The sequence below is a fragment of the Megalops cyprinoides genome, chromosome 1 (assembly GCF_013368585.1).
Source record: "Megalops cyprinoides isolate fMegCyp1 chromosome 1, fMegCyp1.pri, whole genome shotgun sequence".
Lineage (NCBI taxonomy): Eukaryota > Metazoa > Chordata > Actinopteri > Elopiformes > Megalopidae > Megalops > Megalops cyprinoides.
The window spans coordinates 57,872,725-58,016,903 of record NC_050583.1 but is presented as its reverse complement, the minus strand read 5'-3'; the positions used below and the strand labels follow the sequence as shown (position 1 = coordinate 58,016,903).

General features: G+C 40.8%; 8 protein-coding genes and 1 long non-coding RNA gene across 12 annotated transcripts in view; 6 read left to right on the top strand and 3 right to left on the bottom strand.

Moving 5' to 3' along the window:
* lrrc20 (leucine rich repeat containing 20) overlaps positions 1–6,625 on the top strand; it is a 13,642-nt gene extending 7,017 nt beyond the window's left edge. The window contains exon 5 of the mRNA XM_036530203.1: positions 6,286–6,625. Coding sequence (XP_036386096.1) covers positions 6,286–6,422 — 137 coding nt within the window. The 3' untranslated portion in view covers positions 6,423–6,625. The remainder of the gene's footprint in view (positions 1–6,285) is intronic.
* Positions 6,626–13,025: 6,400 nt separating this feature from the next.
* On the top strand, positions 13,026–16,164 carry LOC118792170 (neuropeptide FF receptor 1-like). The gene is made up of 4 exons (XM_036549962.1): positions 13,026–13,096; positions 13,856–13,917; positions 14,810–14,909; positions 15,360–16,164. The coding sequence occupies exons 1-4, from the start codon at positions 13,026–13,028 to the stop codon at positions 16,162–16,164; spliced, it is 1,038 nt and encodes a 345-aa protein (XP_036405855.1).
* Positions 16,165–19,719: 3,555 nt separating this feature from the next.
* Positions 19,720–37,942, top strand: LOC118792091 (inorganic pyrophosphatase-like). Its single transcript, XM_036549836.1, has 11 exons — positions 19,720–19,831; positions 21,698–21,762; positions 30,415–30,468; positions 32,078–32,197; positions 32,533–32,619; positions 33,037–33,163; positions 33,261–33,388; positions 34,746–34,831; positions 35,287–35,356; positions 37,629–37,668; positions 37,908–37,942. The coding sequence occupies exons 1-11, from the start codon at positions 19,771–19,773 to the stop codon at positions 37,940–37,942; spliced, it is 873 nt and encodes a 290-aa protein (XP_036405729.1). The 5' UTR covers positions 19,720–19,770.
* Positions 37,943–43,547: 5,605 nt separating this feature from the next.
* Positions 43,548–50,178, top strand: LOC118788564 (GTP-binding protein SAR1b-like). Its single transcript, XM_036544605.1, has 7 exons — positions 43,548–43,650; positions 44,729–44,801; positions 45,050–45,169; positions 45,439–45,504; positions 46,753–46,856; positions 47,360–47,491; positions 48,019–50,178. Exons 2-7 carry the CDS (start codon positions 44,744–44,746, stop codon positions 48,133–48,135), a joined length of 597 nt encoding a protein of 198 aa, XP_036400498.1. The 5' UTR covers positions 43,548–43,650; positions 44,729–44,743; the 3' UTR covers positions 48,136–50,178.
* A 6,444-nt stretch (positions 50,179–56,622) lies between these two features.
* spock2 (SPARC (osteonectin), cwcv and kazal like domains proteoglycan 2) lies at positions 56,623–95,976 on the bottom strand. 2 transcript variants are annotated; one of them, XM_036533093.1, is made up of 11 exons: positions 95,638–95,976; positions 75,465–75,473; positions 74,056–74,101; positions 67,873–67,987; positions 66,711–66,816; positions 65,454–65,568; positions 64,343–64,462; positions 62,263–62,481; positions 61,048–61,110; positions 59,929–60,066; positions 56,623–59,362 (listed from the first exon to the last, which is right to left on the bottom strand). In XM_036533093.1, exons 1-11 carry the CDS (start codon positions 95,824–95,826, stop codon positions 59,214–59,216), a joined length of 1,269 nt encoding a protein of 422 aa, XP_036388986.1. In that variant the 5' UTR covers positions 95,827–95,976; the 3' UTR covers positions 56,623–59,213. The 2 variants fall into 2 exon arrangements, with proteins under 2 accessions (XP_036388986.1, XP_036388994.1); XM_036533101.1 differs by lacking the exon at positions 75,465–75,473.
* Positions 95,977–99,574: 3,598 nt separating this feature from the next.
* ascc1 (activating signal cointegrator 1 complex subunit 1) lies at positions 99,575–114,757 on the bottom strand. 3 transcript variants are annotated; one of them, XM_036546981.1, is made up of 11 exons: positions 114,600–114,757; positions 113,953–114,091; positions 113,575–113,674; positions 113,322–113,419; positions 112,870–113,048; positions 112,523–112,656; positions 112,106–112,225; positions 111,745–111,869; positions 110,808–110,881; positions 108,210–108,354; positions 99,575–99,983 (listed from the first exon to the last, which is right to left on the bottom strand). In XM_036546981.1, the coding sequence occupies exons 2-10, from the start codon at positions 114,071–114,073 to the stop codon at positions 108,238–108,240; spliced, it is 1,068 nt and encodes a 355-aa protein (XP_036402874.1). In that variant the 5' UTR covers positions 114,074–114,091; positions 114,600–114,757; the 3' UTR covers positions 99,575–99,983; positions 108,210–108,237. The 3 variants fall into 3 exon arrangements, with proteins under 3 accessions (XP_036402874.1, XP_036402867.1, XP_036402884.1); XM_036546974.1 differs by having other exon boundaries at positions 114,613–114,755; XM_036546991.1 differs by lacking the exon at positions 114,600–114,757 and adding an exon at positions 114,361–114,476.
* Positions 114,758–114,781: 24 nt separating this feature from the next.
* anapc16 (anaphase promoting complex subunit 16) lies at positions 114,782–118,846 on the top strand. The gene is made up of 4 exons (XM_036547003.1): positions 114,782–114,869; positions 116,015–116,171; positions 117,201–117,275; positions 117,968–118,846. Exons 2-4 carry the CDS (start codon positions 116,030–116,032, stop codon positions 118,075–118,077), a joined length of 327 nt encoding a protein of 108 aa, XP_036402896.1. The 5' UTR covers positions 114,782–114,869; positions 116,015–116,029; the 3' UTR covers positions 118,078–118,846.
* Positions 118,847–123,990: 5,144 nt separating this feature from the next.
* On the top strand, positions 123,991–126,295 carry ddit4 (DNA-damage-inducible transcript 4). The gene is made up of 3 exons (XM_036538516.1): positions 123,991–124,149; positions 124,433–124,649; positions 124,992–126,295. The coding sequence occupies exons 2-3, from the start codon at positions 124,460–124,462 to the stop codon at positions 125,489–125,491; spliced, it is 690 nt and encodes a 229-aa protein (XP_036394409.1). The 5' UTR covers positions 123,991–124,149; positions 124,433–124,459; the 3' UTR covers positions 125,492–126,295.
* Positions 126,296–128,129: 1,834 nt separating this feature from the next.
* On the bottom strand, positions 128,130–130,842 carry LOC118781418. Its single transcript, XR_005005091.1, has 3 exons — positions 130,140–130,842; positions 129,490–129,626; positions 128,130–128,672 (listed from the first exon to the last, which is right to left on the bottom strand). It is a non-coding gene; the product is annotated as an uncharacterized LOC118781418 (long non-coding RNA).
* Between the last annotated feature and the right edge of the window lie 13,337 nt (positions 130,843–144,179).

The following is a 144,179-nucleotide window of genomic DNA, read 5'->3' as shown; positions in this document are numbered from 1 at the left end:
GTCTGTTAAGTTTTAATGTGCACATTCCTTTCATGATTTCCTAACACATTTTTTATTTCACTCTCACCAAAGTTCATTTGATCTTGAATCTTATAGCAGTAGAGTTGTTTTTATGAGTGACCGAATCAAAAAAAAGTCTCCTCTGTGATTTTTAGATTATTTATAATGGGTCTGATTGGGAAAATTATTAGTAAGTGGCTTAGCCAAGCAGAATTATGCTCTTTTCATATCTCAGAGGTTATGTAGGTTCAATGAAGCATGACATGGGATCACTCTTGGTAAATTAGCATCCCATAAAGAGGTAATGATCTTGTGAGACGGCAGACAGAGCGCTTCACTAACTTTGGGCGGTAAATTGTTTGGAGGGCAGCCTTGCCTAAAATGTTGACGCCTGTGATAATTGAATGTAATCCATATTTTAGACACAGGACTACTTCACGTGAAATCAGCTTTTGATACTGACAGCCTCTCTGCTCCAAGCAGTGACAGAGGTGATTTCCATAAGTGTTTTGTTTTTTTCCTTCAAATGTTAATAATTTTAGCAAAACGTCATATATAGCAATATTTGCTTAATGGAGAGAAGGAGAAAAAGGTTTTAATGTGAAGCGCTCAGCCTATTTTGATTCTAGGTTGTAGAGGTTCACTGTGCACACACTTTTTATGTTTTTTGACTTATTAGCTCTTAACTGTTTCAGTACTATAACCCGTTTGCATCATATTTTCAGTATTAATCTACACAGATATTTCCCTTTGCTTTGTTGCCCATGCCATATCCCCTTACAAGTTTTCCCACATTTTAACATCACAGATATTAACACCCAGTAACACCCAGTCATCTTCTGTAAGGGTGGCTGAAGTTCACTAGGACAGGGCTTGGTTTGTTCTTGCATGGGAGACCTAGTGAAAAGCAGGTGCTTCTAGGTCAGCAGGGCAGTCCTCCCTATGGACTATGCAGATAAGTGGCACCCCAGTACAATACCCTGGACACTGTGGTGTCAGGAGCGCTCCCTTCCAGAGAAGACCATGGCACTGACCGACTGTGGTCATTATAGATACCGAGGCACTTGCTGCAAGGAGTGAAAGTTTTGTTCCCTGGTGTCCCAGCAAATCTGGTTGCATCTACCTCGCAACATAATTATCCCTCTGTTTAACTGGTTAAATAACTCCACCGACGTCCACCTAAGATGGTGTATGGTTGGTTTTTCTCAGGTTGGAGATGGTTTTGAGATGAGCAGCACCTCACTGTAAGGCACACTGAGATGAGCAGTTGGATCACTATATAAATGCAATTAATCATAATTATGAAAACAGGAAGACAAAATTTACATGCAAGCAGAAATCAAAGAACAGATGTCATCATCTCAGACTCATCAAGGATCTTCCAAGTTCATTTCCATATCAGACAAAAAGACCACCCTGATATCCGATGGTGTTTGTAAGTTTCTCAACTTCACCATGTATTAATATTTGAAATTTGATCCAATAATACTTCAAGATTATTTTAATATGTCGTTAATTATCAGGCTAAAGTAGATGAAAAGATCTTTGAGTCAGTGAGCAGTCTTTATATGAACCCTCCTTTCAATAAAAGGCCCCTTATCCAAACATAATATTTTATCTATTTTGCCCCATGAATAGCAATCATTTTCCCCATTACCAACTATTTTTAATGTATAGTCCCTACAGATGTGATTGCCATTGCAGACAGGGAAGCATGAGCACCTGTTTTCGCTCAAAAATCTATTAGGGGAAAAAGAGTGTGGTGTTAATTATTACTATCAATGCAGATGAGACATTTCAGAAGATGAACACCTGATAAATGGGGTTGAAAGCGAAGTGCGTCATTCTGTAAAAGACTTGTCTCCTCCCCTGTATCTTCCTCAGTCTGATGAACAGTGGCCCATGCAAATGTGATTAACAGGAAAAACTTGATGTCAAACAAAAGGTGAATGATTTCCTTGCGCATTAAGATTCAAATCCCCCACATGATTTGAAAGATGGCCTTCTGTCATCCATATTTATTGAAGTAAACGCCTCATTCCCATGATGTCACTTTTTGGGATGTGTTCATGCTGCTTACCATAACCTGTAACCTGTGAAAGGGATAGGGATAGCAGGTTGCACCTTAAATTCTCCTCCAGCACCTTAAACACTCCAGCATGCATTGCCAGGGAGTCAAGGAACTTCATTTGGTCTCTTAAATAACAACACTCCCAAGCGAATGACACCCACAGATTTTTTTTTAGATTATTATTTTCTGATAAGGTGGCAAAATCCTGATGTCTTTTGATTTTATGTAGAAATCAGTGTGTGAGAATTCTGTTTTGCTATAGGCCTATATGCTCTTTTAGGGGTGTCGTAGAGATGTTTTATGTTCCATAAAGAATTTGAGAAAGACAGTATTTCAGTGTTTGTTGTCATTTTAAGTTTGGCAAGCACTCATTCCTGCCTTGCATGATTTGTCGAATGTTCGTGTTCTCTGGTGGGGTTGCTTACAATATACATCTGAGTGCCATGATGTCATGCAAGAAATGCTATATCAGAACCACAGTTTTACTGAAGCAGAAGTCAAATCAATCAATCTCAAATCAATAAGTCATTTATCACTGTGGCTACTAAGTAGGATTGACATGGCCAACAACATACAAATATGCTGAGTGAGATTGTAAATTGATATGGTGCCTCAGGATGTGAAAGAGAAAAATCAGGCAACTGCCAGAGGAATATTAATATTGTTTTGAATGTGAATAACTGCTTTTTAAAGCACAGAAATAATGTTGAAATTTTCTAATGTTTTAAAGGGAGCAAATGACCCCTTTAAAGGTCAGTGGTTGTTTTTAAATCCATGGGCATTCCTCTTGTTCTTTCCAGTGTGTGCTTGTTTCTGTATTTAATTGTTTCAGTTGAAACAACATTGCTCAAATGAATGGTGTATTAATGGTTAGTTTATACCAGTGATATATTACTGAATATCAATGAGGTTTTCGATGAGTGCCTTACTGCAGGTGGTATTTGCTTTATATCTTAATCTCACATTATTGAGCGACCTGTTTAAAATTAATGAAGAGTTCTCATCCACTGCCAAAATGCAAAATCTTTTTTTTTTTCCCCCCAGTGTGTTTAGTTGAATTCTTTTCAGTACAGGACTGTTACCCTTGAACATTGCAAGGTGATGAGGTGCATATATACGGAACAGTTCAATCAAGAACATTGTGCACACAGGCACATACACTCATGCACACACAAACACACACACACATAATGTTATTCTGTCAAGTGTTTTTGGCAGCCACAAATGGTTCCACTAAGAATAATATTTTTGAAGATGGGAACATTTTGTTCATATTCTGACATTGTCTTTCTCTCTAACACTGTGATGGTTAATATAGCGTTGTTTGAAAAAAATTTTTTTTTCCACTGGTGAACCTTTTAAAAATGTATGTGCGACTAAGCAACAAAAACACTTTGATTTAGAGCAGCACTTGGCTGATTGTTTTTATATCTTTGCAAAAACATGGTGGAATGAAAGAATATTGAATAAGTCCAATTAGACTGAAGAATGTGATTTTTTTTTTATTCTTAGAGGAAACTAAAGGAGTATTCATTTGACTGTATATGTGTGACTATATTTATAGCTCTTCAAAAGATATTGATGAAACTTTGATCTGTAGTCATCCTCCTAGACTGATATACATGTACAAATATACAGTAAACGGGCTACTTTTGAAATGCGGTGCCATGTTGATATCAACCAGCATGTGCTTTATTGCAGATTAACATGGTGTGTTTTGAAAAAAAGCCTAGGAATTTTAAAGTCGTGTGAATACTTTCTGAAACATTGCAAGTCACGTAGCACCCCAGAAGTGATATATTGTAGTACCATTGGAACGATGTGAAAAGGTTTACATAGATGGTCTCTGGTGGATTGGAGTTGCATCTCCAATTTGTCTAGGTGGATGCAGTGGCCAGCACTGTATTGTCACACCGCATTAAGTTATATTGAAATGGTTGTGGGTCAGTATGTCTGTGTATGCTTTTGTGTAAAAATGTTTGTTCTCTCTGGAAAAAAACTCCCCAGCCCACTTGTTCACTTTGTTCCAAGAGCCCAGAATGTGCCTTAAAATATTACATGAGTGCATATTTGCCCTGGCCTACCAAATAATAAATCAAAGATGTCAGTATTCAATGTTTTCATCAAAGTAAGCACAGATATTTCTCCCAAACTGGCAAATTGCTTTTCGTACTCATCCCAGCTTACCCTTGGCCATGTTTTAAAATAAAGTATCACCTTGGAGAGCAGATACAGTAGCTCCACCTGTAGTTCCCAGGGCCTTGTTTATGAACTGCACAAATTTCATCCTAAACTGTGCTTCCACAGTGATGAAGATCAAGAAGATTTTTGTTTGCTAAGGCTGAGCAAATCTCCCTAAGTACAGTCACTTTGTCACACAGATACTGCATTCACAGAGTTGGCAATTTGCTGCCAAGCTGCATTTTCACTTTGGCTTGATACACTGCCTACAGATCCAAACAATTATCTCTTTAATTCAGCATCCATTATTAATATCTAGAACTCAGTATCATTTTTGCATGTTGCCATGGGGCCCCTGAATGATTGTACTTTATTTTTAAAGGTATACAATCACCAAATGTGGTAAAGAGGTGATATTTTGATGCAAAATCACAAATTATCAAGATGATTGCCCTAATGTGTACATACGTTTCTTCATACAAATGATTAATATATCACAGGCACATGCATTCTATATGTTTTGCGTAGCAACAAATTCAGGAGTCTTTCTATGTCTTTGTTACGCGAGGACTCGGGTACCTGTTTGTTACCACAAACCTGATGATGGTTCTTCCTGTTTTGTTTTTTTTCCTGATACCCTTCATTTATTTATTCATGGCTTGCTAGAAGGATTCAATTCTAATCTGAAGATTTGGCAGTGGAATTTAAAAGACATGTTTCTCTGTCTCTTTATTCAACTCCAGTCATCTGTTGAATGTTGAGAAACACATTCAGCCAGAATAAAACATAGAATTATTTAGTCAAACACTCATCACTCCGGTAAATGAAGATTGCCACCATCTTGCTAGCTGACAGTAATTTTGCACAGATATTACAAAAATTAGCCTGAATTAACTTGCTGTTCAAACATGCACTTTCAAGAATTCAGTGGTCATTTAGGACAGCTTATTCCAAAGAAAGCTGAGTTTTCCTTATCTTTCATCTCTATTGTCAAGTGCCAAGACAGACTCCTTGGTTGTTGAAAGGGGGGCTTTGGGTTCTGTTGCTGCAATAAAACATTTTTCTTTGTGTTTTAATTGGTCAGAACAATCATATGTAAAAATAATAATGGAGCCATCCACACAGTAAAACTAATGACAGAATCTAGGTCTGGACAGAGTCTATTATTTGAGATTTCTGTTTCCACTTTCCTTCAGCTTGGAAGAAAAGGAGCAATGAGACAAAATCCAAATGTTGTAAGCAAATAGGACATTTTGGATTGAGGGTGCCCACACACACACTGCCACCACATTCAATTTTCATTTCTGGTGTGAATAAATCTTGTCCTGCTGATAGACTGTCATAAACATTAGTGATGAAACATTATTGTAAGTCTAACTTGTTTTGAAAGCCCACTTGTAGCCATCAGATACCCTGTATACTCTACACAGGTTGTAAATGTAAAGTTGTTTTCCTTAGCACACAATATTAGCACACAGGTTTCCTCTTAATTGGTGAAACATTCATATAATGTTAATATTCCTGATTTTCCAGTTGTGAAATGTGCTACAGACTGAGATTCTCTATAGCATACTAAAATATGGAGATAACAAGAAAAGGTTGGGAGAATGGAAGCTTCAGCAGTTGGGTTAATTGTACTTATAAATATATAAGCATGCTGTAACTTTAATGTGTAAGATTTGTAGATAAGCTTTATATGTAATGTTAATAATAGTATTTTGTGCCATTTTCAGTTACTTTCTTTTTCTCTTTGTTGCTTTCTTTCCTCTGTCTCTTTGTTGTCTTAATTAACAAAAGTTTAAAGTTTTCTTCCACATCATGAAGCTGCATATCTTTTAGCCATGTGTTCTATCATGTCAAACATTGTAAAAACAATTTGCATTTTAATAAGACTCACAGAGTCATTCATGTACTGTATACCTACCATCTTTTGTATTGAACCTCAAAGACGCCCTCATGTTTGTGAATGCATTTTCAGCTGTGTGTTATGGTTTTATTCACAATAGTATGTTTGTTTGTTGTTTGTTTTACAGAGGTGCCAGTGGAGAAGCTTTCATCAATGCCAGCTCTTTTGTCTGTTAACATGAAGTCCAATCCTTTGGACAAAGACTTGGTAGCTTCCATCCCATCCTCTGTCAAATTTGAACTTCTAACTTCTAATGAAGACTAAGAATGCCTTGTGGTATAAATTATGCAAGTTGTATGAGCTGTACAAACCAGTGACTTCATTTTCAATCTGACTTTGGTAAATTTTTAATTAAATATTATTTATTTTAGAATGGAGTCTTCCAAGGTTTTGAGCTTTCATTTTCCCTCCATCACACATGGGCATTGGCCTAATTTTAATTCATTCAACTGTCACACACATTTTGACTTAAATATTCAGCATGAGGAACCTGCAAACAACACACAGCATTATTTACCATATGCAGAAACTAGAATTGTTCCCAGTTATGTGTACTATGTTACTTTAAATCATCTGCAAGTGGACATGACTGAAAAGTGTGGAGTCACACATAAAGACAATATGCTGTTGCTTTTAAAATTAATTTTCAGTACATTTTGTAGTTAAGAAGTGTAGAACAAGTTTTAGCATTATCAATTGTTTGTAAATGTATTATATGCATGCACTCATGCCATTATCTTCAACCATCCACATCATGCCCTGTCATTGATCCACATCACGCCCTGTCATTCATTAATGCTCACAGTCCCAGTATGTAACCGCAATCAAATCTCATCTGCATTCCAGTTCCCAATGAAGATGTCAATCAGTCGATCTACGGTTGTATTTAGTAGGAAATGCTGTCGCCTCTCACTAAATAAATCACTTCAGTAAAGTGCCTGCTTAGATAACAGGTTGCCTGCATACTTGCTCAGATTACATGGAAAAGGAGTTTGTCTTTAGGGTACTTTTCAGGGTTGGGACACTAAAGTTTACATCAGCATCTCTCTTGACTCCCCCTTAACAAGCAGGAGTGATGGATGCACACAACTTTTTTCACCCTTTAGATTAGCAGCCTTTTTTTCCAGCAGCTTTGGTATTGGGCAGTCAATCACATTTTGACAAGCTGTCCTCTGTCTGTGCGGATGTGTTGCAATGACCCCTCTAGAGGGACCAGAAGAAAGAGTAAGGAGAAGCACCAAACTCCTTATTTTTTCCATTGTTTATTGCACTGATGTAACATTAGTATCTAAATGGCATCATGTATTAGCTCTGTTTGTAAGTCTTCCAGCACTATGCCTTGCTGCATATGGTGAAGATTTCACCAGTTGCACCGATTTCCAAATAAAGTTGAAAACTAGTAAGAACACATTCATTTGTTGACTTGAACTGATTTGATAAATGGTAACTTATTCATCAATTCAAGAGTGACTAAACTGCATTACAGTACATGGTGAAGCCACACTAGTTCTAAACTTTTTCTTGTGAAGCAGACTAGTAGGAGCTCACTCATTACTTGAATTGATTTGCTAAATGGTAGCTTATGTAGCAGTACAAGAATGTCTGAAATGTAACTACCGTGCGGTGATAAATATTAACATCAGTCATGTATCCATGGATTTATTGTACCTGTAGATAATGACAGCCCATCTGAGCGCAGTTACAGCTGAGACTGACCAAGCTGAGTAAGTTAGTTTACACATTCTACAGTTCTAGCAAACTGAGCTCACATTTTAGCTGGCTAATTGGTTGGTGGAGCAATTGATTCTTTAATCAGTCTAAAAACAGATACCTCTGAAAAAAACAGCTTGCCTGTCTGGGTTTTTTTTTACTAGGAGATTTTCCACCATCTGTTTAAATTAATTTGATATTTCTCAGCCTTGCCTGAAGGGGTGTGTGTGGCAGTGGGTGAGTGCAACACTGAAAATTGAATGTTGCACCATTCTGCACTTCGCTCTGAGCATATATACCATTTCGCTCGGCTCAGAGTTGGGCTGCCTCTGTCTCTCTGTAGGAAAACTTCGAGCACTGTTGGACAATACCACTTATCAAAAATACCCACCTACCAAATCTGATGCTGGTTTTTGCATTCTGTCCCCTCTTGGAGACAGTAGTCAGCCTCAGATTGAATGCATTTTAACAATAATTTGAACAATTAAAATTTGATTAGGTGGTATATAATCATGAAACCTTTTGATGTCAACAGAATAGTTTTTAACTGTCGACTTCAACTGCATCTCGCAAAAAGAACAGCAAGACATAATATACTGGTTGCTTCATAAATCATGGGCAAATATACACTGAAGGCCTAGTTTTTTGTTTTTTTTTTTGTTTTTTTTTTACGTACACCTACCAAATAGCACCATGGTCCCCCTTTTGCACCCAGAACAGTCTGAATTTGTTGGGCCATGGACTCAACAAGGTGCTGAAAGTGCTGCGCTGGGATGCTGGCCCATGTTGACTCCAGTCCTTCTCATAACTGTTGCAAATTGGCTGGTGGTAGATCTCCACTCAGAATAGCTTGTTCCGTCTCATCCCACAGATGAATTGAGATCTGGTTACGGGGCAGGCCACGGCAGTAAGCTGAATTCACTGAAATTGTCATGTTCCCAGAACCATTCTTGGACAATCCTAGACTTGTGGCATGTAGACTTATCCTGCTGAAAAAAACCCATTCGCAGATGGATACATTGCTGCCATGAAGGGGTGCACCTGACTGACAGTGATGTTCAGATATCCTGTGGCACTCAAATGATGTGCTACTTGTGTCAAGGGACCCAATGTGAGCCACACCCCACATATAACACCACCACCACCAGCCTGCATCTTTGACACCTAGCACGACGGATCCATGGACTAGTGCAGTTTTTGCCAGTCCTCCCATCAGCAGAAACAGCAGGAACTGGGATATATCAGGCCAGGCAATGTTTTCCCAATCATCCATTTTCCACTGTTTGTGTTCCTTAGTCCACTGCAACCGCTTTGCAGTTAGGTCATCAGCTCGGTTAGATCATCACCTGCCATACCCCAATCAGGACAAGGTACAAGAAGTTGTGCACCCTGATATGCCTCTTTTGGCATCACTATTGTTCTCAGCTGTTGGTTGACTGGCAGTAGCCTGTATGTTAATCTGCACAAGTTGTGTCAGCTGACCTCAACAGTCTGTTTCTAATCACAGGACCATCATTGGCTGGATGTTTTGTTTTCGGTTTTTTGTTTTTTTTGGGGGGTGGGGGTTGGGGGGGGTTTGGCAATGGACCTTTCTCCTGTTCTTAATTCTAGAGGTAGCGGCTGTTTACACGGGAATCTACAATTCAGGATTGATTTTAAGCCAAGTGCATGTGACTGGATGGAAGTATATGTCCGTTCTATATCTTGCATGGCCATGATGATTCGCCACCTTATTCTTTATTAGCACATGCAAACAAACACAATACACAAATCTAAAGTTTAGAGTCAACCTATATTAATTTACTGTATATAGGACTGCTTCCTTTAAATAATCTACTCGTAAAATATATATATATAAAAAAAACTAATAGGGTATAGAGAACAAATCAAGCAAACAGCTTCGTACATTTTGATAATTCAAATACGGCATTATTTCTTGGAAGCGTGTTCTTAGACGGTATGTTTATCATCAGAACACAGCTTCAGTGACGACTTTATTACAGTACTTTTAGTACGGCTATAGGGAAAATTAAGTGCTGACAACTTACACTACAGACAAATAGCACTACAAAGCTAAAAGCAATCGAGCCAGCTGCCTAAGAGATTCACTTATATTCATACATAGGTTTCACACCAGTATGGTAAGTGAGTCAAATGTAGTTTACCACTTTATAAGTAGTTTTCGAGTAAGAATTACATGACTGATCATTGTGAGGAAGACAAAATATTCGGCTCATACACGTTATGAAGAACATCACATGATTAAAAATTAACGCCGAATCCTGACCAATGAAGCGTGCAGCGTGCGCACCCGACAGAGCCCAGGGGAGGAGCACTGTGATACAAAAAATCTGTGCCTGTAAACTCCGTCTGCAAGCGACTGGCCGCCGAGCAGAGAATGAAAATGTGGCTAGCCAGTTGTCATTTTTAACTTTGGGTAATTTTGACATGTCGGACAAACAGATGTTACTTGTCTTTTTCCTACTTTTTTGCAATGTAAGCTTTTGTTTTAATCTGACATGACAGCGAGAGATATGTTGCTTGAAAACTGAAATGGTTGAAAATTGAAGAGCTTGAAAATTAAAATGGACAATGCGTACTGATATTTGGCATGGCTGGAATCTGATAGCCTATGTTATTTCATTGTCTAAATATAGCTAATGTTTTGGGGCTTGCGGTTTACTTTTTTAAGTCTATACTTTGAACATAGAACGTATATCATATAGCTTGAACTGAAAGATCTGGAAGATTTTCATTTATAAAGAAAAAGACGAATATTTATTAGTTTTGTCGTGAAAGAAAATCGGTTTTTATTCGGACGCATGACAACAAATAAAAAATATGCAAGGTAAGGATGACGGATTAACATTTTATGCGTAACTGACAAGATGCTCATGCTCTACTCATTTTGCGTCGTTCAAAAATAAAGTTTTTACAGCTTGTGTTCCATGAAGCTACCGAGAACGGAAACTCTTGCAAATGTATGATGTGATAGTACACAGCCTGTTTTAGCGCATATTGCGCTTTCTACACTAATTCCATTTCTTGATTTACAGTGGGTAACTAATTGATTTCTCTTTCCATTTCTTTGCTTGGTTTGGTTGTGTCTCGACTTCCGAGTTACGAACATAAATAGCCTAATAAGAATGAAGTGATTTAGTAAGGCTTCTATAGCTACATCCACGTACACACATGCCACACACGCAGCAATCCATTTGTTGCCTGCAGCTGAAATTATATGATAATACTGAACTATGGTCAGTAATGATATGATGATAATGTGAGCTATTTATACTTAATGTATGTTTGACGGTTTTCTCCATTGTTGTAAGTATATACATTGAGGAAATAACAAAACTTAGCTTTTTTGCTGCAAAAGTCAAGCACCGTAGCCTAATAAATTTTGACCGTAAAGTGCGTCCGCATTCAGATAGTTCGATTAGCCCTATTGACCTTGCCATTTCAAATACCAGTCATACAGTTGAGGAACAATGTAATGAATGAAGGACCTTTCAATGATACCACTCCGTGCCCGTCCCTCTCTTAATCACTGCTGCAAACATTCATCTCACATCCCGTATTCTTGCTGTGTTACGGACCTGCTTTACTCTAGCTATTTTCAAAATCCAAAATGTTCGTATACACCCTATCGTTCCAGTAGCTAATCTAATAGGCATACGATTGGATTCGGTTTCCTTAATCTCCAGATATTGGAAAAAAGTGTTTGTGTTTTCCTATTTTCCCTTGTTATTCAGCTGTGATTACTAACCACTAAAATGATGTCCAGTCCCTTAACTTTTGAGCCATAGATAATAATTTTAATCTCTGCGCTAATGTTTGCACCGATTTTTGCTATAGTCCTTTATTTGGATTAAGAGTGCTGGTTACTGTTTGAAAGCTGCTCCACTGTATATCGTCTTTTTATTTTATATTGGAGCTTGTTTCCTAATGTATGCATGATGTAGAATTATTATGCTCTAACTGAAGTTGAATGGTGCTGTTCACCCCATTGATTTGTTGTGAAAGATTTTTCCAATAGACTTATCAGCAGTCTTTTTTCAGTTCTAAAGGACACACAAGGAAGTTGTGAAAGGGTGTCATATCAGAATATTTATGATCAGATCCTAAAATAATAAACAATAATTGATTCTTTTTTATATTTTGGTGAGTTTGTGCATGTTTATGCTATGAAAGCTGTTAAATGTCAAGATATTGTTCAAACTCCTGATAATTTCCTTTGATTTGCTTTTGCACAGACATCTGCATTTTAATCACATGCAGAAGTGTTTTGGGGAATATCGTCCGAGATAACAGAAGATGGAGTTATAGAAGTTGTCATGTTTCATAATTTTAACAGTGATTTTGAGGACCTTAATTAATTTTGAGAAGCCCCGACTACTGTGGACCTATAACAAATATAACGGGTTTTACCCCTGCATTACCCTTCAGTAGTCGGCTTACAATATCTAAAGATGTAACATAAAAACGTCCATATACTTGGTTGTGAGACGTCCTATCCATACCATACATAATCACATCAAGGAAACTACAATGGCTTCAACCATTTACCAGACATAAATCTATAGGCTCATGTATTAAGACAACCAAACACACAAACCTGAATTTGATCAGTTTTGTATTTTTGAGCGATAGGAATACGTGTGTAACAGATTATCATTCAAGAATTGTATTTGGGCTGTGCAAAACAACAGTTTAACAATTATTTGCTCATTATTTAGAATAAAACAAACTGTGTTTTAAGAAAAACAATATCTATATATAAACTACATTTGATGGATAAGCTTCTTGAATCCCTCATTTTCGACAGTGCAATATGCAATTGCATTTGTGATGTCTTTGAGTCTTTTGTTTTGTTTTTGTTTTTTTGTCGTCGTAATGCACGGTGCTGGAAAATGCTGATACGATCGTTTGCTGCTGGGTAGTCGCGCGGGGTACTGGCCTGGTGCTTGTCGAGCGTCCACTAACAACACTCGTTTGGGACTGTAATTTCTTACTTTCTGCGTGTTCTAACGGGTGATATTGTTTCAAAAGATGAAACAGGTTTGTGGTGTTGCCTGTCTTTGATGGCACGTGTCTTCGGCACAGTTGGCAGTGCACGCTGCTCTGTTTTTGTCGGATTGTAAATAGTCACAAACGATGCCTTCGTCCTTCGAGCCGGATACTGGCACTACTTTTTTTTCGGTGTCGCTCATTTCGCTACAGACCTGGTATTATGGAAGAATTTCAATCCGTAGCGCTGTCAGGCGTATCGTAGCAACGCTGACAGCGCTTCTCATTGGTCGTCACTTACGACCAATGAGAAGCGCATTCTCTGTTTGGGTAGTGGACAGACGGGCTGAGGGAGAGCAGCAGGGTTTCTTTCTATCTCATACAAATCGCCCTGCCTTAATAGTCTAACCTGTAATATTTCTCTGCCATAGATTTGCACTGAATTGATTCTCAAAAATTCGGAACAAAGCGCGTCGCGTATCGGTTCAGTACGGAACAGGGCTTTTAGTTTCCAATTACGGACTGATTCCGTATTTTACGGGACGGTTGGCAACCCCAACAACTATAGTTAAGTGTCATTCACATATTGTATCCTAAATTGTTCTTTCATTCGAAGAGCCTCATAAAATAACAATCAAATCATCCTTGATGGATGTAATTCCAATAAGTAGAGTGCACAGTAATAGTGATAATGATAATAAAAATGTAAATATATATATATATATATGCCTATATATGCTTGTAAATGGTTTTAGGGCAAAAGTATAACACTTTATTGGTTCATCTCCTAACTTGGTTATGGAGGAACGCAACTGAGTTACACCATAACAGTAAACGGTCAATATTCCTATGTTAAAAAATAAGTCTTTATTTTGTTTTTTGAAGAACAAAACAATCTGTCCAGGGAAATCCGGTTGATTGAAATGAAACATTAAATGAAACAACAAGCTAATATTTTCTCTCTTTCACTGTTGTAGGATCAACTGTTTCTCCATCTCCAAACATCAGCTCCCTGCACTGGGAAAAGGGGCCCATCATGGTAGTCTCAGAGGACACGAACAATTACACATTCTCCTCCTACTACCAGCACTCCCGTCCTGTTGCAGCTATGTTTATCTTCGCCTACATTCTAATTTTCTTCCTGTGCATGATTGGCAACATAGTCGTTTGCTTTATTGTTTTAAGGAACAAGCAGATGAGAACTGTCACTAACATTTTCATTCTAAACCTGGCCATCAGTGATATTCTCGTAGGTCTATTTTGTTTGCCTATTACCCTCGTGGACAACTTAATAACAGGTAGGTGAGATGGGGATTTTGAATCAGAGTAAATACCTACTTCAATTCATCACTTAGAATCACAAATAGTTCCATAACTGTCAAATGTATAATGACCTTGCACAGACCACAGATCCCAACTGTAGCATTTCAATATTCCCATCTCTAAATCATGGCATATTTTAGATATTCATTTACTTTTTCATCTTTTCAAAATGCATAAGAAGATGGATTTACGTGAAATGTTACTTACATTTGTATTTTTCATCATTTAATTTCTTAGCAGTAACTTGTTTAAGCATGATATTGTTGCAGCTGGTCATTTTCAAGACTGAATTTCTAAGACTTGTCCGTCTCAAAGATTGATAAGCAAATATTCAATATAGTACTTTTGTACTGTTGGCTTGCCTTTAGTATAATTACAACTCACCGTTAGCAAGGCACTATCCACTAAAGAGCATGACCACATTTAGTAACTGTAGTGTAGTCAATAAAATGTGTCATCATTACAAAGAAATGCATACTGAGAAATCAATGAATGTGGTAATCACAGAGGATATCAAAATGTACCCTAATGTATATTTAAAAAAAACACCTGGATGGTAGTGTGCTACATGTATTGTATGACAGTACTGGTTTTTCTTGGTTGAACAGGCTGGCCATTCGATATTGTCATTTGCAAGATGAGTGGTCTAGTGCAAGGAGCCTCTGTGTCGGCATCAGTCTTCACATTGGTCGCCATCGCAGTGGAGAGGTGCATTACTTTAAACTTTTTGATATTTTACAAGACAAATGAAACACGAAACATAACCCAAACATGTTCATTAGCGGTTCTCTACCAAATAGACACTGGACTTGTCTTAAACAAATAGGGTAGCAAAATAAGGATAAACGTAAACACAAGTAGTTGGGGACATTTTGATGTTTCTCTTTGTCTGATAAAAGCCAGCCACTGGTTTTCATTTTATTACATGCTTATCATCACACATAATGTGTGTCCTGCTTTATTGGTCTCAGCTGATATTGGTCTCAGTTTATTGGTAACATTAATATGTAATGCGATGCAATATATATAAACAAATCATCTTGTCAGATTACATTCCCCAGCAGTAATGAAACCCCCCAAATTTATATGAGAAAGAGAAATCAACTACGGAGAATCTTAAAAATAATATATTTTTCTTCTTTCATTTTTACACCTTAGGTTTCGTTGTATCATTTACCCATTCCAACAGAAGCTGACCCGAAGGCAAGCCACTGTCACCATCGTGTTCATCTGGACCCTGGCAGTCACCATCATGTGTCCCTCTGCCGTCACACTGACCGTCTCCAGGGACGAGTACCACATCATGGTGGACAGTTACAATAGAACCTACCCTCTTTACACCTGCTGGGAGGCCTGGCCTGACCAGGACATGCGGAGGATCTACACCACCGTGCTGTTTTCGCATATCTACCTAGCACCGGTCGCACTGATCGTCATCACATATGCTTGCATTGCTCTCAAGCTCTTCAAGTCCGCTGCGACCATCAGGGACGCCCATGCCGAAGATGACGGACAGAGGGTCTCCAGGAAAAAAATTAGAGTCATCAACATGCTGATAATTATGGCACTGCTCTTCACGGTGTCCTGGCTGCCCCTGTGGACACTGATGTTGCTGACTGACTACGGCAACCTAACTGCAAGCCAGCTGCAATTGGCCACAGTGTACATCTTCCCCTTTGCACACTGGCTGGCCTTCTTCAACAGCAGCGTCAATCCTATTGTCTATGGCTACTTCAATGAGAACTTTAGACGTGGGTTCCAGGCCGCCTTCAAGTTCCAGCTCTGTTTCATGGAGATGGAGAACCGTCACCGAGCAACTACAAGAAGAGCTGGCATTTGGACCCATAACCGCGTCTTTGCAGAGGCCCCCCCTGACTGTTCTGATGGACAGAAAAACAGGAAGAGGAAAGGGATTCGTGATGGGAAAATACAGAATGAGCTTGTACTGGAGGATCTTGAGTAAAGGGTCTCAAGTGAGTAACCTGTCTTCGTTATGCATCGAGCAAGCTCATGGCAAGTAAATTAAAAGTCACTCCCATTAGATCAGAAAGCAAAGGATCTCATTTTCAGTCTGTCCCTGAAGCACTTTATATGAGAAACCAATGTGACTCTAAAAAATTACCTAAAAAAGATGATGGATGTGTATCCATTAGCTGTAATGCAAGGCACTCTATCTGCTTTTCAGTTTATCTATAGCTGATTGCTCATGGACATGCAGAATTAGTTGTTGAAGTTGTAATGTATTAGTCTGCTGCCATAAAAATGTTCATAATGTTTACTAAGTGGTCTAATGACATTGAGATGTTTGAGGTCCTGGCTGATTAATGAAGCTATTTAAAGGCAAAGTACATTTTCCAAAAAAGTCTTTTTTAATTCAGATACTTTAGCAGACCAGCCAGTTTCACATTATATTTTCTTTTATAATCAATTGCTTATGCACCTGATTATGTTATTTAAAGCTTTGATTATTTATATGAGTAGAATGGAAAACAGTTGAATCAATTCTAATTCTATTTCAAATTTGTCTGTAGTCTATAAATACTTCTGTACAATTCAGTCTATGTATGAAATGTCTGCCAAACTAGGTCCATTGTTTATGATTTTGTATAATTGTGGGATGAACACAAGTGTGTTTAGTTAAATTTACAGTAATGAATGTCTCATGCTTTGCTGATAAATGGAATCTCCATGATTGCTTGTGCTATATAATCAGCATATTAGCCCTATAATCAGTTGCATATGATAAATGTGTAAAACCACTGTTTAATAATCTGGATTGTTTGATTATCTTATTGTTTGTGTACTGCAGACATTTAGTATTTGATGGCTGTGCTGTGTAACTGAAAATATTCGAGCTTTCTCATCAAATTGACCCTCTGCTCGTATACATATTTCTATATATAAGGTCTTTGATGTGGATTCCTCAATACATAATGCTGAATATTTTTTCACTGCACAATGCATGACATATTTTTTATACTCAATCGCACCAAAGACTGTTTTATGAGGTAATAAAATGTGAAGAATGTGGTTGGACTTATGATAGCCTTTGACACATTCAACTTGTCACTTTCTCTTTAACTGCATTTTCAAATGTTTATTGAGTCATTAACATTGAGTAATGAATTTAAGCCATTATTTTGTGGTTTCAGGAACCATGCACTCTTACTGTTGTGTACTTTTAATGTAATTCCTTTTTAAATTCTTGAAGTTAAGGGAAAGGTTTACTGCATTTAGCCTGAACAGTAACCTGACTGCAACCATTTATTTGCATTTGTGTGCTAAATGTAAATTTAAAGTGAACTACTGATATCTTACAGAAGCAACACTAGATGTAATTATCTGTTCATATTGTATTTTTGTCTGAATGTATTAATGTAGTCTCTTTTGTACTGTGCATATTGCATGTTTATTGGTATCTGATGCCATTAATGTACAGTAGCTGACAGTTTGTGTTACAACAGCAGATGCCACAGTGGTATTTTACATTTATATGCTTCTCTCCTTTGAAATGACTTGCTCCGATCTGTTTACATGTTTGAAAGCTGATGCGCTAAGTCTCAGTGAATAAAATATTGGCAGTGATCGCCATTTTGTTGGCATGCAATTTTGTGAAGTTACAGATGTATATCATGTATTTTTAGAACTTCACTGCACACTGGGTAGATCTGTACAAATGAATAAGAGAGACCCAAGTGGTCTAAAAGAATGATAAAAGGCTTTTATTTATTGGAAGAGCATTTCATTACAATTGCGGCATATAAAGTCACATATGATGTTAAACAAATGTATGTACAGTTATTTACTGCCAATCATTGTTCTGGTATTATTGCAACCAATGGATATTTAAAATGAGAATGACACTTTTGACATATGACAATACTTAATAAAGCAAAAAAAGATTTTATTTACAAGTAGAAGTGATGTATTCAATGATACAGGCAAATGGCCACGCTCAATGGTCTGGAATGGCCGTGACACAAATATGAGATGAGTCATAGCAATACTAAGATCAGGACAAAAGTTGTTGTCAGTATTACTTTCTGTCACTTAAATTTTTTTTCTGGTTTGGAAATAATAGTGAATAAATTATGACAGAAAGTATGAAGCCTTAAATTTGTCATTAAATTATTAGGACTGATTGATTTGCTGCTTTGTGGCTTGACCAATCAGTTTATTATACCACTACCAATGACCATCTTGTAAATCATCTTTTATTGCTATTATAAATCAAATAATGACCTGTCAATCAAAAATGTTTAAATTGTGTAACACATTTATTTTTGTTCATGTATTGTGTTAAAAGTGGAAGCATAAGTATCTTATCAAACGATTACTTACCAATTCAAGTGGTGAGGGGTCAAAACATGTGCATAACACTTAATCCTGATCTTAATTGGCTTACGACTAACACCAGTCAGCCCCATCTGTTTTTGACTGAAGCCACAGAAGGTCCAAAGCTGAGAAGGCCAGAGAGATCAAGCAGTCTGACTCATAGACATGCAACCGCTCCAACAATCATGCAGACTAATGCTGTAAATCTCTTTGCTGCTGGGCAAGGCTGAAAAGAAAGGTTGCACGCAATGGCACTGCATTGTTTTTTTTTTTTCTTTTAAACAGCCAATGATGTGCCACAGACATTTTGATATTGTTTCCTGTGTAGTGAACTGATTCACTCAATGTGCACAGGGTTCATTCATATTATGTAATGTGCATTAAGGTTTTGTGAGCTTGCCTCAGTCCAGATGCATGGCCTTCACCTTCAAACCAAATTGCAAATCCATTAAGAGAAAAGGTTCAGGATCAACTCTAAACTGGGGCAGCAGTGTAGCATAGTGGTAAAGAGCGGGACTCATAACCGAAAGATGGCTAGGTTGATTCCCTGCTGGGGCACTGCTGTTGTACCCTTGATCAAGGTACTTACCCCACAATTGCCTTTGCAAATATTCAGCTGTATACGTGGGTAAAGTTGTAACCTATGTACGTTGCTCTGGATAAGAGTGTCTGCTAAATGACAGAAATGTAATGTAAATGTAATGAACTATAAGCAAACTATCATATGAATTCTATTGGTTTGACAGTACATTTGTGACACGGCACCGGGATGCAACCTGTTATCCGTGGGAGGAAAAAGTTATGGCTGTACATTCAGTAACGCAGAGCCCATTCAGATCCACGCTTTAGTCACATTACAGTTGTTTCTCTCACATATGTGTGTATTCCATAATGTCAATGAACTACTACTCCTCATGAAACTTAAATCTTTAAAAGAGTTCGGGAATATAATAACGATTAATGCTAAAATGTTTTCCACTCTTCCTTTTACATACATAACCAAGTGCACCGATTACATGACTTCCTGGGTATCTTGTTTTGAGAGGCTGAGGATTACTTTGCCATTGACATTGGCCAGGGAGGAGCTTACGCCGTATAGTTATTTTGCGACTTAAATCTGCGCGGGTCATCTGTCTGGGTTGGGATAGGCTGGTTGAACGTAATTTAGCAAACGAGCTACAAAATAAAAACCTCTCTTCAACGGCAAGAAGCTAATTAAAGCGTAGATTAAATTATGAGCTTCACCACAGAAGAGCGAGGAAAGCCCAACACACAAGATTACAGAGTGTTCTTCAGTAAGTAAATTGGTGTCATTTTGTCGGTGTGTGTCATAATGTAATGTAATGTGTGTTTCCGATAGTCCATATTGCGCTGTGCATTACATGAAACACCGTGTGAGTTTGGAATTGACCTATTCCAAAGTAGCATGTGCTCTTATCTTCACTAGCAACCACGAATCTAGTTATTATTTGTAAATTTTAGAGAGAAACAGCCTGCTTAGTTAGCCAGCTGGAGACTCTGGTCTTACTGCATTAAGTAGCTTGCGCGTCACTGTACTAGGTATAGCCGCGCTGTTTGTACAGCTGAGGGTTTTGCGGGTCGTTTGAGGGAAAGCATGACTTACCGTCGGCTATAATCTATATTTTGAAAAACAAAACCTCTGGATCGGCCTAATACGCTTCTCTCTCCATTTTAAATATAGATACCTAAAACTGGGTGTGTATGTTTAATTAGTTGGAGAATTGCACTGTATAGGCAGTACAGTCCAATATTTATAATGCACTTTAAGTGACATTGAGGTTTCTCTGCCACACAAACTGGGCCGAAAGTGTGTAATTGTGAATTGTGGTAGCCTAAATGTGTGTAAAAAATATTACATGGGTTGTTCAGAAAAGTTGCTCTCTTGGTGAAAATACCATATCAGTGCCGTCCAGATGGAGGTCGGCAACCTTGACTCTTTGGTTCCCTCCCCCTCGACATCTGATGCGAGGTATTAGCAGTTCTCCAAAAGTGCCTATCACCAGATATTGAAAATAAGCTCTAAGCTCACATTTGGACAACAATATTGATACTAGTAATAGAAAAACAACTGAAACTGGCTCAACCCCCCTATTTACTTATGCCATTTAGATTTTAATTTACATTTGTTGGCAGGCGCGCGCCATCCCTAATTCAGAGAGCAATCGCAAAACCACTAATGCGTGTCATTTTGCTGCCACGTTTCACGTACTTTGAGTTGTTTACTTTTCTGATTACTACCAAAATCGCAGATCGTAGGATGAGTCACGAATGCATTAAATTCCTCCCGACGCCCCTGTTCGAACCTGTAGGATAAAGATGGCCACCCCTTGTAACTGCGATGGCTTACCGTAAGAATCGCTGTGATGTAGGCTACTCGAAGTAGACCAGCTTCTCCAGGATCCCACTAATGTCCATAATGAACCAGGGGAAAAAGAGACCTAACCAAGAGTCCATGTACCAGTGCTCTGCGTCTTCGACTTCTTCAATTGGATTCGTGCTAGTTGTACTTAATTTGTACTTAAAACTGTCAGAAATTTCTCATTTAGGAAGGGGGTGGAAGATTAGCATTAATACAAAACCTGTCTCTTCCTATCATTTGGGTAGCTGACTCCTGGTTTAGATCAGCGTTTCCCAACCCTGCTCCTGAAGGCACACTGTCCTGCATATCTTCTATCTATCCTTGCTCTACCTACCTGACTGAACTCATCAGTGGCACTTTTGATTAGCTGAGCACACCTGATTTAGTCAAGCAGGAAGGATACATAGAAGATATGCAGGACAGTGTGCCTCCAGGAGCAGGGTTGGGAAACGCTGGTCTAGATACTGGTAACAGGCCTGTCATAACTTCGACAAGTTTCCTCAGTTCTGCCTCATGAAATTCTGGTATTAATGTCTTATGTCATATGTTTGCTTATTTCATCGAGCCACCTGTGTTCAGAGGCATTTTGTACACAGTCACAAATCAGTGGCTTTCCAGTGTGACCGGATATCCTGTGAAGCTTAGAGTGTTGTCAGTTAGTGGGGTAAAAATGTCACTACCTGTAAGTAATGAGATGTAAAGCCATTCTGTTTGATAGTATTTGTAAAATCAAATTTAAAAGCATCACACTGCTGTGATTTCATTCCTCTTTTTTCTGCAGAAGATTCAGATGGAAAGTACATTTCACCATTCCATGACATACCAATATATGCAGATGAAGCCCAGGTAATTCATGTTATGTCTGTCTTTTTAGTCTGTCATTTGAAGCTCTGTAATGAAGGGGGAAAGAAGTAAGGTATTGGCTTAAAAACCTTTGTCTTGTCTTTTAAATAAACCATTATAGTGTCTTGATTTTTGAACTCATTGAATCAGATCTATAAATTTGAACCAGAAGGTTTTTGGGTTTTTTTTCCATGCTTTAATTTCTGAATCTGAATTTCTGAAAATTGTGCTCTGTAAAAGCACTCTGTGACAGTCTCATTGTAAAAGACATTATACCTAGGGGAAGTTGATTGATCCAAGTGTTCATATGACCACCATCTAATATTCAAAATTATGGTGGCAATATCCAATATCATGCAAATCAGATTGATTAATGTAGTGCTTTTCATCACAGACCCCTAGGCACATTTACATAGATATTTCTTATCAATCACTGATGTGAATCACACTCTTGGTAGAGGATCTGTGAGGATGTGCCGCATTTCAGATACCATAAGATGGAAAAGTAGCTGTACAATAATGGTCGGTCTTGGGAATAATTAGGTGGCAATATTAAAGAATTCAGATTGGAAAGGACAGCTAGGATGCCCTGATCTCTTCAAATCGTGCTGTGGTATTTTTAATTCCTTTAAGAATCTGGGTTTACTATAAATGTACTGACAAAGAGCACATTTGCTCACACAGACTAAAGAGGTTCTAAATGAATGCTGCAGAATGTCTCTTCAGTTCTTGTATATAACTTGGTCCTATGGGTGCTCATTTCATCGTATAAGTACTGCTTATCCTGTGGTTGTTCTCAGTACTGTACTGACCCCAGACCTCATTTTTGTTACCAGGTAAGAATAAATTAAAATAATTATGCTCATTATTGGCACAACAGTAGAACCAATATTTATTTCTAAGGGAGTATGAGAGAAATATTTTGTCAATGACTGAATTTAGCATGTATAGTCTTGGAAGTACGGAAGAATTGAAGTTGGGGGGTACTAAACAGTAGTTTTCTCTGTTTGTCTGTTACATATTAAATTGCCCTTAAACTAGAAGAAGTTTAGTTGTGAATTAACTGGTTTGGATTTTTAGGCTGTATATTTTGTTCCCTGTCCATATATTTTTATGTCATTCGCTGTCTATATGAAGTGAGTACACACACAGTGGTGTCAGGGCACAGGCACGGACTCAAACGCAGACCAGGCGGGTACAGATTCCAAGGGGTTTTATTGGAATCGCAGGGCAAGTTCGTGGTAGCAATACAGGCAGGGTCAAAAAACCAGGAAGGCAGTCCGAACATCAGGTATTTGAAGGAATGAAAGAATATGTCTAAACGATAATATGTCTATCTATAACAGCATGTCACATTACTTGAAAGGCTTGAACATGTTGGTACAAAATATTGCCTGTTTCAATCAGAAGCCATTAACTGGGAGTGATGCATGTCCATTGTATGATTCAAAATGCCTTTAATTATATTTCCATTTTCTGTAAAATAAACCATTTAATTTGACAGTTACTTTAATATGGAGTTGAGATGCATCAAGTACACCATGTTTGACTGCCAGACAAGTCATTTTCTGTGAAGGGAAAGCGAAAGGTCGTATCCAAATTTACATATGAACTCAACAAGAAATAGTAGACATTTTAGACTTACCAGCTCTGGAAAATCAGTAAAGGCTGTATTGCAGCAGGCGGGTTTTAGAAGTGCGGCATCCGTTTCCAGATCTAGCAAAAGCCCTTTTGTAAGTCAGAATGTTGTGGGAATTTTCATGAACACTTATACAGAAAATTGGAAAGCATATGCACTGTGCAGAAAAGTCTGCAGTTAAGAGTACTATATAGCCTATTTTCTGTGTTCACACCAGATGCTCATGAAAGTAGGAAGTAGGGCAGGTGCTGGTGTAGTGCTGTCAAATACTACACTGCAGATTTCAAGAGGTGCATTTCGAGATGCACTTAGCCCTGGTGGACATGACACCGCAGCCTCTCCCTCAGACAGCACGCAGTGGCACACAGCATTATGTGAGCTGAGTATGAAGTTGGCATAAGCAATCCCAGGTGGCATCAGGCAGGTTTACTGCACATGCAGCATGCTATAAAAGGAGAGGAAACGGACAGATAAATGACCAACAGATACTCTTTTATTGGAAATTTGAAGGTCCATTAATGGGACTGTTCAACACAGTGCTCTGGGAAAATAAATTAAAGGTTATTTTGAACCTAATATCTCAATCACTGGCAGTGTTCTATGAGACAATTAGGCCTTTTGCCCATGCAAGCAAGGATATTCAAACACAGTCCAGAAGTCAAATTCTAAATACACACTGGTCATTACTGATTCACTTAAAACGATGACTATTACTTATTCCGTCTCAAATTGGATTACATCCAGAGCAAAACTAGAGGAGGGAACACCCCCATTTTCTAATTAGAGCACTTTCAGTACTTTTGGTATTTTGGTTAATGAAAAAAGAGAATGATTTGTAGGATAACTAATAATCTGTGAGTTTTCCAACAAAACTGTAGGAGGCTGACACCTTGGGTTATGCCATCTGCTTTTCCGTTTCCGATTTTTAGTTAGAGAAGAGCTTGCTTGCCAGTCCCTTCTGTCAAGATTGTTTATTTCCAAAAATTATATTTGGAGTTGAAGTTGATTGGATGTTCCTCGCATGCCAGTGTCAGTGAATTTGTTTTCATGGTTTTTGAATCAGCCATCGTTTTAATTTGGGTATATGCAGAGCATGCATTTTTCCTGATTATCTGGGTTTGCACTTTCCAACTTCTTGCCACTTGAACAACTGAAGTTCCAAACACAGATTTGAGATGAGAGTTTTCAGAGAATCCCTGCTCAGCTAACCAAACTTTAGCTGAGCAGGTTTTATCTACTACTGTAAAAATTCTTCTTACCACTTTCTTTCTGTGTCAGCTGTTCATGGCAACCATCCTCCACCCCATCTCTATCTTTTTCCTGTTTATGATGTCCAGCTGTGTGGTCAGCAACATTTTCCTCATGGCTAGATGTAAGCCCTTCATCTGACTTTAAACCAAAGATTAGAATCCCCACACCCATGTCAGATAGCCAATCTCTGTGCTGTCCAAACGATAGATTCATATTTCCAGTTTTCAGTAGGAAATGCAGGTATTAAATATAAATCAGTGAGATTTTGAGACGTTTTACATCATTTACAAGACTAAAGAGGTTATGGACAACACAATACACAACAGAGGTCTATTCATAAATACCTTTGAATTTCACAGTAAAGTACGACATAAGCTCCTTTGTGTCCTCATTCCGCCTGTTAGACAGAAAAAATGGTCCTGCATTTCACAAGGCCTTTTAAGAAGAAGCAGGCCAATGCATAATAAACACTGCAGAAATTCAGTTGCCCTCCATCTGTCCACATATGTTAGGGATCTTTGTTGTCTGGGAAACTCAAAAGGAAGTTTCCCTGACAGTGACACCTAGTGATCCGAAAGGGTATTTAGTTGAGTGACAGGCAATCTGCGGCCTCTCAGCCCCTGCCTCCAAAAACGTAGAATATGCCGCACTACTCTTGGAGAGAGTGAATGTATGTACTAGTCCAGAAAGAAATACTTCACTCGAGAGAAACTGTATTGTGTAAGCAGGGTGGATTTAATCTGATGCTTAGGGTACGACTTCCCTTCAGAACTGTTGTGTGCTGGAGAAAGCTGGGTAACACTGTTTACAGGATAGGTAGACCTATGGTGGTGTGGCCCTTCAAGACACAGAATTCACAGGCATGAAATCTTATATGGACCTTAACAGTATTCAGGAAGGCATGAGCCCAGGCATCACAATATCAGCCTGCTTTAAATGCAACTTTAAATGCAAAATGACCTTCAAAAACCCGTCTTTCCTTAAGCTTTCACTTTCCATCATAGTGAAATCATGTCTCCTCATGGTGTAAGGCCACAGGGAAAGGAATTAGAGCACAATATTGGCACAGTATTGGTCAAAACTGGTTTTTGCTAGACTTGAAAGGAGATGTTCCATCGCTGTCAATGAAAAGCATTATAACTGATTAATGTAGAACACCATTTTGGATTCGTTTCAAGATTCCATAATCGATGCCAAAAACAGTTCTTCCCTCCATGTTCATGATGTATTTTCACAAATAAGGGGGGTTCATCATTGTAGGTGTGCTTAAAAACGCACTGGCGTCCTCTCTTAGTATCTGCCAAACCACTTGGGGGTTTTCATGTACTGTGACTTTCTGTGGGCTGCTTTACAAGTTTAGTGCACAGACTATTTGTATAGTTTGTGCGTTTGTCAGATTGCCAGTCTGAGCCACTCTGTTGGAGGGGTCAGACCTCTTCCTCCAGGCCACAAGTCACCAACAGATGGAACTGAATTTCCATCCAGACTACCACTTCACCCAGTAACATAAGTGGCATCATAAGTGCCATCTGCTGTATTGTCACAATGGGTGAATACCACAAGGAGTCTTCACTGAGAGCAGCAACACCGGCCTGCCGTTTTTGTCATTTGCTCAAGTAGGACATTTTGTACCCACAAATCCTAAGTAAGAACACTTTGGGAAATTCTCTGCGTCACCTGGGAGTTCGAACACAGCTTTGATTACACAAAATTGGACCCACTCAACTCTACAATCTGTAAATACAAGTGAGCCTCCTTTCATTAGGGTGGAAATAAAGCTTTCTCTTAAATTGCACTGTAAAACACAAGTATGTCAATTGAACCCATCAATTACTGTGGATATGCACAAGGCATAAATCGGGGAACCAGTTTTTGGTTTTCTTGTAATTGCGTTAATTAAAATTAAGCCCTTATGTGTTTAAGCAGGAACTTCTGAGAAGTTATTTGGGGGGGGGGGGGGGGGGGCACAATGAGGAGTAAGGACACATAAGGCAGGGTTTGACCCTGTGAGTCATGAATCATGATGCATTAAAACAGTATGAAATGAAGAATACATATTCTGTATGCAGTCGCTGAGATAAAATGGCCAATAGAAATTATACGGATGGCGGTCGTTTGCAGTTGTGCTCAGATACTTTCATTATCCAATCAGGCAGTCTAATCCAATGAATTGATGAGTTTGGAATGCATGTGTCGTTGTGTATGTGCGTGGTTATTCGTGCAGTAGGGACAATGGGACTTGGGAATTGGTATCTATTAGGTGAAGGACGTAACTCATAGGCAGCTGCAACACTACTGTGTTTCAGGATAGTCTGGTGTCCATGTAGGTTTTGAATTCCAATTTTCAGGCATGCCCACATGCGTCAACACTTATCGAAGGTCCGGGGTTTTGAGGTTGCTTGACAGTATATCACTATGTAATGATCTCGATCAAACGGCATCAGTCGCCTGTCACCATGTGCATGGAGTGCATGGATGAGGAGTGGAGTAATTTGACGTAGTGACACATGTACGTGCACCAGTAATGTGAAGGAAGTATGAACTCACAGCGTAACAATTTGCATGTTCAAGTTTGATGCGATACGCCTGAGTTCTAATGCCTGGTAAACACGCATTAATACTATTATTAAACTCTCAAAGTTGTGATGAACAGTTCTAGATGGCAACAGTGCAGGGTCTTTTGGTATTTCATGCATGTACTGTCCAGCACTTTTTTTTACATTCTCTATTCTCAGATGGGGTTGTATTTTTTAGAGAAGATCTTAACCTGTGCTGCCCTAGTAAGTCTTGCATCTGTAACAGTGGATGACTACATTTAAGCCACACTATCATAGATAAGGGTATCTACTGTGTAAGTAATGGTTAAATAAATCACTCCAATAGTTTGAAATTACATTTTTGTCATGCTTAGATTTCATATCCAAATTTTCACACACACGCATATATGATTCAGTTATTGTATGGTTAATAGCAACATAAACCACATGCTAACAGTAGTGTACGAGTAGAATATGGCATGATTGCAAATAAATTCTAGTATCAAATAAGTACATGTATTGTGTTATCTTAAAATTAGGGATTTATTACTCACGAGAGCTGTAATCATGGCCATGGTTCTTATTATTTGCTGTTTCCATGGCAGATGATATCAAAGGTTAGGAAGTGGTTGAAGTCAGGGTTCAAAGATGACACCTGACTTGCCAGCTTATATTACTACTTGATTGCTACCATGAAACCCCCCCCCCCCCCCCAATAAACACCTCGTGGGCGCATTCATTAGTCCGTGCATGGGGGAGGGAAGATGTGCCGAACCTCCTGCTAATGCAATCCTATTCCTAGAGTGGAGTCAGCACAAGCTGTCAGGGCTCCGCCCCCTTAAGCCGCAGTGTTTTTGTTTTCCCTGTCCTTGTGCTTTTGTTTTCCTTGTGTTCCTGCCCCGCCCGGCTCCCCGCCGGGTCCCCGCCCACCTGATTCCCTCATTGCCTGCACCTGCCTGCCTGCTCACCTGCTTCCCATCTCCTCGTTACCCCAGCCCTATATCTTCCCTACGTGTCTCTGTCTCGTTGCTAGTTCGTTACAGTGAGTTTCTTCCTGTCTCATCCCCGCTTTAGTAACCAGTACCCTGATTGCCGTTTTTGCCGAAACCTGCCTGTCTCCCGACTTCGACCTTCGCCCGCCGACTTCACCTGTGTGACACTCTCGCCCGCCTGGTTACCGACTCTGCCTGCCCCGACTTCCCATCCTGGATCTGCCCCCGGACTGCTTCCCCGTGTTTTTGAACCCTGCCTGTCCCTGTACGACAAACTGCCCGCTGATTATAATTAAACGCTTGGCTACGTTTACCCGGTGGTCTGCGTTTGTGTCCCGATCCCCGTTCCTGACACAAGCAAATTAGAATGATCCATTCATTGTTCTTATTTGCCCTTTATCTTTATTATTTTCATCTGAATCATTCATATTATTGCCAGTAACACATACACCATGTGTGTCCATGAATACAGTGTGACATTTCTTGGATGTAAGACCGTATAGTTGCGTGTCCATATGTCACATGAGGTAAGACTGTGTGGCCCCATGTCCTGATGTCACTTAATCAGGCATGCTATGTATGTATCCACTGATTCTCATATGCACTTTCCTGTGACCTTGTCTGTGGGCATACACAGGCATATATGTATACAGGCATGATTTTACCAGAGAAAAAATGCACAGTGTATCATCGTTTTTGAGTTGCCTTTCCTCTTTCTGTCTTGGAGTTCTGTGGCATCATTTGGTCAGTGAAACCATGGGAACTGTTGTTGGAAACTGGTATGGGTCTGTCACGGGCTCCTCGTCATGTTTCAGATGCAGGCATTACAGACAGTTTTTTAGCATTTCAGTTAGGTTGCTTTCAGTCACATTGAAGTTGTGTAATGTTTGCCTTCTATGCACAGTGAGATCATTTTCCATTGCATGTAATGTACATGGTTTTTATTCAAAGGTTTCAGTGTGAAATATCGCCACACAGGGTTTTTTCCAGCTCTTTTTTCTACTTTATGTCACATTTCTTGCGACATAGTTTACTGAGGACTGTGAGGAAAGTGATAGAGTGAAAATAATATTGAAGATGAAGTATGATGATGTCTCAGTCTTGGAGGGATGTTGTGATTCACCCTTCCCCACAGTGTTGCCTACGATCGACAGACTATGTTTGTCTGTTACAACTTTCCAAGTTAAAGATTGCTGGCTGCAATCACCAAGTCACCAAGCAAGTCTCCAGTCACCAAGCAACAGTGTTGGTCCTCATACTGGAAAGTTAATCAGTCATTCAAAAGTTGATATTTTCAGCCTTAACAACGGGAGTTAAAGTGATAATGATCAAATTGTAAAGCACATTTTGCACTGCCTCCACCATTTCCTTTTTGGAGTGAGTGGTAGTTGTTTTTTACATTTTGGAGTTGTTCGTACTGTGGAGTGTGCTCCATTTAAATTAAACATGCAGATTTTTATGTTCCATATCCCTGCTTTAAAGTAGCCTAAGGGAGAACTACAGACACTAAAAATGCTGATCCATTGTCATGAATTGACATTCATGTATTTAGTCTGGAAATCAGCCTTGTGCTTTAGACTACTGAAACAGTGATTCTTTACTACTCGACCTATGCATAGGTCCTGCTTTTTTATGGACCTTTTTTATAAAAAAAGTACATCTGGTAATTAGAGCTGAACAATCTTCTCTGGAAAATACAATCTGAAAAGTCAATATTTCAGAACACGGATGAAACATTATCTGCTGGGATTATATTAGCCAAGAAACTGAGGCTAGGCTACTTGTTATTCTAAATTCACAAGTTATAAATAACTAAACACAGGCTCAGTTCAGGCTGCAGGCTAATACATGGAGTCCAGCAGGGTTCGGGTGGATTGCCTGGGTTACAAATGAAAGCACTGTAGCTACAATGAAATTGCATTGAATGATACACACACACACACACACACACACACACACACACACACACACACATATCACTCATCAACATCACTTCTGACTGAAGGTAGTTTTTTTTTTCTGGAAGTTATTACATTTATGAAATGAAATGATTCATAGTGTTTTTGTGATTTTTTTGAATGGAAATAGTTAAAGTGACTCACTGTGACAGACTAAACTGACCTTAAAAGTTCCTGTACAAGCTCATATCTTTTCATAGCGTAATTATTTGGAATTTAATCATTAACTGATTTTTAAAATGACTTATTTATATTAAATTTTACTGTTCCTCTTTCAGAATATTTTCCATGCTGTAATTGAAGTTCCCAGGTGGACAAATGCAAAGATGGAGGTATGATTTATTTGAATATTTGCCATGAAACCGATTAATTTTTATTTTAAAAAATAATGAATTTTAAAGAAAAAGGACAAAAAAGGCTGAGATATGTTGCAAATATTTGGCCTTTGATTTAGTATTGACATTTGGTATAACATCTCTCCATGAAAAAGGTTTTTATGACTTAAAAACCCAAGAAACTGACCTCTCTGTCCTCTGACGTTCACAAGCCGTGATGCATAGTTAATGAAGAAAAACAGGTTGCTTGTCTTTTGCTTTCTTTTCCTAAGGAATCCAACCTTGCAAACGTTACACAGCACTCAACATTTCTGTAGAATGAAATACGCTCCTTGTAGTTCAAGAGAAGCCATCATCATAAGAAGGTCCCTTACTTGCTGTTCGCGTGCAGTAGGGTATGATCTGATGCTTGAAGTGAATCTGCTCTGTCAGGATAAGGGGGTTTCAAATCAGATCTCAGATGCCATTTTCTGGACATGTTTTGCTCTTAACTCCATCCCAGAGTCCTCTATTTCAGCTTCAGTTACAAAAATGTTGCTCTCTATGTTGCTTTCTACTGTCAATAACTCTGTACATACTGTAAGATATAGCATCACTATGCTGTAGTACTTACTTTTACCTGCACTTGTCTGTAAATAATACTGTTCTTTTGCACTTCTGGTTAGATGTTAACTGCATTTCATTGGCTTTGTACCTGTGCTCTGCACAATGACAATAAAGTTGAATCTAATCTAATCTAATCTAAAAATTGAGAGGTTTAGTTCTGACCTTGAGAGTCCCGTGATGTTATACACGTAATTTCTGAAAAGTATGGAGTAGGGAAATATGTAGGTGTCTGCTCCTCTCTTTGCAAATAGTTTTCATCCGGTTAATTTTCCAATAGTGCACATTACCCCTTGCGCATGTATTTTACCAAGATAAAATGACAATCTTTCAGTAAGGAACAGGGCTCGTAACTGAAAGGTTGCTGGTTCGATTCCACACTACTGCTGTATCCTTGGGCAAGGTACTTTACCCAGAATCGCCTCAGTAAATATCCAGCTGTGTAAATAAATAAAAATTGTATTCTGAATTGCTTTGGATAAGAGCGTCTGCTAAATGACGATAATGTAATGCAACGTAATCACATAAAAAATGGAACTGCAGTGTAAAAAGCATGGCCCCTTTTGGCATATTTTCAGTGAAACCAATATGGTAGAATAAAACAGAAAAGAAAATGAGGGAATAGAATAAAATTTAGGATTAATTGATATACCTGTAGAGGACAGATACAAAATGTAGATAATCCAAGTCTGCGGATTGCCATCAATACTAGAAATTTCACAAGGGGTGTTGAATAAACAGAACAGGGCTTCATCTATATTTTTTTTATTGTTTCGTTTTCAGAGTTCGTTACTGTGGTGAGAGGGTGCTGACTGTCCAAAAGTGTCGGAATAATTTTTTCTCTTATCCTTCCTTTTTGAACTTTATTAGTACAGTACATTGTGCACCTGTGAGCAAAGGACACATTTGTCATTATGATTTTTACGCAGCTTTGATATTTTAGCTTTTTACTGACAGTGCACACGTTGCACTGAGTGAGACGTGTGACATTTGTCTCTTTCAGATCGCTACAAAGGACCCGCTAAACCCATTGAAACAAGACGTTAAAAAGGGCAACCTGCGTTACGTAGCCAATGTGTTTCCACACAAAGGCTATATCTGGAACTATGGAGCAATCCCTCAGGCAGGTCATTCACTTCTGTATCAGGCTAAATTTGATGGCATTTAACATTGATGAAACAATGGAAATTAAACCAGTACTTGAGGTAAAGTTTATTCATGGCCACAGCTCTTCATTTAAGTGTTTAATTTATTTAAGTGTTAATTTAAGCGTGTCACAGATATGGTCCTCGTTAAAAAATGAATATACGTGTATTCATGCATATTGTATTGTTGATCTTGGTGATTCACTGTGGTTTGAATGAAGTTTATTTGAAGTTCGCTTTATCAAAAGCCTCTTTAAGGCGTCAGAATGACTTATGCACTTATTCATGACTGACTGGTTTTTCTGCCTGACAGACATGGGAAGATCCAGGCCACACAGACGAGGACACTGGATGTTGTGGTGACAATGACCCCATAGATATCTGTGATATTGGTAATAAGGTAGTGCACAATTGTAGGTTATGTTAAACATAACGTTTACTGTTTCTAGACTACTTCAGAACTTCATAATTAAAAAAATAAATAAAATGATGCTGAGTATCAAAAGAAAATGATCACTGGTCATGCATGTTGAAAACATTATTAGATGACAGCGTGCTTAGTCCTGCTGCCATCACATTGATGGCACACAGACATCGATCTCTTGAAAAGGAGGAATATTGGTGCCTTTGTTGTCACAAGCCACTGACATTCAAAATGTTAAACATTTGAACAACAACCAAAATGGTATATATATATATATATATATATATATATATATTTATATTCTGACCAGCTTGTTACTTATTTATTTGATGTTATTCTCTGAGAAACTGCAATTCAAGACATATTTACTCTTTTTTTTTTTTTAACCATGAGGTGTGTTTACGTGGAGAGGTCATTAAAGTGAAGGTTTTGGGCGTCCTGGCACTAGTTGATGAGGGGGAAACGGATTGGAAAGTCATCGTAATCAACATGGAGGACCCTGAGGCCAAGGACTTTAACAGTATGGAGGCTTTTAAATTTAATGATGAGCAGCAGGAAGGTTCTGAATTCAGTTTGAGGCCAGTGTCAGATGATGTGTACTTAATTGTTAATTCCAGATATCGAAGATGTGAGAAGGCTGAAGCCTGGCTACCTTAAGGCAACAGTGGATTGGTTTAAGAGGTACAAGGTTCCAGATGGAAAACCTGAAAACGAGTTTGCATTCAACGGAGAGTTCAAAGACAAGGTATTAAACTTACTCTGACTCTGACTGTTAAAGTAAGATTTATTTAAAGGTAGGCAGATATGAAAATGTATCTATTTCCATTACTTTCCCCAAGCCTGTTTTTTTTTTTTTGTCAATAAAACTGTCTGTCAGAAATGTCATTTTGTTCTCAGTTGGAAGTGTCTAATTGTTTTCAACAATGTCAGTGAAAGCTACATTTCAGACAGTTTTTCGTCAAAGCGGTCACACTTGGAGCAGCTGGAACATTTAGACGATTAAGCGTTCATATAATTATCTTGATTGCTTCTAATTTAATTTATTTATTTATTGCTTTTTTCATGTATGATGGCCTTGATTTGTTGTTACTTTCAAACCTGATTTAACGATCAGTATTCATTCATCAATATTAGTTCATATTTTGGATGTTTTTTGTAACAAACTGAATATTAAAATATTGAATGATGATGATGAGGTGATTTTTTTCGGTATTAGGTGTCATTGGCAATGGCTGCATTCATTTCAGAGCAGTGAATATATTTACATAATTGGAATCCAATTTAAGCATGTTAGACAGTATATTAAATGGTTGTACAGGTTTGTAGGGCTTTTGATTGTTTTTAAACCATAAAATGATAGCTATACCATTGGACTTACCATTAACATACTATGAACCTGACATCAACTATGGATAACATTTTGTGAAAGGTATAGAAGAACCATGTAGATAGCCTTATTATGCATGTAACAGAAAGTTAACAGAATGTTACATCTCATCCATGCCGAATATCACTGCAAAAGTGTCCCTGCTCAAGAACTGTATTTAGACCCATCCAGCTAATACTAGAACAGAAGCTGATACATGTTAGCTAGCTTCAGCATTTGGCTTGAAATGTACAATGCATGACAGTGTGGTGGTCTCAACAGATTTACCAGATATTAACACACTGTAACTTGAAATAGTAGTTACCATAACCCCAGATTTATGGTTTTAAATGTCCTTTCAGGGTAGGGTGAAATTGCAAGATGGCAGACAGAAGCACTTTCCTTTCTCTGAACTTGCTACAAAGACATATGCATGTTATGTGATATCTGGTCAAAATTGATTAAGAAGAAGAAATTGATTGTAGTAAGTACATCAGAACAAAAACACCTCAAGTGATCTTGAGGCTCTGGCCTTGCCAATAGGCAACTGCAAACCATTAAGAATAATACTAATAACCATAATAATTCATTTTATCTGTAGAGCACTTTGCTCATATTCCGGGCACTTAGAAATACAAGAAGAAAACAGTGACAGTACAGTGATAGGAGAGATGCAAGTGTGTTGATGTTTTTACTTGTTGTATTTATACCTTTAAATGTTGTTCTTCCTTTGTAGGACTTTGCTATTGACACAGTGAAGAGAACCCATGTCTTTTGGAAGGCACTAATCGCACAGAAGACTGATGCCAGGGACCTAAAGCGGTAAGGTCCAGACATGTCAGCATTTTTTTAAATGAATAAAAAAAGAGTAATAATCTAAACTTCATAGTTTTCTTCCTTTTTTGTGTTGTCATGTTTCAGGTGAGGCTAAGTATTGCCGGCATCTATGATATGAGAGGGAACATAGAAAGTACAACAGAAACAGATCTGCAAATGACTTGTTATGAGTTTTTCAAGCAGCTCTCAGTGACGGTGATGTTGTTATGTGTTTGTTTGTCAGCATCAGAAAATAAATGTACTAATAAAAGGTTGCTGTATAACTCTGTAGGTCAGTGGAGTTGCTCCAAAACAAAATAGGATTTTGATGGGTTTAGTGATTCATTTCTAATATTGTGTGCCAGTGTGGGCCAGTGAGCCATGATTGAATGTGTGAAGTTTTGTGCTCTATTACTTTTCTGGGTTTTTTTTTTTCTTTTGTGCTTATTTTCTCAATGCAGCATGAACACCTGCGTCTCTGACAGTCCCTTCTGCTGTTCGAAGGACGATGCTAAAGCTGTTGTTGATGCGGTGAGCCTTTTTCTCTGTATGCCTCTTATTGTTAGTGTGGATTTGAAGCACACCAGACTTGAAATCTCTTGACAGTTCTCTTGTGACCACATGGGCCTGGCTTTAGAACAGTGAACACTAACTAGTCCCACACCTTTTAAGATACACATACAAATGATCACATAATCATTCTACTATTTGCAGTTTAGGGTGCTATTGAAGAGTTTGTCAGTGTTATCAATATTCTCAGGCACAGCAGTGTATAGTGGTAAGGAGCAGGACTCATAACTGAAAGGTTGCTGGTTCGAGTCCCCTCCGAGGCATTGCAGTTTGCACCCTTTGGCAAGGTTCTTAATCTGCTGTAAATATCCAGCTGTATAAACAGACAACATGTAAAAAATGTAGACGGTGTAAGTTGGTATGGACAAGAGCTTCTGCTAAATGACAGTAATGTTAGTATTTGTTAATGTTAGTTTTTTCTCACATTTAAAAATACATCTCTCACCTTATAGTATATTGTACTTTCCATCTTACAGTATACCATACTGAAGTAGTTATTCTAGCTTCTATTCTATGCTAGTCACTTTCCCAGTTGTGAAGTTGTGATGACTTTGATGCAGTCAAGTGCTTTAAAGGTGGAAACACCATTACGCATGGAGGTCATCCAAAATTTGTGTCTACAAACAATAACTAATGTTAACACTTTAAATTAAAGGGATTTTTTCAATCAGTTTTCTGATTGAGAGAAAGGTGAAAGCTCAGTGAGGAAACATCACAACTTTGTAACTTGGGTAGCAAATATTTTCCTGCTTGTAATTCCACCCCAGCCACACGGGTAGCATGACCGGCTCCTGCCACCTCCAACATGGCCATTCTTGTGTTGAGCCGCATCTGTCACTCCAGTAACGTGTGGATCTCCCCCTCCATAGTCCTCAGCTCTGCTTTGATGTTGTTGAGTTCAGTTTCAGTGTCCACCTCACCGCTGCTCTCCATGTCTCTTGGTGATTTTTCCTGCCAAGATCGCCTTTTAACAAAGGCGTATTCTCCTCAGACTCCAGTAATTGCGACATTGTTAACTAGCTAGAAAGCTACTGTGGATTGCTTTTTGATAGGGGGTACCGTTTGTGATTCAGCGTTTTCTTGCCAGCTACGCTTTCGCTGATCAGACATCAGACAATCCCATTTGCAATTGTAGAGCATCAGAACACAATAGATGATGTCCTTAGCAAAACTTGCAATCAATCAATCAATAAATAAAATAAATAACTCAATGTGACTTGAAATAAGACAGTGTGACTTGACCTTATTCACCATTTCACCACTTACCCGTTACTTGTAAAAAAAATAAATAAATAAGACTGATCCTGGCTTTTAAATCCCAGATGGATTAGCACCTGATTACTGTACAGAACTGCTCAATCCCTGCAGCCCTCAATGTAGCCTGAGGTTAGCACATAAAGACCTCCCCTAGCCAGGTTTCCACTGGAGCACTTTCCCTGCACTGTCTATGTGGCTCTCTAGCATGATCCGGTGTGGCGATTTAGGTTCAGTTTATTGGGAGCTTAATTAGTTGTATTATTATTGTTTATAGTTTTGTTTTTGAAAAAGTAACAATGTGAGAGGGTTGTGGGACCCCTTGATGCAAGGTGTCCTATAGCTTATGAGTTTACATATTATCCTTTTCTTACAGCTGGATATTTATGGAACCCATTCAGCTTCAGTATCTTTCTCAAGGGTCTAACAGCAACACCCCAGCTGGGAATTGAAGCTGCTTGTGTCTTACAGCATATAAGTAATTTTGGGATATTTGTCAAAGACCATAGTTGAGAAATACAAATACCTTCAGAACTGAATACTTTCAGAAGTGCAATATCGATTGACTCACCAAGACAAGCAGTATTTGCATATAGACCATTTTGAAGACTACTGCATCCTCCAACAATGATCTGTATCTAAATTAGAACTAGTACTTTAACAGGAGTCTTTTTTGATTGGCAATTATAAACTCTACAACATAGTACAGCATGCAGCTGTTAAAAAAAAAAAACTTGGCCTTCTCTCTCGAAATGTGCGTATGTATTTGAAGCTTGAATTATACGTCATCTTAAAAAAGTTTTGAAAGTAATTTAAAATCAGTTCCAAGGTATTTTTATGTGTACAGACCAAGTATACACAAGTAATTGGCCTTTATATTGCAGATTTATAAATGCCAAACCTATTTTGTTCTTGTTAACCACAATGGGGGTGCTGAAGGTGAGGGTGCAAACTTCTGACATCCTGTTTTATTTTATAGACATGTCCTTTTGGTGAAGAAGAACCAATTCCATCAGCAGGTGTGTAGAAAGATTTTACAGTGAACATGCCTATGTTTGTTATAATATCGTAGGTGAAGCACTTAAGTGTTAAAGATGTATAACTGTTTTACATTCTGAATAATGGCATTCTGTTGAAAGATTTCAGAAGTTAATTGCAAAGCTCAAATTATTGACTTGCAAGAGTAAATGATTGGGCAGGTTGTTTTACTGGTATGTGTTCAAAATAAATGCTAATATTCTTGTATGTCTATTTCCAGTTGACAAATGGTTCTACTATGAGAACTGTCCTTAAAAGAAGACTGCAGGGGTAGACCTGAATTGTGTCCTCCCTTCAGAGCGGGCACTTGAAAAGTGTACTTGAAATCTTTTCTGTTAATATGCATCAAAGGGGTGTAGTGTATTTTCCTGTTATTATGTTCAACAAAATATGAGAAAATGTTAAGCTTCCTCTAGGCATACTTTAAAATGCTTAAATGCTTAAAATTCACTTGATTAGAACCTTCTCTCTACATAATACTGACAGTTTGAAGTCTGTTTACTCAGGTACTGTGATATTTCTCCAAAATTAATCATAATAAAACCTTTTCCTCCTAAAAGGTCTAATGTCCTGCGTGTCACTTTTTTATTTTTTAGATGATAAAATGTGAATACTTTCAGTATCAGTTATTTTTGGAACTGATATTCAATCTGACTCAGTGGGTCTGATTGGATTATGCTTTTTGGGAACAAATATCTAATACTATCTATCTAATAAATGAGAAAGAGCAGTGTCAAATTGTCACAGAAAGTGATAGATTTCCAATTAAAAGACTGTGACAATCTGATTAACTCCATGCAATGCATTGTGTAGTTATATTGAGGAGCATGCATTCATTTTTAAAGCAATTTTTGAGCAAAGTTAGGATTTGTGTATCGTTTGATGTGGGAATCCATGAAACAAAATGTAAACATCCCACAAGATAGAAGTGATCCACTGTTTACACACCTCAAGGACAGACTGAAAAGTTTATCACAAATGCTGGCAGCAAACCTGCTCAGGAAGGGTTACTTTCTTCCTGTGTGCCAGGCCTGTTTTTTTCTGCACTCTGTACTCGTATCCTAGCTACACGTCACTGATTTATTTTGCCCTTGATGGACCCTTTGTTTCTCAGGATGCATAAATTATGCCCTTCTCCAAAGTTGTGCAGAGAAGCAGATGCAAATTTCCAAACCATGAAGGTGAACAATCTGATGCTCATGGCCACCTCTGATTTTGCCATTCTTCGTGTGCGAATCACAGGTTGTGTCAGAGCTTTCTGTGCGACCTGTGAAAGTAAAATGGCACCTGGGGAGCTGGTAAAGAGCTGATTGGAGTTTTCATTTGCAGATGAGCATCTTAACCCTTTGTTTTGGTGAAAAGGACCTATTGTCAATAGAAAATATGGATTTTTCAAATTAGAGTAATATGGTATGTGAAGTACACAGCTGCACTAATGTGTGTAGTGGATATTTTTAAGATAAGCTGTCTGAAAGTTGCACACCTTATGACAGCATTGTTTCCCGCAGTGGCACTACATTTCAAGGATGGCATTACTGGTTCCCTGCCCTTGCAGCTGATTGCCCAAACCTATTGAATGTACTTTTTGTAATCTGTACTGGATAAGAGCATCTGCCATACGAATAAATATAAAAGCAGTTATCATAGCATATTGAAATGACATTAAATCACCCAGACCTAACCTTTCTAACAGAACTTGAGCACCATCACCATCTAATTAGTGAATATATCAAAATATGTACATTATACGTCAATTCATGCAGTTGCATACAATGTATGGAACAATAAAACAATGACAATCTCAATGTCTCATTCATCATACATCCAATTATGTTATTAGATTTTGTGCATAGGAACAATATTCAGCTGTTCTCTGCAACACACATGTCAGTTGTGAATTGTAAATATAGTGACCTCCTTATATCTGGTGATTAGGCTCATGAACATCACAGTGAACTGAAGTGTACTAACATCTGCTGGATTTGTACTCCTTGAGAGCAAATTGAACAAAAAATTTTTTTTTTTAAGTCCAGAAACACATAGTGACCTGAGAGGGCGGCAGTGTAGCATAGTGGTTAAGGAGCAGGATTCGTAACCGAAAGGTTGCCGGTTCAATCCCTGCTGGGACACTGCTGCTGTACTTGGGCAAGGTACACAGTTGCCTCAGTAAATATCCAGCTGTATAAATAGATAACAGCAGATGTTATCCATTTATAAATAGATAACATCTATGCTTTTTTTTAGATAAAAGCATCTGCCAATAAATGACTAACTTATGGTAATTGTCAATGATTATTAAGTTCCCAAGGGCTGAAGACCACTGAAGGATGGTGAGGGTAAACTGGGGTTACTGTGTAATTTCAGCTGCAGCCTTGTTGCTGTCCTCTGTACCTGTTCCTGTATACAGTCTGTTCCAGGGCATTAGGGAAGCTTATTCAACAGTGCTGCTAATGCCAAGGTCTTTTACTGCTCTCTAGTGGATATGTATTATACACACAGAATAGCAGTACCAGTACCCATTGGTTTGGCTGATATTAACATATGTGCAGAACAGCCAGAATAACAGTGAATAGGCATCAGGCTGAAGCACATTGTTAAAACAATGGCATATATAGTAATAATAATAATAATAATAATAATATAATTTAACCTAACAATGATATATAATAGCAATATTACATCAAATGGTATTGTTTACCTCAGGCAATACTGTGTAGGACTTGTTTCATTTTGGCATAGCACCATTTGATTTGATAGTAATGTTTACTTCTCTGTGTCATCATAAATTGTGCTCATTAATGACATTTAGTTGATTAATGAATTAATATATAATCACCTTAGACAAAGGGATTTGCTAAGACCAGAGAGCAACATCAGTAAAATGCTCTATTGTGATAAAGTGAACATAATAGTAATAACTATTTTTATTTACAAATATTTTGCTTCATATTTTGTGCAACTGCATCTATGTATTTTTAACAGGGTCTGATATACAGTGCCTTCAGAAAGTAATCACCCCCCACTGATTATTTCTTTTTGCTGTGTTGCAACATCAAATTTAAGTATATTAGAATGTGATTTTTTTATCCTTTTGAAGTGCCTCTGTTGAGAAATAAAATGAAATAAAGTATTTAGACATGTTCAGAATTATTTAAGAAATAAAAATCTGAAAACTGCTTAATTGATAGGTATTCACCCCCCTTTCTCAATATCAGTTCTTCACAGATCTGGCCTCCACAGGAGAGTGTCAGAGGAAAGCCACTTCTGAGAAAGGCCAGCATAAAGGCACGCCTGAGGTTTGCTAGCTTTGCTGGCCAACACTTCTCACATAAGCAGAAAAGGGCAAAGGTTCAAAACAAAAAAAAAACTTAAAACCCAACAAAGACAAAGAACCTATGCAAACTAACAGCAGGAAAAAAAATGAGCTCCCCCTTGCTCCTCAGCCACACCTGTATTTAATAAGCCTTCAATTAGGTGAGGCTTGTTAACCAACAGGCTATATCCCAGACAAATTAAACATATGAACAATTGACAGATTTGAAGTTGATGACATAAGATCTCCTATTGGTCAGTTTGAATTTGATTGAAGAAAAAGGGTGCTTGAACATTTAACAAATGGATTAACACAATTAACATTTACTTTCCAGGGGTAGGTGAAGGCTCCCCTTCACACTTCCTTCCCCCCTCTCCCACTCTCACAAAATGTGAGACAGCCATAACTGTGGCTCCACTAAAATGTCCCTTAACTATGCACGAAGATCAGGCAATGAAAGAATCCTTGAGTTCCCAATATATAGGACCACCGGCATCAGGATTCTTCCCTCCACCACCGGCATCAGGATTCTTCCCTCCAGTCCTTCAGACAGCCAGTTCCCCCTGCCAGTATATCTGGTGCAAAAATAGTTCCCCTCATGGTTCTGTCCAGGCTCCCAAGCCAATGGCTATGGGGTGGCCTCTCACTGGTCACTCAGAATCTCCTCTATGGTCCTAGAAACTGCTCTCCTGTTGCACCTGCAATCAGCTCTCCCTCCTGCCCTCGCCCAGTTACCCAGAGTTCCTGAGCTGCTCCCTCTTCCAGGCCTCCCAGGTCAGCCAAAACACAGTCCTTCTCAAGTCCTACTTCCTGTTCCATGTGGCTTCTGCCTTCTTTGGTCTTTTGTTGGTCTCCTTCTGTTCTCTTTTCTTCCTCATTTCAAAACAGTGGGTCACTCCTTTGTGCAGGGAGTTTGAATCACCCTGCTGACACCAAGAGGTGCTGAGGAAGAAAAAATAAGACCAAAAGTTTGGTGATGCCATGATAGCGTTTTATTCACCCAAACCCGTGACAGATGAAAGAATCAAAAATATTACTAAAGTAACTTAATGGAAAAAAAATATATATTAGTGCAAACAATAATTGCATAATGCAGGCAAAAGAATACTTCAGTTATACAGCTGCTCTAGACACCGCTGCACTCTTAGCCAGCTCTATCTCCACTGACTGAATGCTGCTTCTTATAAAGGAAGTCCGCCACTTTAGAATGATCTAAGAAGCATCAAATAAATCAATTAACTGCACAAAGGAAATAAACCAATAGGTATTGACATACAGCCATCTCTACCATATATTTAAAATGTTTCACATGTATTCTGCCTCTTCCAAGCACAACACAAATCAAACCACGGACATTTGGTTTGCTTTGGCTTTTAAAAGGTGCGTATTGACAAAAAAAAAATGTCCAAGATTTATTGATTATTAAAAATCCAGTTGGCCACCCTGCATGTTGAGATATTTCAGCCTGTTTCCTCGTTTGTTTGTAGGGTCCATCCATATTGTGGGTGCACTTGGGAGGAAGCAAACAGAGGAGCTGGTGAAAGAGGTCTTAGTAAAATGTCTTTTCCTCCAACTCGGGTGTCTGTGTATGTTTGTCCAGGATGTTCTTGTTCATTTTAAAAAGGTCCATGGTATGGACATGCTTTCTGTTACATTGGTTTAAAGGCAAAGCGCTATGTTTGGCGCCCAGGTAACACCATCCCTACCATCAAGCATGGTGGTGGTGATGTCATACTCTAGGGTTGCTTTTCAGCAGGAGGAACTGGAGAGTTTGTTACCATCAAGGGCAACATGGATGGAGCCAAATACAAGCAAATTCTTGAGGAGAACCTGTTCCAGTCAGCCAGAGGTCTGAGTTTAAGGTGAAGATTTGTGTTCCAACAGGATAATGACCCTAATCACAGGGCAAAAACTACAAAGGAATGGTTCAAATGTATTCTGGAATGGCTAAGTCAAAGCTTATATCCAATTGAAAATCTGTGGCATGACCTGAAAATTGCTGCCCACCAACGTTCTCCATCTGATTTGGCAGAGTTGGAAAAAAATTTGCACTGAGGAATGGAAGAAAATTACAAAATCAAAATGTGCAAAGCTCACAGAGACATATCCAAGACAACTAAAAGCTGTAAAGGACAATACATGAAGTGTTGACTTTATTTCTCATCTATTTGCCTATATATAATAACATGATACCTTTTTAAAGGTCAAAAGAGGCCATTCAAGTAACGTGCCTTGCGCAAAAGCACAAACGATGGGCACCGAACAGGATTTGAGTTTGCGATTTTCCAGGCTTTTGGTAGTATAGTAACAAGAGTATTTTTGTAAATCTCTTTCCTTTACTTATAGAAACACACACAACTGCTATCATTAATGCAGAGACGTGATCTTGATATAATTCAAATTTGTGTAAAAAATATTATATACCCCAGATATTTTATGGACAAAGTAAAGGCATTTTTCATACGGTGTACTGACAGCTTTTATTTTGACATGCAATGGGCAAACTCCACCGGAAGTGCAACTCTTGTTGCGGCTTTTCGAGGTTAGCTGACTTCGTAGCTAACGTTAACGTTTGTGCTTCTGAGTTTTGACAAGTGGTTGTGGACTTGAACGAGCTAAAGAGCGAAACGACCAGATTGTAGACGAAGAGGTAAAGTTATACGTCAATGTATCTAGTTAGCTAGCTAATAAATGTCGAAAGTTAAGCTATGAATTGTCGTAAATGATGGTTTCTTGCATGAGGTAAGACGTTTCTAGGTAGCTTATCTGTCAAACTTAGCTAGCTAGCTAGCGTACTGCATTTCATGCTAATTAGCTAACATTACCTAAGCAATACTAGGCCTAGTTATAGCTAGCTAACTAATTAACGTTAGTTTAAATAGTTAGCACTAGCGTATGATACGCTAGCTAGCCAGGTAATAAACAAACACTGAATGAGACACTGCGCTGATGAGATGAAATTGGTCCGGTTTTTAATCATTTTACTCGAATGTTACGATGGGTTGGTTATTTAACTTAACTATCTAGTTAGTTATTGTTGCTAGACTAGATAATTAGCTTACCAGATAGAAGATAACGTTAGCTACAGTACTGCTGTTGCCTTAGACTAAAGGGAAGACAATAGTTCGTAAGTATGTTACCTTAACATTAGCCAGATAGCCAGTTGGTTAGCTGTTGTATAACGAGGTACCAGAATAGCTACTTAGCGTTTCCAGTTAGTCTTTACTTACATAAACAACACCGGAGGACTGTTGTATCAAGCTAGATCAGTAACTTGGCTGGTTGTTGTTAATTTACATATTCATCCGTTTATCACTGAGTTAAACATGAGAATAAATTAAATTGTAATGCTGACGTTAGCTTGCTTAGTAGCTATACTAACTAGCTGCATGTATACTGGTAAACCTCGCAAATGAGTATTTGCGTTCCTTATATGTCCCTGGCTTGATGGGTTATTTCATTGCCTACGACCAAGTGAGAAATATGTGTGCTGGCAGTGAACTTTCGACTCTGGGATCGTATATACGGGTCTACCTGGCTGGCTGTGTCAGTTGTCCCGATCTGTCAACATGCTGTCGCATGGAAGCAGCCTGTTTCAAGATTAGAACCCAAAAATTAGAAACTTGTTTGTTTTGTTTGATGACTCCACCTAGTGCAATCCACTTTCCACGCTTCACACCCCTGAGCTGGTTTTCATTATTAATGTATTATTCTTTCTTTTGTTTTAGGTAACAGCTACAGAAATGTCGTTTATATTTGATTGGATCTATCAAGGGTTTAGCAGCGTGCTACAGTTTTTAGGTAATGTATGATGTGTGTTATGAATGTATGTAAATAATTTGTTAGTTTCGTATCCCACTTACTCAACCGTAACATTAATATAATCCTATTGTTGAGGTTCTTGTATGGAGAGTACCACTGATACCGTCTTAAATGGTTAAAACGGCGATTGAACTGGTAGTTTCATCAAAACTGAGTGTTTCTTGGATTTGGGAGATTTGTTATAGTTTCCTCCAATGAAGACTAATTTCTTGCTTCTTGTCGGCCAGGTCTATATAAGAAAACCGGTAAACTAGTTTTCCTGGGGTTGGATAATGCGGGAAAAACGACTCTTTTGCATATGCTTAAAGACGACAGACTCGGACAACACGTGCCTACGTTACATCCAAGTAAGCCCTACTCCCTTTTTGATACCTTGCTTTGTAAAAATAAAGAATTGGTGGCAAATTACTCCTGCTAAGGGAGTAATTTGCAGAAGACTTTGTCTTGATAATAATAACTGGTTGAAATGGTAACAGTTAAGTTCCATTGTCCAGTTTGTAGTGTTCTGTAAATGCATAACATGTGCTTATTTTAGCCTGGATATTTATAATTCTGACTGTTGACTGCAGTGTTTCATATCTCTGCATTTTTTTATTATTGATTTATTTTTTTGTAGCTTCTGAAGAATTGACGATTGCGGGAATGACATTCACCACATTCGACCTGGGTGGCCACGCACAAGGTAAGAAGTGAAAGTTGCATGGGGGGGTCAATACAATCCCACTGTCTTCTAACCAAGAACATTCGTAATCATCCTTCCTCTGTGTAACCCATGTTTACTTGGCGTTACATTACATTCATTTAGACGCTCTTGTCCTGAGTAATTTCCAGCATGAGAGCACAGAGGTGTATCCATCCAAGTTACATGACCAACAGTGTCATGTCAGGCCGACAACACTCCCAGACCACTGAGTGTTAGCACAACACCATTCAGGCACCACAAGTTAACTTGTACTAATCTGAAAGTAGACAGTCTAGAAAACTAAAGGAAGCAAAGTACATACACTTCCATATATCTTGGTGTCACTGGATATCAATGTCCATAAGACATCGTAATACAACTAAATTCGCTGCAAGTAATACAGGTAGCAGGTGCTGAGCGTGGGGATTGAAGTAGAACTGCGATGCAGTCTGAAGAGGTGGGTCTTCGGTCTGCGGTGGATGATGGGCAGTACAGCTGTCCTGACCCCCATGGGAAGTTCATTCCAGCATTAGGGGCTGAGAAGAGCGACCCTGTAGAGAGGCGACTGCCACGTGCCCCAAGGTAGCAGAGCATAGTGATCTGGCCGGTACCTATGGTTTGAAGGCTGACTGGAGGTATAAAGGGGCTGCCGTATTCACTGTCCTGTATGCCATCAGCAAGGTTTTGAACTTGATGCGAGCATTAACAGGAAGTTAGTGAAGAGTACGCACACCTGACTCACCACTGCAGTCTGTGAAGAGAAGGACAGCTGGTTTTCATGGTTTAGAGTAGTCATTCCCAACTCAGTCAGCTGAAACATGTTGTCATGGGTATTTATCATGCTGAATATACATGCCAAGTCTTTTAGTTAATGTTCTATATGATACCATAACACCTACAGGAACATGAAAATACTGCTGCACGGGCATGACTGTCATTCAGAATAGCCACTTAAATTGAACTGCCCTTATGTCAATATCAAATCATGGTTACAACACAGAAACAAAATTAATTGCCGAAGTAGACGTAACAGCATACAACATAAGCTAGTTACTTCATGCTTGGTCATGAAGGTTAGTTTTCTCTAAGATGGCTTTTGGAAAGATAAAATAATGGCGTATCCTCCCTGTTGCTTGAGAGATTATTCCCAGGTGTTTTTCATAGAGTAATTATCAAATCCAAAGAAGTGGTGGCACTAAAAGTTACATGGCTTTAGACCAACACTGGTGTTCTTTTTCTCTTACGCAGCAAGAAGAGTTTGGAAGAACTACCTCCCGGCTATAAACGGCGTTGTGTTTCTTGTAGACTGTGCAGATCACAATCGTCTAGCCGAATCTAAAGTAGAGCTTGATGTAAGTTCTGCAGGTCTATATCCCTTCCACGTGAACCAAAGAAGTGCAACAAAAGCAAGTCATTTTGTGGGGTTATACGCTAACTTTTTAGGAATGAATTTTAAATGAAGCTGCTTAAGAATGCGATTGTGAAGTGTGTAAATATTCTAGAGTGTAGGATTATGTGTCACATATAAACATAAAGTCCTCTTTGAGTGTGTGTGTGCACATACATACACACACAAAGACACACATGAACACATGCATATGGTATACATCATCTTCTTTGTTTACAGAGGACCAAACATCTTGAATAACTGAAGAACAATCACTTTGTTTTTGTGAGATCCTTTTTTGGAAAACATGTTAAACAGTGGAGACCATATGAAATTCAGCAAAAAAACGAGTATAAATGTTTAGCCATTTTAATAATACATCTTGCTTGGACTGTTTCTAAAAGTCATAACATTGAGCATGCAATTGCCGAACATTTTGACTGAAGTGTCAGTTGTTTCCATACGTAGGCGCTGTTAACAGATGAAACCATCTCCAGTGTGCCAATTCTTGTTCTGGGAAATAAGATCGACCGCCCAGAAGCCATCAGTGAGGAATCACTAAGGGGAGCCTTCGGTCTTCATGGTCAGACCACTGGGAAGGTCAGATGGTCACAGTACTGGCTTCACTAAGTGTGCCATTTTTGGCCATATTTATGGATTAGACTAATAGTGTTTTTGATGTCATTGTGTATTTTTTTTTTTCTTTTTGGTCCATTGTTGGAAAAGCAGGGGGTGGATGTTAATAGGTCAGAGCAATATACTAATAGAATTTTAGCATTTTGACTTGGACCACTGTGAACACTGGATAATCACTGCTTACAGAGAAAGACAGATGAACAAATGAAATGGAGTATAAATTCCAGCCATCTTGAATCTCTTGGTATTTAGTCCTTACCATTGTCCCCCACTTTAATCTAATGATCACCTTTCCCCGCACACATTTCCAGTCAGCAGCACGGTAAGCCGTTTTCTCGCAGTTGGACGACTGTGTTCAGTCATCAGTCATTAAAGGAAAGATATTGACAGGGAAGCGAATTGAGAGAATCCTGTGCGAGGTGTGCGCTTGTTGCGTTGCTGCAGGTGAAGCCGCGAGAGCGTCTCACGCTGCCTTTGTCTGTAATCCTCAGGGGAACGTGTCATTGAAGGAGCTCAACGTGAGGCCGCTGGAAGTGTTCATGTGCAGCGTGCTGAAGAAACAGGGATACGGGGAAGGCTTCCGCTGGCTTTCGCAGTACATTGACTGATCCCTCAGCAACACGCTGCACGGCATCGCACACAAGCCTGAGACGACTCCTTGACTTCTTATGATTTTTTTTTTTTTTACCAGGAAATGAAAATAAGGACTTGCTCTCATAAGGAGTGCTGTATTTACCCAATATTCAATGTCCAAACAGCCCAAATGAAAATATTTTTAGTGCTCTTTTGCAACATTTTAATGGTCTCAAACAGCGCTTGGCATAGGTGTGCTGTAATACATTTGACACTTTAAAAAATGGCAAGAAAATTCAAAAGAGGAAAAGGGTTATGATAACAGAGCATCCCAGATCACCAATGGCCCTCACTTGGTACTTGATTGCTATTGTAAATGTAATTATATATTGCTGTCATTTCATTTACATACAGGGCATTGAAAATGTTCCCAAAAATAAATCCAGACACCTTGGACAGAAATTGGCAGGTAGCACCAGTACTCAAGAGCCAGAGCTGTGCAGGTTTTTGAGTTACCTTGTGACATTTGGGGTCACTTTACATTGAGGTGACTTGACTTAATATCCTATTTCATACTTCCTCGAAGCAGTTAGGAGATGACCCCATGACATTGAAAGACTAGAGTTTCCTCTGCCTGGTCTGCAATGTAAATCATGTCATTTTGCAAGCTGGCGGTTGGAATCCCAGTCACATTTCAATGCCAAGCTTTTTTACGATCATGTACAGTATTTGTATAGTCTGTGTCATCCGACAGGTAACTTTGAAACAGCTGTTTAATATGTCTAAATGACAGAATGTCGTTTATGGTCTACATTTGGAAGAAAGAAGAAAACAGAAATGTGTTAAAGTCATTCAACTTGCACAGTGTCCTGTCAGCATATGTTCACGTTGAATGTATAGAAGACATCGACTAAGAAGTGATTAAAGGACGTTCTGAATGAGAAATCCTCTTTAGCATTGACAAAGTGCTCTATGCTATTAATGTCAACATTGTGGAAGATGCAGATATTTGAAGTTAATAACAGAAATGTAATAATGGATTGAATGTAAATAATAACTTCCCTTCAGGAAACATTTTTTCAAAGGTGAATGGGTTTGATAGTGCTTGTGTGCTGCTATTGCCTTTAACATACCCAGCCAAAGACTTCAGCAGTTTTTCTGTAGACCAGATGGTAAGGAGATGTTGATAGTTGTAGTATTGCACAGAGGGTGGCAGTCACTAATATGTTCCATGAAGGTATATTACACAGTTACCGGTGTGTAACGCCCTGGTGTACAACATTTCTATTGGTAGACTTAAGCAATAAAATGTAAGGACAGCAATATCCAAGTCAACAAATAAGAAAAAGTTGCAAAAGTTGACTCATTATTTCCTCTGAAGGTTGCCGTAGGGCTCTATCAATGCAACTGTAGACAGTTGACCCTTAAGAGAGCAGCTGTAGTGCTACCTATTGACATAACCTTTAGCCAACTCTTTTAATGAGAATAAGATCACCTGTATGGCTATCTTGGGTTATACTAGTGCTTTTAATTTACTCTAAACTTACTCTTTCATGTTTTATTTAACACCTAAACCATCAAATGCTTTATTTCAAACCGTTTCCTCAACACACAGAGTAGTAGTGAAATACTTGTTTTGTAGTCTAAGGGTCTTGTGGTAATTTGAGGGTTGAGGGCAGTACTGCTGTATGTACTGTACATGTAACTGTAGATAATGAAGTTTATCTCTACTGTTTACGATCTGAATTCCAGACCGTGGCTCATGAATAGCCTGGCTCATGCTTGTAGCATTGCAGTATGTATTCTTTGACTATCAGCTGTGAACACCCTCAGAGTGGTGCTGCAGTGATGATATGAGAGTACTTACATGGCATAAATTCACAGCCTCTGGAATGAAATCATTCATAGTGTAACCGTGTAAAACTGTTATGTACCAATCACTTTGTCATACTTGTATATAATGTAAAATCATATGGACATATTCATCCTGTTGAACTGGCACATGAGTGAACATGTCTGTTACACATCTGTTACTGAAAGTATTCATGTTTACTGGTTGTAAATGGTGTACAAGTTGCTCACCATCATAAATATTATGAATAATCCTTTGTGTTTGTTATTGTTTTGTCTGTTTTTAATATTTTTATATGTGAACAGTTTACTCGCTGTGATCTCAGAAGTAATTTATTTGTACGTTGGTACAAAGCTCTGTGTGAGAAAGAGCACATCCTTAAAAAGTCAACATCTTAGCTTAGAATTAGAATGCTTAGAATTTTTTCCTCACCACAATGGCTTTTGAATGTCCCCCATTACCTCATGCTGAGTAGAAGTATGTGATAGAGGTAAGTGGCAGGTGTTTTACCTTGGAAATAGTGGCAGTAATTCTGCAGTCTTTTGCTTCTATCATTTCATAAATCCTCTAATATTAAGGCTTTGACAGCTACCATGAGCAACACTGAGCTCAGTCACATTGCTATTAATATGAGCTAATTGCTTCAGGGTAGACTCTGCAAAACATGCTTGTAAAGTTGCTAAGCATCAGTTTTAGGTGACAGATCAAATTAGCCAATGTCAGGATTTAGTGTTGGAGGAATTGGCTGGTAAGACGCCAAACAGAGTCGGAGCAGTCAGTAAAAGTTTCAAGCTGACAGATCATGTAACAATGCAATACATGACTTGTAGGCTGTGCAGGACTTTTTTGAGAAGGATTGCGTTTGAACAACAAGGCGATCAGTCCAGAGGATTGGAAATGGCACTTGGAAGCATGTGCATTATTAAAAGCTGCAGAGTGGTATCCCTGTACTCTCGTCACACCAGAGGGACAACATCTCCTGACTGTCAGCCGCTTGCTTCGGAATTTACAAGGGGGTAAATGGATGTCAGTAGGGGTATTCTACAAAAAACACCTGGTGCTGTTGGGGATGAGCTGTACCCCGTGTGCTTTAGGGTAAAGCGAAACAAAAGTCAGCTCTCTCAGGTTTTTATATCTCGCGTGCCAATTTTATGAGAGACGATAGCCAGCAAAAAAAACGCTTTCTGGATTGGTTATTTGATTAAAGTATGTCCACTGTTACTGGGCTTTAGAGTACTGTTGCCTTAGAAATTGTTTGTTGTAATCAGTGCTGGGTCATACAAACATGTAATTATTTTGGGTTTAAAGTGTTTGTCACTTGTTTTACCTCTATGTCCCAGCAGGTTTGCTCTTCTGCTTTTAAATGGCTGAAGGAGCAGTACCCTATTTGACCAACAGGGTGCAGCTGTGGACCACATGTACGGCAATGAAAGATCTCCATAATAAAAACGCCATAGTATTAGGTTATAGTGTATCAGTGTAACAATATCTTTGTACTTATTACATACCCTCAGCTTAGGCATAATGTTGGTTGTGTATCAACGGTTCTAAGGACTATGTAATGAGGTAGTCATGGTGTGTATGTAAGTAATTTAAACATTTAAAGATTAATGAAGATGACACACGGTTTATATACACCAGACACACACACACACACACACACACACACATACACACAGACATATTTGAGATTTTGCATCAGTCACAGAATTTCTCTACGGTGGTTTCTGTTGAGGTTTTCATGATCTATTTTTTACATGTATTTTCTTCACAGGCATAGAAATCATGTGATGCTCGCTGTAGATCCCCACTGCACCTCCCCTGGTGTATGTAAATGAAGCAGTAACCCTGCTGCAAACGTCCAGCTGGGTGCCTGTTAACCTGTTGACTGGGAGAAACTTGTAATCCATCACTCCCCGAGAACGGATAATGACAAACAGGACTCCCACTGCATGGATTTATCAGTCCTCTAATGAGTTTGTTTGGTGCTGAACATCAATACCTCTTTTGAATTTTGTTTCGCTGATGCCCATTTGCTCAACAGCTTGCCGTTTGTAAGAAGAGGGGGGGTTCATTTTTTTCCCTTTTCCCTACTCCATGGGCACATTTTCACTAATATATATGTGTTTGAGGCTTGGTGTTCCTGGAACCAAGCCTCCTTGGACTGTATACCATGGCATTTAATGAAGACAACAATTAAGCTGTGCATTACCTGAAATGAGCCCTAGCTTTGTGGTTTACTGTAGTATTATTCTATCATGGTGCAAATGAATATTTCTGTTTGCCTTGTGATTTCTCCAGTCTGTTGGACTGTGGGATGATGTTTGTCCTTGAATACAGCACGTACATGAATGCCCCACAAGACAACTGAAAATCCTAATGTGTTATAAATTGCCCAGTCGTTTGGGAAACGGGCCTGTCCCGTAGGATGTTATTGTAAGGGCGCTTTCAGCCTAGTACTGCACAGCTGCGGTGGTGTTACGCGTTTGGGTGTCTATTTCTGGGCTGTTGTGCTTGCGTAGAGGCTTCACTGCTGCGCTGCGGCAGAGGAGGGTACCTACTGCCTCCCCTGGGCCCTCAGCACCGCTAGGCCCAGGACCCGTGGGAGAAACCATTACTAATGCTTTTACTAATGCAAACATTTTCTCTCATGTTTTTGTTGTAATTTTCCTGTAATGATGCCCTCAGTTTGGTCGCCTCCTGTAAGTCCTGCTGTTTTTTTGTTCCTTTTGTGGGCACCTCTTGCGTCGGCCTATCGGCATGAAGTCACCTTTTGGAGAGCTTTCCCCCTCTCAGAATTTCAAAGCAGCGCTGGGATTTTCATTATGTTAATACATTATTTATTGTTTGCTTTGCTGTGCGTTGCTTGCAGATCTAGGGCAAATATCTAGCTTGCACACAACACATTACACGCAACACAGTGCACAATTACACCAGTCGCTATTTACAATAGTCACAGTTCCAGTTCCCTGAAGTACCGTCCCCGTTTTCCAAGTCTTCTTGTTAAGAAGCCCAAGCGGGGAATACTTACCTCCGAGTTAAGCCGCATGGCTTTGCAAAGAGGATACTTCGGTCATTAATGCACCGCCCCCAAAAGCTCCTCAATATCCATGCCAGCAAGCACCCTGTTTTACTCTAAAGCTGACAGTGTGCCCATGTGAAAGGGAAAGCATTAAGATGATCCACGTTTAAGTCCATTTTCGTGATAAGCATGTCTCACTGTCCTGTTAAGCACTAGCGAACAGCCCTCTTTGTCTTTTGAGTGGCAATAAATTCATTGCTCTGGCAGCCAGTGTGAAGGGGCTGGGAGCCTTGAGGCGGGTAAATAATGCTTACTCTGTGTCTATTTATCCAGGTGGAATTTGCCTGCCCTGTCTGTTGTAATCCAGTCACTGTGATTACTGTGACTCCTGTGACAGTCATACGAATACACTCGCTCTGGATGACAGCCTTCAGGGCTTTTAATCAGTCACACCATGTGAGACTGGTTTTAACAGAATGCAGTCGTTTGTGCTGATAGAAGTTAAAAATTGTTGATTTTTCCACGGAGTCTCTGAAGACCTCTCTCCCTTACTGTTTCCGTTCAATATGCCGGTGTTTTGTTCATGACCGTGCAGGACTCTACGGATCGGGTTACCAATCTGTACCTCCATTTCGCTGCAGCAGCAGCCCTGTCCCCTCTGCCGCGATGCTGTGCTCGACAGGGTCTCGCCCTGTTCCAGGGGCTGGGAGACGTGGAAGACAGGATGAAGAGGGTGTGACGGCCGCGGGCCACATCCAGTCAGCCCCCACAAAGCCAAATGACCACGTGTACTTCCTGGTGCAACACCTGAGTTTCTGCCTGTTAACGCTACAATACACCGAATCTCTGCCAATGCCACCTCCCCATTCCGTTCCCCTGACAACACAGGTATAGCATAATTTTGATGATGTCTCCATAGTGTTAAACCAAAAGCAGAAAAAAAAACCAATTAATTTATCCAGGTCCCTAACTCTTCTGATGCTCAATGCGTTGTCATTTCACAGTATTTTATTGTACACGATGAAATGAACATAATTTGAAATGGCAGCAGATGACTTGTGGGTTTATTTTTTTGTCCTTACGAATGGCAAGGAGATTCAGTTTGGCTCTCCTCAACAGCTACAATAGCTTAGCAGACTCAAAGGGTGTATCACTTTTTTCAGACAACAAAGTTCCCTCCTTTAAGGCATTTGGTGTGAATATACACAACCTATGAAGAGTCCCATTCAGCAATGCTACTCCACACTCACAGAATGCTAGCAAGTCTAAGGCCCACTAATACGCTCCAAGGGCAGTTACAAATGGATTGCCAGATAATTAATGATTCAGGATGAAGTACCTCTAAAACAGAGCTCCTCCTCTATGCCCAACGGCTAAGCTCAACCCCCACATACTAAAGGTCCAACCCCTTTGAGGCATATTAGACTCAACAGACTTTTATGTGGGTTTATCGTGTGTCTTATGATCTAAGCAATGGATGTAACAGATGCTTTTAATAATATATTTTTTTCTCAAGTATTCCTGATTCTAAACCAACTTTATATATTTTTTTAGTTTGGCTTTAATCAAATTTTAATTAATTTATTTTGTTTTTAGTTTTGATTTTAACCCAGAGGTTTTAATAAAACCAATGACAACAGCAGTCTGCTGGCAGGTTGAAGACAATACTATGGTAACGATACATTGTATATGTACGGTATGTCTTTGCGTGGTAGGTCTCATTCTGCCAACCATAGTAAAAATAGACAAAGTAAAAATAGACGAAAAGAGAAGCTTATCATTTGTGTTTCCACACAACATCTCAGAAATGACTCTAAAGAGAGAGGCATGGTTACAGAACTATTTTATTATCAAATACAGTGTAAGTATTAAGTGTAATATACTGAATTATGTTTAAGTAACATTAAATACACAGCATTTCATTTTACATTCTATGCGCACTATAGACATTGCTAAGCAGGTCCGCACTGTAAAATCAAAAACAGTTCATCTTACGCACTTCCTTTTCATTTCACTGTGTGTTATCCATTTCTTCCCTGTTCATTTTGATGTTCATTCTCAATATTCAATGCTGAGCCTGCCATGGGAGCACTGCAGTGGGGCTGACAGCCACTGCAATCCTTTGAGACTTCCATCAATGCTTTCTCTTTGTTTACAGCCACTAAAACCCATATTCCTGCATATTTTCACTTCAGAATTGTACTAGAATTCAGTGGAATATCTCAGTGATAAGAGAAAGGCCAGACTTGCCAACAGGCTTTGCTCGAAGTGAATCGATGTATTGATTTTAACAGGAAAGGTATGAATCTGAACAAGCTCCAGTGAATGTTTTTGTTTTTACAGTACCCAGTGTTCATGTTTTGGTGTGTTGGAGGCCAGTGCTTTAAACACGATCAAGTCTGTACAGTCACAGAGAGTTTTGCTGAACAGCGAAAAGAAGCCGAGCTCCCGAAAGCCAGAACTTCAAAGGAGACGATCCCTTTTCCGAAAATGTTTTGCAAAGAAAACGGGAAGTCGACTAACAGTTTGCCCAATTAAACGTTCAAATACATCAGAATTAAAGACAGCTTGTTCGGCGTGTCCGACCACATGTGCCCCGACTGAATGAGGAGCAGGGGCATCCCTATCTCTCCCATTTAAAAAAAGGACATGTTTAATTAACAATTTCAGGAGGACAGCTTGTGAAAGCCTTACCATGACATCACATTGCTACTTTTGCCATGAATGTTTTATAAGGACATATTTTATGTGATGACAAAAATACCCATTTAATGATATCCATTTCCTACAAATAATTGACCTTATATATTATGAAGCACGCTTTCACCTCCGTGTTTTCAAAGTCATACTTTCAAAGTTCTGGTTCATCTCAGTAATATGAAGCATGCACTATGCTTTATCTCATATAACATAGAAAATCCATCACAGGTTAAAAATAAATGTTCAGCCTGCAGGGGATAAATTCATTAGATAGGCTTTTCAGCAAATCCCAATACACTACAGGCAAACTGAAAATTTGAGGAGAATTGTCTTTTGTGTTTTTGGTCTAGTTTCACAATAAAGTCGTGGCAATAGGAAATTATACCTTTTCTCTTTTATGCTATCATTTTCACAGCATTTATAATTTACAGATTTATGATCCTTATGTTGCTTTAAAATGAATACATTCTATTTTCTAAGTTCATATTATCAGTAATACACATTTCAAAATGGTGGTCATTTAAAATCAGTTTAACAGAGAATGCATACAAGGAAAATGTGAAAGGTTTAAACTACGGGTAACACATACATGTTTCATCAGCAAAACCATTAATTTACAAATACGTACTTTTCAAACGCTCATTGCCATTTCGGGAGGACTTGAAATCTAAGTTTGGCCGTATGCAGAAAATAATATAGAAATAGGAGAAGTGTCAGGCCCATTGCCTTCAGTGGTAAAGTGCTCAGCCAATGAAAAGTACATTCTTGTTCACTAACATGCAATACTAGAAACACTAATGTATATACCTTACCAATGGCAGGCAGGAACAAATGCTTACAATTTACTCACCAATAAAATAATAGCTAATTGTGAGTATTCAAGTATACACACAGAACTTCAAGTAACATACACATATCTTAAAAAAAAAAAAAAATTCAAGTAGCTTAATGAAAATAGAGCTTAAGTGGCACATTCTTTAGAAGTATGATTTTAGGAGCAGCTGAAAAACTGCCTTTTTATTTAAAGGGCTGTAATTGGTGTCTTTCTATGCACTCCAAAGCAATCTTGAGCTAGAGGACTTAACCCTCTGTGTGTCTGAGGTGGCTGTACATACACTAAACTGACAGCTGCAGAACAGCTAGCATCTTCATCAGAAAACTGCAAAAAGAAGCCGTATCTGAAGTTCTTCATCCAGACGCTCCAGAGGCAAATTTCATCACAGCAATCCAAATGAAAAAAGCCTTCAAGATGGACCTTTTAAAGTACACCAAAAAGCCATAGTAGAACAATAAACCAAAAAAAACATTGTGTCATGTTTATTCATATCACATTTTATAGTTATGTACATGTGAATATGTGTACATTTTTCAGCTTAGCAGTAGCACAAAACCCTAACTAAATGACCCTGTTTCTTATAACCTAAACTGTAAGCCTGCAACACATTGCTTTTCCCCTCTATTACTGTACCACTGTAGGTAACACAGCTATCTATAATTCATGTAAAGCACTACAATGGAACATTGCAAACTGTGTTCCTTGCACTACTAAGAAAGATATCTCTAAGTCTCAGGCTGTCTTCTTCTAACCGGGCCGTATGCTTGAGGGCAAAGGGAAAAGATGGAAATCGCATCCCACTACACGAAAACAGCATGCTTATTATTACAATGCAGAGGTTGTATTTGATGCTGTAAGAATTATATGCTGTTCTGTACCGATTCTGTGCTGTTTTTAGTATGTATGTTTAGAAATGACCAACACTAGCTTTGCAATACCCTTTGGGGCTGCTGGACTGCTACACTTTCTGACGCAGTGCCCTGGTCATGGCCAGTGGCTCCTGAAATGTTCTAATTCCTTCAGCCTTGTTGATACCTTCTACACCTCAGAGTGGTAGCCCTGCATTCGGCAACATCACAAAGAACTGATAAGATGGCGGATGGCACAATCAGGCTGGCTGATACATTCAAAGGCTCCCCATCGGGTACAGAGTTCTTTCAAGATCTCATTTCAAAGTCAGCCTCTGCCTTTTCACCCCAGCTCTCCCAGAAAGTGTCACACTTTTAAAAAAACAACACAGTTCAACTGATTAAGAGCTCTAAAGCCTGAATATAACTCTGCAGTATAACCCACCACTGCAGAAACATAAAATAAAGTTTAGCTACCTGTCTTTCTCATGCAAGATCAAATCAGCTGCATTCCGTTTCAAAGAGGACTGTACTTTCGGGGACGGGAAACATTGAGAAAGCAGAAATGTTGAACGGCAATCTGAGACGTCTCGTTTTCGGTGGTGATGGGGACTCAAAGGAGACAGACACGGGAAAAGCCTTTAAGACAGTCCCTGAGGAGGGGAAGCTATCAGCCCCTCCTCAGGTGCTCCGCGATAAAACTGCAGAAATCCCGGAAGATCGGGAACATGCCGAGTTTCAGTTCCGCACTTTGTCTTTCATGCATTTGCAGAGCGCAGCTTGTTCTACTAGGAATGAGGTGCCACTGACTCAACCAACCTGCTACTACTGTACTTGCGACCACGCTGTTACCTCTCCTGTGTCCATGTCCGCCACAGGCCCGACAAAGTCCACTAGGCGCCCAGTCACCCACCAGCTTCAGCTGCTGCTGCTGTGTCGACTTGGCTGGTTCTGCCAGTGCTGGGCCTAGCGTGTTGTGTTAATAAGGTACAGCTGCCTGTACCCAGACAACCCAGATCGCTGCCAGGCCTGTCAGTCGGCGACAAGCAAACAAACAGATCCACCTCCCAGGTTACTGAGGGGGGTGGCACACGGACACAGCTGCCACGTCAGTCAACGGGAGAACCGCGGGGGACCTTCCTGCTACGGCTGTTGTTCGGCGCTGCAGTCAACGGTTAACGGAATGACACGTCAGATGCAGGACGTGGCGGTGTCCGCACAGGGACCTCTGCCAGCCTTGCAGCGTCCTCTGGTACCCGGGCGTGAATGTCAATCTGCCTCTTAAATGAGAAATATCAGAGGCAGCAATGGGAGATGTTCTGTAGGTGGGACGCATTGTTCTCTGGGAATTGTAACAGCTTGTTCATTAGATCTTCATTAAAATCGCATAACTAATTTGTTGAATAACTACACGCTAACCATTCCATTGTGTTAAAGAGATAGCGCTTTTTTTGCTTGCCTGTAGCAGATATTATGACATTTTCCTTTTTTGCGCGGGTCAAGTATACGGTTCGGGAAGGTATTCAGCGCTAGCCTGAGTAATGTTTGCTGCGGCGAACCAAACACCCTGGAGAGTGTCTGTGACTCCAGGTGCTAAAGACTGCTTAACGGAAATCTCTCTTGCACACAAAACAGAAAAGAATGAAGTGTCACACATATTTAAGACCAAACCTGGTCAATCCCACCCGCCCCACCCATTCCCACCCCCTGGAGTCAGTGCTGTACCCAGCATGGTTTAAAGATGTCTGCCCCTTCAGTTCCCACAATCCTTTTCTGCGAAAGAGAGAGAGAGCCGGTCCTGCCGCACTGGCCAGTGCCATGCCGCAGCTCACCAGGCTCCCCCTGTTTAATCTATTCTACCAGATGTATCCTCCGTCATCGGCCTCTCCCGCCTCCCCCTCCTCCTCCTCCTCCACCTCTTCTGCGTTCTCTTCCGCCTCTTTCTCCTCTTCATCCTCCCATCCGACCCCACTGCCAAAATCCCCCGAATACCCCACCAGTTCATCTGGAACAAAGAGAGAAAGGAAGAGAGGGTAACAGTCATCCCCTTCAAACAGGCAGCTGAAACACATTTCTTAAATCCCAAGTCACTATCTTACAGTGTTTCTTTTCTGCTCAGATTACATTCACCTATCAAATAAAAATTATGTAAAGAGAATGTTCTGGTATTGCATTTGCATACATTTTATTTAATGGCAGATTACTAAAAAGCTAACCTTGAGTCAAAATACAAGTGACATTTCCAACTAGGAATATGTGCATGCGTTCCATTAAGGACAGAAACAATTAGCTGTTATCCTTAACACTGTTCATCAAAGAAAATAACAGGTCTAATCACATTAAGTGAAACACTGAACAAGGAATATCTCTTGTAAACAACATGCCCGATGTAGCTAACCTTATCTTTAAAAGCCTTATTCTAACAGACAGCTGAGTCCTTTAGAATGCAAATGAAGCTGCTCCACAAGATGCAACCCCTTTGCCACATTAATTCAGCTGGAGTTCTTTGCACAAAAGAGGCCTTGTCTCCATGTACGTGGTGAGGTGCCCAGTTCCCTTTTTCTCGCTTACCGCAGTCGGGGTTGCCATGGATTCGCGAGCCTGGGAGCTCGGCTCCGTGCTGGTCCACGCACCAGCACTCCCCCTTGCCCTGGTCGCACTGCTGCTTCCTGTAATAGCCGTCCTCATCGCAGTTGGGGATGTACATGCCTGGTAAAACGGCACACACACAGCACCTTTAAATATTCATCCCCTCCTGCTTTAACGGTCCGCCATTTCAGGCCAAAGGGGTCAGAACGTGCTGCTCATGCAGAAACAGAAGCACCGCACATCTTACAGAGAGGCAGCAGGGCCCGTCATACTGAGAGGCAAAACTAAAGGTTCTTCTACAGAATCGGCTGAATCAAACCTTGAAAAGGCAGAAGGAGAGGGCTTTGGGATGTCTGCTGTGAGACGCAGTGGCGTTATTGTGACAGATTTTAACCGTCACCCCCCCCCCCCCCCCCCACCTCCCCCTACAGACTTGTCCCAGCGCCTGTCAAAACGGAGTGCTACTGTGTGCTGACTTTCACTCCATGAGACTAATAAAAAAAAATCTGTATTTTAAAGCGATAAATGTTGAAGACGCCAGGATAGACTTTCACACTGTGTATCAAAAACAAATGTGGGAGGACACTTTTAAACAAGAGGCAAATCCGAGTCTCCTCAAATGGAGAGGGTATATTTGTTTTCAAGAATGAATTATGAAAGACCACAGCGTGGTTAAAGTTGCAAGGCAGTTTGTTTCCTTGTCCTCAGCACCCACAATGCACCTGCACTGAGCCTTGGGGAGTCCGGATTGGTGCAGCTCTCTGCCTACCGCCAGCACAGCTCCCTAATCCCCTGCCTGATTAGGCGGTAATCCCAGCCTCGTGCATGTGATCTGTTTAATGAACTTCCTCAACGCTGACTCCTGCCAGAGGCGCTGTTTGACATAGGGACAGACACACACACACGCACACATACATACAAACATGCACACACACATGCACGCAAACACACAAATATACATGTTCATAAACACGCATATACATACACAAATACACAAATATACATGTACATAAACACGCATATACATACACATACAAACATACACCCACGCATGCACACATATAAACACACACACTTGTGTGCCTGAAATCTGACACCTACCAGGCTTCTTTTTGGCCACCTCCTGCACTTGGATCCTCTCTAGCTCTGCCAGGCAAGGGGGCTCTGAGAGAGAAAATCAGAGTCATTGTGGTTCACATTGATTTTCACAACATTCAGACCTTTTCACACATTTCTATGAGATTCAAAACCACTTTGAACCTTGGCACAGCAAAACTGACATACTACAAAGAGGGAGGAATGTGTACTGTGTGCGTGTGTGTTAAGAAACACAAATGTAAGCTAAGCTTTTTTACTCAATGTATTCATCGAGTGTCTAATCAAACGTTTTGGACGAGCGCTCTGTGGTGGCTGCGAGGAGGTGAGAGAGACCGAACGAGAGACCGCGTGGGACGGCCGCTGGCCTCCTTGCGGGCTGCCCGCTCCTGCCAGCCCCAGCCTTAAACACCGCTGCGCTTTCTGCCTGGCTGCCCGGCTTGAGGGGGTCGCACCTCCGCTGCGCTGGGATCCGGGCTGCGAACATTTGGCGGTGACGGTGAATGTGTTCAGACTCCGCCTTTCCTCACCGTCTGGGCCAACCCGCAACACGTGACAACCCATCTTGCACCTGCCGGTCTCAGGGGACGCCGTGTGAAGGGCCACGCTGTGAAACGGAGCCAAGCCGCCGCGGGCCCGCCCCTCTGAGCATACCCGGAGTCTGCGGGGGTTCGGCACAGAGCGGGGCATGTGCCACTATGTGCCAGAGATCGGCAGCGAGGAGTGACTCACAAAGGCGCAGGCTGACTTACTCCAATTGAAATTCACAATCCTATTAGCGAAGACTATAAGTCAGAGTGTGTGGGAGAGGGCTTCGCTCTCTCTCTTCTGCAGAACGACACACGCAATCAGCGATCGTGAGAGGACTGCACTCCCACTGTAGCTAACTGCAAAGGCAGCTCTCATTTCTGGAGTTCGTGAAGCGAATCAAAACAGCCGCACAGACGACTGTCTGTGAAGGAGAAGCACGAACCCCCTGCTCTCAAGCCATTTCTCACACAGTTCTTCCATCCCGGTCAGTCTCCTCAGTTTATATTTATCTGACCCATTAAGAACCAACCCACTGTGTGTGTGAACGGATGCCAACTTTGTTTGGGGAGAAGAGCGGTGACACTGATCTATGTTTAAACAAGCCCAAAAGGCCCAGATTTTTCTCTGCCCAGTCCAGGTTTCCTCTCCTGTCCCACAAGGCAGTGGGGGGTGGCGTCACACTGAACTCACTTTCCCTCCAGAAGCAGAGGCACCATTCTGCAGTGGACACCTTCCCGTCCTTGTAGCTGTCGCAGGAGTTGAAGAAGGGCCGGATGCAGATCTCATACTTGTCCAGATTGATGGCTGCCAGCTCGGCCTGGTCCAGGTAGAGGTCATTATTTGTATCCAGCTTGGAGAACATCCAGCCAATAGAGTCCTTGCAGCTGGCCACCAGACTCTTATCCAAAACTGCGGACAAGAAGTCAAAATATTAGCTTTCGGCGTAAGTGCTGCATTAAAAAAATAATGGAAATAAGAACTGACCAAATGATACAACAATGTCTTAAGATAAACTTGAACTAAATTGACCACTTTCCAGAAATGAACATTTGTATTTCCGGCAGGTCTCACTGTATCTGATATTTCAGCACTTGTTTATGTCCCGCTGGTCAGAGAGGTTGCACTCCGTGAAATTGTACTTTGTACCAGGACTGAAATCTGCATTCACACATCACAAGAATACAAATGAACATTCAGTGCAGCAGTCGTGTTTGGACAAAAGGTCTATGTGCTGTTTGAGGGAATGCTCAAGTCAAAACTTGAAAAATTTATGTGTTTTATGACGTGTCATACTTAAATGCATACTTAAATGACTCACTTAGCCAAAAGTGGAAGACAGGCTATGTCACAGATTTAGCTAACACAAAGTTCTTGCCAGCCAGATAGCTATTAGCATGAAGAGTTGTTATTAAAGCTATGTAACTAACTTTCACCTACCTACCTGTCCATCAGTCTCATATTTGTAATGCCTCAACCAGTTGGAGAATATGACTCTAAAAACATAGGGCAGCTCTTCATATCATAGTATATACATGGAGGCAGGTGTACACAGAGCCAAGCCTTTGGCTCTTGAGCATAACCCCTTCCACGGTTGCTTCTTCTGTTCATTTCCACCAATACTGGTGTGTTACTGTTAGAATTCTTTAAAAAAAACTGCAGTTATTTTGGAAAAATGAGGTAGAATCTAATATTGTTATATTATGTACAGATATTTTTACTGTATTCATCAATGAATAAAAAAGGTCACTTCCCCTATTGAATTAAGGGGTGGTACTGGTGCAAGGTGTAGTCCCATGCTGTGCTAGTTACTTTAGTATCGTAAGAACTGTAATGTTGCATGCTGTTTAGTAGGATTGGTAATGTATAGGCTTACATTACAACTATTACACTTTTAGTCTTACAATGCCACATGTTATGAAATAATAATAAAAGTTTGCTAATTACCAACCAATTTGCTATTCTACAAATCAAAATAAGGGGACCTTTCAAACTGACATTATTACTAACACGATTTTTCGTCTTCCTCGTATTACTTGTACTAATTCACAGTGGAACCTATTCTTAGACTAGCTGAGACAAATTCACCCTTTTAATCCTTTTTTCTCTTATGGGTTTTCATTTCTAAAACATAATTTGTTTCATTTCTCAAGTCTCAATTAACAGATTTGAAATCATTTAATTTCTCAAATATCTCATGTCTATACATAGTATCAGTTTTTCCATTTTACTAGTTTACGTACCAGTATTTTATATCATCCTCCCAGAACACTCTGCAGGGCTTTTTAAAGTGTCGGCTTCACATTGGCTAATCGAGTGAGCTAATGCTACAGTAGTAAACAAGTGTTCCAAAGTGATCAAAAAGCTATCTTTGGAAAAAGTTGCACTTTTTGACAGATATAGTGTGACTGTGTTGCCTGTAGTGAAAAGCTATGGCTGGTACTACATCACGCTTGGATAATTGACTGGATTCTATAATTATTACAGGCTTATAGGACATGGCTTGGAAATGTGCATTTACGTACTTTGATGCATATCATGAAACATATCAAATTTGAATTGTTGACTGGAGTTCTCCTCCAAGGAACAAAATCAGGCTTATCTTTAAGAGCTGTGCATTGGCTCTTAAATCATATTATGCTCTTCCTCTGATCAGCACAGCGCTCTATCCCAAGATAGCAGGCAGCTATCCCTGACATTATAATCCTTCAGTTGGTGGTTTGAGGCTAACAGCTCGAAGGTCTCTGGAGGAAGAGAGCTGCCTGTCCCCCACCTGATGCAGTGCTGGCTCCAGGCTTGCCAGAGTTGTTCTGCTTGGCGTTGCCGTGGAGGAGCTGGAACCAGTCCCGGAGGCGGTCTCCCAGGTCTGCCAGGTCCTGCCCGGTGCAGGTCTCTAGGGAGGGAGAAAAGAGAGAGGAGGGGTTCAGGTGCCTCCCTCCGCACCCCACAACACAGCAAGACTCACTGACCCTCTCCACACCGCAGACTTACACTGGGTACAGAAGAGGTCTCCCTGAGTCCAGAAAACCCTCCCTCTCTTAGGTCTGCTCCTATCTTTTCACACGATCGCCTCTTTGTCGCACATTTGAAACACAGGTTTGAAACATTTACTGTGTACTGGTGTCAGTACAATATCGAAATGCAAAAATAGCTGCCCGTAACAACACATTACCGGAGTGTTAAAACACAATATTTGAACATAGAAAATTATGCGCTGTTAAGACTCAGAGAATAATTTATTCCAGTCTGCATAGTATTAATCACTATCACTCAATGGAACGCTGCTGAAGGAAAACAGGCTGAAAAAAGCCTTCCAGAACCTTCTATTTCCAATCTGGAATCTGATGGAATCTGTGTACCAAATGCTTATAAATACACAATGCACCTCATAATCAAATGGATTCTAACCTGTCAATGCTTTTCCCCCACCATCTATACCCACAGTTGATCAAAGGGGGCTTGGTTAGGGTATGATGAATGCACACGCTAAATAATTAATTACTGGATAAAGGAATCAATAATTCAATCACAGAGTATTGCTTTTTTCAATTAAGCCTAAGATACCTGCAAACAAAACCACAGCATAATCTCTCTAATTGGCTATTATTGACCTAAATGAATACGGATTATTACAGAAGGTCAACCCAAGGGATGGGAACTGTGAGATCTGATTTTAAAGGCTCCAGAGAGAAGCTACAGAAGCATTTCCTACTAAGTTATATTCCAGGGTGATTTTCTTTCAAATTAGATCCGTGGTTTCTACAACCTCTGCAATGTGACTGTGAGACAGACTGAATGCTGGAGAATGTGATAGAAGCTAGATAATGGCTTCAAGGCTACAAAGGAGAAGGGGGTGGGGTCTGTGGCTAGTGGGAGGTACTTGCCATGTTTGCCCTGGGAGTCGGAGGTGGGGATGGTTTCTGTGGTGCAGGGGCAAAGGCCAGCACACTTCACACTCAACTCCTTCCCTGTGAGGCATCCCTGCTGCTCCATCTTGCACTGTAAAAGACAGAACTACAATTATGCTGCAGTCGCACACTTGCATGCACACACACACCGATCCCCCTGCATGCGCGCACACACACACACACACTCACTGATCCCACAGCCAGCAATCCCTCAGGAACTCACACACACGAGCGAGCTGATCCCACTGCAAGCACGCAGACACACACACACACACACACACACACGTAAACAGACGCCCTCAATCACTGATCCCACCACACAATCTTACTCACAGGCACTCACACACACACAAGAGCACAGTGAGTACACACACAGGCGCGCACACACAAACGCATACGCGCCCCCGATCCCACAGCAAGCAAACGCTCCTCCAAACGCACACGTAAACAAACACAGGGATTGATCCAAGCGCAGTCACAGGAGCGTCGAGAAACATGCAAACAAACAATCACAGACGGATGGGGAGCCACAGCACCGGTCCCACTGCCATCACACCCACAGGCACAGGCGCGCACACACACACGCGCGCGCGCGCACGCACACAAACACAAGGGCCCACGCCCAGCTCTGGCACACTGCACTGACACCTGACAGCATCACGCTTCTGGCCATTCTGCCCGTGGAGGAAAAAAACGACGCGCAGCCGCGATCCAGATAAAATATTTATAGGGGTGACCGCGGGAAAAAAAAAAAGAGAGGAATTGCTCATTCAAATGAGACACGACGCTGTGAGGGAGGCTGAAGTGAACAGTCATTTTCCTCTGCCTTCTCAACAAGGTCAAATTAAAAACAATACATAAATCAATAAAGCGGCCGGGAGCTTGTCACCGCGCTCCTCTGCCCGCTCAGATTCTCCACAGCAATTAATCACCGGGCTGAGTGGGCCTCACGCGCCTGTCCCCTCTGCTTCTGGTGACAAACCAAAAACCTGCTGCTAATTCAGACATTAATGCAGAGGGGCATGTGACAGGAGGAGGGAACCGACAGCGAGCGGAGAGGGGGAAAAAAAAAGGAAAAAGGGGAAGAAAAGTCCTCTCATTCTTTTCTGCTTGAGAACTGGCTGCGCATAATAGACAGGATACAAACTGGAAAGACACAAAGAGTTGGTACAAAAAAAAAAGCAAATGCTTTGCACGGTTGTGTGCCAGAGGGTTGTCAAGGTTGTGCTTTACCTGAGAGGCGTAGTTGTGCCCGTCTGAACCGCACACCGGGGTAGAGGCGGACACGGGACACGGCTTGCAGTTGCCTTCGTGAGGCTTAAGGGCGGGCTGTCTGATTCTGTGCGGAAGAGGAAAAGAGCAAACGTGAAAGCACAGGGGAAACCACTTAACATCAGAACTACGGTAAACAACCTCTAGTCCCTCAGTCCGGGGAATCACTTACACAGCCTACATTACAACAGATGTAACTTTTATTGACTGCCTGACAGTTTTGTGTTGAAGGTTTTTTGTTGCTGTCAATCAAAAGACGTTTCGCTGTGGAGAGAAGACAAACGGGAGATTAAACAACACGTCTGTCATCCTCCACCAGCGTTCCCACATCCCACAACGCACCTCTGTGTTCGGAAACTTTCTGACGCTTCATCGGGATTTAATTCTGAAAATTCTCGGGCTTTGCGAGCGCCTCCGACTTGAGCCCCGCCGCTTTTGAAGGCATCGGAGCTCTTATTGAGACCAATCACAGCAGTGCAAGATGGGAAGGTTTGAGCCATGTCCCATTTTACCCACAGCCAGAGAGAGAGAAAATGGGACTCTCAGATCTCAAGGGTGATTTACCAGATGAAGTTCTTTATTGAAAAAGATAAATGTCTGTCACCACAGATATACTTTGCAGGTAATAATGTTTCAGTCCATTAATTTTTCTGATTACGCTCAAGTAGGGATCTCCTACTTTTATGGGAGACAGATAAAAATGGTAAAACAGCAAGGGCTATATTTCAGGCATTACGACAGGGAGACAAGGGGTAGCGTGGGGGGTTCACACCACGACAGTAGTTATGCGGAGTATTATGGCCTGGGCTGAAAAATACTTGATCAAGCTTCAATCAAGGTAATTAGAGCACGACAAAAATCCTCTTGCAGGAATGACTCATCTCTTTTTCCTCCCACTAGACTTACACTGCTGAGGTACCAACACAAACAGTGTGCTGAAGAGAGCTCCAACAAAAACGTACCAACACATACACTGAATTGCATAAAAACATGCATGTGACAACATGACAGCCTGCCCAGTGTTGGCTGCAACACAGCTGCTATGACACCTACACCTTCACCTTGGCAGAGGGCAGCTCTTTGTTGAATTCCTGCTAGTCACCGTTGCACAAATGTCACTGACCTGTGCTCCACCTTCTTGCGGTTGATGCACATGGCCCTCTGGTAGCCCTGGGCGATGCACACCTTGTGTCGGCTGCACTTCACCTTCTGACAGGGGTCTTTGGTGGTGTCCATGTCTGTGGGGACAAGGAGAGGTTTGGCTCTCAGCAGCACCTTCCCCAAAAACACCGGGGCTGTCACAGTGTGCAGAGTCCCTGTTACCGCCTCCCCCTTCGATGGTCCGCAGCCGCCTAGTACCGCGAAATGGATTCCTCTCCCATGATTGATAAACAAATCGGTCGATCGACCTTGCCGTTCCAGCCTGAGACTTAGCTATCGCTTAACAAGCCCAGACACTCACAGCACAGCTGTCTGCAGGAGGGAAGGCAACTGTCAAGCACACAAGAGAGAAGCTTCTGACTGTTAGCTTCTGAAGCTTCTGAAGATGCCAAAAAACAACACGTGATGCATGTAAAAACATGACACGTATGAAGGAATATACCTGTAAGGATATTTCAAAATGTGTGCAGTATACTTTCACAGATTTCATTTTATCTATATACTCTGTAAACCATGAGGTACTCACAATTTATACCATTTGTATAAATGTACACATGAGAAAGTGATATTGTTTTATTTATTATTGCTATTGCTTCACAATGTATATACTTGAGATACATGTCCTTGGTATTCCATGTGTTTGTGATTAAATATAACTTAACACATATTATTAAGCAGAAACTAACATAGACTTAATACCTTCATGAAGCTTCTTGACATTTTGAAATTGAAACAAAAGGGCATTGTTTTCACAGTGAGGTTTTATCAGGAATATTATGGGGCAGAAACAATAGGTCAGGGCCGCTGGGCAAATTGAATTCTCAGAGACTGGGAGGATATTTAACTATGCATCACAGGGTTCGCTCCGCTGTCTCAAAGCAATCTTTCTTTCACAACCAACAAAGGAATCCGGCTGTGCGCAAAATATCAGATGTAAAATTCAAAGGAAACGATCTTTGTTTTGCGCGACAGGAACAAACTCTGGGGCTGCAAAAAGATGTTTTGTGAGAGACTGCTGTGTCACTGCCTCTCTTCGCGGGATATCTTGAAGGGGATCTATTTTTTGCAGACATGAGACCTAATAAACGAATGGGAGGCAAACTGCCATAAGCGCACGCTTCACTCAAACCAAGCACTGATTATCCGCCTTTTAAGAACGTTTGAAGCACAACATAAACGAAAGAAGTTATTCTGACACAGAAACCTGCCACTGTGTATTGGGAATAAACATCTGCACCAAAACCACTGATTCATTCATCCATTAGGCCTGGTCTTATACAACTGTGAGGATTATGAAGATGAAGGTCTTTAGCGTGCTCAGCTCCTCAGTCAGATATTAAAAGGCAAATCCTAATGGCACGCTGTGCCATGCGAGACAGACCGATGTTAGGGGGGAAAAAGATATATATTTTATCGGCGCACTCATCAACAGCGCTGCAGTCTCTGCGGGTCACCCTTTGATGGCCCGCGACTCTGACAGGATTGATCATGTATCTCTCTCCGTGCCTGTCACATCTCACTCTCCCTCTCCCTTCTCAGTGGGTTCGACGGATCAGTGCCGAACCCGTTTATGCTGACGGATTGGCGTGACGAAGGCGGCGACGGGCTCCCCACTGCCTCAGCCCCGGCTAACACCTGTCGGGACGGGAGGGATCCGCTTGTCCACCGTGCAGGCCGCCGCTCGATCTCCTCCGGGAGGAACGGGCGTCTCTGCTCTGCCCACGGCGAGGGGGAAATTACTGGCATTTATGGCGACCCCCGGCCCTTAAGCGGCGGCTGTTTTAATCAACACTGTCAGCGCTCGACGGCAAACAAACAGCCGTGTGCGGGTCCCGCGTGACAGCAGGTGACACGAGAGCGACGGAACAGCAGTGTTGGTGATTCATCCTGCGCGCGTGTGTGTGTGTGTGTGTGTGTGTGTGTGTGTCACCAGCTCCTTTCCGACACTGTCAGGAGGATTCTGACTACACAAACCAGACCCTGAAGCACAGCCTGTTGCTGGGTAAAAAAAATATATATATATAAGGGCACAATAGCCCTCGCCATTCATCTGACTTTCAATGCAGAGAGGAGAACAGTGGCACAGGCACACGCAGTCTCAGATCGATCCCTCAGGACAGCAGCCCGTCTCATTTTAAAAGGAAATCGACAGGATATGAAAAGGGAACACAATTTGAGATTTCCACCCACTATTAAAAAGGAGAGGCGTGAGGCAACTGCGTAGCAAGGAGGAGAAAGGCATCGCTGGCTTTGACCAAACACATTCAAAGCTGTCGCTCAAGCCAGAGGGAATAGTATTACACTGGGAATAATCCTTTTTTTACCCTTTGAGATGCTAAAAAACAAAACAGTCCACCTACTCATCCGTACCCAGAATGCTGCAACAGTATTACATATGCAATAACAGAAGGTGACTTAAGATATTTCACTTCCCTTAACAGGTTTCCACAGCTTAAAGCTAATCGGAAAAAAAGATGGTGTTTCCATAGAAACAGGCACACTGTGTTGACAGTAGAATTTCTGGACTGTGATTTGAGGCTTGTTCCTGCTTTTTTTTCCCTTTTTCAAACAGACTTAAAAGCCCTACCCTGGTCTCTCCACAGCTCGTCTGAAAGAGTGGGTACTCGAGGCTCTCCATGTGAAACACAGTGCTAGTCCCCCTCCCAAATTTGTAATATGTCCAAATCCCTCTTAGGGAGAAAGAATGCCAAGCAGGACAGATTTAACCCACATTAAGGGCTAGTACCAGTTTACCCTGTCATCTATTATATCCTTTGTTTACACTCTGTATCCTTCAGTCTCATTGCCAAAACAGGACATTCAGAGCCTGCAATAACTTAATCCTGAGGTAATTTGTCGATGAACAAGAAAGCAGCACTGCGCCCAGTCGGAGTGGGAACAGCCCTATTTATAAGCACCGCTTCAAAGAACGGTTTCTGACATGAAAGCCACATGCCGTATTCACCAATTCAACCATAACCCTCTATCATTTTAGCGTGACCCCCCCTAGAATGCTTTCAAAAAGCTCCCATACCATTCTATTTCTGGTTCAGTGGTGAGGAACAACTTTTTCTTGGATAGGCGATGCAAAAATACCCCGATGTGTGCAAACAGACTGTTTGTTAGATGTGAAAGTACAATACTGAGCCTCTGTGAAGCAGAGCCTGGGAAGGACTTGTGACTCAATTAACTTGATCCTTACTTTAATCTGACAGTGCTCTTGCAAAGACCAGGAGACAGAACAATTAATATTTTATACAACAGACAAAAATGAACCAGTTTGATTCAGAGGCTGCAATTAGTGTCACATTAGAGGGATATTTCATACCGTAATGCATAATTGGTGGCCCCACGCTAAATCAATAAGAGCATTTGAACACATTTCAGTAAGATTAGGCACTGCTGTAGAGCATTACAACTGTAGATCTGTTACATTTGCGATGCCTTTTAATGGTGATATCCATTAAGAGGGGGTCAGACAATAAGCGATTAAGAATGAACAGACAGCTCTTCGAATGAAGAAAGCTGTTTCCAATTGGCGCAACAGATGAAGCTTTACTCACCTGAAAGAACATCAGTAAAATTGTATTTTTAGAGAGAATGACCCTTTTCTAATATACTGTTCACCTTTGGTGTTCATTTGCTGATATATTACTGAGTACTGATATTACATTACATTACATTATTGACATTTAGCAGACGATCTTATCCAGAGCGACTTACATGGGTTACAATTTTAACAATGTTATCCACTTACACAGCTGGATATTTACTGAGGCAACTGTGGGTTAAGTACCTTGCCCAAAAGTACAGCAGCAGTGCCCCAGTGAGGAATCAAACTGGCAACCTTTCAGTTATGAGTCCTGCTCTGTACCACTATGCTACACTGATATTACTATACTTATTACTATGCTTTTCTTCTCTACAGTACAATTTTTTCCAGACATCAATGAACTGCTACAACTTGCTGGTTAAAAGTTTAAAGCTCATGAATGACTGCTCTCCTTCAAAAGGTTTCAATGTATGCTAATCGGGGGGTTTTGTCCTTCCCAAAAATTCTCACACTAACCCTCAAAGCTACTTCAGTTCATGTCACAGGACCGACATCTAAATCATCTATCTTTAAAAGGGGGGAGACATCGTGCTGCTTTTGTAATGGCCGCGAGTAACAAATCTGTCGGACTTCCCCCCCCTTTCCGCTGCCTGATTAAATCAGTGATGAAGAGGAGCCAGATCAATGAAGTCTGCGGAATTGGTCCCTTCGGGAACGAGATCAATGGCATTGAAATGAGCGTAGCGCCGTGCCGCGCAGTAAGCGAGGCCGTTTCGGATGAAAATTACGCATTCCCCTTGTAAGGGGCAGGCGCACGCAAGGCCCGCTTCCCCCCACTTCCCCCCGCTCGGAGGAAACTCCCTCACTGCGGAGTGATGGGCGGAGGGGGCGGGAGGGAGCTCCAGGACTCCCACGTGCCTCTCGACAGCTGCAATAAGTGACAGAGCGAGCGAGACTTCCCGAGCTGCTCAAAGGGTGGGCCATATAAGAGTTGTTCTTTTGAACCAATCAGAGTGGTGTTCAGGTGATGAACAGACGACAGCCCCACCCATTAAGAACCCACTAGAAACCCCACCCTTTTAAATATGAAATACGGACGATACACAAAAACTACCGTTATAGCCCATAACAACCTGCCTCTCCCTTCTCCCAAATTACACGCAAGAGCCAACATCAACGTGCGACACAGGCGAACTTTTATAGCCAGCTGAGCAGCCATGCTGCAGTGATGGCTTTACAGTGAACTGTCCTGTTAGTCCATATGCATACTGATGTGGTCATAATGAAGCTCCAAGTAGGTACAGCATGCTGTTTCATCCACCTGTGCACACAGGTACATCAGAAGAGCCTGAATATTAAATCCAGAAAAAGAATACCATAATTGATCCTTCAGTAATGAGTGAGAAAGATTTTGCATGCAAGTGAAAATGAGTACAAAAAAGATGAATCAGAAGTATTGTATTCTTTCTGAGACTAATGAATGGAAAATCAGAACAGTTCTGGCAAATGGCAAAGTATCTGCAGGAGAGTACAATATGTGAAGAAATGAATGATGAAAAAGAGAAAATTCAAATTAAAGCACCCTCTTCACTCCTACTCCATGTCTGCTGTCAGTATCTGCCCAGGCATTGTGGTGGATTTGTGCTTCACAGAAAGCCCAAGGCACTTAGTTCTAAATCAGCCCTCCAAGCTTTTACTGGACTCCAGCTGCAGTGGTAATTACACGAGCATTAGGTCTATGTCCTGACATCCTCACTAATGGACTCCTCCATTTTGAAGACTTCATCTCTTTGCGGGAATTCCGAGAAATGACTTTACGTAAGATGAGACTTGCTCATCTTGGACCAGCAGCTAAGCATGTGCCCATACCCTGTGCTTCTGCAATTAAATGAAGTTGGCACCTAGAAATAAATGGAGCATGGCCTCCCATATTAATTCAATATGCAAATCTACAAAGATGGAGAGTGCTTAATAGAGGCTACATTGGTAGTAATCCAACTGAACACCTTCACCAGAAAGACAGAGAAAGATGACCTACACCACTTAAACACTTAACCTTTCGTACAGTAAATGTGGAGAGTGTATCTTACTCATGAAGGTCAATGACAGTGAAGCTCTTTTAGGAAAATGAGCAATAACAACAAAGGTTTCATTAATTGCTATACAGATTATGCATCAAAAAACCATCCAATCTGCAAAGTTTGAAATCTTTCATGAACTGATCACCTTCTGATTTTGACATGAAGAGTAAATTGCCAGAGTTACCTTCATTAAATATTAAACTTTATGGCCTGTGTTTATCCCAAATGAAAGGACAGCATTCAATAAGGTTGCAGAATTCCTTAAAATAAGTGATAGCTGAAAACTGTGACAACAACAATAACATCTTAGTTATTAAGACACGGATTGAAAATATACATTAAATGAATGGTTATGGTAATCCGGACACATTTAACGTATAAGGGTATCAAAATTTAATTAACAAGATTAGACAGCAGCGTGTTATTTTTTCTGTGCTAGTTGGGTGTCTCCAAGCAAATGGGCACCGCAGATCTTTCCTGTGCAACGGCAATAACTCCAGCTTCTACTTACTTTCATCAGAGCCTTGGTTGTCTTCCAACGTTCGGATGTAGTCATCCTAAAATGAAAGGTACATAAAATGTGTAAATGTTAAAGATATATTTTATTTAGGTCAGCAAAGCAATTGTGGAGAGTTAAATTAAAAGCTATAACACATCCGGTCCTTTAATAATACAGGAAGCATTCAAAACAAAACAGAACATGAATAAGCATAAATGATGGACCCAAGCACATGCAAATAAGTATAATGTGGTTAAATCTTTCGTGCATGCTGTATTTTTTATAGATCATACATTTTTGTACATAAAGAACACATATTATTTACACTTACATGGCAAGGTTAAATAAACAGCTATAGCCATTTAAATGAAATCTTGGACACTTTAATACAACACAGATGGGATTCTACATCAAAATATTACTGTGACACTAGAAGCAATAAACATGTCCACTCTTATAGAAAATGCAGCCACATTTGCACATACACTAATGGCCATCTTATTCTGGAAGACTCTCAAAAGGGCTGAGGAAATATTCCAATAACCAGACGGAGCATGACATATTTACTGGAAAAAAAAAAAACTATGTGAAACAACAGTTGTACGGTTTGAGCGTTTCACACCAGTAATCTCACAACAGATGTTGCATCACCAATCAGCACGGACCAGACAATCCAGTCAAGGACTTGAGATTTCTCCAGCTGACGGCAGCTGTGATATCTGGAGCAGAAATGTCTCTCTTTGTGCAGTAATTTTCCTCACAGAGTTTCTGTGCTGCTCCCAGGGAATTCAATGCGCTTCACTGCAGTCCAACTGTGCTTCTCAGACTGGGTCCCCTGTGGTGGTGGTGTGGGATTGTGATACGGATCAGAGCTCGCTACAGAGTTTTTCGAATTCTAACGGGCCTACATGTGCATGCGCGGCCAGCACAAGTGAGTTCGGAGCAGGAATCAAGAGTCCTAGAGGTTCAGATGGACCCGGATGATAAGCGCTGCGGCGTTTGATCTGGGCTTATCTCACACGTGTGACAGACAGGACATGGTTCCCGGGTTAAGATGAATGATTAACTCTGAGCACATCTGATTTCCGAAAGGCTTAAGTTTAGACACCGAGACAGGTATGAAATGTGCATAATTTTCCCCCGCTAATCCGTCAAATTGCTTTAAGAACGACGCCGACCGGATTGGCTATGATGGGGGGGGGGGGATGTCAGAGGGAATTTTCGATGGTGAGGGTCACCCCTGTAGCAGGATCCACACGCGTGCATCCTTTCCCAAATGGAGACATTAACCGCCCTGATTAAAGCGGGCAGGTAACATCTGCAGCCTGCGGAGTCTTGGAGCGCTTCCCGCACCTCGGGTTAAAAGAGACATCACATGCAAACGACACGGGCACAGGACAGAATTAGAAACTGCTACTAACCTCCACTTCCTGGGGTATTGAGAGGCAGGGGAGAGAGAGAGAGGGGGAGAGAGAAAGAAGAAAGAGAGAGAGACAAACAGTTAGAGAAAACAAAACGAGTCACTTCACACGCACACAAAAAAGAGCCTCCATTTTAAAAGCGCGGCACAGCCAAGGGTGGGTCCTTTGTTTTATAACCGGCTGGGCAGCAGTTAAGCTGTCATCTTTTGATGCGTGCTGATTACAAATGCAAGCCCGCTTGTGCGTTCTCCCCTGGAGAAAACGTGGAAGAAATTCAGAGGATTACAGGGCCCTATTAACAAAGGATGATCAGTCGCCACTTCTGCGGGCTGGCGGAGGCCCTAATCACCCGACGATTCCCTCCATCCCGAGGACTGTGATTATGGATCGCCTCGCAGCACCCCCAACCCCCCGCCCCACCATTTCTGTGGCTGGGAGCAACACGTGTGCACAGACAAAGGCCTTGAAACAGCCCATTAGAATCATGGAAAAAGTTGATTATGCTCACAAAGAGATCATATAAACAAATCATTACAATAACTATCATGACCATTTTATTTGTCCACAAACCAGAACGACACAATTGCTCTTCAATCGGCACCTTAATGGTCACACAGCTGTCATGTATTGTCAAGATATACGATAATAGAATGCACGTATGTGTGTGTACATACATATACACAAATATACTTAAGCAATGGCTTTTTGCCCTGAACAAAGACCCAACCATGTTAACACTGGAGGTTTCAACCACTTCTGTAAAAACCATTTCATAAAAGGGTACTTGTCGCTGACACAGTGTTGGAGTCAGACCCATACACTTCGGAGCCTCTCCATGTTTGTTCTACAGTTTAACAGCCTAGTAAAGCTGGAAGAAATACAGCTCACTTGGCTTATTCCTGTGCCCCATACTAGTAAATACAAGTCCTCCCCAGAAATGACTATCTGTCTATTTAGCAGTGCTGTCGACCCATGTAAAATATACCACTATAAAAATTTACAGCGCACACAGTGGATGCCAAAAAGGCACAGGAAGGTTGTAAAGTTTGACACCTGAAATAAGTATCGATCACAACCGTGGCTTTTGGGAATTCACACGGCAGACAATTTCGCGGAGGTAAATATTTTCCCCCATTGATAATTTGACCCAACCTCCACATCGAGGAGGCTTGATATCCCTGTTTCTCACGTGGTGAATGGACCCCTTTGCTTCCTGACGGGCAGAGGAGCAATAACAGCACCCGACGTGTGTGTGAATGTGAAAGGCCCCTCCGCTCCGCGTTACCGAGAGAATTATGGAGCTGGATGCAGAATAAGCTGGTCCGGCAGACTGCAGTGGCGCATTAGCAGACTGTAAGCGCGGGTCATTACGGCATCCACGCCTCAGCTCTCCGATCTGCTGGTGTCGGCGCAGCTGATGCTGCATTATTTGACGCGCTATTTATATTAATGCCAAGGCTCTGAAAAAACATGCGACCCGAGAGTAATGTAGGCCCTCGGTTCAATCCTTTTCATACAAAGCCTTCATTATGACATTAATAAAGCTAGCATTTTTACAAATGTAAGTTGTGGCTTGAAACCGGACATTCAGAATCCTATCATTAAACACTCAAATCCTTCAATCCATTCCAAAATATAACAGCCAGAGTTACAGCCCAAGAACTTAATACCTCTGTTTCTCCCCAAATGTCTTCTATTTCAGCATACCAATGCCTATTTTTAAGCCCTAAAGGGACAGCCTGTCTCTTCTCTCTTAGATTCCTATTGTCAAACGCAGCAAATAAATGTGTGAATCTCCACATAACTGAATGACAACAGATGTCTGTTGGTTTAGTGGCCCACACAGGGAAAGGTTTTAAATTCACCCATCAATCAGACTAAATAGCTGTATTCTGAAATGCTGTGGTGCCTTGTAGTATAGCTATAGATATCAGCCATTCAGCTGAGTATTTACTCTGACCCACAAAATAGGTAAATGGTTAATGTTACACTAGCTGTAGGGTTTAGATTTAACCCTAGCACCAGAACAGCTCATGGCAACAAGTTGGAAGCAGAGAGAGGAGAGGAAAGGAGAGGGTGGTGAGGGGGCAGGTGTGATTCCTGCAGGATCCCTGGAGCACTGCGATTCATATCAGAGGGCCCACCCTCTCCTGCTGTTTGTCCGTGGAGCTGTAATGCAGCTGGTCTAAACCAGATCGCTGCCTAATGGAGCCTGCCTATCCGCAGGCCCCAGACGAGTGAGCGAGCTGTCCTCCAGGGCCGCCTTGGTTTTTTTTTTTTTTTTCAGACTGACAGCGGTTGGCAGCTAGCCTGACTGAGATGCCCCGATCCCGGGGCTTGCGCGGCTAACCTCTGCCGAGCGTTCAAGGTAGGTGACACCGGTGCCGTGCCCTCCTCCAATGCCTCCTTCTACGCTGTCACACAGCCACCGGCTCACCGACTGCTGACTGAGAAAGTGAGGGGGCCAGAACGAAGGACGGTCACTTTTTTTTATTCGCGCTTGTGCAGCACGAGACATTTCGGTAACACACTTTCGACACATGGGAACCATGGAGCTCATGTTAATACCAAACTGAGTCAACATGCATAAAAAAAAACATTACAGCCAACAAGCCAAAAAAAAACCAAACAAACAAACAGGTAAATGCAGGAGCAAAGGAAAGAGTACAGGGCCTCTGCACCGTCTGTTAATGAATTCTGCACAGGGCTCGGGGCCATTCCTGACCATACCTGACTCAATATGTTCAATCTGTTCAGTACAGTACAATGTGTCCACGCCATTAGTCTCTCCAAATTGCTCTGGCCGGGCTGTGCTTTTAGGCCGCGCTTTGCCAATTAGCAGCATGAATTGCGTCCTTCTAGAGGTCCCTGACTGGGCAAACCCCCGGTTTTCACCGGGCCCGCGCGCTTCCACCTGTCAAGGGCCCATGGCCTCAGGCCTGTTATACTGCTGAGGGTTGACCATCTTGCAGAGGCTGACTTCCAGGCTTGATGCATGGAGCTTGGTGCTGCTGAAGCACGGCCAATCGCAGCCAGGGGAAATCCACACGGATATAGAAACATAGCTGTGAAATGCGCGACTCCTCGCCGCAATGATCCATCATGTGCCGCGCCTCAAACATGCCCGCAGCCACTCTGCCTCTCCACCTCATATGTTTCGGTAATATGACAGCTGTAGAGGGCCACAACTTAAGGGAGCCGTGTAAGATTAATAAGGCAACAAGCTAAATATACAGCTTTCCAGGCTGATTCAATTAAAAACCCGGATAGGTTCACTTAATCACGTCGAAATGTAAATTGAGAAACTAACATTTTGAGGAACGTTTGGCGGAATCTGTGCTGTACACTCCTTCTGCTACCCATTTATTCCCTCTTAGAGAGGTCAGATTATTTGGAATCGGAATTTGGAATTGGGTTACACAATTTTGTCACCCACAAATCTACATGCTTACATTCCATACATTACATTATTGGCTAAATCAATAAGAGCATTTGAACACATTTCACTAAGATTGAGCACTGCTGTAGAACATTACAGCTGTAGAACTGTTTCATCTGCACTGCCTTTTAAAGGTGATATCCATTAAGAGGGGGTCAGACAATAAGCGATTAAGAAAGAACAGACAGCTCTTCGAATGAAGAAAGCTGTTTCCAAATGGCTCAACAGATGAAGCTTTACTCACCTGAAAGAACATAAGCGAAATAGCATTTTTAGAGAGAATGACCCTTTTCTAATATACTGTTCACCTTTGGTGGTGATTTGCTGATATAGTACTCAGTACTGATATTACATTACATTATTGGCATGTAACAGACACTCTTATCCAAAGTGACTTGATAGGTTACAGTTTTTTACATGTTATCCACTTATACAGTTGGATGTTTACTGAGGCACTTTTGGGTTAAGTTCCTTGCCCAAGGATATAACAGCAGTGGCCCAGCAGGGGTAAATCAGCAACCTTTAAGTTACGAGTCCTGCTCCTTACCACTATTCTACACCGCTGACCAAGAATGTGAATTCAATGCTTACAAACCTTGAGAGGTTTCAGACAAGGCCAGATGAAGTGATGCATTTTTGCACTTTGCAACAGAGCAACAAAAAAAAAAAAAAGCCAATCACTCAAGGAACGCAAAGTGCTTAATAATATAAGTGGTGACACCTTACACCTTACGCTAAATGAAATCTGTCCTGCGTCTCCGTGTTTAGCACATTGCGCCGCTTAATTTCGGCGTTCCTCCCAGACAGCATCTTTTCCTCCCCGCGGAGATTGGATAAACGTCGGCTGATTGATGGGTCGACACTTGTGAGCATTTCCATAATGAAACGGGGCCCGTCAAAGGTACGGCTCAGCAGACTGCAGTACACGGCCGTGCCGGCCTTTTGGGCAGCAGCAGAGTTGCCCTGCGGCGGGGCTTTGTGGGTGCGCTCAGGTTCTGCCGATTTTATATGCGGTTTCCGGGCTTGGCCTTTGCAGATGTGCCGGTCTGCTCTGCGGCCTGGTACCAGCTGTCACAGGGATCGCAATAACTCGCTGCAAAGCCACAAAGACGGTTTCCGGCTGTGGGATGGAGTCCTGGGTGTGTGGGCGGAGCTCCAGCACGCACAAGATTACGTAAACGACATCACTGTGTTTGGGCTGGGTCAAGATCCATAGCCGTTGACTTCACTGTTTTGTAAGAGAACGCTTCAAATGATCTTGATGTGGTCTTAACATGCACACAGCAGCTTACGGTATGCACATGAGGTGCTTATGATGGCAATTCAGTCTCCTTTCTTGCAGCCAGACATAATTTGTAGCTACAGTGCTTATGTCCCATGATGCCCTGGTGGTTGCCAAGGAGCTAATGGAGCTGTGGATTTGCTCGCGCCACTCACACCGATAATTTCACAGCTGTACATCTTCTAATTATTCGGCACCTTTTCCCTTGTGCATTATTATGGCTCCGTGATACAGTGCCTCTTAGGCCTGAAAGGACGGAGCGCAGTCTCTCTGTGCCGTATCCCCTCTCTTTCTGTCAAGAGACCCATCACTTAGTAATGCATTAGCATCAAATGGATTGATATCTGTCACTGCAGACCCTCAACGTTCATTAGTACAAAGTACTGCTCTTTCCCTTTGAAAGAAAATAGATTTTCAGGTAGCTATAACTAATGAACTCTCACTTTCCAATTCACTTTTATGTCTCTGATGAACTCCATATGCCTTGCCAAGGTAGAAAAAAAAGTCACCAGAAAGCCTATGCGCTAACTCAATCCATTTTACATAAACATGAGCAATCTGCAACATCTTGAAGATACGAGCAGGCTGAACATACTGTAACTATACTATAGGTATTACGGAGAGCTCCCTTCACAGACGACACCGCGAGGCAAAATGTAAAATGTCCTTTGTTGAAAATGAGAGATAAGCCTTTGCTTTTGAGGGTATTAATGAATACATTGAAATTAAGGCCTGAGGGAATTTGAGACCAGGCATTCAACACAGTGTTTAATTAAGCCGATCATTGAGGCCGCTGTCGCCTAAGAGGGAAGGTGCCTGCGATACACACTAGAGTGCTACCTGCAACACCAATGTCCTTTGTGGCGGAAAACTGCATTTTTTCCCGTTCATATCAAAATGCTGCACTGTGATCTGCTCGTTCTCCATCAATGAAGTGGAAATTGGGCTGGAGGGACAGAAGCGCCGTCGCCTTGACAGCAGCCTGCTCTCACCAAGATCCAAGAAGCAGAGCCAATGTCAATTCCCCCAGCTGTTCCATCCTGTTGTTTTTTTTTCCCTTTTTTTCTTATTTAACTCCATATCAACTCCATATCAAATGGTAACGCGCAATATGCTTCCGAAGGCCGTCTCAGAAACATCTGTGTTCTGTTTTTGCTTCTTAGCCTGTTACCGTCTCTTTCTCTCTCTCCCCCTCTCTCTGTGTGAAGGAGGCAGCAAAGGATTTCTTTATGAGCCAGTGCACTCTGAGGGCTTCTGCAGGACTGGCCCACAGTTGCTATCCACTTGCACAATTGCCTCTCCTATGTTCTGCCGAGAAGGCCCAACACGTTGAATGCTGTGATGTGCATGTGTTTTGGAAGCCTCCTCTGATTGGCAAGGGCCCGCAAGCTTCATGTCATGGCGACAAGGCGGATGTCCAGAAAGTTTAGTAAAGCGACGTTTTTCGGCGTCAGACCTCCGCCGAGGTCGACGCTCTCTTGCATGAGGTTGCATCACGGAGGTGTGACTCCTACAGCGCTCTCTTTGAGCGGGGAGTCCTTACAGCTGGGGCTCTCTAATTACCAGCTCGGCGGCACATCAAACACTCAGCCTGCAGCCATCGGCTTTGACTGCGAGGATCCGGCTTTTCTCGGGCCTCTGTTCAAGTGTAGGAACGGGCACAGGGGCGAGCATGCCCTGGAGTGTTTTCGGCAAACAGACGGAGGGGGCGGTGGCTGCACCTGGAGGCATCGCCACTGAGAAGATTATTCCACCTGAGCTCGCGGCGGGACTACGAGGTGCATGACCGCGTGGCCCAACTATTACCCCAAAAGTCCTCCACCATGAGGGGGAACAGTATTGAGAAGGCCGGGTGGGGCTAACCCCCAGGCTGAGCTTGCACAACAGTGACTCACACCTGTCTGGACACTTCAGCATATGGGAACCCAGTGCGGACTGAGCACTCAGTATTCAGCTGGTGGCTGCGCCATGACCACACGTCAAGCCCACCACTGCAATCACATGGAGGAAGTGACACCTTGAATGGAAATGCTTCGGAGAGAGGAGCAGATAAGTGTACCCATCATGCATGTGCCCGTAACCCTGTGTCCGCGCGCAGTGCACAGACACTCACAAATAATGTACTCCTGCTGGAGTGTCATCCCGCCTCAGGCATTTTTACGAAATACCTGTAGATCTCTGCAGTTCTCTCTCTCCTTGCATTTTTGGAATGACACAATACATACAGAGACAGAAAACAATACATACACACATACAATACAGTATATAACAGATCTTTGTTACCAAATATGCTGTGCACCCCACCTCCAAAAATTAGAGGTAAAATAACAAGTTGCTTTTGAAAGATGCTTTTGGGAAAAACTGAAACAAATCTCCACACAAAAAATGGAGAATAAATTCATGCTGAACAAATGCGACACTTATAAAGGAGCCACTGTGTAAAAATGCATCTGGCCATCATAATAGTTTGGTTCCAACCACTGAAAACTCGCTCTCATTGGCTCAAGAAGTGGTCATGAAGGTCAGGGGGTACACTACATCAACATGATGTTAGGACACCTCCCCCAACACCTCATATGCTGTTCACAGCCGCCGCCGTTCTGATGGGATGCGCAAGCGAGATTCAACTGAAAATTGGCTCTGCAGGAGGGGAAAAGAGCTGACTTTGCTACACAGTGTTCTCGCACAGCCGAGAGAAAGAACCGTTCGGTGCAGATACAAAACATATTCATTTCCAGCCGTAAAAGAGATTCGGCAGTGGGGTCGCTCCCTCTGCACATCCGCAACCTTCAAAGAGGCAGCACAGTGGAAATCATACAGGTCATGTGTTCACGATCTTCAACCCTTCAACCCAATCTTCAACCATGCACTAATCTCTGTCTCTGCTGTACCTATTTAAAACCATCGTATAAACACAGTCCAAGAGCGTCATTAATTCTGCTTCCACAGGTGGCCAGCACCAGCTTACACAACACAACCTACCTTACTATTGTGAATCAATGTGCTTTGCATACCTGTCAATTTTATTTACTGTTCTAAGACCTGAAAAAGCATGTAAATCAAAGTATATGTAATATTCAATACTCTTAAATAATTTAATAAGTAAAGGTGCCTTTGTATGAAATGTGAATGATAGGTATGCTTTTTTTACTCATTTGATCTTAACAGTATAGGTTCTTGTAATGTTTACCCAAACACCACCTTGACTATGCGTAGCAAATCACACTTTCCTACAGATGAGGCCGGAAGGCAAAATCTATTTTCAGATGTGAAATCTGTCAGACGGATGCATACAAAGACTTTGTAGCAGCATCTTGCTCTTACAGCTGATTTGCCAGCATTTCTTTATTGTATGCTTGACCTCTTCAAATAACGTTTGAAGCAGCACTTAGAAGATACAAGATCAACTTGGCAGCATCTGAGAGAGACAAAAAGCAGGAGCCACAGACGGGGTACATGACAATTACATTGGAAGTGGTTTATTTGCGACCATACTGAACACTCGCTGAGGTTTGAAATGCTTGCAAATAAACCATTTCCAAAGCATTTCCCACACTAGCACTTTCAGCCAGCCTAACAGGATTTCAACAAACTATATTTAAAAAGCTGCAAATGTCTGTCTTTATTGGGCAATTGACCACGTTCGGAGCTCGTTCCGTTATTGCTGAGCATTAAAGTCATTAGTCTGCACGGCAAATAGCTACCAATTCATTCATGACTCTTCAAAGGCTGGGACAAATGCAGTGCATAAGAGTAGGCGATGCGAATCGCAGTTCATAGCAGCAGGGGCACGTTCGGGAGAGTTAATCGCCAGGATGCTGCTCAGTATGCAGGCGTATTGAATTTAATTTCACTCCTATCTGCTTGGGGAATGAACACAAATTGCTTTGTTGGGGCTCCTGGCAGTGCTGAACTGTTTTTTTTTTTTCTTCCCAAAATTTCTAGGTAGCTTCAGGATATTCGGATAGCGGGCTGGAGTCTGGCAGTCTGGGTGGGGGTGGGGGGTGGGGGGCAGCGTGTATCAACAGCAAACAAGATTCTGATGCGCTCTCTCAGCTGAGAAAAAAGCCATTAGCAATTCTGCTCAGTGGCCCATTCCCGCTGTACAATCTGCTTGATTAAGGTCATCTCAATATGACTCTGCTCTGCTCAGCCATTACTGGGCCTACTCTGGCAAATTAGCATGGACACCAAATGCACGGGGCTTAGACAAGCAGGACTCGACGTGCGCCATCATCACTTATCATCCCCCTCACCCCGGCCCCCTGACCCACCCACCCCCAACCCGGGGGCATGATGTTCACCCAAAGGACAGGGCACACGCTTAAATACTAAAATACCGTACAAGAGACATCCTTGACCAGGACATTGTGCATTCCTGTGGTAGCTGTGAGCTGGGTGGCCATGTACCGCTCTCCGTTTCAAAATGGGACACGGGTAACGGGTGTCCCAAGCGGCAGCGGTAACAGAGGAGGTCAGATCAAGGTGGGACGTGCTCATCTCACTGGAGGAGAGAGGTTCACAGGTCACCCCTGGGCCCCTGGTGCCAGCATGTTTTTTTTTTTTTAACCGGGTGGAGGACGTTTGTGGCTTTGAGCAGAAAGACTCCCTTTGTTAATCAGTGTGTCTGAACTACGTCGGTACGAAAGAGAAGCAGCGCCGCTGCCTGAGAGAGAGAGAGGCGGTGGGGGGAGGGGTGTAGGTGCAGCATGAAGGCCAGGTGCTGTGAGCAGATGAAATCATTAACAATTAACCACTGCAATGGCGCCCTGGGGACATACCCCCCCAACAGAAGAAACGAGCCTTCGGCAGCAGGGCTCGGACAGAGCTGCATTAAAATAAGACCGGATTCAGTGACCGGACAAACTCCACGCGTCCATGTCAAAAACGAAGCTGGTCACGTCACCACGGCTGTCACGCTGTCATGTCTATGAGGCGTGTTTCACTTCCAATTACAGGTACCTGATGTGTTTGGGAGAGAAGGGAGCAGTGGCAGGGCGGGGGGGGGGGTGCTGTTAAGGCACTGTACCAGGTGTGTTTCCAATGGCAACATCCCCCCCATATGGGAAGGAATCTCTGCGCTGTGTGTGTGATTGGGGCCTGGCTGCTTGTGTCTCTGACAGCGCTCACCGCGGGAGAGCAGAGTGGCAGGAACATGCCAGTGCTACACGACCCCGAGGACCGATGCCATTAACCCGGCAGGGGAGAAACAGCAATCCTGTCACCACCACAAAGAGAACACAGACATTTCTGCCGGCCGGACAGATTTCTCTCACTACTGGCCCACATGATTGGATCCAACACAAATTCATTATCTCTTTCCCCAACCTGGTTCCATGTTGAATTTACTATGGTTTAAACAATATAACATAAGTGATGTGATATAACAAATGTGATTCCTAAACAATTCTGTCGTTGAGGAAAACAGACTCCATAGTTTCCGATTATTGGACTGCACAATATTCACAACTGTTGCCTACCCAGAGGTCCATTTGTCCATCAGTCTTGAGCCCTATTGGTGTGTCACTGTGGCGATAATAACGCTGAGACCAGGAGGGCCAGTTTATCATTCATCTCAGAGCTGCGCTTCCGACGTTTGGAGCCGAGACAACCCACAGTCACATGCCAGAATGAATAATGTATCGCGGATGAGAGCTGGCTCCAAAAAGGGAATCTTGGATCCGCTCATTATTCAGCTTGATGTTTCAGCGCGACTTGCAGCAGAGGATCAGGGCCAGAACTGCTTTAAAATTACCCCGAGGGTCACAACACAGTTATGCACTTATGTCAGACGCAGACGTACGCACCCCTCTCCGGCACAGCACGCAAAGAGAAGGGCACGCATGGGCGAAAACCAGCGATGGCCGACGTTCGATTTTTGATCTTTTTTTTTTTTTTGTGACCGGGAACTGCACGGGAGTCCCTTAAGCTCCACCTCTGCAGCTGGGGGCGTGTGTGTGTGTGTGTGGGGGGGGGGCTTGGATTGTGGATGAAGGCTCCGCAACGGGTGCTGTAGCCGCTCTCCAACCCCCCCGGCGGCCTGAGGACATAGATTTGCCTGCAGCAGGGAGCCCCTTCAGCTGCAGCAGAAAAAGAGAAACTGATTGCCCTACTCAATTAAGACTCACCTACGCTTGTGCTAGGCAGCCGGGGAGCACTGCAGCATTTCTGTCTCCCTCACGCTCTCTCTCTCTCTCTCTCTCTCTCGCTCACTCTCTTCTTCTTTCTCTCTCTCTCTCTCTCTCTCAGATCCTGTCTGAGTCAATCTCCACAGCCCATCGACTACACGACCACCCCATTGAAAAAAAAAAAAAAATACTAAAATAAAAAAAAAAACCTCCAGGGTTTTCCAAAGCTGTTTAAAAGACGAATACAATTTTTTTTTCCAGTCCCCCAGAACACAACAAATGCCGTTTGAATCTCATTAGTCATCGTGCTGCAGATGGCTGCTTTGATATTCTGACCCTTAAATTTGTCCTGCACATAATAATCAGAGCTCATTTGGTTGGTCTGCCCCCCCCCCCCCAACACCACCACCACACCTCCCCCCCACCCCATTCCTTTTTTTTTTTACTCGTGTGCTTTTAATTGGGACCTGGTATTGTTGCATTTTACTACGTTATCTTACATTGTACTATGTGTCAGTTCATCTTCATGCCGCTGATTGCGTTCTCTGCAGTGACGGTGGGTCGCTGAGCCCCGCGCGATGATAAAAGGCAAGAGCACTTGAGTGCAAGTCAAGTCAGCCGCACGCAGATCAGATCCTGGCAGGAAACAGGTGTCTGTGGGGTCCTCAGGGGAGAACCCTGCTCTGCTGCAGGCCTAACAGTGTTTATCTCCGGAGAACACATCCTGTCACCTTCTGAATATGCTCAAAGAAAGCTTTAAAAACCAGTTATCTGTTTAAAAAAAAGAATTGCGCTTGCTGAAGGCCACCATCGATTTTTGAAACGAGTTAGCATCTCGCAAAACAGGAAGCTGCTCACCTCTTTAATGCAGCATCACTGAGCCTTATTCATTTTTCAGCATCCATGGATTCATTTCAACATCCGCACTGTGAGGAATGAACTCGCATGTTCAAAAGCGTGTCTAATAATGGGTTCTGCAAACAACTGCACTTGTGTTTACTTCATCACTTGAATTTATGACATTAACATTTGCCATCTGCAATGTTTTTTAATGCAACACAAAATGCCACAGAATCACACTTTAGAGGGCAGAGCCTCTCCACATTTGCACAAAATGGCTACTGTAGCATGAAATTTCTATCAGGAGCGCCTTCATCTACGCTATCATTCTGTGACCAAGAAAATTACCAACAAAAGACTTAATATGTTGGCATTGTCAGCTTTCAGAAAAAAATCAAGAACAAAGAACCTCACTTAAAGAGCATCCAGACCTTAAACGTAATTTCTAATGAAATGCACAAATAGAGCACTGATACACATGTTTTTTGTCTCCATTTCAAATGGAATACATAAATCTGGATATCTTTCAGCTACAGTTATATCATGCATTTACAAATCTGGCTTCACATGTTCCATATTGAGAATATCAGACTAATGCATAATATTGCTTCATAATCCGTACATGTAATCTGCCTCTTCTATCATCTACAATATACAACTACAGTATGCTACAGCAATTATACACAATGCAATCTCTCTCCTGTCTCAATCTGCATTTGCATAGAGCCTTTGGAGGAAATGAGTGCTTGTGCTGGTATCAGTGCTGACCAATCCCTTCTCAGTACGCATGTCTAGACCAGGGCCCAGCTGAAGACTAGCCCTCAGACCAGACCGACAAAGGGGACACAGTCTGCTGTGCTGTTTGGATTATCGGAAGCTGGAATCCCCAGCCTGAATTAACAAGAGCAAGAAACCCAAACCACCCCCCCACCCCCCGCGCACACGTGCACTCACACACACACACACACACACACACACACACACACACACACACACACTCACGCTAATGACAAAGACTGAGGGAGCGGGAAGCCATTTGCAGGGAAGGATGTAGCAATTTCCATTCATTAAAAATTCAGCAGCAGTATAACAGGTGCAACCTTGTGCCGCCCCGCTCCGACTGGAGCATCGCGATGCTCGCTAATGAGCTCCTTCCACATGGCACTGTGTGTGGGAACACTGCCGGTCGGAGGAGTTTTGTTCTGGCGGCTTGATTGTTTCTAATGGAGGGGCTGACGGCACGGCAATGGTGTGGAAAGACAGCACCGTTTTCTTGAGGTGATCACGATAGGTCCGGTACTAATGAGGGTACCGTCTTCTAGGCCATCAATTAATTATGGGCTGAAAAAAGGCCCATTATTCCAGTCGCTACACCGCCTTTGTTCGGTCCCATGAAAGACTGCTCAAAAGGCCGTGTGCTGTAAAGCAAATCTGCATTTTCTTTGTGAGAGAAAGAGAAAGAAGGACAGAGAGCAGCCAAGGTGTTCCGTTATTGCCAACTAGTACATTGTTGAAAAAAAAAACTGGAAGGTCACCAAGGTGTTAAGATTCAACTATTAACCATTTTCCTTTTTTTCTATGAATAAGGCTTAAGACAGTGTTAAATACTTCTTAAACTTTAGTAAAGACAGGTAAAAAAAAAAACATGCACCAGCTAAATCATTTGAAAGCAGAACAAAACCCATTTTCAACCGGACTCTGAATTATAGAAGAGGGTATTAAAAATACATTTAGACAGAGTTGGTGTCCTTGAGATGTCTGTTTGTAAGGGTTGAACAGAAATGATTGAAAAGGAGCAGGTATGACAGGTAGCCACAGTTCCAGTACAGAGTGTGTTATTAATTTGGACGGCTGGAGTTGCCAGGCCCTCCTATGAGGTATCACCCAGGCCCAGTGCTTGGGGCTGGGCCTCAAATGGCAGTAAGTAAACGTGTTATTCAAGAGGCAGGGCCTGATGAGCTTACATTAGTTGTCTGAATACATTTTAGTTCCTCTTTCAGACAAGACCATAGGAAAACAGCTGCAATGGATGGGTAGCCTATTTAAATGGTCCAAAATTGATCACAGCATGCTCCTCTATCCTCCTCTATTCCCTTTGAAATTCAGGCCTGTTTACGAGTTACTATGTTATGTCTCACAAAAAGCTGCCATGAGGACACGTGCAAAACAAGCCACTGACTGGAGATTACAGCACTCAGGGCAGAATCCTTCAAGTAAGAATCTTGGAACCAAACTGCTATTGATGGCTTTTTCCAGCATTTCAAGTCTGGCTTAAAAGAAGCTTTGCTGCACTGAATGTTCTCGGCATTTTCTCAAGCAGTTTTCAAATGCATACCTCAACACATGTAAACGAACCGCCAGCAACAGCAGCCTGCAAGTGAACATTTTACGCCTTCCATGTGCTTTTAGCCTTCATTGACTGCAAATATAAACAACGATGCAGACTAAAAGCTGGTTACCACCAGCAGAATGTACTTTAATGTCCAATAAAAATTATAATATTATAGGCGGAGACAACAGAGGCAATCAAGGGCAACTTGGGCTGTCTGGCACTGGCCTGTTTCAGGTTTCTGCTAAAGTCGCAGTAAATGTTTTTGGTCCATATCTGGAGCTCACTGAAAGCTCTGAAGAATGTAGAATATAGGACATTTGACTTGAAACCAACTGTCTTTAACATAAAATGTTTATAGCTTACTTAAAAGTGGAGCCACTGATTTTGTTGTTAAGAAAACACAGTTCATAGACAGCCACCTTGCTACTGAAAACAACACTTCACAGTAGTATTATAGTGCAATGGCTCATTTGTGGTGCCATGACGTTAAACAAAACAGTCTACTGAATAGGTGCTAACCAGACGTCTTTTTCTGATAACAAAACACCAGCTTTCTGCAGTTGAGTGACATTATTCACAAAGTTTTCAAATGGGATATAAATGTTAACTGTTCATTTACAATGAGATCTGTAAAGTCACAAAGCCATCTGTTGGTGGGTGAAATTCCACTTAGAAGGGCTTCTGCCTCTCTATCAGTCTAAATTTATATTCTTCACACAGACCCCCCATCTGTCACCTGTCTCCTACACCATGTGTGCTTGTCTTAAAACAGCCCAGTTACATGTTTCTTATTCCTATAATCCTATGCCTGATACTGTAAACAGTCCCTCTTGCAGAGGTTTCCATATGGTCAAGGCTGTGTGAGTCTGTCATCATAAACATGTTATGCTGACGTATTGGCTTGACCTTCCTAATTGTGGGATGTGAAGATGACGATGATTCGACCTGCCACATCCACCGGAAACATCTGACAAGCTGTCACAAGGCCTTCAGCACCTGGACAGCTCCGCCACCAGCAGCTGCGAGAGCTTTCAGTCAGCTCAACTTCTGACATACAGCGAACATAGCCACCTCCTTTCTCACCGTGGGATGATTCATGGTTTTGCGCTCGTTTTCAGCATTACCTTTTTATTGTTGTCACAATTACTCTTTTCAAGCAAAATACTTTTTTTTCTTATTTTAAAATGTTACCATTAGAAAACAATCACGAGAAAAATTATTTGAGACAAATTAGTCACAAAAGTGTTGATACCTAGAAAAGAAACAGTTTCTGACCTTATACTCACATTTTAAAATAAATAACCTTGAAATTACCAGTAAATGACCAGCAATGATGCAAACCATCACAAAAATTAGTGTTTGCTTCATAAAGCTGCAAGTAACTTAACTGCCTCATAGTAATAGTTGATTAATTGAATGAGGGTTTTGCTAGCACAGAGTCATCAAATGAGACAACATGGTGGGACAGTCCTAATTATATATATAATATTTCCTATATCATATGTATTCATTATATTACATTATTATATTATATGATGTATTTCATCTACCATGGCAACTACTACAATTTGGTAATGCAGTGCTATTCAGAACCTTGCACAAAATAAAATTAAAGTCAACCGCAAGCTTGCTAGATTTAACTTCAATGCCATGTATAGTATATTCCATTACTTTAAAAGGTCTATTTCTTATTCAGTCCCCAGTCTTATCCACTGTTCCTTTTATTTATAAACTCTGTGTGTTTGACATAAACAAGTGAAACCAACGCATTAAAATACAATTACCTTTCCAAAGCCCGCTGTGTGATATGAGAGATTCCAGCACAGAATTCTAATGACTACTTCGAAAGAATCCAATTCCACAGGTATTTTATTTTAAAAAAGGTTTGCATTCCCCTTGCTTTACTAGCAAAGCAACATCATTTTCAGTTCAGTTTACAGTCTAAGCCCACAGATTACATCAAATGTCATAATTTTCTGGCCAGTAAAGCGGTTTGCATCCATGAGGCCTTCCCGATAAGGTGGACTAAAGGCTTTGAATCCTGGGATAGGCAGCCGGATGACAGGGGGGGTGTGTTCCTTTTCGATTATGTCACCCAGGGATGAAGCTTAGGTGAGGATATTTGCATTTGTTTTCAGCCTGGCACTGATGGACAGCCCGGTGGAGAATAGGCCCCATCTCCACGTGTTTCCTTGGAGGGGTGACGAATGACAGGATGATAGATATATGAGAATACTGCATCTTTGCTATCTGTCACATAGTCAGATGAAGCCTGATGCAATGTGGCACTGGGGATAAACAGATTTTCTCCCACCTCTCTTTGAGAGCCGTTTGAAGCTGATAGAGGCCACAAGCCACAAGCGCAGTGCCCTCAATTTGGTCTGTGCCCCACATCCCACATTCCAGAATCCGCGACACAGAATAATAGGCTGTCAACAGCTCTCTGAGAAAGTTTTGGCTCTTTATGTCGGTGTGATGTCAAAATCTTTGCCATTGACATTTATTCAATACTGTTAAGGCCTTGGGCCCTCTCAGTCTAGTCCAACTGTTGAGATGATTTACAGCATTAAATATGTACGTAATCTCATTCCAAGCCAAGAAACACCTTGAATATGTTTTATTGCGGAAAACGCACGTGAATAAAATGTTATGGTGATCTCTGTAAATCACTTGGCAAAAATAATTGATGATAAGCAGATTTAGCTAAATCTTGCAGACATTTTCGCAATGATGGTCATCCGAAAAAGAACAGTTGGTCTGAATTTAATTTTACCCTGAAATCTATGGCACTGAATATACTGGAGGCGACTGGAGAGGATCAAAACCCTGAGAGCTGAAATCGACAGTTGTTTCCGAGATCTAGAGGGTTTTATTTCATGATCGCATACTGTAATTCCTCAAGAGATTAAAAATGATGGAATGAAAATACTTTCTAGCCACAGAATTATAATTTTCAAGGAAAATTAAAATGGTCTTATTCTGTTCTCCACACAACTGTTGCAACATGCTTCAGAAAATGTGCAAAATATCTATGCAATAGTCTTTCTGTTACGCTTAAAAATTATCACATACATGTGGTCTTTGTATGAAAATACAAGTATGCCCGCCATGCTCAGGCAGAGAGAATTCCAATCTCCTTCCCCTCAACCAACATTGTTTGCGATTTTTTAACAATGAAATATGATCTGTAATCTGTCTTCCCCAATCCACTGTTTCCCCCAATCCACACAGAAGGAAAATGGAGTCATCAAACTGTGTATAAAATGTGTGCAGTGATAACCCCAGAACACAGCGAGCCAGGAGTTGTCAAGGCGATGCTGGGAATCAAAGCAGTTGCTATCAACCGCTTTGATGGTATTCTCCCGGGAGGGCTCTGCACTGTGCTTTCATGATAGTTCCTCCATCTTCATCAAGATGGTAGCGTATTTCGGCCCTCCACTGGGCGAACGGTCCCAGGGCCCCGCACCCTGCCATCGCTCCCACGGGGGCTAATTCGCCCTCACCTGTCGCGCGCTTAGAGGACGTCTCAGAATGCAAGGAGCAGAGCGGTGTGTCTGCGACTCACGCCTCAAATGGAAAACAAATCAATCGTATCTCACAGCCTATAACAGAACTGGACTGCAACTCCTCTGGGAGCAAAGTGCAGAGCTTGTTCTCTTTTAAATATTTTGATTTAGAAAAAAAAGAGTGGAGGGGAAAAAAAAATAGGTTCCACCAGTGAGCTCCCGTGTATTTCCTCAATGCTCCACCGCTGTAAAACACATTTATATGCGGAGGGTGGCGTGAGGCGATCAATAACTATTGATCTTGCGAATACAGAGGCTGCTGAAGGCCCTGGTTTGAATATCAAAGTTGCACATGTAGAGCTGCAAAGCCTACCCACTTATAACGCTGTTCTAATTTATACTTAATCCTTCCACGCTTGCAATTTGACTAATTCCCTGAACGATTCAGCAGAGTGTACATCTTCAATCAACATCTTGGGAATTATTCGCTTAATCCCTCTCCATGAGGTTAGAACTGTTTTCACTAAACGTCGGTATAAATAATTCTCCTTATCTTTTATTGTACACTGATGTTTTTAAGAAACTCTCCTTCAGTGAAGAGCAAGGTATCACTTCATAAACGGCTTCTCACAGAAAAAAATGCAGGAGGTTTGTGTAACAGTGCAAGTACAGTTTATGCTCCCATTGAAAAGAGTATGGACCAAAGAGCAGGAGTGCAACCATGCTTCACAGACTTCTCCATCCTGTGCAAGATTGCCTTGTGTGTTTCATTTCCTACAAATGAGTTAAAATTGAGAAAACTTTTTTATAATTGAAATCCAAGCTCAAGACATGTCATGTGTTAAAATTCAAACTATGTAATATGTTAAAATAAGTGGCTGAATAACACTTTGTTTTCCAAATATCAACCGAATATGAGCTGCTGCCTCAAACACTTCCTTCATTTAAATACTTCACAGCAGGTGGAGTTCAATGGATTGGAAATCAGTGGGTTTCAAGATTCCAGCTGTGGCAGACAAGAGCAGTATTTCATATGGACTAACAAATTCAAAAACAACCAGACAAACAGTCAATTGTTTTCAATACAGCATCACATGCTGATGCCTTTGATGAGTCAAATGAGATTGAGTACAACCATGGGGCTAGTTTCCTCATGTACGTCATAACATGCAATGTTAAAAACATAATCCTGGAAACTAATTTATAAATGAACTGAAGACATCTCACATTAAGGGTTCCCAAGTGGGTTCATTACAGATAAGGTCAATTGGTGACTGATTTCTGACGGTATGACAACTAAAGGGTTGTGCTCATGATATTTTACATTACTATTATTTTTTATTTTAATTGTACAATCAATCCATTTTTGAAGGGGGATATCCTCGGATTTGTAGACACACACACACACACAAACACAATGGTGTGGCTAGATGTAAGTAGTGTATAATATCATATTAATTAGGAAAATGGCATATTTTGAAAAAGTATACAGTTGCACCCTTACATTAGCCACTGGCAATGAGAGAACTTTGATTAATAATATCTGCCTGTTGCCTGAAATCAGCATAACAAACCACTGTAAGATGAGTGCTTGAGTTGTTCAATTAATTATTCATTTTGTGCTCTTAACACAAATGGCTGCAGCTGAATTATCCAGGTATTATGTTTTATGTCATAAATATTCCAATCATTCTGAGGTGCCTGCAGTCTCACTCAGAAAGTCAGCGATATTGTATAATTGACAACGCTGAGTTCGAGAAATTTCAATTGTCAATGAACTATTAATAAATTACAAAAACAAAAACGAGTAGACTATACATATTCACGCATATCGAATGCTTTTAATCAATAGATTAGGCTTGCCATGACAAGAAAAGGTGTACTCTGATTAAAATTTAAAAATGGCACGGCATGGAACTTCGGCAATACGTAACCAGTCATCTGTCTACCTAGTTTATAGGGGCAAACTATAAATTGAACTGCTTTGAATGGCATAAAATCAATTTCAGCTACATTCAGGTACATTGGCTACCCTGCACTTCCGAAATCCATCACCTGTCTTGGCGAGAACAGTTCTGTACCACCTCTAACTAACCAGCTAGTCCAAAAAACTTTATTGCCCATGTCTTTAGATTGATAGCTATACAATTAACTAGCTCCAGCCTAGCGACATTTCATTGTTCGCTTGTTCGGTACCTATACCTGTGTGTGACACAGATAGCTATCTGTTTTGTCTTGCTAAGTCATGGCTGGTTGGCGATCCAGCTAGGTAGATGTATACCTGGTATATTGTCCATTCATGCCCGACATATTTAGTTCGACAGCTATAACCTACACCATATTCAGTTAATTCATCTTGGTTTCTGTTTACGGCTGGGCAAGCATTGCGTTTATCTATTTAAATATGCTCCTGATACGTTGCTAGAATATCTTTGTGTTGTATAACAAACGTTTAGTTAATAGCAAGGTGGGCTAGCCACTGCTTTTCACAATTTTATAAATTAAAAGTATTCGATAGAGAGTGCTAAGAATTTATTTTTCTCTTCTAATACTAGTGTGGTAGATATACGTCTATTTACCATACTAAGGTAGATGACAAGTAAAAAATACGATGCTTTTGAATAATAATCTAAAAACAGAACTCACATCTCTGAAGCGATTCCAGTGTTTGATCTTGCGGCTGTACTGGGAAATGGTGGACAGCCACTGCTCGTCTTCCATGAAATTCCCCGCATTCTGCGCTTCTTTTCCACTTTTCACGTCCCCTTGCATCGAGGACCCCACCAGAACCAAGACGGGGACAAGAAGGCATCCCAGATCTCTCATCCCGACCATGGCTGTATGTGATGCTCTTAGAAGATGCGATTCAGAACACTCGCAGACTTCTCTTCCTCTCGGGTAGAGATCTACAGTGAAATGTGACCTGATTATAAGATTCTCTTTAGAGGCAAGGCTAAGGAGTAAGCGAGATAGTGTGTGTGTATGTGTGCGTGTGTGTCTGTGAAAGGGAGGGAGAGAGAGAGAGAGAGAGAGAGAGAGAGAGAGAGAGAGAGAGAGAGAGAAGGGGGGGGGGGGGGGGGGGGGGGGGGGGGGGGGGGGGGGGGGGGGTTAGGCGTGAGAGTCCAATATCCTGCGCCAACAGAATACTGTGGCAAGCAGGTTATGTAGGTAGAAAGCATCTAATGTGTCAACAGTAATGGACGTAAACCACATGCTCAGCGAACGAGAAGAATTAAGTGCAGCAAAAGATGTAGACCGTTCTAAAATCAGATATTTCGCAGTTAGCGATAGCGGTTTATGACATAATACATGCACCATTATTTTAAGGCGGTTGAACTGAGATTACGATGCATGGTGTAATGCATTTCATTATGTACAACGAGCGTATTTTAGACAATAAACGTTGAGACTCAGTAGTGATAATTTTCAGTAATATATATATATATATATATATATATATATATATATATATATATATATAAATTAAACAACAGGAAAGTGTTCTTGTTACACTTTAGTGTAAGTGAAGTCATAAATTGGGTTCCTTAGTCACCTGCAGTATGTTTATATACTTAAGTTTCAAAAGAAGGCAACATAAATAAGGTTTCAGTCATTTGTCAACAAGCATTTTTTTACTTCTTGATGTGTGCCGCATTTTAAAACAAGGCTCAAATTATTGGGTCCATATTTCAATCACGCTAGCCTATTTTGAGTCTAAATAGAAATTTTGAAATGCGCAGTTTTCTGTAGATTACGGACCAGTCTGGGCCTCTCATACCATTCAGGTTCCACTCTACTTGCCTTTTTTTGGTTGAATTTGTATACAGAATTTGTATACAGTGCAAAATGTTCTGCTCCGGTCAATTTAGCAATGTGAAAATGCAGAAAAGGACAGATTCAGGGGTTTCCTTTAGACTTACTTGTAGGCTAGATGATGACTTGAAGAAAGGTTATCAAAACGGTAGTTCATGTGAAATAAGTTCATCTACATATCTGCTTAGTTCACATGACAGAAAATTGATGTTTTATTCTTTAATTCCAGTGTTCCTAACTATTTTAATGTGAGAAACATGTAACTTCATAAAAAGCCAATAACAAAAACGACTTTTTCTATCCAATGAGTTGCACTAGGGAAATGTTCCATCCTAAAGACCTGATAACCTACCTGAATACTAGGAATCCTTAAACTGAAAAATTTACATATCACTCTTAAAGACACATGCGTTTGGAAGATTAACACATCCTAGAAACTGCTAGGCTAGGTCTATGTCCTCCTCTTAAATGTTAACAGACGTTTAATTTTTTTTTTCTTTTTTTTTTAAACCATGTCAACACAAATCGCTACATTTAGTGTACTTTAAATGTTTGTGTGGAATACGCCATTGAATGAGATAAATGTTTGTCATTCCTAGCCTGTTGAGTTTCCTCCAGTTACTGCCAGCATGACTCTGCAGAACTAAAAGGGAGGAAGCTGCCTCCAAAACTGTAGTAGTAAGGATTTGTTATAGCGCTACTCAGCAGATCACATTCTCTGTTCCTCCCTCTATTCCTGGTCTCTAAGCTGCCATGCTCATCATCAGCTCACCCTGCTCCCCTCCTATGTATACCACGCCTCTTTACCAGTGAGTCAAATTTAATCCCACGGCTAATACCCAGGGAAAGGTTCATTTGTGGTTAAGGTTACCGCACTGGCCACTGCCTAACAGCGAAGCATATTAGTTTTCAAGCTGGTCTTGTGTGTGTAAACAAACAACAAACTCTGTCATAGACCAAAAAAAAAAAAAAAACACTGACACATTTGACACAAGATTGCCTGAATCTGCAGTATTCTCGTGTCGGTGGGAGGAGAGGGAGCCCTGCCAACATCGGCAGCTGCATGTGTCAACATAATGTAGCGGTCGACAAGATGCGGTAATTAATGGTCATCATCCATCATGTCACAATCGGACTGATCGGCTGACTGAGGTCTACAGCAACGTGCAGGACATGGAGCCAGTCAATGGCAGTGACACCAAGTGTCATGAGTTGGCTTTGGACCATTTTTAATTCTACAGAAAGGTGGATCCAGGGCATTGATCTTGAATGTACTCTTTGTTTAACTCTTTCCCTCCCACCAAACTAAGGTGTCTCATCCCATACAAGGCAACTTCTATGACTCAGAATTAAAAACACAGCATTTAGTAGCTAAGTCAAAACATAGAAATACAGGTCTCCTGGTTAAGGAGCTTTCAGGGGATAAGGCCCACCTTATGGCGAGAGTGGCTTTAGTGGATGAGGGGGATTTTCATCCAGTTATGGAGCTGTGTAGGGTGGTTGTCATAGCACCTGAGATGGTGCTGCTCTATGGATAGCTCTGTTTTTACTGGCGTTTCATCACCTCTTACCAACAGTAGCTGTGCAGTGAGCTGACAGGACAATGCAAAGCATGTTGGGTAACGATCCACCATGACCAGGATGGGAAGCCCTCTTGCTCCCTGTGGGGGGTGGGGGGGGGCACGCCACTGACAAACAGCTTTGTGAATCAGAAGCAACCTATTTTTAGAGCTGTTTATGTCAGAGCATATTTGGGAGATTATGGTGATGTATGGGGAGTATTAATACATGAGGAGCCAACACTGGAGTAATCCTGCTTATGCTGTCCCACCCTCGAGTGCATGCATAGCTTCTGCGCTAAGTACAGCACTCGCATGCTGCTGCTGCTGCAAAAAAGCATACCTGCAAGCATTCTAGGAAGAGGGGGTACTTCAAATATGGATGTGGGCTTAGAAAACTCTTCCCCCCCCCCTCCTTCTGTCAGTCATCCTTGGAGGAAGAGTGTGCACAAGTGCCGGCTCTCTGCAGGAACGGTTCCATTATGCCTATCGTTCTCCAGCACGTTGGTCCCCGAGGTTTGCGACGGAGGATCGCCTTTAATTGAAACGCCAGATTAACTGATGTCATCTTTTCCCTCCTCTCAGGATCTTTGTGTCCTCCCCTCCAAAGGCAGAGCACGAAAGAAGCAATCTAATCTATTCGGCAAATGTAATCAGTTTACATAAAAGAGTGGGGGAGAAAAAAAAAAACACCTCTATTGAAACACATACATGAGTGCACACAGGAAAATTGAATTTAGAGAGGTGTGACTATCTATACAATCCGATAAATTGTAAATCCAGTGAATCACTTACGGTAACCTACCATCATTCTTACCAAAACAAGCATGTAGGAAAAAATCATGCGAAAATATCAAGTGGCAAACTCAACTGACTGCATAGCTTATCATGAAAAGCATATTTAAGTGAAAAGCAAAAATAAAACACAGCATGTGCCAGAGACATTTTCCAGGACCACTGTATAAAAAAATGTAACCATCACAAGTCAATTCATTATAATGCAGGCAGAGCCACATTTGCACATAATAATTAATCAGTCACTGGCCAGCTGAATTTTAAAAAGATTGATGTTAATTAGCAACTCAAGGATTTTGCATAATCATCTGTTTATTTATGCAAAGTCTTGTAAGCTTGAATTCATTTACTCAAATGCCCATTTTTGGGTGAAAAAAAATGAAAAATCTTCAGACTACAGAATTCACACTTGGGGCTCAAAGAGAAAATAAATCTTACAGAATGTAAATGGCACAAAATTTCAGGGTGACAAGCAGCTGCTCAGATTTGAATGTATTTGAGATTCAGTGAATCTGAATGAGTCTCCCATTAAGGCTCTGAAAGGATGCTCTCCCGGGCTGGCGCTATGCGTTCAACAGAGGGGGATGCTGGCGCTCCGTGCAATAAAGAAGCGTCTGACAGGATGTGCTGCCCAGCACGCCACCGGGCCACCTCCCTGCCGCGCAGCACAGTCCTTGGTGACAGGAAGCTGGTGAGACGCGCTGCATAGCAAATGTTCTCTCTCTCTCTCTCTCTCTCTCCTTCTCCCTCTCTCTCTCTCTCTCTCTCGCTGACGCATGCTGGAAGCTGCCGGCCCAGCGGTCGACATACGACGCAGCCCTTCACCTGCAAGACATGAAAATCAGAATGTTAAAAAAAAAACCACACACACAAAAAGGCAAGAACCTAACTGGGTGCATAAATCATGATCAAACAACACGTGTAATGGAATAACGGTGTGACACTACGAGGAGGAGGGACGGCTGGTAAAAAAAAAAAAAAAAAAATTCAGCACGATCGCTGCTTTTGACAGGGTCAGCGTTCAGTGTGTGCCAGGAATACGTGATGGAGGACCACACAAACGGCAGCTGCAGGAATTACTGCAGTCATCCAAAATCCCCACTTAAGCATTATCAAAATGAGCAGGTATTTTCAGTATTTTTTTTTTTTTGATGTTTTTGCATTTTCACCAGTTATCCAATACGCTCCTAACATCTCAATGATAGTGAGGCTACCCAAAGTGTTTAAACTGTGCGTTAAGATTTAAAAAAAAAAAAAAAAAAAAACGAAAATCTTAAAAGGAGCTCACAGCTCATTTGTTCATGTCTGTCACATAGCGTCTTCATTTGCAGTGCTAGCACACCAAAGGAAGCGTATCGTACAGTTCCCCCTCTCAATTAATCTGCACAACGAGCGAGACTGTTTCACACCCTACAATTTGAAATACTCCCTTGGTCTCGGAGGACAATTTACTGGAATGAACCCATTATCAAACCAACATCTACTTCTACAGAGATCCCCATTAGTCTGAGTACGAGTCAATAAGTTCAGAAACTGCAGCAGCCCAGGATTTCAAGGAGGCCACTGAAATATCTTAGATAATCATCTATTTCTGGCTATTTTTAAAAAAACCCAACCAAGCCTGGTCTGGGAGAAAGACACTGTTAATAGGCCATAAGTTACTGATGTTCTATTTTTAATTTATTTGTCCCTGATCCAGCAAGGTTTGCATTATCCTTGACTAATGAGATCTTGAGATCTTGACAAATTTGACTTTGGAACTAAGCCTTAGGGCATCAACAGAATTGTACACAGTAGGGCCCACTACAGGTTCTTTTTCAAGCTGTATCATTATTTGTATCAGCAATACAATTGTTTACTGACATGCCCACGCAGAACGAATGCTATGCACACACAGTAAAATCACATGCAGTTAGACTCTCATTGCTTTTCATCATTCAAGCTACCGATCCTGCAGGATGTCCAGGGCTGTCAATACCTGTTTACTGTGGGATCAATCCGAAGGGGCACAAGGGATAATGGAAGCAGGGTATGATGGAAACACTAATGACTTCTGTCATTAACATGCAGGAGGGCCATCCAGGTTTTACAATCCTATATTTAAACACTAGTGCCGAATCGGAAATATAAGGAGTAAGTCAAGCAATAAAGGCTAAAAGGTATTTCCAGCTTTCAGATACTTCCAGCTTTCAGCTCAGTAGCTGTCCAAAAACACAGTGTGTCACTTAAGTTCCTATAGCAACTGTTCCATTTCAAACAGCATGATGAAGTAGCGTTCAAAAAAAATTACAAGCCATAAATGAAACCATATGCCTAACTGTGATGGTAAAACACTTCACAAAACAACATAGAAACTCAGATGTGTATTAGATGTGTATTTTAAAACTTCGGCAATGCACAGGAATTCAGTGGCTTGAGTACTGCCCCAGCCATTTCAACTGCATTTTACAACATGTACGAGGTTAACACATAGCTTGTTCCCGTTAAATTCATTGAATAAATTACTTAGAGGAGGACATAAAAGAAAAAAATGGTATCCTATGACAATGCTCCTTTATTTACAATGTGTTAAGGCAGCCTTGTTTACTGTTACACGAGATTAGTACAATGCCGTTTGCAGCTGGATCCACTGTAATCAACCCGCTATGAAATAGCCAGTAATGGCCAATAGATTATACAGTTGCTTTTATTTCAAGCTTGATTAAAGTGTTGTATTCCATCACATCTTTTTGCATTGATTTTGTTTTTCATCCTCAGCTAGATGCGTTCTCCAAAAACAATTCAACACTAACAGGGAAAATGCCATACATTTCAGTACTTGCAGAAGGAAAAAAAAAAAAACTCCCCGAAACATGGGTATCGACATCAGAATTGTCAGACATGGATTGGGCAAAACGTGTGAAATCGGCATCAGCCTGGAGAGTCTGCGCTGCTCCACTCCAGCTTTACACCTTGTATTTATGTCTGTAATGAACGGGTCATTGTGAGAATTTCAAGGACTGCCGTCAGTGGCAGTCTTAGAAGGGGAAAAAAATGATTCAATCTGCCATTGTGCTGCACAGAGGCAAGTGGTTTTATAACCATTTAGGATGGTACTGTTGAGTGCCGTGAAAATAGAGAGTGTGTACTGCTATTTTGGCGATGGGTATCCATTTTTCACCTTTCAGGTACCTTAACCCCCCTTTACTTCGTCTCTCCTTATCCTGGACCTCATCTGGAACATAGAGATGGCAGTATCCACTCTCTGCTAAAAATCCCATTCATTAGTTATATTAAAGCAACACTGACCTGAGGTACACCCAAAGTAATACACTGTTAGCATTCAAATGGCTGTTCAACATTATAAAGGGGCAACATTCACTCAGCTCCATGCCAGTGACTTTTTCATGAGGTTTGATCTCCTCAAAAACTGCACAAAAATGCTGAAAAGCTACAGCATGTTTGATGAACCATAAACCATTATGAGCCTAAAAGGGAGAGGACTTAATGCATAGAATGTACCCTGACCTTAAAAAGTAATTAACAGCAAAATCAGGAGGCGGGTACCGTGTAGAGCCTGAAAATATTTCATTTTTGGAGTTTTAAAGGTCAAGTGTTTTTCATGTTTCAAGATGCATCCAAGAATGGCTCACATTTTTATGAAGGACCAAACTTGATTTGACTTGGATTAGCGTTTATGGTAATATATAACACGCCTTAGTTGATATTTTTTGATCTCCTAAAGGAAACAGTTAATTTAATATTAAGTGGTCATCATCTGAATTACACTGCAAATGCACAAGTCTACATTAACACCATCATGAAATCGTTTTGAAAATAAAAAGTATACAGAAATGTTGCTGAAACAATTTATTTATCAAAAATAAAAATATACAGGATTCATTACCACTACTTTGCTTGACGAATGAAATACATTGTCATGTGGCTCTCACTTTCTCATATCTTTTATTTCTTTTAATCTAATGAGAAAAAATGTGTGTGGTCTGCTGCTCATTACCATCTCCCTGCTGGATTATTATTTTATTTTATTTATCTGACAGATGTGACCTGCTTACTTAAAAGACTTACAAGGTTATCATAGCAAGATACAACACATATGCCAGGAGCAACAAAAACAGAAACAGAACAGCGTGTAACGGCTATAAAATAAATAATAAAAAGTCGTATAGACAAGAGCAACATATAAGCATACCACTATGCTTATAACGACTAACAACACTGACAGACATATGTTAAGACACATCAGACTTCCCTTAGGGTGTTTTGTGAAGGATGTGTGCAGGGGCGTTTTTAGTCAGGAGTGGACAGGAGAATTTAATGAGGAATATGGGAGTGTCCCACAGTCTGTTTGGGGTCAGCTCCCATTTCTGTACCTACTCTCTGCTGTCCTGTTGCTTCCTATGGGGCTGCCTGTCACATCAATGCAGAAAGTAAACACTGTATTCTGCTCCCCATTCTGATTTTAAGGCTTCCTGTGATATTGGTTTGTCTATTGTGCATCACTAACACACCTCACATTGTAAGTTGCTCTTAATAAGAGCATCTTCAAAATGAGTAAATGTTAATGCATCTCCTGGAAGCGTTCCCTCCATCTTAAGTCTAAATTTAAACCCTTATATTCTTCCAACTCCTTCATCTCATTCTATTCAGAACACCTGAGCGTAGGTTGACTCGTCTTCGCTTGGCTCACATGGCTCAATCGCAGAGCCCTCCACAGCCGATTCGCAGCGTTTCTTCCACACCGTTGCATTAGCTGTTCAACTCCATTTTGTTCTCAAGATACCAGGGACTGTATGAAGGAATGATCTACCGACATCAGCATCAACAGCCTAACAAACGTTTCCATGGCCAAGTCTCCTTTTTCCTTCTCTGGCTCCACAGATGTGGAAGAACACAACATTAGAGCTGTGCAGTCTACCTCCCATTGCCTCCTAAAGACACAGCTGTCTGAATTCTTCTGAATTTCTCTTGCCCTTGTGTTTTTTTTTTTTTTTTTTTTTTACATCTGCTCATGACTTATTTAGTGCCTTCAGTTCTTAATCTTAAATATACCTGCCTGCATATAAATTATAGTTACATCTTAATATGTGTAAAATGTTGATATAATTCAGATTTATATTGATTCATTTTAAATCATTTCATTGTGTATGTGTTCCAAAAGATGTGTAAGGGCTTATACATTATGCTGTCCAAAGGGTGCCTGGTAATGACCTAAACCAAATATTAACAAAAAATACAGCACTGTTAGGACTGCATTGAATTTTTGACACTGAAACAAGGGCCAGTTCCTGTAGCTTGTGAAGTCATAATCATAAATTATAAATACTCTTCAATCGTGAACACAGCAGCATCTCGCAAAAGCGCATCATTCACAACACAAGCATGAACATGAGGCAAATAGCTGCTCTGAGTTTGTGCACTACCAGAAACGGAAGGCATTATTTATGCATTATTTAAAATTGATGAGCATAATCCGTTTTCTCACAAGGATGTCATGGATTATTTCCAAATTAATTTTGCCATTTTGGTGAGTTTCTGCCTTCCTTTGAAGCCGACGCACTTTGCATTTTCCGTTTCAGAGTATTCTAATTGCCTCCGCCTGAAAGTGCGAAGCGGGCCTCAACCAAGACTGTTTCAAAAATGAACACTGGCTCAGATCGCAGGCTGCCTCTTTCTGCTCTCCTAAGCAGAGAGGAAAGGTGAATGTTTGGAGGTGATTTCTCATCATATGGGGGAGGGGCAGATTTTTTTTTCCCCCTGCTCTCAGCACATCAGCAAATTGCAGCCTGGTGCCACTCTTGCTGTTGAAATGCTGCAGCAACCCCCCTCCCACCCAGATCATGCTGGACTCTCCTCAGAGAAAACTCAGGCTGTGTGCAGGCTTACAGCTGATTCTGAAGAGTTTGCTTTTCCAATTGGATTTGACTGCAACTCGGGAAAGCTGCAGCAGGAGGGACGTTTCACATGTACACAGTGTTTAATGATTCATTTTGTATTTTGCTGTATTTTGTATTCAGAACACGCTTGATCAGTGGTCTGCTCTACTTTACTCTAGTGTGTAATACAAGCTTCTAATATGCCACACCCCAGGCATAATGCTTTCCCTATCCAAACCCTTCAAAGAGGTCGTAACACTGCTATTTTATCATGACAAGCTATCAAAATTACTTACATGGCACTTCAAAAACAAAGCCATGAATTTTACATGTAATCTGTCAAAATGATGGAGCCCTAATCACCACCACTGTTTTTAAAAATGGAGAAATAGAGGGAACAAATAAAACCAGGAATGTACTGGTCTTGCATATGTAATAATTCCACAAACCAACAACTCATTTATCAAGGTGTATTGAAAAAGGACACAAGAGTACCTGAAAACCTCTAGGGTCATCGTTACTGCATCTAACCACAGGAAGCAAACAGCCACCTAATTACGTCAGGGTAATTTTTTTTCTTTATCCAAAAGAGGTGAGTGAGGCTAGAGATGTGCTGGAAATGGACAATTAAAAAATCGGATTACCTTGCCCACGAGGACCAAAAGACGAAATATCCAAAAATAACAAAGCCAAAGGGAGACGCTCACTGTGCATAGGAAAATTTCCACTAAAAAGCTGCAGGGCTCCTGAGTGGCTCAGGTGGCTAGGTTGAGTCCTACTTATCTGACCTGTGTTCAAGTCTGTGTTGTGTCGTTTGCTGACAAGGACTGGGAGTCTGCAGCAACGGAAGAAATTTGACTTCCTTCCACCAGGACAAGGTGGCACCATTCTTGGCACCCTATGCTCACATGACGTCAGGGAGACGGACCTGTCTATGTACTGTGGCGTCTTAAGAGGGCCTGGTACTTCATTTGACTTTGTATTTTTGATTTTTTATCAAACTCTAAGTTATGAAACTGATTGTATTTGCTAATGGAAGCTTGTTTTAAAACAATCTGCAAACACACTGTGTTGGCAATGTCTTTGCTTTCACCAGTGTACTAAAATCATGTGGATTTACCAATCCTGATAAGAGACATTTTCAAGACTCCCTTTCAGTTAGAAACACAGTCTTCTCCACTGATACCAAGCATGACCCACCTCGGTCAGAGAAATCCATCTCCTCTCACAGGGCAGGTGACTAATGTCTTTCACTCTGAATGTTTCAATCCATGCGGCAGTGCCAAGCTGATAGACCATCAATCTGGATCCTGACGCAAACACAGGTCAGTCTGGGCCACCCGCAGAAAAGTGATGCTCCCCGAAACTCATCTGAAAACCCACTAATCTATGTGGCTCAGCTGCGAACACGTCTGTTTGACGATGCAACCTCAGCGGGCCCTGTCAAAAGCACCCGTGCTGCCGCTTATAAAAACTGAATTGCACTTGAACGCAGTCGAAATTAAAGGCCTCATGGCAGCGGTCCTCATGTTTTCTGAGGAGGACAACCTGAGGAAAAACTTCCCGTCTAAAGTGGCCGGGTAGAGAGAGCAGCCGGTGGCACGGAATCACACTCCCGAGCTCGAGAGCGGAGGAGTGGTGACAGGAGACTGGCTTTGGGCAGCAAGAGGCAGGCGAACGGTGACCCAGCGTCCCTCTCCTGCATGCCAAACAGGGGCCGCCCTCGCAGAGGCCAGCACCGCGGGGTGGCGAGAAGGCGTCTGCTACACTGCATCAGAGCAACCGCGATTCACGCCGATCCACAACAGTGCACTCGCTCGCAGCTGACGCAGACTTCGGAAGGGTCAGCGGCTCAAACCGCACAAGTCCATTCCTGACAACACCACATGTCCAGGACTGGTGTGGCGTTCTGCATTTAAGGATGCCCATAAGAAGAATGAGCCAGCAGGATTAAAATGGGGAAAACAATGCACACTATGCAATGAAATGGAATAGAAATTTACACAATATGCAGTTATGGAGAATCTCCTCCAACTCACATTATTCTCTTATTACAATCTGCTATGCTAATTAGCCTACGCCTTCAGCTTTTCAGACAAAGCTTTTCCCTCAACAGCACCATCTTAATCTCAAATGAATTCACAGGCTAAGGGGAGAAATATCCATCCACAGTTAGGAATGACATGACAAACTGTAGTATTTGTGCTTAAAAATACCTGTAAAATGATAAAGCATGAGGATTGCATACATTGTATTGCAGATCTTGTAGCCTCCATAAAGACAAAAATTTTCAATATCTGAATAAACAATGAGACACTGCAGTCTAATACTTACAACAATAGATATTGAAGTTCTGTTTCCACACTGTATGTTTAATTGTTTTACCTCACTCTAAATGATACAATACAAATTCACAGTAAATCAAATAAACTAAAATCATTTTGAGTGGGAATTTTCTGTTTGATTTCTAAACTGGAAATTTTACATTCATCTCCATGAATTTTGTACAAAAAACTCTGCTGGAACAAAGTGTTAAAGGACACTGACTCGACACATGATTCATCCCATATGAAAGCAGTAGGGATCCAGGATGGCCTTCTGTTTCCTCCAGTGAAAAATCCTGCTCTTAATTGACCATCGGTTCACTTCTGAATTCAACTCAAAGCATGGCAGAGCAAGTATATTTATAAGAATCTGGACTCTGTTCAAGTCTCAGACAGACTCTGCTACTACTTTTATAACTCGGTCCTCTAGGACTCTTGCATGGCCATGTGCTCTATTCATTAGCCAGTTTCCAAGGTAGCTGGGAACAGCCCTTCTGGTTGTGCCCCACCTGCTGGTCAAATAAAACACTGCTCTTAACTAAAGGAAACTCCATTTAAAACAAATTCTATGAAACAAATGTTTTTAAGAAACCATGCATGGATAATATGTTGGTGATCTACTGTTATTGCAGTTATGCCTGGAAAGGGTAAACTCTTTATTACAGCTACAGTACAGCTCTACTAAATAATTATGCTGGGGTTTTGAACACACTAAAATCTTGTAAAAAAAAATTGAAATGGCTTTACATATTTCTGCAGTATAGATGACATCACTGAAGGTTAGTTTTTCCATGGTGAAAACAGCCCATCATTTTGCCTTTGAAAGGGCTTCTTGAATTGCTTTTTCTTACCAGTCAGAGTCTGCGGAGGCGGATGTCATCACGAGAAGGTGATGAGGCCAGACGAGGTGTAGTAACCAGAGAAGTCTGTGGAAAACCTCTGCGAGATATGGACCGCATTCAGGTCAAACTCGCCAAAATGGTACGTGCCGAACCTCTATAGTGAATCAAAAACAAAAACAGACACAGGGCTTCATTTTTACAGTGTGACACAGGGCTTATGTTGACACTGAATATACACTATATGGACAAAAGTATTTGGCCACAGCTGTTTTTCAGGGTTTGGGCTAGGCCCCTTATCTCCAGTGAAGGGCAATCTTAATGCTTCAGCATACCAAGACATTTTGGACAGTGCTATGCTTCCAACTTTGTGGCAACAGTTTGGGGAAGGCCCTTTTCTATTCCAACATGACTGTGCCCCAGTGCACAAAGCAAGGACTATAAAGACATGGTTTGATGAGTTGGGTGTGGAAGAACTTGACAGGCCCGCACAGAGCCCTGACCTCAACCCCATCGAGCACCTTTGGGATGAACTGGAAAAGAGATTGTGAGCCAGGCCTTCTCGTCCAACATCAGTGCCTGACCTCATAAATGCTATACAGAATGAATGGGCACAAATTCCCACAGAATCACTCCAAAATCTTGTGGAAAGCCTTCCAAGAAGAGTGGAAGCTGTTATAGCTGCAAAAGGGGGACCAACTCCATATTAAAGTATATATATATATATATATATATATATATATATATACATACATACATATATGTAATGGTCAGGCGGCTGAATACTTTTGTCCATATATATATATATATATGTGCTACAGCAATATACTCTGTGTGAGAAATCAAACCTGGCTGTTCTACTGGAACACACCCAAGCGATGAAAAACAATATGACCAATCCACGAGCCCACCCAAGTGTAAAACAATCATGTGAAACACCAGCCTGAAAGGCATTGATTATGGCTAAAATCAACCCAGCTGTATTCCTTTTAAATGCGGCGGCTATTTACAGGATTGCTACCGCTGGCACTTTTTTTTTATTCCGAGCCCGTTACAGATACTAGCTATTACATCTCTCGGATTCGACTCCAGGAGCGGCCACAGAATGACAAGAAGGGGGCCGTCTCGCACAAACATGCCGTTACTATGGTTACTGCCTACTGAACACAATCCTGGGGCTCTCCAGTGACACTTCCCCTCGATGTAAAGCAGGATCCCAAAATCTCCCTTTGCCGTCTTTACAGACTCTCACCAGTGTTTATGAATCTAAGCTGATGTAAAAAGACCTAACAGAGCAACGACGCATACCACCTGCTCAAGTTCTTTTGCCTAATTTACCATCCCGATAAATTAACTGAATATTGCTTTTATGGGACCACTTCACACACAGCAGTGAGTCGAACAACTCAAGGGTAGCTGCATGTATCAATTTCAGTCTTTTCAAAATCACTTGACAAAAAATTCCTTAAAATGTGTATGTTACAGTGTATATTTTACAGTCAGAATTTAAAAGGAAACACGGAGAGCTTTGATTTAAAAGCTCACATAAAACCATCATCACTATCTAAGACTGGAAAACAGACATGCTGAATTTTGCATTCTACGGAATAGAGATGACTTTTTGACTTGTGATGCAGGTATTCTTACAGAGAGATATCTCCCTCCTCCTGAGTTCAGCTTTGTGGGGGGTAACAAAAACTAACATTCACAGACAGTACTGCACTGTTAAATCAATGTGGCCATTGAACTGATACATTTCTGTTTATATATTATATATTGATATATTGCATTAGGTTGCTTTTGCCATTTTAATGGCCAGGAGAAATTTATATAACCTGCCCCAGTCTGTGAAAGTGACAGAGAGATATCATTCAGGGCTGCGGCTGTGTCTGTAAACAAATAAAATATCTTCTAGTGAAAGGGTAACTTTACCAAAAACCTAAAAATGTAACAATCTGTCCCCCTGCTGTGCGCATACTGAAAAGCAGAGAGAAACCTCCGGCCCCTCCGTGACAGCGTGTGGCATTCCCCCCCTCTCATATTCATGAGCAATGAACAGACATGTGAATTCCACCTCCCCGCCACACTTTTTTCGAATCCCCTGGTGAGACTTCTAAGCGTGCACAGGTTGCTGAGCTGAACCATTTAAGCCAGTCATGCAAACCAGTTCAACGTAAAAAGAGCAGGCAGTCCAAACCTGGTGAACGCTTGGAGTGTGGAGTGTTTGAAACACCATTCTCAACTGTATTTTTTACAGAGCAAACAGAAGAGACCTGTATGGGGGTTATAGCTTGAAGTAGTCTACCAAACTCAAAAAGGCTTTCAAATAAGGTTAACAGTCTTAAATCCAAATTAAGAGCTCTTCAGTATGGATAACCCCTATGAAAAAGGCAAGGAAAAGCATGAAAGTTTTATTGTAACTACCCTTTCAGGAGAGGCAGTTGTTTTTCCACATGACTAATATTTCTCACATTAGACCACCAGAGGGCAGGCAGTACAATGAGGTTGCACTACATTAGCTTCCACACGGTACATGTAGGCAAGTCATCATTTGTGCTGGGATGTTGAAATGCCAGTTCATTTGAAGAAGCTGATTTGTTTTCCTCTGACCTTTAATATACTCCGTGCATCAAAAGCCTCTCGATGATTCATGTTTGGCCTCCCTGAACCGCCCTTGTCTTCAGCTGAAAAACAGAAAATATTTGATTGAAAACAATCTTCATGTTACTGAGATGTGCCTTTATATAGTCTTGGCTGGCTGAATCAAAACAGAATCTGCCATTTATTTCAGCGTGTTTATCAGAGTCCAAATCAGGAGCAATTTGGACGGAAGTGGGTAGCGTTGTGTTATTCGTGCTCTTCCAACAAATCAAGAGCAGCAATGCTGATGTCCTGATGTCAACAGACGCGATGACACAAAAAAAAAACAACCACTCAATCAAAACATCCCCTGTTCCTCTGCGGTAAACACAGCTCATTCTGACCAGCCCCTCCTCTGTGCTTTGTGGCCAGCCAGCTCTGTGTAACCTCATGTTCGCGAACAGAATCTGGACTTGATCCATTTCCAAATGAATGAGCCCATTGTTGTCCCAGCTGAAAACATGCTACTCCTCTGGCCGTAAACAGAGCCGCAGCCAAACTGGGAGAATTCATCGCTCGCAGATGTTGTTTTGCACTTGTTATTGTTCAGAATGTGGCCTTTCAATTGGTAATTTGGTCTCCTGTCAGCATTGCGTATGGATCACGGTTCTAAAACAGGGGTGATCCGATCGATGAGGTATGAAAGATGACTAATTTGCTGTGGTCGAAGAAACACACTCAGAGCAGCTCAATGTAGCCCCCTGCTGAATCTGTCAGTAATTACAAGGCTACCTGGGCACTGCTTTTAGCGTGAGCTGTTTGTCTCTTGTTTGAGCACAGAGAATAATGCATTTTAATAGACGGCCATAACTGAGTGCGACAGACAAAGCTATAACATGCGATTCATGCTGAATGAGAAGTCACAAACACAGCGGGTCTGTGGCCTGCACCTTCTGAAGACCTCTACCTGAGGGGTCCTTTCTGAACAGGGTGTTCATGACAGTGCCGTGCAGTTTCACTCGGTCCCACTCCCTGACCATCAGCCCAGCTGTGACAAAGTGCTCCACTAGCCGGTCCGCGATGACCTGTAGCCTACAGAGAGCAGAGAGGCAGCACAGAGTGCTCAGTAACAACAGCTGAATTAACCATTTCATTAGATCACCTTTTACAGAAAAGTGTTTAAAGCTGTAACACCAGCTCTACGAACAGGACATTGTTGGGTTTGCAAAAGAACTATGCAGAGAACTGGATGAGATCCCAGTACAGAAAAATAGTCTCTTTCTTGGAGCAGAGTAAGCTCAAAACCAGGGATCGGATAGAGCGCTTACTTGTCTGATCCATCCTTGACCTGGACTTTGGCATACAAGACATCAACCATGGCAGGGTCATCGTTCATGTACTCAATCCCCACCACCTCCAAGGGAAGAGGCTTTCCTCCAGTGATTTCCCTGAGAAGTCACAGATCACACAGTTAGGAAGTGAGTCCAGCAACTCCGAGACCATCTGAAAATATGTCCATTGGTTTCTACAGTATATATATTTTTTTTGTATCAAATTTCAGCCACCATTAATCACTCATACTGGTGATGCTGTATGTTATTAAGTCAAAGCTCCATACATGTAACCGGTAATTATTGTCATAGTAGCCGGAATGCTAAACACACACACAAAGAGTTCTCAGATTCACTTCTGCACTGTTGTCTCTTCCTGCGCCACTAGACTGAAACTAGCAGACTGGGACCCACTGGATGAACCCCTGGCATTGCTGAAGGAGATCACATGCCCTGGTCACTTCCATGTCATTGAGAAGAGCCAGGGTGCCAACGGTCAGATGAAGCTTGGCTGGGTTCTGAAAGATGCTGCCGTCTACCCCCTGATCCTTGAAAACAGAGGGAAAGATCTCACCTGAGGTGACAACACATTATAGTCCCTCCCCCAAAATTGATATTCAACCCTGCAAAAAAGACCTAAGTAATTACAGGCCTTGTTTATAGACTGGTGAGGCTGAACATAGTGCCATCAGAAGCTATTTGAAACTGGAAACCTTAATTTGTATCATTACACCTTTCTATATGGTTAAAACATTCACTACCTCTGAACACTGCTCCAACACCTCTTCTTTAAACTTGAGGAATCGCTCCTGGATTTGGGGATGGTTCAAAGGGAAGGACAGGAAATGCGTGAAGGGCTGCTTTCTCCGGAAGCTCTCCACCAGCACCTCTATGCGTGTCACTGCAGACGTGACTGACGCCTTCTGCTGACCGGTGATAACTGAGCCAAGATGGAGACACAGTCATACCACAGTACAAAGATGTTATCAAAAAATAACAACAGCTAAATGTCATAACTGACATCACTACCATCACTGTCGAGGAAGCAATCAAGAAAAGCAACATTTCTTTCTCTCTTCTTTTGTTAAATACGTGTAGAAAGTGCACAGTGCTGCAAGTAAAATGGTGGAGCACTACTTGAGTACAAGGATTAGCTTTGTTTTGTTGGATGAAAATAACTTTCAGCTTAGTGCAGTTCCTACCCCGCTCTCACCTATTTGTCCCTCCACTCCTTGCTTGGGAATGTTGATGGAGGTCCGTGTTTCAGACTCCAGTCTTTTCTTTGTCTCTCCTTTCTTTCCAATAATGTATCTGGTGAAATCACATACTTTATGCACATGATGTTCTCTTATGGTCAGCTTTGGACCTGGCTTATTTACCTATTAGTATTGATAGAAAACTAACAATTACTTTCATTAAACAGACTGAAGTCAATGAGCACTAAAGGCTATAGATTGTGTACCTACTTGTAAAGGACACTGGGGACATCCAGGGCACACCGGTAGCCTTTCTCGGTTTGTTCCACGTTGATCGAGTCACATGGTTCGTCTGTACATTGGGCAGTGACTTGAAAAGAGACCAAACGAATCAAACTCAGTCGTTTACAGTTTGCAACGTTACATACAGAAGATGATGACTGAACTTTGGCTTTACCCAATGAATACATGTAGTGTTCAAACTAGAATGACCATACAGTCATCTGACATACATCCTGATAACATGGCACGGAAATCAGAATTTGCAACATCCACAGGCCTAAATGATGCATGAAATCGTCTTTCTAAACATATTTGTATATGTAACGCGTAACTTTGTGCAGGCAACGAAGCCGTTTTTTCTGCTACCTGATCCTGAATAAGAAAAATCCTCATCTTCTTCTTCTTCTTGATAAAGTTGTTCTTTGACAACATTTCTCCTGTAAATCCTGCCGTTGATGTTGATCAGAGTCGGTCGTAAAACATCCATTTTTCAAAGAAGCCTCCCCTACAAACACCATAGCCATAGCAGTTAGTGTACAATCTATTTTATTTGTATAGTGCTCTTTTCACTTGCTGCAAAAACTGTCTGTAAAATACCTGAAATTGGCTACGTAGACTAACTTAATTCTAAGAGCTGTTCATATCTCATGTTTCAGGTAGGATAAAGTAATCATACACAAAGGTCAACAAGTTTGTTCTACCAGCTTCACTCTTTGAAGTCATGTAGCTAGCTAATGTGTTAAGTTATCACAACGTTTCAGCTAAGATAACCACCTGGCTAGATCAAACAACCTACGTGGGAGACGTGGTCTGCTAATCAAGCACCGTCACAACTGCACATTGATTTTCACTTCTGCCTTGCTAGCCACTAATTAGCCTACATGTGAAACGTGACGGCGACAACCTCAAAGCAAGAATGCCACAGCGAAAATGACTCATTTAACGCAATAATATTCGTTGACTTGCTTGAATAAATCAAAACAGTGGCATGTAACATTAGCAAGCTGCCTAACCTGAAAATCTTACCAAGATAGCAGATACTTTCGTTATATTTAAGCTAAATATCGGTGTTTTGCTATTCTAATACTTAAATGATTAGTAGCCTAGCTTTATGGACATGGCTAACTAACTTTACTCCATGCCACACGGCAGCCTGTCGTGAAGCCTGTATCCAGCAGCCGCAAAGCATTTTGGTATGTTATTTTTGTTAGGCAGTTAGCTAAAGTTAGCCAGTTAGCCGGCTACGTCTCTCGTTGGATGAAGAAATATTTCGGTGAAAACAGGTAATTTGATAATTAACGGTTTAGATGTGTCCGTGTTTTGCCGTTATACCCCTCTATTACCTAACCGCAGGGGGCTATATTTGTTTTAAATTACAATTTCACACATTGGTCATGCAGTATTGTTATATGTTAGCTGGCCAAGCCTCAACGTCATGAGCAGTGAGAGCTCGCTAGTTAGCTAACGTTAATTAGCCAAGTAAGTAAGAGAAGTTCGCTAGCAACAGTAGGTGGAGGGTTTTCAGGTTGTTGGGCATGTTAGCTTAGTTCGCTGATAGTCGAACGGCATAGTTAAGAAGTACGACAATGTAGCAATCTTGTAACATTGATCAGCTAGTCAGTTAGATTACGTCACGTCATAAACCTTCCCAGTCACACATGTCACACCACTAGCTGTGAGCCTGTTTTCTGTGGCCATAGCTAAACACCGGATAAAATGCATGAACTACATGGATTGATAGATGACCAGCTAACTTTAGCTGCACATTACATACGCCAGGAGTGTGTTTTATAACCAAACGAGCGTTTTCAGATCTGGCTCTCAGTTAGCTTAATTAGGTTTGATTGAGCCAGTAAATGAGTACAGTCTGTATTTGACGTCACTTAAGCGTCGGAGATGAGTTGTTTATTACAGACGTGTTCGTTCTAACAGGAGAACACATGTAAAGGTGTTTTCGTGAGTGACTTTTGTGGTAAAATTAGAAATATATTGTATTCAGTTTTATCGGGGGCAATCGTTGCTGAGTGGGGCGTTGGTAATTGAACAATTTACTCATTTTACTTCAGGCAGCTGTGCCGAATTTGTAAAAGGGTCACATATTTAAAATATACGTTGAATGTACAGTTGTCTTTCTGTTAACACAACCACGCCGACAGCAGCACATTTCAGTCATGAAAATTGTAGCTGCTTATACATTGCTCAGTTATACTCGAGAGTTTAGCTAGAAATGGAAATGAGCAAACATGCTGAGTCCCCAGGACCCCTGCACTGGTATACACATACCTAACTAGTTAGAAACCGCTTAGTGTGGGTGGTGCAGCTTGGTGTTACTGCAATGCCTTTATTGCCACTGGCCAGCCACCAACTGTAACTTGAACTTTTCTGGTTTCTCAATCACAGCTAGATGTATGTTTTGTGATGTCTGCAGGTAGATTGTGCTGGGATGGCGGCCTCCTCCTCCTCCTCTTCGGCTGGGGGGGTCAGCGGAAGCTCTGTCACTGGATCCGGGTTCAGTGCTTCGGAGCTCATTCCCCCACGAAAAGTCCTCTACACCTATCCCAAAGGAGCTGGGGAGATGATGGAAGGTCTGTCACACAGCAGCCGCAGCTGCAGTTGCTAACCTTTGAATCTAACAAGCACTTGCTGGATTGGGGAAACTGGTCCCACTACAGAAACATTGACCAGTGTGCCAGAGTTCAAACCAATACTGTATAAGTTAAACTCAGTGGGTATCATTCAAACAATGTAATTTACTGTGAGCTTGTGCACATTCCAGCCTAGAGCTTGTTCAGAATTCACGTTTTGTGGCTAAGCACAGGAGAACCACGTTCTGTAGAGCACAACCCCATCGTGGAACATTTCTTGTTTACACCGTCAGCCCTCGACAAGTTGATTGTTGTAGTTGCTGAATGAATTTGTACAGTTCCAACAGTTCCCTTGTATGTGGGTCATCAGCTCATCAGCCTCCAGGAGGACGTGCTCTCCCACCAGTAAACCCAGTCGGTGATCCTCCCCCAAATGTGCGCGTCTCATGCCAGCCTGAACAACAGAGCACAAGGGGGACTGTGTGCGGAGGGCCGAGGCCCATCTGGCAGCCAGTACCCTCCCCTACGGCTTCCGTTGCCTCAAATGCTCTAATTAATGTGCTTAAATTGGCTTGGTTCGGGAAGCATTGTGTGGCTAAAGGTCAAAGAGACGGCACACGGCAAAGTGGATGTTCCTATGGCTGAATGAGCCCTGTGCCTTTTGTTTTGCGGTTGTTGTGTTCGTCATCGGGTTTTTGTCTTCATCAGTAATCCCCTACTGCAGTGTCAGACTCTGGCTCACATTCGCTTACTGTGGACAGTAAAAGCACTGCAAGGGTTGCATAATGGTGTTTTGTTGTTTCTTCTCCCCTTAATCATGTTTTCCAGCTGAAGGGTTAGTCTAGTTGTTTTGCATGGTCGGTTGCGTGCCTTGTTTTATTAATGTTACACAAGTACAGCAAGATTTTTTTTTTTCCAGGCCACGTATGCTACCATGTGAGCTTGTCGTGGTGTGAGAAAAGTTTGTTTTCATGCTAAAACACATTTAATAGGAGCACTCACACTGGCTTATGTTTTTGTGCCTTTCAGATGGCTCCGATAGATTTTTGTGCGAGTCTGTATTCAGCTACCAAGTTGCATCTACACTGAAGCAGGTGAAGCATGGTAAGAGCATCGCCTATACTGATTTTCATTCATTTATGTGTGAGTGTTAAGTGTCTTTTCAAGAGTGGGTGCAGAGACTTTCTAGGCTGCAGTCTTCTGTCAGGAACTATTCAAGACAAACAACCTGAGAGAACAAAAGAGAACCAGCCCACAAAGGGAGGGGCTGTTTTCTGAGGCAGCCGGCTTTTGTGTCACTCAGTTTGATGGAACTAAACTGTTGGAACCATTTTATTACTGGGCAGTCTCTCTCCATGGCAATAAAGACACAATTTCTGCAAAAGCAGTAAAAAAGAATGAATATTTGTATGTACTCCTAGTGTTCATAAAACATGTTGCTTTGTCTTTGAAAATGAAAAATGTATTCTTAATTCGATCCATTACAGTAATTAAAAGAAAATGGATTACATCAGTGCAATAAAGCTAAATCATTTAAGCTAATTTTGTCCTTGATGAAAATACTTGATGGAATTAATTTTAATAAACAAGACATCATTTAATTGAATTGCTGATCCATGTGAACATTTGGATTTTGTTAAAGCCATAGTGTAATTGTAATTGTCCCCATTGTAATTAGAGCTGACAGTAATGAACTTCAGTATAAGGTAGAGTACTGGGAACTGCTACCACCATTTTTATTTAGCTTCAAAAGTAGAAAATTGTGCATGTAGATAACTTAATTTTCTTATTCCAAGATCAACAGGTATCTCGCATGGAGAAATTGGCAAGCTTGGTTGAAGAGCTAGAAGCAGATGAGTGGCGATACAAACCAATCGAACAGTTGTTGGGTTTTACACCTTCATAAACAAAGAGCAGACTTGGGGCCTTTTGAGGTACGGACTGCTTAAGAAGGGAAGATTGGGGAACCTATTAAGACATTAAAACAAGTGTCAAAAGTAAAGATCTGAAATACAGCACTGACCACAGCCACCTGTTCTTTTGTCCTTTTATAAGTAGTTGATACTCCCTTAGTAAATTTGATCAAAATAACTACGTAAAATTAATTTTTCATGGTATTTTTTGTATTACTATTATTACATTGAGAATTTGGTGATGTGTTAGAAATAATAAAAGAAGCCCATTCATTTGCAAGCTTTTCCATTCAGCATTTTAAGATGTGACAAAATTCTGTAAATTATCATTTTTTTAGAACATTTGCTTAGGGGGTGTCCCGAAATATTCAGATATCGACATGTTTTGGCACCGATGGCTTTTAAAGTAGCCCGGGGGGAGGTGGGTTTGCCAGTGTGGGGAGAGATGGCATGCCCTGGCCTGTTCCTGTCCTTCACATTTGTTTACTTAGTTACCAGAGTTTTCAGTTCACCTCTCTCTAACCTCAGAAGCCTGTGGTGAAGACTCCTGATGGAATGGATACTCAGACACTGGTTCTAAGCACTTGTTCCTTTTTTAAAATCTACATAGGAAAACTGAAGATTAAAACTGGTAAAAAAAAAAAAAAAATCTATTGTTACATTCTGACAGCAATTGGTCTGGTTTGTAGAACCTCTCTTTAGACATTTGGATGAACAGAATTCAGGAATTTTTTTGCCATATTTCATGTGATTGAGCAATTGTCTGAAATCTTTAACAGTAACATCAATGTAATTATGACATTGTCAGAGATGTATATCGTGTGTGTATTTTTGACACATTTAGAATTACTGTTTTTTTGACTATCAAAAATAAAAGCATTTTAAATTACTTCAATCTCCATGTGCTCACTCATCTGTGTCTGTCTTGTATATTATTTTAATTCAGTGGCATAAAGCCATTCAAAGCATCTCACCAAAAACCACACTGAAAATGAATGTAGATGACTTGCAAAAATACTTAAGCTGAAAAACTGCCCTTGTGTTTTTCCTTGGCTTCACAATGGTCAAACACAAGCACACAGTAGAGAAAAATAACACATACAACAACAAATACATTAAGCTGCATTTATGCAAGAAAACATTGTTTATTTGCTAATAGACAATCTCAGCACCATCAGTTTAGGCTCATGCCATTCTTAAAAATTTCCTAAAGTAAATTATCAAATGCACAGATGTTTTCCAAACACTCACCTGGAATCTTCATAATCATCTGAATTCTTGTAGTTAAGTCTGTGATGTCTGATGCATGACTTTTGTATAGCTGATTGTTTTTTTCCTTTTACATCACTGAATCATAATCCTCCACTATTCATTATCAGTGTGCTGAAAATTGGATTTGTTCAGTAATGTATTTTAATGACACAAGAAACAGCTACACTAGTAAAGAATGCTGTTTCCAACCATGTTACAGACACAAATGTACACAATGTAAAATGTGCATGCTTTCTGCATAAGGTATTCACAGGTAAAAGAGCACTTTAATTTTTTTTTTTTTTTTTGGGGGGGGGGGGGGGGGCATATTTTGTCCTTTTAATGTTTATCTTTATCATGAAGCACAATAAAGAAGACAAAGGGAGTTGCATCCTCCAGACAATGGAGCCAGCCTGTTTGTGTGTTAACCTCCATTATGCAGCCTTCTGTTACTGCTCAGCGCTAACAGCCCACAAGTGCAAGGGCATTGAACATCTAGGGCGAAGGACTGCGTTCGCAGGAATAACGTCTGTGTTTTTCCACATGGCTGTGCTGCCTCTCATTAATTTTAATACTGCAGTCAGGACCCCTCCTCCCCCTGCAATGCACATTTACAGCAGACTCTCACTGGTGAGAGGGCCTTGAGACAGAAGGCCCACAAAGACAGCACAATCACAATCCCTGCTCTATGATGCTGTTTTTTATTTATTTATTTATTTTGTATACTCAAGTGGCCCATGCATTCTGAAATTTTACCTTTATAAAGCAGCACTGTATTACATAATAGTTTTAAGTGTCTTATTTTTATAGTATTTCAGCATAAGGTGCAAACCATTTACAGTGCTACTTTTAACCTTATCAAATGTACTTTAGCAACACATTCTCAGAGTGAAGAAACTGGAAGATACTATTGCCCTTGTTTATGTGCAGTCTCGAGTTTCCATCACTTTAACTGAGGAAAAGTACCGCTCAACATTCAGCAGACCTGTCAATTAAGTCTTTCAAAAACAGTGCAGAAGTCCTAGGCCTGAACAGAATGTACTGTTCTGCTCTTGAAGTGATTGTCTACTTGTGTTCCATAAAAGGACATCCCCCACCTAGAGGACTCCTCTGGGTCCTAATGCCACCTACTTCAAACATATTACCACCTACACCTTACCCCACTCTGATCTTGCATCACATGATCTTACTCTATGAATGAACTGCTGCAAGAAAATACTTTTAAAAGAAATTTTTGTTTCTCTCATGACCTTGTAAAATGAACCTAATCAGCTCATCTGTATTTTCCCAATCCACAACTTCAAAAAGTGTTCAGCTGAAGCACATTAAAACTAAAAGTAAAGCACGTGTAACATAACTTGTGAAACATGACAACTGTCCTGTTCAGGTGTTTTTTTTCTCTCATTTCCTCTTCCCTCAGATGAGAAGTACAGTCTGTACTTCTCACAGAGACCCCTCCTCACACGTCAAAATACAGTGCATCTGTGATATTTGGCAGCCTTCCAATACTTTCTATTTGTCTGCAGGCAGACTTCCAACAGTATGAAAAAGTAAGTATGCACACCGCATACAGATGGGGGAGGGCCATTATTTCTTTGCAGAACTTTCTGCAGCAAAGAAACAAACAAAAAAAAAAACTTCAGTCTGGTAGACATATAAATCTTATGTTCAGATAAAACTCACAAAACATTGCCGAAAACATTTGCTTAATGATTTGCATATTCTCTCACAAAAAAAAACTGTCCAGTATAAATATTTAAATGGACTCCAATGTTCTACAAACACAACTATTTGAAAGGACAGGGTGTTCCGTTTTCATTTTACGCTTATCCTCTTGAGTCCTAATAATAACTCTGAGAATAAGACCTTAATCTTGACTTGTTGCACACTTGTGCTAGTTTATGCAGTTCTAACCAAAATTCAGAAACATTACAGATGAAGCTTTTCAGCCCGTAGGCATACTTTTGGTGAGTGCAATCAGCAGGCCATAACATTTACAGGAACTAATAACTCTCCAGTAACCAAAAACTCTTTGAGATGTAAGCTTTTAGATGCACAAAGTTAACTGTGTCTGTCTTGTTATTTTAGTCTTTCCGCCCATCTCTGTGATCAGTGATCCTAACTTTCTTACCACCATCACTAGGCCTGACAGTTGAGGATAGTCGATATCTTAGGCGAGAGGTTGTTAGAAGCAGTAGATTGCACATGAGAGTCAACTCTGTGAATGTGATCTTACACACGTACAACTGTTAAAATGCCAGGCAAAGAAGTAGCAGTGTACAGAGACTTGACAAAGATTACTTGAATCAAAATGTTGCCAGTTAACTTAATAAGGGTATGTAAAAGAACAGAGTGTGTTGGCCTTACCCATATCTATCTACTAATAAACTATGCTGGTCTCCTGTGGGAATTATAATATTTGGCTTGTTTAAACCTGGTAGCTTCCAGTTCCCTCCCTGGTATCTGAACAGCACTGATGGTGTGGAAACTGAACTGAAGGTTGGGGAAATGGAACATAATATGCTAAATCACATAAACTCAATCATTACAACAAAATAACACGTGTAGTAAGTTACGATCTGTAAAAACACACAAAAGGATGTAGTACAAAACATAAAATACACAGCGTTTTTTTTCGTTTGTTTTTGTTAATTCGACAAACAGGCAATCGAGTAGCCTAATTGTATGCACACGTCCTTTCAGATCAGAACACTTTGCCTTTGTGATAGGGAAGAAGGCAAGAAGTCCCTGTGCCAAGTTCTTTTTCCTCATTCAAGCTGTTAGAACAAAACATCATCACCATACAATAAAACAAATAACACTCCTGGTCTCTCTTGCTAGGTTGTTTGTTACATGAAAAGTACAGACTTCCTGCTTATTTTGTCCCTGCCTCGGTATTTGCTGCCTTTCTGCACGTATGAAAACCAACTGTAAACGTGCATTGATGAAGATCTGTCCTACCTGATAAATAAAGCAGCTAATGACACTGAATAAACTGTAACACTGTTAGCACAAAGCGGAAAAGACGCTTAAAAAGTTAGATTTTAGAGATTAGCACTGTTGAAAATGGAAATATACAACGTACAAAATCGGGTATCATTCAAACTGATAAGAATGATTGCAACATATTTTATCAGTGACAATACACGCGAAAGACTGCTGCTATTATGACGGTGTTTGTGAGAGGATAAGTACATCATGTAATATTACATCATAGCACTTAAACTATGTTTCTCACAAACAAGGAAGCTGGAAGCTACATACCACCTCCTGAAATTTCATCGGTAAGAAAGAGGTAGGCGTTAGGACCCAGCATCCTTCATTCCTGTCTTTGTTTGCTTAGGCCCTGCGTGACGATGCACAGCTTAAGAGTAGTGGCTAGTGGCGGTGTTCAGTTGCAGCTTTAGCAATTTTCCAGATTTTTCGAGAAATGAATGGAAAAACTACATAGTTCACTGCAAAAACTTACTGTAGCTCCACACACATAACAGATGTTAGTTAGTTAGTTATGTTAGTAAAACATGCTGACAGATTTGGATAACACCTCCAAAGCAATCAATGCAATCTACCCCATCTTGTTCATTCAAATAGAAAAGCTCAAAGATTTACTTTACAAAGATTTCATTTTTTTGTGTGAAAACATAAGTTCAACAAACAAAATTTTGTTAATAACTGGGCCACAACTGATTTAGTTCCAAACTCTTCCTTAAAGTTGGTTTGGTATGCACGGGCACACACACACACACACACACACACACACACACACACACACACACACACACACACACACACACATTCACATTGAGTACAGAAAACATTAATACTAAGAAAATATGTTAAGAGCAAATGCTATGTGCATGTGCTATTAAAAAGGCTGCAAAATTTGACTCTGGTATTTTCAGTAGTGTAGTTGGAAAACTTAAGATTATAACTGGTAAAAAATGTGCTAATGTCACATTGACAGCAAATGGTCTGGTTTGTAGAAGCCCTTGTTAGCCAATTGGATTAACAGAATTCAGGATTTTTTAGATTTATTTATTTATTTATTTACCATATTTCATGTGATGAGCAATTGTCTGAAATTTTTAACAGCAACATCAATGTAATGATGACATTGTCTGAGCTGTATATTGTGTGTGTATTTTTGACACATTTAGGAGGACTGCTTTTTGCCTGTATGAATAATTTCAGTAGTGTAGTTGCTATGTCCTAGTTGCCTGCAGAAAAAAAATATTTTCACTCAGATCACTGGGATTTGATGTATTTAAGTGCACCTGGTTTATAGAGCATAGTTAACTTCCTTTATTACATCATGTTACAAAATGATATTTAAAGGCACAAAAAGCAAGAATTTAAACATGTCTGTGGGCCATTTTTATTAGCACATGCATGTCTGCAGCCTACGTGTAGCTTCGAACGCCCCTGGCAGATTTCTTTCTTCTTTTCCTCTCAGGAATTGCTAAAACGCTCGTCGTCACTCTCCGGCACTTTTAGTACCCCACCCCCCCAACTCTTGTTTTCTCGAAATGTTACCAGGCAGGATGGAACGTTAGGAACGTGCCGTGGAATCCGATTGGCTCAAAAGTACATGCGGGGCGGTCCCTAGCGGAGTCCGCATTGAAGCTATTTAAACGGCTTTGTTGTCGAAAGTACTGCAGTGCCTGATTGAGGCAATCTCTGTGGACGGCCTCAGTGGGGAAAAAACATCAGGGCACTCCTTTGTTGTTGAGGAACAGTAGGACAAAACTTGTGTGTTGCATCAAAAAAAAATCTGGATTCGCCACAAGCACTGCTTACGTTAGAGAAACATATATGTAAGTATCCATATTTTTTTCTATCAAACTTCATGTCATGTTTTTGAGGTAAACTGAGATGTAGCAAAATCGCTAACGTTAGCTTGCTAATTACAGCAGCTATCTTATCTGTCTATGCTAGATAGTTATTGTTCTGACTGCTGGTTATCTTAGGTTATTCCGCCCTCTGTGCTAGCTGCATACAGTCGTGTTGGTTTTGGTACTGTTTGCATTGTTACCCCGACGTGTGTTTTGCTATCGCATGCAAGAGATTACGATTGTTTTCTGTTGTTGTCTCCCGCAGATCTCAGCTGTTGAATTTGAAGAAATCATGCCAGCACTTTGTACGAACTTGACCCCCGACAGCAGTTTTCCCCCATCCCCGATCCCTGACAGCACTTCGAAGCGTCTGTCTTGGGGGAGGCTGATGCAGAAATTGACTGAATTCAGCGGAGCGAGTTTCAATCAGAGCCTGGACTCCGACTCTGATAGTTGCAGTAGGAGCGATTTTTCGGATTCAGGTAAATATTACTCGCTTTTGTGGTCATGCACTGTGTGCAATTTAATTACATTACAATATCGAATATAGTTTCCATCACATTGTTTTGACTCAATAACGTTGCATACTAGTGCATAGATACGATTTCATTGTAACTCCTTTGGGATTCTACCTTGACTACAACTAAGCGTTTCCAGCTACTTTATTTTTGAAGTAACTGTGTTAGTACAGTGGCAGTGTCTTCAGGTTAATAAAATGAGTGTGACATTGACCCAGCAATGTATTAAGTGAGCATTGTTGAAGAGTTGATTTGTTTGCTCCACAGTAAATGGCATGTCTGAATGATGCAATCTTTGTCTTGCAGGATCAGTCCACCTGTCTGATGTGTCTGTGTCTGATTCTGATCCGGATCTATTCTACGATCCAATGGAGGAGACTCTGCGCAGGGAGGTGGTTGATCTCATCGCACACAGCCTGACGGAGGCCAAAGAAGGGGCCCTGAGGTGCTCCAAACTTCTGATCCCCGATCAGCTCCTGGAGCACATCGGACAAGAGCTGCTCCACTTGGCCGCCAGCGAGCCGTGCGGCCTGCGGGGGGCGCTCATCGACCTGTGTGTGGAGCAGGAGGACATCTGTCAGAGTGTTGAGCAGATTGCAGTGGACCCGTACCTCGTACCAACTTTCCAGCTCACACTGGTGCTTAGACTGGAATCCGGGGGACTCTGGCCTAAGATCCAAGGCCTCTTTGCCTCAAAGTCATCCTCTGCCCCGACCATGAGAAATGCACTGAAACTCAGCACTGGCTTCAGAGTGATCAAAAGAAAACTGTATAGCTCAGAGGAGCTGCTCATTGAGGAATGTTGACTGTAAGAAAACTGAACCACAGCTATTGCCATTAGAAAAGTTGGTACGATTGATGAGAGTTATTGCCTTGAGTAGCTTATGAATATTGCTCGCATCACGCTTGAGTTGTACCCGCTGTTTGTGACGATAGTCCAGCGGGCTACGATTTGATTAATTTCTACTGCTGTGATGTTGAGTTATAACCAAATGTTTGAAATGGACCTGATGCATTCCAGTGTCCATTGTTAGTGTATGGGTTTCCATATTGCCCTGTGACCAGGGTATCAATAGTAGTCAGTGGTCAGCAACACATGATTTTAGGTACATGAGAAATGTTCATTGCTAAACATTTAATGGACTTTGCAGATTAACACTTGGCCTCTAGATACTGATGTAGTTTTGCACTGTTGCAACAGTTGCATCAAGCAAAGCAATGAAGATGGTGCTTACTTCAATTTATGCTCTATGAAATGGTTACCTCGGTTTCTATGGAAACCCAACTATGGCAGCTAGGTATATGGTAATGTAGCAGTATTTAAACTATTGTTCTGAAAGTTTGCATTTTAAGTGACTCCGTTTTTACACTGTTTTAATATTATGTGGGAACAATTTCTGCTATGGCTTCCCTTGGGCATTGAGCCAGTGTGTATGAATAATAATTGGACCATATTGTTTTTGTGCTTCCAGTTTGTAGACCAGTCAGTCTTCACCAGAGATCCTCAGTTGTTATTGTGGCGATTTTCTTTTTCTATTGAACATTCACCTGTGCCTCGGTTATTAATTTATTTGATATTCAAATATTCACATTGCACTGTTTTTGTACTTTCATTAAAGTAATTAAATGAGCAATAAATTATTTTTTTCAAAAATTTACTGTATGTGTTTTTTCTTTGTGGAAAGAATGTATATCTGTGAGGAGCAAAGCTGTAGCCAAACATGTCTTCACAAAGGTTCCAGAAGTTTGGAAAATGCCAACTTCACCTATACTATTTAACATTCACAATAAATACTAAATCGTGTAAGGCTGGAAAGAAATGCGTGCACACAGCACATATTGAGAACTTTGGTGAATAACCACTGTCGAGGTGAAGTACAACTCAGAATATGAAACACTGACTGCGTTAACTTGAGTATTTAATATGCTGATGTTACCCCCAATGTTCATGTATTCCCAACTATGACATGAGCCGTGTAGACACCTGACACCACATTCCGATAAGCATAAAACTAACAAACCAATGCTGCGGTGATGAAATGTCCAAATTAGACATATGGAATATCCCTGCTAGACAATATTCAGTGCCTGTATCAGTAAATACATATTAACACATATTCCGCTCCTGACATAGGTTTAACAAATTTGGTTTAATGTTGTAACTCTGGGTTGGGTTGTGAACCTCTTGTCAGCCTTGCAAGTGTAACTGGCACGTGTATTGATACTGATGTCGCCTGTTGGGCAAAGCAAGAATGTAGTTTATTTCTGTTGCTTTTGTTTCGACCTCTTGCTCATATTAAATGGGGTACTGTGTGTGCGACGATATTAAAACAGTCGATGTGCATTCGATGTTTTCTGTGTAGTCCCATTTTTCATTTTATGTAACAAACTGGCTCAATTAGTAATGCAACTGTAAACTGTATACGGCCATTTCTTGTATCGATTAAATGTACAACGTAAAAACCAAGTTGTAACTTTAGAGATAAAGGGAAATGTACTTCTGTATTTTTAATTTCAAGAATGGCGAACATAACTTTACGTTTAACTTTTTATTACCAAAGACGTATACGTATCAGTTTAAACGTTCGTGGGGATGTATGTTGCAAAGGGCTGACTTCGAGCAGTTTCCAAGTATTTCTGCACCGAGACAGAACAGGAGAAATCCATTTGCCCACTCTACTTTTTTTTTAGAATGCAACATTCGATCGGCAGGATATCTGTCTGCCTTTGAGGACGTGCGCAAGTTGTCGTCCCGCGCCCCACTCGTACTTTTAGGGCAAGACACGAACCCAGGCATTGTACCATGAATCACCCGACTGACAGCTCACCAAATGCCCTCCCCCCTAAAACGATGACACGTTATGTGTCACGTAGAAACCTCATTGTTCTCAGTTTACGTGAAATAATTAATTTGGTTTTTGAAAAATTCAGGAAGTGTGCAATGGTATTAAATATAAACGCATATTCCCATTACTTTTTTCCTGATCAATTTTTATTTTCTGAATTATTATATATAAACACAAAAGAGAGAAAGAACCTACCAATTTTTTAATAAATAGCTTTTTCCACCGATTAATTATTTTTAATGCCATCAGGCGATGTCCAAGGCACCAACATCACCATACACATCAATTTATGAAGTCATACAAAGCATTCCACATGTATATGCAGTATATGTATAAAAAAACAAACCACAGAAAGGGAAAAAGACTTGCCTACAATTGGCTTAGTTGTCTAATTTCCTGCATCATTATTACTACATTTCAGTAAAACGAAGGAGAATATGGGGTACATTTTCTTTTCAACACTGGGTGCCAATGAAGGACAGAGACTGCACAGGAATAAATTACTTCCAAATTATTTCCTCATTAATAAAGACATAAAGCTTGTTCTTCAGACACTAGTGCATTTTTTAGACGTAGATCAACCCTAACTGCCCCCAGTAAGCTCTTCCTTAACAGTAGTGGATTATAAATTCTGGCTACTCCAGAGAGAGAAAGTGGATGTGTGGTATGTGTTTTTAAAATGCTTTTATAAAGACTTGAACTTCAATGTGGCTTCCATTTTTTATTTGTGAAAGAACCTATGGAGAAAAAAAACAGTTAATATCTGATACAGAATGCATTTTCTAGAAAGTGAGGGGGAAACATGCAATAACGTGCAATAGCTTCAATAAACAGATATGTAAGTGATAAGTGCATTTTGTGCTTGTAAAGCCTGTGTGGTACCAGTATTGTTAACCCAATGCTCTGTCTAATTCAGAACCAATCTGCACTCACTGGTAAGTGTGTTTACCCAGAATGCAAAAAGGCCAGTGTCTCAGACACATATTACTCAATACATATTACATGTTCACTGATTCAGCAGAATGTAATCACTGTCACTGACTCATTATTAATGAATCTGACAGAATGTCGAAGTCCGGGAAAATTCCACTTGTGGCAAACACAGGACTGGTTCTCATAGATCTACGTTCACCAATGTGATCTTAAAGTGAAAAAAAAAACATAATTTTTACCATCTCATAGAAACAGCAGGTTAAGAGATCCCACAATTTCTTGTTTTACTCAAGGGCTACATCCAGGAAGTTTGATACATTTTGCCATTATTTTCTAATGTGTTGTTAGAAAACAACTAAATGTTTTAAACTACGTTGTGCTGTACTGGCTTCACAGGACAGAAATTACTGCTAAAATAATTCTATTTTTTTCCACAAATACAATATCATATTCTACTTCAAGGTGTTTTTGTGCCTAAACCTTGCTCCATGGTTTGTGTGTTAAGACGTGGACTGTAATTCTGTGACAAAGGTTATGTTGAATGCAGTTATGTTCATGATAAGAAGTCTAAGAGTTATTTCAGAGAATAATGTGAAATATATGTTACTCATATTTTAACATACAAAACCAGTAAACTGATTCTGACTGAATTAGCCTGGCATTCTCACTACCTATATAAACAAATCGTAAAGTTTCTGACTGGATGTAGTCCAGCCTACATTCATTCAGCCTATTCTTTGTTGATCCAAGATACTGTATGTCTATTGAAATATACTACCAAGTTTCATTTCACCATTTTCTTCTACCAAAACTAGCATTTAAAGATATGTGATATTCTCTCCTAGAAATTTCTTTCTTACGTGATAATTAAAAAAAATTGTAATAAGAACATACAACTCATTGTGAGACATACATCAGTGTGCAATTATTTTTTCCCTTTAATGTTACTGTGTGTGTCCAGTAATGTAGGGTACACTGTACAATGCTTCTCAAATGGCCTTTGTACAGAGATATTAAAATCTCACCAATATTAATAGTAAATGGCGTCTTAATCCGTGCAAGGAAGAATGGATTTCAGACAGCCTAGTGCAACCGGGGGTTCCCATCTCCGGACCTCTTTGGTTATTTCCGAAATAACAAGCTTGATACAGCAAGCCTTCCTCTGCAAGACAAGATCATTTAAAAAGAAAAAAAACAAAATTCAGACTTTTATATCTATATAAGTAGTTCAGCATTTTTGCCTCTGTTGACTGCAATATCCAAATGTTAACATGGGATGAATAATGTGAATCTGGATAGTAATGGCATCATTTTCACCTGTGCAGTCTCAGGAGTATAACAGCTACAGGGGTTGGAAAATGAAATTGAGCTGAACATCAAGTCTCACATACTATATACTGAGAAGTGAGCCTGTGTTGGAATTTGGACCATTAACCTTCAGAAAAGAAATAATCATTTTATTGTATAAAGGGCGTCTGCCTTCTATGTGTTGCCAATACCCCAGATTGCCCTTACAGGGGAAGGTAATTACTTAGTCGTGACAGCCAAAAATCGAATCACTCCAATAAATCTTCACGTAGGATCTAAGTGTGTTGTAGCTTATTGATTACCCATTCTGCAGAAAATTCTGAAAGTACTAGGCCCCACTGTCACATCATATGTCAAAAGAACATACTCTGTTGCTTCTCCTTCCAGCAGTTGTTCATTAGATTGGAAACAGAATCATCCTCTACCCTCCTCTCCACATTTTTTAGGTCCATTACACTGTACTCCTTGGTGAAGTGGTGGCACTCGAAGAGTCTCTGTTAGCCTCCTGTGAGTGTGACCCACTGACCTGCAAATGGAAAGTACAGCCAGATGCTGCTGATGTGAGGCAGATTCTCATCTCTGAAGATGCATGCAAAGAAGAAAGTAACCAATCTAATCGAGAGTATACTTGATCAATTCGGCCTCGTTATCCATGAGCTAGTATTGGATCATTTCCTGCCTCTAAAATAAATGAACTGTGACACGGTGGATAGGGAGCTCTGAGGCATTGAATACAGACATTCCACAGAGCTGTGCACTAAGCACTCAATCAGGATTAAAATAGCAGGGGGCAGCTGACCTACACCAGATGTCTGGAGGATATCACCAGGAGCAAGGCAGTCACTCAAAATTACCATGGGGAGGACGAAGGCATTGTTCCAAAACGAAACGGTACAATGCAAAGAAAATTAATCTAAACTTTCTGAGGGAATAGGTTAAATATCAGTGACTACAGCTAATTGAAAGTGCTAAAGCAACAGGGCTAACAAAACAATGTTGAAAAGTACTGAGTTCCACACAATGCATTGGCATTACATTCTGTCAAAACTAAATAAAACATTGCAGATTAAATTAGCTTTGTTATTACATGGTCATCATGCATATGACAGGGAAGCTTTCTGCATTTGAACTGAAGTGAAAAGCTGTTCATTTTGGAGATGAGATTAACTATTGATTAAGCAGTCCCTGAGCTGATGAAATAACATTCATCTATTTAAACAGGATTGGCCAACTAAACTGCATCATCACTTTGTCAGGCACTTCAGCACATTGCAGAAGGAACCAATCAATCTGCATAGAAGTTGCACACTAAATCTATAAGCTTCAGAAATCCCGATAGACATTATGCAAAAAACCTGTAACAGCAATACTAGCATTACCGAATCATCAGTATCTCTTAAAAGCAAACAAAAGAAATTCTTAAGCAAATTCAATAATGATGAGAGCTATCATTTTTACCACTCCCTGACTGGGTCATAAAGGATGTGAGTCAGCCTGGTGACGTGAAGACGTAGCCAGTTTGCGGGAGAACTTACCGGTTTTCAAAGTCCTTGGAAGCACAGCGCTTGCGATACTCACAAGGCAGTGCTAATGGCTCTGATTGCTTTTGGGGGACGGCTGATTAAAAGCCCTCTCAGGGGAGAGCGGGGAGACTCACGGCCCGAGGCTGAAGCTGTAAGGAGGTCTGGGCACCGTGACCTGACTGAGGACCGAGATGATGAGGAGGATGAGGACGGGCATCAGCTGGACAAACAGAGCCAGGCTGCCCTGTGAAAGGCCTGCGGAGAGAGAGAATCAGACAGTCGTTCTGACACGCGCACGCACGCGCTCACTGCACTCCTCACCCTTACCCGATCTTCAGTGATAAGCAGCTAAGGCGACATATCACAGTAAAGCAAGGGGGTGATTTAATCAAAGCCCAAATTAGTTTGACCTTAACTTTTAATAAATATCAGACACATAAAACCGCAGCAGAGAGTTTGTTCATTGCAAAACTTGCACCGTGATCATTTGCGTGGAAGACTTACTGAGTTTGTGATTGAAGTGTACAAACATACAATTTCTGGTAGAACTCTGATTCTCCTCTACTGCTGAAGTTATGATCCAACTAATACTTGTGTAAATAAGCAGAGGGCACCAAGCGGCAAACCAGTCAGAGCCAGTCAAAGCAAAATCAATTTACTCGTTATAGCAAAGAGGTGTAAACAGGGTGGAAAATTAACTTAACTTAAACTTAATTTATTTTGACCCCAAAAGCCTGGAGTGCATTTGGTTGTGTAATAAACAGACCTAAATAAGTTCCTACGCATGAAATCTTTCACTTAAATCTCTCTGTCGTTTTCTTCTTTCTTGTCTCTGGTGGTAAGCATTGTGCAGTTGACCATTACTGTACACATGAACACTCCCTTTTGAAAGAAAATGCAGATGTACCCAGGTATAGTATCAGAACCACAACAGTAAATAAACTTAAGATACAATGCTACACATTCCATGCATGTTCTTAGCTCAGACCAATGCCGACATGCATTTACATTTACAGCATCTATTTACACACATATGACAACAAAATATTTTTGGGTGACACAAATGGCACATATGGCTTTAGCTTCAGCTAAAAAGGTGTACTACTGTATGCTAATGGTTTTCTGTGACTCCCAGTTATTCACACCACTTTTACAAGGAATTCACACTACATACAGTGCTCAAGGAAATCAAACGGCCAATTTGCATATTAAAAGCTCACTCTTTTCAACCATAGGGGAAGAACTGTGTGAAATATAAGGATATCTGGGAACAAGAGAATTCTTTTGGCTCCACCCAAATGGCCCAAGTCATTCACAAATGTTGCATTCACATTGTGATTTCTATGGATTATGTACATGCAATATTATGTATATATATTATTGTTCCGTTGTTACATCCTTGCATATTCTGTGACCCATTCAACAGATCTCAACAGAGTGAGAGATGAGAGATAAAAAAGAGAGATACAGAGCACGTGGAAGACATAAAGAGACTGAGAGACTGACTCACTTGATGGAAAACCACCCCCAAAAAACATGTTCAGGTGAGATGTCTGCCTCAAAGTCAGTATCCATGTGCCCATGCCTGGAAGGGTGTGCTTTTTCCCTCCCAAACCGGTCATATTGTTTCCGTTTTTCATTGTTACTGAGAATGAGATACGTATTTCCGACGGCTGTTGCAAAACAAGAAATACCATGAGTGAAGCCGTTTCCATGTCATCAATAACGGAAAACTAATAAGCAATGAAAAATTACATGCTTTTTGACAGGGAAACAAAAAATGAAAAGGACTGCAGTTTTTAACCAATGGACAGGAGCAGAGGAATCTGCTCCGAGTAAAAGAACACAACAGAAACTCAATACTGCCACCTACACACAGATGCATGATAGATGTTGCAACTGGGAGGGCCACTGCAAAAAGTTTACCTTTGAAAGCCTCTGTAGGTCCTGGTACATGGTTTTTGTCTGGATGGAATTTCAATGCCAACTTTCTATATGTCAGGGCTCCCGCCCCCTAGCTGTTGTGTTTTTGTTTTTCCCTGTCCATGTGCCTTTGTTTTCCTTGTGTTCTAGCCCTGCCCCGCTCTCCGCCCTGTCTCCGCCCACCTGATTGTCTCCACCTGCCTGCCTGCACACCTGCTTCCCATCACCTAATCTGCCCAGCCCTATATCTACCCTGCTTGTCACTGTGTTGTTTGCCAGATCGTTTCAGTGTTTCTGCCTGTCTTGGTTCCCGCCTGTTTTCCCTGTTTGGATTTTGCTGGTTTTTGCCTCGCCTGTTCTTCGACATCGGTTTTGCCTGCCCTCCTGTCCTGATTGCCTGATCTGCCTGCCTTCAAGGTTTGACCCTGCGTGTTTCTGTTTTTGATCCTTGTTTTCCCCTCGGACTGCCTACCTGGTATTTTGACCCTGCCTGTTTTTGGACTGCCGGCTTGTTTGACGATTCTGCTAATAAACGCCTGGAATTGGAGCACTTGTGGTCTGCGTCTGAGTCCATGCCTGAGTCCTGACACTAAGCTTTTTTTTTTTTTTTTTTTTTTTTTTTTAAATCTTCTGGAGCGTCTTTGACACCAAGAATTCCATAGTGTTTACATTGTTATATTCTGGACAGGGGCACAAGGCGATCATTAGAAAGAGTGAAACAGATAAGAAGGAATCTGAAATCATGCAAATATGTACCTGTGCATAATTCACATAATTTCTAGAGAACCTACCTTTCTATGCATCCAGATGTATTCATGGGGGGATAATTACATTCCTGACATTGCTTAGGCCCTAAAAATCATGAGGATATTAAGAATAAATTGTCAGTTATAACTAAGAATGAATTGTATTAAATCTCATTGCCTTGTAGTCAATGCAGTGTTAAAGGACTTTGAAGGGCTTCTGTAGCATTGTCAATAAATTATCCATATTTCCATAGCTTTACTACAGCTATATGTTCAGATATGAAAATGTTCAGCTGTGTTTTACTAGAGGAAGGTTATTATGTGAAGAAGCAGCTACTAAAATGTAACTTCCACTTAGTAAACTAACCCACTTCTGGTAAACCCTGGAAAGGCACAAACTGCTAATGCATTAGGAGTTTTATTTCCATCCCCCATGCTCCCTTTTCTGATGGCTGCATTGTAAAATCATAATTAAACATAAGGATGCTGAGAAAATCAATGAACATATGAACTGAAGTTCACCTAACAAGAAATGCATTTCACTGACTCAGCTCAGCTATCACTAATTAATGGATGACCTACAGCCATAAAACTGCTGTCCTGCAAGAAACCGCCTCTATGAAAATCCATCATTTTAGACTCTGCAACAGCATAATGAAGATGTAATATTGATTCGTTTTATTGGGATTCTCCAGAATTACTAAAATTAAATATTTGTCATGTTATCCACAGGAACATACATAGCATTAGAAAAACTGTGCAGAGCAAACATTGTAAATCAGCTTGAGTCGTGCTGTCAGCAGCACACAGCCAATTAAAATGTAACAAGTTATAAAACTGAAAAAGGCATCAAAGGTTGGATTTTATGATGTAAATCATGGTTTTTCGAATGCAAACTTTGGAAAAGGCAAAGTGATGTATAGATTGATGTGGGGTACATGATTATAACTGTTACAGAAACACTGCTGCACAGTGCTTTATGACAATAAAGTCTAGTCTATTCTATTCTATTGTAGTTTTGGAAAATTAACTTATGCAAGCACCTCCTAACAGACTCCAGTTGATCTGGAGAGTAAGATTTGGCTGTCTCCGTGGCCTCCTCCTTACGACAACGGGTCCAGGGCCCCGTGCCCCTGATCGTTCTTAAACGGTGGCTCGAGCTGAACGGCTGCCCAGTCTGTGCATTCTGTGGACTCCAGAGCTGCAAAAACATTGTGAGTGGGCTGCTCATTATTGCATAAACTGCAGAACGGTGCACACTAGTGGTAAAAAGTTGAATTGCAGTGCATTAAATTTTAAGTTTGAAGTTTCAATTTTCTTACTGAAAACTTGTTTACTTGTACTTGTTTAATACTTGTTTCATTAAAATTGCTTATTTCTGTTTAACTGCATTGCAAAGACTTGCACTGCGCGATGTTCTACAACTGACTTGTCCAGAATCCCACCGTTTGTGCTCTTTACTCCAGAGCAGTGCAACGCAAACATGTACTCGAATGCAACATGATTTAGGTTATAGTTGGCACTAGGCATCATGTTCACGTCACTTCAGGATAACCACATACCTGGACCTGAACTGGTAGAGAGCATAAGAATTCTAAAGCATATGGCATGAGGTTACGCAGGGTGTTCAAGTAGGCCACATAAATTATGTACTACCCTCTGAGGGGGTGACGTCATAGTGTCATTTCAGTGAACCTGAAAAGTTCAACATTAAACCATGATTCTGCAAAGTGTACATGGGCATTTTCGTGTAATGCCAGCCTAGGCTCATTATTGGATGGAATCGGCGCCCAAATTTCGTCTAACGTCACACTTGACGAACATATCAATAACATAAATTACAAATTAATTCTGTATTTCATGATCGGTACGCAGTTGGTGTGTTATAAAATATATTATCCCCAAATATATAATCTCCAGAGAAGCATGAAATATTGGAGCACTTTCCTCTAATTAACACGACAATACGTAGAAATTTATTTCGGCCTTGTTTGAAAGTAGACTACCTGACCAAAATAATTTGAAACTTGATAAGCACCTTGATTCAGTGTGATCTCATCATAAAACATCTTTATGCGTTGCATGTCGTGCACAGAACTGATCTTCCTGAATTCTTCTAGACTAACAGACTCTAGCTAAATTCGTCAGCTGCTAACGTGTCTTCTAGTTATCCATCTAGTTCCTTGCACTGCCGTCTTACGACCCCTAACATAGCCACTTAGCTATAACTATTAGCTAATCATATAGCAATTGTTGCTAGCTAACAAGTTACTTACCACACCTTCCTCGGTACTTAGGTAATCTGCTGAATCAACCCCAAAAATGTTTGTCATGTTTTTCAGTTAACGAAATCACGGACTTAAATTAAGCAACTGGCTCACTATTACCTTTGCTAAAATGTGCATACATATGTTTAAAATGGACGGCTAGTTAGCAAACTATATAATCCAGATAGGTACTCCATCTTGATATTTATCTAAATCGTAGTGACACAGTGAACATACTTAAATTAAACGAGTGAGAACCATCGGTCATCGTAGAGACCATTAGGTTTATCATAAAATTCATCTTTGCAAAAACGCCAACATTAAGTTGACCCATTTTAAGACCATCAACTTTTCGAATCGACAGCTGTTGCAATGTGTCAATTGTATTTACAGTAATATCTTGGTTTTCTCTTCGTTTTATCCATTGGGCGTTGCTGGTGTGCCTTTTCAAGAAACCTTAGCGCTCTCTCTGAGTCCTTAATTTTCAGCGCATTAGGAGACATTTCAATGCAGCGCTCCACGTCATATTTGTTTACATCCAACACTGAATAAATATGTAAATAATCATTTTTCAATGGCGCCCACCGATGACGTCACATAAACGGTTGTTCATACTGATGACAGCAGCCCAACGAGGGTTACGTTGATAAAACACAATCAAGAACAAATAGATTATAACTTTAGAGACTTATGTGAAATGGATATCAAGATCGAGGAACTTGATGAGGCCATATGTAAATTATCATTAGGGAAATATCCAGGCCCTGATGGCCTCACATCTGATTTTATAGATTTTTTGGGAGGTTTTAAGGGAGCTATTATTTCAAGTATTTCTTGAATGTATTCATGATAATTCCCTAACATCAACTGTGAAACAAGGGTTGATTGTTCTAATATCCAAACCAGGCAAAGATGCAAGAAAATAGATAATCTTCATCCTATTACCTTACTTAACAGTGATTATAAGCTCTGCCAATAGACTCAAGAAGGGTTTAGCTCAAATAATCAGTGAATCGCAGTCCAGTTTTATTAAAGAAAGATCAATACATCATAACATTTGACTAATTTTAGCCAACATAGATTATCATGAATGGATTGAAGATGATGGTTATATTTTGTTCCTGGATTTTAGGAAAGCTTTTGATACAATTGAACATAATTTCATATTCCACTCGCTTAAAGGTATGATAAAAAGTATGATTTGGAAACAAATTTCTCTCCTTCATAAAAATATTGCACAAAAACATCAATAGCTCTATCTTACTGTCATATAGGATGTCCCAAAGATTTGATGACCTATGGGGAATTAGGTAAGGATGTCCTATTTCCCCCTTTTTATTTATTTTAGCTGCAGAAATGCTTGCTATTTGGGTAAATAAGGACAGTAGTACTGATAAGCTTAGTGTATTCGGTAAACAAATTGGCTTCAGTCAATCAGCTGACGATACTACACTTTTTCTAAAGGACACATATCTAATTGAAAAGGCTATTCGTCTGGTAAACATTTTTCTCCAGAGCTTCTGGTCTACATCTAAATATAAACAAATGTGTGTTAATAGCAATTAATGGCTGTGACTCCAATTCTCTGTATAATATTCCTGTCAAAACGTCTGTGAAATATTTAAGTGTGACTATAGGGATAGTGATCACAGTACTCAAGAAAACTTTGTGAACAAACTTCTCAAAGCAAAAACTATCCTCAATAGTTGGTTACAAAGAGATATTTCAATATTTGGAAGAATTCTGCTGACGAAAGTGGAACTACTGTCTAGGTTCATTTACCTTGCCTCTTCTTTAGCTACCCCATCTCATCTTGTTAAAAAATTAATAACGCCAATTTTAACTTCATTTGGAAAAACAAATCTCACTATGTGAACAAAAATTATTTAGTACACAATTATGAAGAGGGGGGTTTAAAACTGATTGATTTAGAGATAACTAATGGCATTATAAAGATTCAGTGATTGAGATCCTTCCTTTGTAACACCAGTAGCATATGGTTCACTGTCTCTTCTTCAGTGTTTGAGAAACTGGGAGGTAAGGAATTTTTGTTAAAGTGTGATTTTGAGATTTCAGAGCTACTTTTAAGAGTATTCACCTTTCATCAGCAAGTGCTCTTATGTTGGAAATGAGCATTCCCACATAATTTTAGTGCTCATAAAACCTGTATTTGGAATAATCGTTTCATTGTACACTGTAACAAATACTTGTTTCATGAAAACTGGTTTAAGTATAATATCTGTTCTATACTGGATATGGTGGACAACCCTGGAAATGTTCTCAGTACAATGATTTTTGTTTCAAACACGGTTTTGTATGCCATCCTAAGGAATTTCACATACTTTCAAACGCCATCTCTCAGAATCTGGTAGTATTACTCAAAGGTATTCTTTCATATTCTTCTGTGTCACCTTCTCTCCCAGCTTTATATATAGGAAACTATAGCATTAAGGACCAAAGATGTGACAATATGTACATCAGAATCATTTTCATTGATAGACTTCATCCAAATCAGCTTAGATGTCAGCATATCTTTAAAACTTTGAGATTGATGAATTACACGAGATAAGAATGATGAAAGAACTCTATTTTAAAATCTTGAATGAGTTCTATCCATTCAAAGAATTCCTTATTTTAAGATTTAATATTGATGAAAACTCTTGTCAATTTTGTGGGGTGATATCGACACCACTGAACACATTTTTTTTTGTTGTAATCATTCAAGATTGTTTTGGGATCAGTTGTGCAACTGGATGTCCTGTAATAATATTCATGTGAGGCCTGGAAATTAAAAGCAGATTAAGTTGGTGTATTTAAGAAACACTGTAAGTGTCACTATCTGGTTAACAACAGATTTATACTTGCGAAATTTGTGCAGATTCATAAAAAAAACCCTCCTTCATCTCCACATTTCAAAAAAGAACTTGAGAAGTTCAGAGTCTCCCGATCTACAATCTCAAGTAAGAAAGCCATCACACTAGTGAAAATGTTAAGTGATTTGGATGCATCGCAATAATTTCTTACCCCTTTGTAGTTCTCTTTTTTTTTTATAAAAAAGGGGGAAAATCTCCTGTATGTGTGTGTTTTTATTTTCATATGTTTTATGTGTCTATTTGTCATTTACTATACAGTACTTATACTATATAGCCTTCTTATGTTTGATAACTATTTGAAAAATGTGCTTTGTTGTTGTACTTTGGCTTCTACAGTTGCCTTGTTTGTTTGTAAATGTGTCAATATTTGAATAAAAAAATAGTCAAGAGGAGATATATGTGACCAACACTCAAAAGCACTTTTTCTTGTTCTGTAGACGGTGGTAAATCAATCACTGCTAGAATGCAATCTCTCCAGGTATGTATCCTGTGTCCGCATAGGTGTAAACCAGTAAACCAAAGCTAGCGCAGCATTCTGAAGCACTTGCTTGCCATGCGTTTTACCCAAATTGACCAGTAGATGGAGTCAAAGTCATAGTTTGCTTGCATATTTCTCAAACTCAGATCAACCCGTAATCTATATCACCATAAAGTGGTTTAAATGTTTGATCAACTAAAGACACAATCAATTCACATAGATTAAAGCCTGTAATGAGTTTCTGATTAAAATGCGTTTTGTGATGTTCAACAAAAATGTGATGTACTCGATGGAATATCTCCTAGAAGGAAGATGAGATAAACTCAACAAACCATGACAAGATACAAAATATGTCATAGACTCTATTCAAAATCATGCATGTGGGTTCTACAATGTACAATGCATGTCAATAACTATAATAAATAACATTTACAATGTAACTGGAATGATATTCCCTGTTACCGACATGTGTGTACCAGTAAGATATGCAGTTATTTGCAAGATAGCCTAATATAATGGGAGTCCACCTGAAACAATATTAAATGGAATGAAATTGTCCGGTTTATAGATGTCTGATTACAGATAACATTGCATCACATAGTTATTCTGTAACCACCAGGAACTTTAGCGCATGTCAGTTAGGAGGGCATCATTACGTGTCCCTATAAATCCAATGAAGATGGTATATAATGATTTCATATTATGTTCCAGTTCTTGGTTTACCTTTTCCATTACACTCTTCTCCATTATGAAGCAAGCATTCCCAAATTAATCTTCAAAGATAAACTACCAATTAAATGTAATTATTTGTATGCTCTTGTAGGCAGCTTATTATACTTTTTGTATGTTATACTTTATAAATTTGTAAAGCTGGAAGTGACCAAGGTTAAAGACTTGGCTCAGGTTTACAGCAGCTGTCTGCTTGGCTTGAACAGTGTGCAGCCTCTCAGTGTCAAGGCCAGTTCTGTGATGATGCAATGAAATGTTTTCTCTTTTTACATCCCATTTCGAATGTGGCTGCATTTGGCTAACACAATGTGCACCACTGTTTAATCGCCTGAACTCTGATGAACTTTGTGTGACATGACATTGTGACTCTTAGTCATGTTTATGGTCAAAGATGTAGTCACTTTTTACTTGGAAAATAGCTTGCTGCGTAGGTGGCAAACATTCTAGGGTTGTACATTCAATGTAAAATATAAAGTGTATATGTACAAACTGATCAAACATGGACTTCAAAACAGGCAGACACAACTGGAAGGTACAAGATTTTCCAGACTGTTATTGTTAGAAGTGAATGATGTGAAATTTCTATGACTGATGTTCCTTGGTACTGTTGTCTGCATCGTAAAAATGTTTTACTGAGTAAACATTAGTTTGCATGGTGTAAAATCATTTCCTTCCAAATTTAGGTAACTACTTATAGGATTGGTCAAGAATGAATCAGACAAGTCTTAGCACCGTTGCTGATTGGTTCTGTTGGATCAGACGTTGTGTGCGGTTGTGGCTGGTGAACTTCCCAGGGGAGTTTTGACCTGTAGTAACCTCTTGACAATTTTTTTTAGAACTGCAAATGACGTAACTCAACCGACTGCGCGACAGATGGAGGGAAGAGAAAGCGTTACCACTCAAGAACCAATAGGATGTCCTCACCACCACCTCATCAGGTAGGTGTGTCCGTAAACCATTACTAGCCCGTCAAGTTTTTCCCCGTAATTTCAATTGTGCCGCCTGAAGGAGCGCAACCTTCTTTTTAACACGTAACCAAATATCATCTGACAGAGCTGTTGACTACTGCATGTCTCATAAAATGTCCGGGTGTAACGCGCACGTGTTCAATATTTCCTATGATTCGATGTGTTATAGCCCATTCGTTAGGTTTGTATATGTAGCATACATGGCGATGATATCGCATAACTTAGTATTACTATTCGTAGTCGGCAGTATTTCAAATGCGCCCTGCAACTTTGTGCGTGTCCCCATCGCTGTTTATGATTTTGTTCTCTTTGTGTTTGATATTCAACAATTAAATAACTACAGCTAAATGCTCTGTAAAGAAAACTGGCTTTCCCATCCATTATCGGTATGTGTAACTATGCTTACACGCATCGTTTCATAAGAGGGTTGACAGAATAATAGACGACAACAATTAAATTGCTGATACGACAGACATTTATCCCACAGTTGCTTTTGCCATTGTGGCGAGTGAGAGCTAGAATTACAGCTGTTGCCAACAATGTAGGCCAGATCTGCAGGCGCACTACAACAGCATGTTTTCAAGGCTGTAATATTTAATGTGCACTGCAGAGACCACTGTGTCACAGGTACAATTTAACCCAAGCTGTGAAGTTATTGTATTCATCATCATCATCATCATGAAGTACTACGACAAACCACATTTCAGTTGTGCATTATCTTTGGTCCATGAACCCCCTAGGAGCTTTTCAAGACAGCACTTACCTACCAGGGTGATGCATGGCAGCAATTAAATATTAAAAAAGAAGCCCCCTGCAGTATATTCTATGATTTTGTGGTTGTACATGAAATATTACTTTGTGACTGTATTTTTTTGTAGTTAATTGAATTAGAATTTGTAAGTTTCAAAGATATTCAGCATTGCGGGCAGCTGGGAGCCACGTATGGCAAGCACAAACTTTCAGCTGCACTCCTAAATCCAGCTTTCTGTACTACCATACCCCTGTGAGCGAAGCAGACATCCATCTTCTTCCCTGATACAGCTCTGTGCTGTTACAGGCCTTCCACTTTATTCAGTCTGTATCGGCGCTGTTATTTCCAAGAAGTAGCTGGACAGCGCAGACACTGTATGTCACTGTGTTTTTGCTGTCAAGGCTACATCCATGTTAGTTTCTTTTCAATTATTTTGACATCCTTAACTGGAGGCAGCAGCAGAAATAGTTGTAGAATCAATATTGCATGTGTCATGGAATCTTTTGGCAAGTATATAAATTATAACTGACTATGTCTGACTTCATTGTGAAACCGGTGGTGTAGTTTTTAATCCTGCAGGTAAATTTCCTTCAGGATATCCCAGGAAAGCTCACTTCACTAGACATTCTGAGATTCCTTTGGGCCTTTGAGCCTTCCATAGGATTGTCTTGACAGCACTAGCCACAGCTTTCTTGCAGTCTTCAGAATGCAGGGTTCTGTGCCAGTCATTGCACTGTTTTTTCAGTGTTACAATGTGTAAATATGTTCTTCTGGGTCTCTTTTCCTCCATGTCTGTTGATGTTGGATTCTGTTTTCTACGCTGTTCTCTCCCTTTTCAACACATGTGACACAATTAACCTTATTAAGAGCACAAGACTCCATTCAGCACGCTTTGTAAGTTTGCAGGTTCAAAGCTGCACAGACACCATCCCATCAACTTCAAGGTAACTATCCGAGTGCAGGTACATTTAAAAGGTAGGACTTAATTATACATCAACATGTGTATTTCAAAGAATGGCACTGGCCTAGCAAGAGAAGAGGAGACTGGCAAGGAATAATCCCGTGAAGCAATCCAGACATGAGCTGAGGCTGCCGAGCCTAAACCATCATTATGAACTTTCAAAGTGTATGAAGACAGAACTGTGCCTACCTGTGATTTTATGAAAGACAGCTCTTGCAGAAAACAAACATTACGTGAAATGCTGAATTACATTAGACCTCTCTGGGCCGTGTGATAATGCCCTTTAAACTTTAATTTAGTGAATAGTGCAATGTTTTACACAAACACATACACACACATGCACACACACACGCACACACACACAAAAACAAACACAACTACTGAAAATAGGGTGAATAAAGCCCCCTTTATGACACACAAGTAAGTTTAGGTTGCTGAACTGCAGTAACCCATTGCCATTAAAATAGAGAGGATGTCAAAATAGAAATCACGAGAGAACTTAATTTGGTCTTCAACAGCACTAATTTCTACTTCTTGAACACAGAAGGTTTGCAATTTTCTGTAAAGAGTAGCCATTGAAATACAACTCAGTATTTAGGTGAGTGTGGCTATGTGATTTAAAAGCTAGAGGTTCACAAGAAGCCAGACATAGCTCACAGCAGACATAAGTAGAGTATACAGTATACACATTTCACAATGTCCTTTATATTATGCCAAAATAGTTAATCTCAATCTAAAATAAGTAATCACTGAATTATACTTTGTGGCAACTATACAACCAATTCTTGATGAAAGCAAATGAAATCTTCACATGGGATGTTAATGTTTTTCATCAGCCTCATTTTGACATTATTTTAAGGATGTGTGCAATCCATCTTGGGTCTTCCATTCTAATGTAGAGCATTCAAAGACCAACAGAACTGAAACTGTGGTATCCTCTCCTTCTCCACACATACAGCCACTTTCCCCTTCTTAATATCTTCTTCAAAAAATCACTTTGTGTGGATCATTGTGGCTTTCCTGGGCACTTGTTAGCTGATTTCTGAGGCTTTTGAACAATCTGTTTGGCAAGACTGCTTTCCTGAGTTCTGACCACATCCCCCTTCCTGTACTTAGTTTGATTGTTTTTTTTTATACCTTACTCACAGAACATTATAATAAAAAACAAAGACTACACATCCCAATCTG

Coding starts and splice junctions, on each gene's coding strand:
- LOC118792170 (XM_036549962.1), top strand. CDS start 13,026: ATGCCTTCGTCCTTCGAGCCGGATACTGGCACTACTTTTTTTTCGGTG. Junction 13,918..14,809: donor GGGAAAAGGGGCCCATCATG/GTAGTCTCAGAG, acceptor TTGGTTGAACAG/GCTGGCCATTCGATATTGTC. Junction 14,910..15,359: donor GTCGCCATCGCAGTGGAGAG/GTGCATTACTTT, acceptor TTTACACCTTAG/GTTTCGTTGTATCATTTACC.
- LOC118792091 (XM_036549836.1), top strand. CDS start 19,771: ATGAGCTTCACCACAGAAGAGCGAGGAAAGCCCAACACACAAGATTAC. Junction 32,198..32,532: donor ACTATGGAGCAATCCCTCAG/GCAGGTCATTCA, acceptor TCTGCCTGACAG/ACATGGGAAGATCCAGGCCA. Junction 33,389..34,745: donor ACGGAGAGTTCAAAGACAAG/GTATTAAACTTA, acceptor CTTCCTTTGTAG/GACTTTGCTATTGACACAGT.
- LOC118788564 (XM_036544605.1), top strand. CDS start 44,744: ATGTCGTTTATATTTGATTGGATCTATCAAGGGTTTAGCAGCGTGCTA. Junction 45,505..46,752: donor CCTGGGTGGCCACGCACAAG/GTAAGAAGTGAA, acceptor TCTCTTACGCAG/CAAGAAGAGTTTGGAAGAAC. Junction 47,492..48,018: donor ATGGTCAGACCACTGGGAAG/GTCAGATGGTCA, acceptor TGTAATCCTCAG/GGGAACGTGTCATTGAAGGA.
- spock2 (XM_036533093.1), bottom strand. CDS start 95,826: ATGGTCGGGATGAGAGATCTGGGATGCCTTCTTGTCCCCGTCTTGGTT. Junction 66,817..67,872: donor CGCAAGAAGGTGGAGCACAG/GTCAGTGACATT, acceptor TCTTCCGCACAG/AATCAGACAGCCCGCCCTTA. Junction 65,569..66,710: donor GGCACAACTACGCCTCTCAG/GTAAAGCACAAC, acceptor TGTCTTTTACAG/TGCAAGATGGAGCAGCAGGG.
- ascc1 (XM_036546981.1), bottom strand. CDS start 114,073: ATGGATGTTTTACGACCGACTCTGATCAACATCAACGGCAGGATTTAC. Junction 113,049..113,321: donor AGGAGTGGAGGGACAAATAG/GTGAGAGCGGGG, acceptor ATCTTGGCTCAG/TTATCACCGGTCAGCAGAAG. Junction 112,226..112,522: donor CAATGCCAGGGGTTCATCCA/GTGGGTCCCAGT, acceptor GTGACTTCTCAG/GGAAATCACTGGAGGAAAGC.
- anapc16 (XM_036547003.1), top strand. CDS start 116,030: ATGGCGGCCTCCTCCTCCTCCTCTTCGGCTGGGGGGGTCAGCGGAAGC. Junction 116,172..117,200: donor AGCTGGGGAGATGATGGAAG/GTCTGTCACACA, acceptor TGTGCCTTTCAG/ATGGCTCCGATAGATTTTTG. Junction 117,276..117,967: donor ACTGAAGCAGGTGAAGCATG/GTAAGAGCATCG, acceptor TCTTATTCCAAG/ATCAACAGGTATCTCGCATG.
- ddit4 (XM_036538516.1), top strand. CDS start 124,460: ATGCCAGCACTTTGTACGAACTTGACCCCCGACAGCAGTTTTCCCCCA. Junction 124,650..124,991: donor GAGCGATTTTTCGGATTCAG/GTAAATATTACT, acceptor TTTGTCTTGCAG/GATCAGTCCACCTGTCTGAT.